The sequence below is a fragment of the Oryzias latipes genome, chromosome 11 (genome assembly GCF_002234675.1).
Source record: "Oryzias latipes chromosome 11, ASM223467v1".
NCBI lineage: Eukaryota > Metazoa > Chordata > Actinopteri > Beloniformes > Adrianichthyidae > Oryzias > Oryzias latipes.
Genome location: NC_019869.2, coordinates 10,470,192 through 10,614,370, shown reverse-complemented (window position 1 = coordinate 10,614,370; position 144,179 = coordinate 10,470,192). Strand labels below are relative to the sequence as shown.

Sequence of the window (144,179 nt, the reverse complement as noted above, 5' to 3'; positions counted from 1 at the left end):
CCCCGGGATTTCTGTGCATCTTTATCACTCTTTTTGTCAATATTATGCACACTTTTAAAATGAACAAATTCATGATTTGGTTTAGACCAAGCATGTCCAAAGTCCGGCTCGAGGGTTGAATGCAGCCTGCAAGCTCCGATCACAAATCAATAATATGCGTCCCCCCCGCACTTCCTAAAAACGATTTGTGATTGGCAAAATTCTGTTTAGACTCATCCCCGGCACTTTTGGCAATACAGTCGCTGGACCCTTCTGTGACACTTTCTAGCTAATTTCTAAAATGTCAACTATTAATGAAAAGGAAAGTTGACAGCAAGAGCCACCAAGACAAGTGGAAATTGGAAAATATAGAGACTTTATGGGAATGCAGAACAATTGTGTCTTTGATTTTTACTTTTGATTAAGATAACCATTTATTTCTTGTTCAGAGGATTTAAATGTGTAAGTTAACAGGGTGCATTTTACGTAACAGTTCATGTGAAGCTAGATTTAAGGCTGATTAAAGTTTTTTAAATTTTATTTCTGGTCTTCAAACACAAAATTCACAGTAATTTTGAGAAAAATGTATTTAGACATATTTTTGTTTCTTTGGGAGAAAAGAATCCCATTGGAATAGAATTTTCCAAATAAAGTTCATTTACATTTCATTTCAGTTTAAGGCTTCAGATAATGCAGGCCAGTTGGTTTGGCCCTCACACAATTTCACCTCACCAGTTCTGGCCCAGTTTGCAAAAAAAAAAGGACACCACTTTTTTAGACCTAATTTTTAATCGCCCAAATTTATGCAACTATTTTGGATCAAAGCTAATTCATTGAAGGATCTGAAACTTGAAAGAAAAAAACAAATTTATTAGTATTTCTTTGTGCCCTGAAACCTTCCTAAATACTAATTAATTTCACAATGACTGCCAAAAAAAATGCCTGTTACTTATAGTTTCTATGCCAAGAGCAGCAGCGCATGGCGGCGGTTTGTTTCCAGACTTGTGGTTGCAGGTATGGATAATGGCTACTAATTTCAAAGGCCTTGTGGGATCTGTCTTCCCAGCCACAGCTTGCTGTTATCCCTGTGGACCTTTTGTGCGAGCAAGAAGATGGACGAAAAACAAAAAAAAAAAGTGAGCAGTGGGGCGATTAGCTGTGTTTTGCCTGTGTGTGCTCGTCTGCACGTGTTTATATGTTTCCCCATCAAGTGGGTTTAATGTGGATTTGTGGAGCGTGTGAAAAGCAACGCCTCACAGCGAGCATGCCGCTGTTGGAAGAAGGTCGAAGGCTGCCAGACGCCGGCATCACTCAACAGAGAGGAGGCCCAACGAAAACACGATTTTATGTGCAGCTTTTTGTGAATTCTTAATCATAAATGGATCTCAAAAAGTTATATGAGACTTTTTTTTTTAAATCTTTTTCAGCAGGATGCAGCAGAAACGAAATCCAGCAGGATGGAGCATGGACTTCATGGTCACCATTCAGCCATACACGCTCCCTCCTTATGTAGAGGAATGCCTCGTGGCGGTGGTTTTTTTTTTGTTTGGATCTGTCTTTTTTTTATCCATTTGTTTTACTATTTTGAGGCAGAGTTTGTGGCCACTGCTGGAGCTGAGGGACTTGGCTGTGACACAAAGAGAAAAAACATTCGCTGGGGTTTTGCAGACTGTTTTCATAACACTTCTGGTGTTTTTTTTTTGTCTAAAGTAAGGATGCGTTATCAATGCCGATGCGTAATGAAATGCACAAAAAAAGTTTTTTGCTGTATGCAGGGATGCAAAGATGACAAAAACGTTAAAATTTCCGACACAAAGCAGCGTAGGAAACACCTCCGTCTGCAGAGATTCTATATTCTCGTTTGGATGATGAAGCTAACACGTCTAACAGCGTGTTATTATAGTGACTTTTCCATAAAAGAAGTAGTCAAGATAGTTTTCCACCCACCTCACTACCTAATCTTTTTCCTCTCTTGTTATCTGTCGATCCTCTTCCCCTCTTTGATATTTTCCTCCTCTCTGTCAGCCTGCCTCCCTCCTTCCTCGGGTCTCTGTCTCTCCCAGCATGTCGTTAAGTCTAACCTTTCTGCCGGTGTCAAAGCCAAGCAGAATGTGGAGATGGAGACGGAGATAGATGCAGGCTGGAGCTTTGCAAGCCATCATGTGTGAATGCGTGTGCACCCGAGCGCCCATGTTCTTTTGAACTCAGACGTTTGTCTTTTTTTGTGTGTGTCTTTTTCTTTCTGTTTTCCTTGAACATGTGGGCCTTCTCCCCGTTTCATAAACACTTCATACGGACTCTGTCATTTTCTCCGTTTTGTTTACCTCACCGATCAGACATTTTGTTGTGCTGTTTGTAAAATCCTCGGAGGCGCCCACACTCATGCTCGGATGTATCGAAAAACTTCAGAAACACAACAATAATTGGAGCATAAGCTGGTAAAACCCTCACCAAACATAGGAAGCCATTTACCCATTTTTTTTCTTCCTGCTCAAACATTTTGCTCCTTTTTCTTCTGGTGAAAGGCTTTCTGTTGGGCATCGTGGGAAGATCCCCGCACAGGCTAAGAGATATGAACAAATACAAAGTAGTCTGTAAATGTTACCCAAGCTTTTCTCTGCCGTTGTTGCAGGCAAAGGGGGGGAAAAGCAGGTTCTCTGGAGGTGTCTGCAAAGCAAACAGTGCCATCTAGCGTTGGGAAGATCAGCAGTTTGAATTAAGCCTTTTAGAAAATCAAAACCTTAAGGCGCATCTGATACGCTCACATTAACTACCAAAACAGCATTCATAAAAACACACGTTTTCCTCAGAGACAACAAGAACTGCTCCTCGAAAAGTGAGAGATCCTCATTTTGATACAGATCGGGAGTCTGTGGTCTGACTGGAATTTCCTTGCAAGCCCAGTATCTATTTATAATTTGTTACCTTTTTTCTATTTTTTGATCTTTTACCGCTTCCTCCAGCTCATAAAGACAGTTAATTAACCTCCCTGAGAGAGCACATTGTGTGATGGAAAAAAAGTAGTTCTTGAAAAACATTTATGTCTCCCTGTGGAGAAAATAAAACGCAGCTCATTAAGCTCCGCCGTTTGTCAGGATTTCCACTTTGACCTCTCCAGATTCGTTTACACGATGTGTTGATTCATGATTGTGTGACAAAGTCTACCTGATGATTCTGTCCCTTGATATTCCTAGTTTATCTCATCTAGGTCTCATCAGGTCAGGCTCTTTCTGCTCCTCGATGGCCTCGACTTGCGGCTCAACAACATAGAGCTGATTAGAAAATGACGAACAGCCCTCCGGCTGGCCAACGCTGGGATGCAGGGGTTGTAACAGTTACAAAAATAACATTTAAAAGACAATTTGATGACGCTCTGCGCATGACTATAATTGTCTAAAAAATACAGTAGGCCACACTCAAATGTGAACATTTCTGGTCATTTTTCTTTCTAACATAGATTTATACATGACAAGGGGTCAAAATTAGGTTTTTATTTTAACCATCTTCCATTCTTTGCATCCCTATGCTAAGTTCTTACTGGCCTTTGCAAGTCCTGTAAATCATGAGATTTACAGGACTTTAACATCTTTCACCAAGTCTCTTCCAACTGTGAGTACATGTGCTAGTATTGGGTAGTGACAAGCCACTGTGAACACCATATATTAAAAGTGCCTTCAAGAATGCCTGTTTAGCGCCTTTTTGACTGCGCATTAAGCTACGCTATGAAAGGCCGCATGAGACAAGAACGCTTTTTCTTGAACGCTTGTCAAATACCTGGTGTGCACTTTAATCTGAGCCAGAACTAATTTGCTTCTTTTTCTCTCCTAACAGTAAACTAAGGATTGGCAATAAGTTTGTTTTGTTTGTTTTTGTGAGGTCAGTTATGATGGCTTTCATATTTGAAAAACAGTAGAAATTGTATTTTTTATTTTAAATTTTCATTAGTGAAACTATATATTTTTAAGTCACTTAATATTTAATACATGTTGCATAACTGTCACTTTAACTGCACAAACATCTTAATTTGAGGAAGTTACACATGGTCTACAAGTCCTTAATAAAATTATCTGGTCACATTTAGAGCTCTGGATAACATGCTGATGTATTAAAAACCATCAAAATGAGAGATAAACATTGCTTGGAAGGCAGTGTTGTTGTTAAATTTGGTGTTAGGGTCTCAAAAACTTCAAATCTTTATGAATTAAATTAAGGAGTTCTTATAACAAAAAGTTCTAATTAGGCTTTGTATCCACCAGGCATGTGTTGTGCGTTCAAGAACGTGCTGAACATGGGATCTTAAAGCCCCTTTTAACACATGGTGTTCACACTGGACTGTCACTGCTCAATACTGCATGTACCTGCAGTTAAAAGAGGCCTGGTTTGAATCTAATGAATCTTGCTTTAGGCTTTTTCTTTCACAACTCTATTTTGATATATGGAATCATAGAGTTCTACTTCATGTTCAATTTTCAAACGGTTGGCACTTCCATATTTTGTAAAGGACGGTACCCATACATCACTACCAAATCGGAGTCAAATTTTGACCTGGTCAAACAGCATTCAATGGCCGCGCGTTGTGGACGTGAATTGAAACTTACGCAGAGATGTGTGGGCGCGAGACTTTAGAAATGCGCACATAGAGTGTTTAAAGGCGTCACTTGAATGCACGTTTCTGAGCGTGGTGTGACACAGGATTGAGAATTGATTGAAATAGCTGAAAAATAGCAGAAAACTCCAGATGGTGGGATCAGCAGAGAGCATGCATTGGTACATTCTCTTTTTTAGCAGTGATTAACCATTTTTGTCTTTTCTAAAGCCTCCTCCTACAATCTCTTAAAATATTCTCTCTGCTATTCTTTTCTGATATGTTTTTTTCTTTAAGAAAAAGCACTATATATGTCTTTTTGTCCTTCTTAAATTTGAGGATTAGTTGCTTTAATCTTTCATTTATCTACATTTAAGTTTTCCTATCGAATATTTAGGCCCTTTCTAGAGTTAAGTTGTTGTTTTTTTTTTTTTTTTTTTTTTTTTAACTTGTCCTGTCCAACAGCTGGGCAGACAGATGAGAGCTGAGGGCCTCTTGTGTTGGACAGATTTTACTTTAACAAGAGGGGTTATTAATCTTCAGACAAACCAAAGGTATGTCTGGATAAACCCCTTTTGTAATTGAGGCCAAACTTTATTAATTTCAATCATGTCTGAAAATCTTTGGTGTTGGACCGGACGGAAAAGGAAAGAGGGGAAGAAGAGAGAGGGACGATAGAGAGAGGGGGGGTAGGGGGTGATAATAGGAGGGGAAGGGGGATAAGACCATGAAGCAGCATAAAGCAACAAGTTTACTGGTTGTTAATCATTATGGTAACGTTCAAATGTAGTACAATAAGGGCGGAGCCTGTCCACACACACACTCAAATGTTATAAACACACCTGCTAGCTGCAAAAAATGTCCACCTGTCGACATATATACAAAACAGATAGTGTTCACACGCATACTTATGCCTTAAAACCAACTAGTGTGAAATATTTCAGTCATTCAGTCATGCAAACTGTAAGTGCAAAGGTGAGCTAACACCTGTGCTCAGGTGAGTGTTTATGTTCTTCTAAAATGGATGGTGGAACGTGGAAAGAAGGAGGGAGAGTGCCCAGCCATCCCTACCCCAAGACCCCCACCGCAGCAGCAGCGGCAGCCGGAATCCCCCCAACGCCACACGGGAACCGGCAGGGAACAACCGCCGCCCGGGCGACCAAGCCCGCCACCCAGGCCAGGGCCAGCAGGACCGCCGCAAGGCCCCCAGAGCCAGAGAGCAGGGAAGCACGGAGGGAGAGAGAGCGCCGCCCCAGCCCAACCAGGAGAGCAGCCCCCCCGCCGCGCCGGGAGAACCCAACGCAGGGCCCCACCGGAGACGGACGCCCACAGCCCCAGACGAGCACCCCACCACCACCCAGGAGTTCCGGGCATCCCCCCGCCCCAACCCCAGGTACAAGCCAGGACCCCCCAAGGGAGACCCGCTCCGCGCTCCAGGCAGCCACCCGCCCGGCCCGCGGCTGGTCCAGGGAGGAGCGGGGCAGGGGCCCGCCGCCCCCGCCCAAGAGGGGGGGAACCCCGGGGAAAAAAAGAGGGCCCACAAGGGGTGTTGTAAATATGGCCCGACCAGGCTCGGCCACAGTTGGAAATATGGCGGGGCCCAGCGCCCAGGAGCAAGGACCAGAACCCACCCCCCAGGGACACGAACACTCCCGGCTCAGATGTAATGTGAACCCCCCCGCCGCGCGGAGAGAGCACCGCCGGGCCCAGGAAGCCGGCACCCCGGGGACACGGCCGCCGTTGCAAAGGGGCCCGTACCCCCCACCAGGGAAGAGGCAGGGGACAGATGGTCCTAGGTCCCACCTTCCTTGCAAAATGTGTATGTGTGTTTGAGAGGGTGTGTGTGTGCATGTGTGTGTGTTTATGTTGGAATGTATATATTGAGGGGGGAGGGGTGTGTGTGCTAAGGGGGGTGCAGTTAAAATTGGCGGGTAGGGCACTGAGGGGACATCTCCTGATTACTCACAGTGACGTCCCCTCACCCTCCCCACCAAGGGACCCTAAATGTCTAAGGTGTGGTTAAAATTGGCGGGTAGGGTGCCAGGAGGACATCCGCTGCTTGCTGGCAGTGATGTCCAAGCACCCCCCCTACCAAGGGCCCTACATGTCTAAGGTGCAAATAAAACCGAAAGAGGGGGGGCCCACTCCATACGGCAACCATGGGAGGGGGGCCACTGCCTAGTAAACCCCCCCCCCCCAAGGCTCATCGCAGGCTAAGCCCCCCACCCCCTCACCCTATTATGAGGTTATATGAGGAAGGGGGTAAGTTGGGGACAGCTGGTAGACTGTCCCCCGGTGGTCAGACAGCTGCCCCCCCCCCCCCCAGCAAGGGGGCCAGGCCCACCCAGCCCAGGGGCCCCACCCCCGGAGGCGCCGACACCCCAGGCCCAGCACCACCCCCCCCCACACAGAGAGAGAGGAGCCAGAAAGCGTCGGCCCCCCCCAGGAGCAAGCCCAGGCCCCCACCCCCAAACGCCGGCCCTGGAAGAGCTCTGGTCAGGCCTCGACGGGACCGAGGCAGCCGACCGGCCGGGGAAACCGCCGATGGCCTGAGCGTGGTGTGACACAGGATTGAGAATTGATTGAAATAGCTGAAAAATAGCAGAAAACTCCAGATGGTGGGATCAGCAGAGAGCATGCATTGGTACATTCTCTTTTTTAGCAGTGATTAACCATTTTTGTCTTTTCTAAAGCCTCCTCCTACAATCTCTTAAAATATTCTCTCTGCTATTCTTTTCTGATATGTTTTTTTCTTTAAGAAAAAGCACTATATATGTCTTTTTGTCCTTCTTAAATTTGAGGATTAGTTGCTTTAATCTTTCATTTATCTACATTTAAGTTTTCCTATCGAATATTTAGGCCCTTTCTAGAGTTAAGTTGTTGTTTTTTACTCCGTTCCCCTCTGTGGTGTCTTGGAGAAACCATTATGGCCTCTCCTCATGGCTCAGGGCCCTTATGATGCTATCTGCAGCCTTATCAGGGGTGTGGACCATTCATGACCCAGGCAGGGAGCCTGTGCACTCTGCAGGGTGTTCCCACCAAGAGTATACCAAGCATTGGCTTGGCTCAATCTGTAGTGGCCAAAAGCCAGCCAGACCTCCACAGCCACCACCCATCAACTCTCCACTCCCAAATCATTAAGCTCTCCTGGGGGACTGCAAGAGCTCGCCTGAGCCACAAAATCAGAGTGTGCACACGTTCGCACACATCAAGTGTGTGTGTATTGTGCAATGCACTGCTCCCTAACAGTACAGCCCCGTGTGCATCCAGATACATTAACACAGCCAAGCATGCACATGTGTAATAATGCAGATTGATTCCTTATGTGCAACAAGGCCACTGTTTTACCTTGGAGACATCATTACAGTTCCTAACACCCGGCACAAAGTGCCACGGACATTTATATCTGTCAGGAATGTTGCATTTCTGAATAGGGTTAATACCAAACACTGTTTTTATGGAAACTCATAAAAATGGTTTAATGAAGACAAGAGAATAATATTAGATCCAACACATCCAAGTAGGTTTTGGCTTTAGGTTCTACTAAAGACAAATTTGAACACAGAGAAATAAAACTTTATTGAATAAATGCTGGACAGTTTATTACAAAAAATACTCCAGCTGAAAGACAGTAAAGTTTATAAAATATTTTCGTTTAACTGATCTTGCGAATACACACCGGGACTATGACAGCTTCAGCGGAAAAAAAAAATGTTTGACGAATTTTACCGAGCATGCTTTTTAAAGCGGCTGGGTAGCTCAGTTGGTAAGGTGCCACGCAGGAATTCAGGGTTTGATTCCCGGAGGGGAATAAACAATGGTACTGGGGCAGTTACCATGTCATGGCGAGCAATTAAAATCACCCAGTGAGGGCCTTTGGGCAAGACCCTTAACGCTAGTGCCTACCAGCGTGAATGTGCATGAACGATCCCAGTGATTGTCAGAGGGGCCGTAGGCGCAAACTGGCAGCCATGCCTCCACCATCACCAAGTATGAATGAAGAGTGAATGAATAATGGACACAATGGAAGCGCTTTGAGCATCTGGAAAAGCGCAGATAAATCCAATCCATTATTATTATTATTATTATTAAGTGTTAGGGGTGTGGCCTTTCAACAAGCTCATGATTAGCAAGAGTTATTGAAACATAAAGGATTACTGAGACCAACTCAGACCAATCACTGCCCACCGACGACATCTGCCCTAACATGGCGACGTTCGTATCACAACAAAACTGCGACTAAATTGACTTTATTTGGTTGGAGCCGGTCCAGTTCACATATACAGTCGATGCTTCTTATCTTTGTCTTTGAGGTGCTTCCAATAAACCATATTAAGCTCTCATTTTAAAGATTGTTATATGAAATTCACGCATTTTCCTCTTATAAATTGATGGCTTTTCAATCATTTTTTATTTTCTTGTTTAGTGACTATAAGCCCAATAAAAATGTAAATCTATTTTGCTTTTTTAACATACATTCCACATAGAAAACAAATTAAAACACATATTCTGCAACTCTAATTACTGAAATATAGAATTGTTATTGATATAATTTTGAAAAGTTTTATTTTGCCTTTTTTTCCATAATTATCAAAAAAATTTATCAAAAAAACAACAACAAAAAACTGCTACGATTTCACAGATTTACTATCTCTGTGTTTTTATGTGCGCAAGTTTATAAAAAAGAACGGCTGCGTGTATGTCTTCGTGCATGTGTGTATGTCTTCGTGCATGTGTGTGTGTCTTCGTGCATGTGTATGTGTCTTCGTGCATGTGTGTGTGTCTTAGTGCATGTGTGTGTGTCTTAGTGCATGTGTGTGAGATAGAAAGCGAACATGCCTCAGGGGTAAACTGAGCTTTGGCGGGGTGAATGGCTCCAGTGTTGCACGACCTTGTCACAATCCCAGCCTGTCGCTCTTGGGATAAAGCGCATCAAACAATGCTGACTCCTCCACTGTAAGCCAGTCAACCTGTTCATCTTTCAACCAACAAAAGACGGAGTCTTCAGTTACAACTCGCAGAATCTGCCACTTCAAATGCATAACTCTTCTGTGACATATTTTCATATTTTTTCAAGAAATGCCTGAGCGGCTTTTGCTTAAGAACAAAATGATCAGAAGGTGCTGATGTTTGAAAGGGAAAATCCAAAACAAAACATTAGAAAGTGGAGAAAAATTCTATTGTGTGCCAATCAATCTCATTTCCTCCCAGCTTAGTGTCTGTGTGCCTCTTTAGGGGTAAGAGGAACAGGATAATAACGCAATGCAACATTTTCAAAAGCCTTTGGATTAAACATTCAATTATTCACCCACTTCTTTTTATTAGAGGCAATAATGCTGTAGTAAAAAGCAGTGCGGTAGTCCACACATTCCATACTAACATGCTCTTTTGGTTTCTCCCACTCATCACACTGTTTGTGTTGAAGTAGAGGGGCCTGTTTAGTATCAGGTGGGTTATTGAATTTCTTTGTTTGCCTGTTTTGCTTCTCTCCAGAAGTTATTATTATTATTATTTTCTCAATTTTAGTTTTTGCAGACAGAGATGAGAGGATCCAGAGATATTCCACTTTTTAAATTTAACTTTTTTTGTTTTAATTCAATTAAACCAACAAAACCAAAATCTTATACAACTAAAAACTTCTCCACAAATATGATGATGTTACCACATCCCATTAACAAAAATAACAGTTATCCATATATCTAACAACAAATGAGAAACAAAAAAGGACAAGGACTCTAAAACCTTTTATTTTTGCCGTTTGTTGTTCATGTTGACTTTGATCCATCAGGACTGTCAGTGGCGAACAGAATGGTTTGCATCCACTTTGTATGGCTTTTTAACTTTTACTTGTTTTGTTTGCTCCTTAAAAAGTACCTGGTACTTGAACATACGTGTAACATATATACATATATGTTATCTCTGCTGACCGAATAAAGCCCATGCCAAGTAGGTCATCACTTTTCCTTAATTATGCAATAAAAACTGAAACAGTTAAAGTCCAAAACTGATTCAAACCATGCACTGTAAATTTGTGCATCAACTGGTAACACTCCAGGATTTCTGTCCTAAATATGGAGGCACTATTTAGAGTCTTTATGCAGCCCAAAAGCTGCTAATTTGTGTCATTTTTCCATTTTTTGTTTTACAGCTTAAGGTTTCCCTGGAATCCCAAGAATCCGTTGAACCCCTTCATAATTGCTTGTTCCCAACGTATCAATCCTTTTTTTTAAACACTTATAAAAGCAGGAGCAACCGAAGTGCTGAACAAGAAGTCAAATATAAATAAAATCACTGAACTGTAAAATACAATAACAATATAAGACTGTGTTTCAATAATTACATCCAGGACTTCACGTAATTTAACATCACCTTGTAAAAGCAAAAAAAATAATAGAAATTTAGATTTTTTTTCTTTTGGGAAATAAATTCAGGTAATGGTAAAGCTGGTCAATCTTAAATTGTGCCGTTTCCTTGCTGAACTCATAAACAGATTTTGATGTTTGGCTGTTTGTTGTCGTCACACTGAGTCACCCCTGGTTTGCCTTTAGTTTTACAGCAGAACGCAGTTCTGACCAAACTCTCTGCCTTTATCTGGACTTTGGTCAGCCATGTGGTAACACTGGAAAGTGCCTCCATGTGGTTGCAGTAACTTTAAAAAAAATTAGGATTTGTACACTTTGGTTTTAAGCAGATGACATATAACAATGCTCATATAAATAAAATAAAAAAGGTTGGTTATAAATTTGGTTTTGACCAACTGGGTATCAAAGTGGTGGCTCCTCTTCTGTTTTAGCACAAACACCAAACACGTTTAGGTTTATAGACTTAATTGCAGATGATGTCCACATCAAAACTTAAATCCTGTGAAAACAACATTAAGGAACATTTAAAGTAAGTACATACTCAGATAACCTTTTAGCTCCAATGTTTACATTCCTTCTTTACTGTAACTCTTCAAGCGTTTACACAACTCCAGTAGATTCTGTAGTAGAGAAACAGCCTTGCGCTGATTTGCAATCATTGTTAATCCACTGATTGTGACGCGGAGAAAAGCCGACATAAATAGCCACTGTTCTCCGAGTCCAGCTGATTCACACTGATCGCGTAAACGGTTGAAGAGTTACTGTAAATCAAATAGTGTGTGGGATTAAGGGTTACATCTCTGGTGTTAAAGGGCTAAGAGGCAAAAAAAGAAACATTCAAACAGAGAATAGTCTGTTAGTAATACAAATCACTTTAATACACTTCATAATAAAGTCCACTTATGTATTCAAAGTGCCAAAAATACACAGGTTATCATTTCATTTTCTCATGTCTAAATTAAGCTGTTGGAGTTGGCGTGCAGAAAAAGCAAACAATGAAGTGCACTTCATTGCATAGTTTCCTCAAAGGGAGTTAAAAAAAACACTCATCTTGAAGTCTTTGATTTCTTTGGAATAAAATTCTTTTTACATTTTAATCGCTGGACGAGCATCTTTAACCATCTGGGGCGTGTGCCTGTGTGGAGTGCTGGTAACACTGACCAGGCTAAACAGAGAAAATTGAAACCGTCATTTTAAAACAGTTCTACATGAATGATCGTTTCATTCCTTTTTCTTCTACTTAGAATACGAAGATTTTTGCTATTCATGATGCTCAAAATGATAAGGCTGAATAGAATGACAGTTATGAACGTTTTCTGTCAGAACAAGTGGGAATAATTTCCAAACCTTAATTACAAAAAACAGCTTACATGAAGGTTATTTAGCAACAGATTTTCATGTGGCTCCTTGGTAATTGACACACAGCGTTGTCGATTATGGAATTTACACTGATTGTAAATAAGACATCTTGAATGTTGTACCATCAAGTTTTACGTCTGACATTTTAGAAAACTATTGTTAAGAAAAGATTAAAGTCACATCATCAAGCTGTCAACTCACAAAATGTTCGCTTAAGCTTTTATTTTATTTTCACAGCGAGTCAACACATTGCTTTTTCATTCACAACTCCGGCTTTTCATTTGACAGGCCAGTCAATATTGGCACCAATATGCCACGCCCACTTGGTAGCCTCAGTTTCAACCTCAACACAACATGTATTAGTACTTCAAAGACTTTTTGGAACGTTTCTGCAATCATTTCAAATACTTTTCTCCAAACTACATTGGAGAATCTTCCTCCAATCCAAACCTCATCTAGATTTTAATTTATTAAAAAAAAAGCCTTTTGAGATCCTTCAGCAAGCAACTGTACAGGTCTCACATTCCCTCCACTTCCTTTGCGTCTGCTTTGCGGCCTGACCAGGTTGCCCGTAATTTCTAGGCCTGGCCTTAGACACCACCTGATTATTATTCCTGAGCAATGGGATACTTTAATAGCCCTCTCCACCGGCCTTGATTGGAGATGAGAGATAATAACTCCAATATTCCTATGAAAGGGGGGTGGGGAGGGTCATGGATTCGTCATTCCCGGTGAGCCCGGGAATGTTTGGTGTGTCTAAAGGAAAAGGTTTTTAAAAAGAAGTTTCTTTGTTACTTGAGGAAAAAGCAAGCATGAGCCACACAAGTCTGGATTATGATCTGTCATGGCAACATGTCTATCGTAGCTTCAAACAGCACAGCAGTCACGTAGAAGTCATGGCTGTGGTGATCCAATACTGTAAGCCCAGAATAACTCAAATGTTGGTCTGTCTTTTGCTGGTTGTCTTTACCAAACTGTTGGTTCAGACTGCAGTTCAGAGTCCCATGTGGCACATAGACACCTGTTGATGTTATTCCATAAGGACGAATGGCTCCTTTTCCATCTTTCTTTGGCTAAGTGAAAAAAAAAAAGGTCATCCTTCTTTGTGAACATTTGACCAACAGTTTTGTCAGATGTTTACAGCACAAAAAACAAGAAACGTACTTAGACTTAGGACAAACTGAAATAAAGAAAAGCAGGAGATCTAGATCTAAGCCAATGCCATGACTTCTGCCAAATGTCCTGTTCACTCATGAAAGTTCAAACCAAGATTCTGGCAAAGTTTTGCTCAAGTAACTTTCCATCAAGCGACAGACTGGCGACCTGTCCAGGGCGTCAGGCTCCGGCAGCCCCGTCACCCCGAAGAAGACAAAAACGAGTTCAGAAAATGAACAAATTTACTTTCCATCCCAAACTTCAAACAACGATCTAAAAATGAGGATAAAAAATCACTTGATCCTGTTTTGACAGACGTTACTGCGTGAAAAAAATCATGAACTGTTGAAAATACGGACCAGCAGATTCTTTCTTGAGAATATCTAATGGAAACAAACATGCATGAGAAGGTGAACTAAGAAGAACCTTTTTTCACGAGTAAGGAGAAGGAATGGAAAGGCGGAGGAGTTTTTCTTTCTCAGGCTTTCTGGTCATAGTTGTGCTGCAGTGAAAACTTAGCCAGGCCATACTGGAGCAGGCTGGGGCCAAAGGGGAGAAAGCAAAGGGGCCCAGAACTACACAGACGCCAGTCCAACCACAATGAGCCACTTTAGGCCCTTGTGGTTTGGGATTAGGGGCTAGCCGCCAGTGAATAGGAGCTCTTCCTTCATCTTCTTCTGCTGCTTTGCTCCATTTCTTGCTTTTTTTTTAAAAAAAAAAGAAGAAGCATATTCTTTTTTCCACACCTCTTGACATCACGGTTTGTTTTTGTTATTATTTAATTCTGCTAAAACTTGTACAAGCTCTCTTCTTACCTGGCAGTATTTTAATATGTATATATGTCTGTGAATTCTTTTTTAAATTGAGAAAGATGATGAGGAGGAAGTCATAAAGAGAGCAGGCACAGTTTTGATTTCTCTGACTTGATATTGACATTATTGTCACATTAGACTATTTTAAATTTTAGAATATTAAAAATGTTTTCCATTTCAAATGTAGGTTTATTATCTGATTCTTTATTTCCTCAATATAACCTGGCACTGCGTCGTCCAGATTTACCACAGAGAACTTTTAACTTCCATTCTGATCATCTTTTGTGAAAATCATTTCCAGTGGTCTTTTAATTTGGATTATCCCGTTTTTTAGCCACCATTTTTTTAAAAAACGTAGTCGTTTTCTGGAACATAGTTTCTGCAGAGCGGCAGGAGTTGGGTTGTGGGCGCAGAGGAACCCTGTCCCCACTTGCTGTCGTCCATCTGTTTTCACTCTCCCCCACTAGCTTAGAGCCAGATTCAAGCTCAGACGAGGATAACAAAGACGTACGTGGATCTAGTCGTCTAAGGTTGCATCAGAATGGAGCAGAGCAGTGATCTTGGGGCCGCTCAGTGAATACTGAAACACTCAGAAATACATTTTTTAATCTTAATGTTCTTTATTTTTTCTTTTATGTGTGTCCTTCATCATGCGTTTAACAGCAGTCTTGTTTATGGGGGGGGGTTGATAGAGTCTGTGTCCATGTATTGTGTCTTCGGGTTGTGTGGGGGGTTGGGGGTAATCCTTGGATCTTTTTGCAGAGTGGAGTTTGTGAGAGCATGAATGCATGAGGGGGACAGTCCGTTCAGCAGCCTCACGGCTTGTGGGAAGAAGCTTTTTAGCATCCTGCTGGATCTGCAGCTGATACTCCTGAACTTCTTCCCAGATGGCATGAGGGAGAACAGTCCATGAGAGGGGTGCTGGGGGTCCCTGATGATGGAGGCTGCGCTGCTCATACAGCTCCTCTCGGATCGGGAGAGGTGAACCAACAAGCTTGCAGTACTGACAATCCTGCAGAGCCGTTGTTGACCTGAACATTGCAGCAGCCAAACAAGGATGTGAAGCTCTGTGTCAGAATGTTCTCAATGGTGCCCTTGTAGAAGGTGATGAGGTGAGGTGTTGGAATTCCTACCTTTCGGAGTCTCAGGAGGGGATGGAGCCACTTTTGTGCTTTCCTGATGACCATTGTGGAGTTGGTGGAGGAGGACAGGTCGTTAGTGAGGTGCACCCCCAGGAACTTGACGCCGTCGACCTTCTTCACAACAGCACCGTTTATGGTTAGATGTGAGTGGGGGTGATTGCCAGATGTCCTGAAGTTCCTTTAGTGTTGTCAACGTTGATCTGGAGGTTATGGGATTGACACCACACTGCTAGCTGCTCCACCTCCATTCTGTAAGCAGACTCGTCATTGTCGCTTATGAGAGCGATCACTGTTGTGTCGTCTGCAAACTGTCCTCCGTCCAAGAAGTCCTCCGTCTTGGACGTGCAGAATCCCGTAGAGCAACTTTCACATGTGGCGTACCTCAGGGCTCTGTTCTGAGGCCTCTCCTTTTTTCATTGTACCTGCTTCCACTTGGGTTCTATTCTCCGCAAACATGGGATTTCATTCCACCTCTATGCTGATGACAGTCAGATTTACATACCGTTAAAACAGGAAGAAGCATATTCTGCTCACCAGTTATTAGAATGTCTTGATAACATTAAGACATGGATGTCATGTAACTTCTTGCACTTAAACCAGGAAAAAACAGAGGTTCTGCTATTTGGTCCAAGTGACGTCTCTAAAGCACATGTCGACTTAGGCGTTTTAAATGATCACCTGAAACAGACAGCAACAAGTCTAGGTGTGAAACTGGATAGCAATTTAACTTTTAATGCTCATATCAACTCAGTGGTGAAATCCAGTTTTTTTCACCTGAGACAACTGGCCAAGGTTAAACCTCTCCTCTCTCGCCATGACTTTGAGATTTTAATCCATGCTTTTATTTCAACACGTTTGGACGACTGTAATGCTCTCTATGTTGGGCTTTCCCAGAAATTACTTGCTCGTTTGCAGTTAGTCCAAAATGCTGCTGCCCGTCTTCTAACTGGTACACGGAAACAAGAGCATATCACTCCCATTTTAGCATCTCTTCATTGGCTCCCAGTTCGCTTACGCATTGATTTTAAAATTCTCCTATTTGCTTTTAAAAGTCTCCATGGACTCGCTCCAAAATATCTGTCTGACCTGATTCAGGTGTACACTCCCTTAGGTCAACAAATCAGACACAGCTGGTCGTCTCGAAGACCAGGAGAAAACTGAGAGGTGACCGAGCCTTCTCGGTCTTCGGACCAAAAATCTGGAACGAATTGCCCCTGTACTTCAGACAGATAGACTCACTTAGTATTTTTAAATCTGCTCTTAAAACACATTTTTTCACTTTGGTTTTTAACTGAGTTGGAATCCGGACCTATTTTATGTGTTTCATGCTTTATATTTTCATGTCTTCTTCCACTTTCGGCTTCTCCCATCAGGGGTCGCCACAGCGAACAAGTCGCATGGTAAATTTGGCAATGTTTTACGCCGGATGCCCTTCCTGACGCAACCTTCTCAAACCGGGCTTGGAACCGGCAGAGGTAGAGAGGGGAACAGGGAGCAGCCCGGAGTCGAACCCGGGTTTCACGGACGGAAGGCGCCGCAAACCAGCACGAGCTAAACTGGCTCCATGCTTTATATTTTCATGTGCTTTTATTAATTTTTGTGTTGTTCAGCACTTTGGTGAACCTTGTTCTGTTTAAAGTGCTTTATAAATAAAGTTGAGTTGAGTTGAGTTGAGTTAACAATGTGGTTGGTGCTGTATCGAGCTGCGCAGTCATGCGTGAGCAGACTGAACAGACTGGGCTTAGGACACACCCCTGTGGTGTGCCCCGTGCTCACTGAGATGGGCCTGGATGGATGAGCCATATATTGTTTTGGTTTTACGTCAAAAAAAAAAATTTTTTATCTGTATTCATGTAAATTTCATGTATACATACATTTTTCTACTTTTTTACAACCTTTTGTTAATTAAAAAATTATCTTGAATCAGCAACAGTATTTAATCACATGTGCACCCTGCTGTGAAATTCTGAAATTTGGACCTGCAATCAAAACCTGTGCAGCAGGTGAGACCAGTGACTGATTTGGAAGGTCGTTATTACTGCGCTCGGTGCAATCATATGTGCAGCGGTCTGGTGGTGGTGAACTAATGCAACCATAGTCTGAAACAGTGGCTCAGCAATAGATCCTCCTTTCAGTTACTGCGTTCAACTATAAAGTTGTCATCCACTGAAGTCTGGATTGCCTCATTGTCGATGTTCTGACAGCAGCTGGAGGGTAATAGCCCCCACTTGATGCAGGTGGCAGAGTCCATCTACAAATTCAGTCTTGGCTCAGGAGTCATGCCCCATTGGCTCTCTGCATGCCTTCACTCCACGGGGCACCTACCTGCCTTCTTTCCCCCTCCCCTCCATTTGCTGTCCTCATAAGAGAAGGGTGAAAGAATGAGGACAATGGCCCTTCTGTTGCCCTTTCTCCTCAAGATGAACGCTCACTGCCCGGATTTAAGAAAAGTGTTCCCTCTGTCTTCTCTGTCTCCTCTCTGCTCCATAGGTGAACTGTCATGTCTTTGTACCTGTGGGAACCATCAGAAGATGCTCCATGACAGTGAAGGGTGGAGACTTGCCTTGTGTTTGGCTCCAGACACCCCACTGTTTTCTTACGCCTCTTCCTCCTCCCTTCACTCATTCCTCCCTTCTCCTCCTTTTTCCATCCAAAGCAAGACAGCTTAATAAGGAGGTGTGGGTCTGCCATCCCTTCTTCTTTTTTGGCCTGTCTCTAATTAAGTCTGTCGCCTTGGGTCGATTCTTATTGTTTGTGTCCATGTGACAGGCTGAAGACACTGCAAGTCAAAACACATCTTTCTTTGCCTTACTGACTTCACCTTCTTCCTCATCCTCCTCCTCCCATTTTTTTCTCTCTCTAAAGCTGTCGGCTCCCCCGTTTACCAAAATATCCTAAGGCACAGGTAAAGTTTCATCGTACAGAACAATGAGAGCTAAACTCAGTCGTGTTTATTCCAGCCACTGACAGACATTCTTGAACATTTTTTCTCAAAGTCACATATTTCTTGTAAATTGCCTGTTCTGGATGGAGCGTAAATCCGTCTTATTGATATGAGGATGTTAGTACACATGACAACTTTCTATATGCTTCATTATGCTTAACCCTTTTATTAATGTCAAGAACTGACAGGTTGACAGGTCTTGATAATAATGGTTTTTTTCTGTATTGCAGCTTGGAAAGACAGATTTCAAATATGTTTCTTTTTTTTTCATTTTAAATAACTTGCTTTAGCCAGTAAACTAACATTTTCAGAGGTGATATTTCCACTTTGACTCATATTTATGCCTTTTTCGATCAGGGATAAAAGAGACCAAGAAGAACAATACAAGATAATTCATCCAAAAAAGAAGAAAAAAATCTAGACCTGCAAAAAAGTCAACAAGGGGTATAACACTCGGTCAGAATTAAAGCTGTGAAAAAAAACTTTCTCCACATTTGTTACTCGTGATTTTTTTAATTCGAACAAACTTGGGGTTTTGGTAGGAATATTCAAGAACTGAAAATTATAAAATAAAAGCTAAACTTTTGTTGTTGTTGTTTGTTAACACACGTGTACCCGCACCAGCTGTAGATGTACTGAGAAGAACAAAAATGGATGCAGTCTTCATTAAACGTCTCTAGTGAACCTTTAAACCTTTAAAATTCCCTAGGTTAGAATTTTTTCCAATTTCATTAAGCCGCGTGAGTACTGTGACCGAAGACATGTTATCTATAGTATTCGTCTGAGTAAAAGTACAAAGGAAATACCAGCTAAATGTGAGACTTGTATTTTCTGTATTTGACCCAGTTCCTAAGCTGAAGTTGCAAATTAATAGTTAACCCGTGTGCTATCTTAGATGACCCCACCCTTACATTGACGTGTTCTCCCTACCATGACAAAGGTGGATAAAGGTGGAAAGATTTCATGTAATCCATGGACACCAGTGAAGATCACAAATCATTGAAGAAAAAAGGTTCAGAGCACTGTCTAGTGGGTCTAGATGACCCAACTCCCAATGTTAAAGTGCCTAGGATAGCACAAGGGCTAGGCTTAGGCATGGCTCCTATTCTCAGTCTCTGGCTTGACCTGCTAGAAGAATCGATCCCGTCATCTCCAAGAACTTAAAGCTGCTCAAAGTGTTGCATGACGCAGAACCTATAACCGCAGACAGCCATGTTCATTCAGGTGGTACTGCATCACAAAGTTTAAAACTGGAGCTTGAGAGGGAGCTGTCAGGTGGATAATTGCTGCTCACAGACACCCTTCATTGCACTCAGCAGGAATCTGATTAGTCAGCAGAAATCCTGTGATACTAAAATAGTGTTTTAAAAAGAAATGGTTAGTAACTTTTACACTGTAGTTTGTAGCTACAATCCTGCATCTCTCTGTGCATCTCCTGTCTTTTCTCCTTTTCAATCATTCTTTTGTGTCATTTAAAGTCAGAGAATAGATTTTGCAGGGTAAATGTGAGGATTATAGTTTTGGTTAAGTTTTCCTGTGTATATGTATTCGGTTTTAGATCATTTTTGGTTGATTATTTTACCTGTTCCGCTGATATTCTGTTCTATATATTGTATATCCTTCGGTTTCTTGTTCCTTGAGCCATAGCCACACCAGGGTGAAGTTAGTAATCCCTGTTTCAGTTTCAATTAATCCTCCAAGCAGTATTTTTAACTCCATGGTTTTAACTAACTCCTACCAGATGCTGTTTGTTTACCTTTTTGCCTTTCCACATTTCAAATTTATGTTTTTTCCTTAAATTTTCTGTCCTCCAGTCTTCTATTTTTGAGTTTCCTAGAACAATTGTCATGACTACAATGTATTAAAAACCAACATTGTTCAATTGTTTTCGTAACCCTTGTGCTATCCAAGGCACTTGGATAACATTGGGAGTTGGGTCATCTAGACCCACTAGACAGTGCTCTTAACCTTTTTTCTTCAATGATTTGTGATCTTCACTGGTGTCCGTGGATTACATGAAATCTTTCCACCTTTATCCACCTTTGTCATGGTAGGGAGAACACGTCAAAGTAAGGGGGGGTCATCTAAGATAGCACAAGGGATAAAATGTTCTTGTGACATTGGATTTATGTGTCTGCAAGTGGGTGCATCATGCACCCACTTGCAGACAAATAGATCCATGTACGGCCTTGTTTTCCTTGTCTGAGCTGGCTTTTGGCTCAAAACCGTACAGCTGGATAGCGCCAAAAATGCTCGCCCTTTTTGTTGCACCGCTCAGGGTGGGCGTGTTAGGGGGCTGTAAGCTGTGGGAAGAGGGTAAACAGATGGTTGATGGGAAGTGGGTGCTGGGTTACTTTACGCCAGCAGTCCCACCCATAACTCAGAGGGAAATTTCTAAAGAAATCTTGCTGCTCTGCAGAAAATATGTCCTAGAAAACAACATAGAATTTTGTGAATTTGGCTGAACACAGCACAATCAACATTAAAAGACCACTGGAAAAGCTTTTACAACAGATAAAAAGATGATCAAAGTAGAGCTTTCAATGCAATCTTTTTATTTTTTTAGAGCAGAGTTTAAAAATATGTGGTTTATTCATTTGGTTTAAGAAATATTTATTTTAGTTTTCTACATTTTTAAAAAATGTATTTTTTTCATAATTATTTTCATCCATTTTGTGTAAATACAAATAGAATCTGACTTGTTTTGAAATAAAAAGACCATAAAATTTGCTGTGAATACATTAAGTGTTGTTACAGTGATGTTCGATCCCAAGAGTGTAACTGATTGTTAGCCAACAAATGAGTAGCATCGTTTATATCTAGCGGTGGCTAAGCCACTTTAGCATAAAAACTAGGGGTGTAAGAATCGCTGAATCGATTTCTATTGATGGGATTAAATCAGATCGATCTTTCTGAGACCAAATGGAATAATACCATGAAAAAAAACATTTCAAATTAGATAAATCAATTATCATATCAAATCAACATTTAGATTGAGAAATGGTAGGTTTATTTTAATATAACTTAAAAATGACAAAGTGCATCACAGTGAACAACACAGGTGATGATAGAAAACATTATCTATCTATCCTTACAGTCCAATGTGTAGAAACACTGAATTTAGTAAAAACATGTGACCAAACAGTGTGGTAGACTGTTCTAATAAAGTTCTATTTGGATTATTTTGATGTGGAAAAACAACTGTGGGCTGAACTTTAGAAAACTTAAATGGGTTTACCACTATTTCCTGTTTACTTTTTTATACAAATTTAATTTACACTCGATTACTTTGCAGGAAATTCAAGGAATCTGGAAATTTTCACCTGCACCTACCCCGGTATATCTGAGTTACACTGGTTGAAGTTTTGGCTAAAGATGTCCGGGATCGATTTTAGGTCAATGAATCGGATTAAATCGGATCGTTCAAAATGAAAAACAAGTGAATTGAACTGGCAACCACAAATATTGAATCGAATCAATGTTAAAAAAAGAATCGTTACCCTCCTAATGAAAGCACATCAGGAACCCACTGATTGAAGCTCCATCTAGTGGGAAAATATCACACTTTTATTTGAAAGTTTGAAGTGGCTAAAATAAGAACTGGTTTTTGTTCTTTATGAGTTCAACATCATTGTGTAGGAAACCCTTATTGATAAGGTTAGTGGGTTTTTGTTTTGCAACTTTTACAAAACAACTTTTTTATATGGAAAATGAATTGAGAAAAGAAAGAAGAAGAAAGAATGGAGATGAGAGAACAAAGAAAAAAGGTGGAGAGGGATGAGAGGAAAAGTGCAGGGGTGGAGAGGAGGGCGACGGCAGCTCACCTCCGTTGACCCGTTTTCTTTGAAGTGATTACCGGCTGGCTGGAGACTTTGAAAGTGGGACAATGAACGTCACATGCAGCGCCACATACCTTCAAGCCTGTCACATATGCAGTGAAGTCTGTCGCAGACTCACACACGAGCCTGTGGGCATTACGGGAATGTTTTTGCCGTGTAGGTTCCGTACATACCAGAGAAAGACATGTGTAATGACTACCTGCCATGTGCTTAGATCCTGGTTTGTCTGCATCTGAATTATCAGGGTCATATTAACGGAAAAGGTGCCAAGGAATGAAGCTTTTGATAGACAGAACCAAGTTCCCAAGAGGAAACTTGAATTATTGAATTTCTGTGGGAAACACAAAGGCTTTCAGGAGCAACAAGAGACTGAGAAAGACAGGTCGACTCCACTTAGACGAGCAGAAAAGTAACCTTTCAGCCAAACATTATTTCTGTAGAATGAGCTAAACTAGTTGAAAAAAAAAAATCTGATTCAGGGTAGTTTTTACGATGGAGTTTTAGGGCCAGTTTACAAACAAAGATTATTTTTTTTTAATTACAACTTTGAAGTCGTGAATTTACAAGATAAAAGTTATAGCTGTTATATTATGAGAATAAAGTAATACATTTACGACTTTAAATCTCGTAAATGTACGAGAAAAAAGTCATATATTTATGACTTTAAATCTCGTCATTTTACTTTTTTTTGGTGGCCATAAAACGCAGTCGTAAATTTTTGTAATCTTAAACTAGGATTTCTAATTAGAGATCCTATCCTGTAAAATGTGCCTGTAATATATATTTATATGACATTTATTAGACAAATGAATGCTTTAGGACCTAAAACTGATGCAAGCAAACAGCAGCTTCATAACATGGAATTTATGAAAAGCGGGATTTCAACAGACTGATTTTACTAATCCTGTCAACTCTCTGGTTAGAGCTGTCAATCAAGAATAAAATTCAGCTGGGAGGAGCCAACTGTTTAGTCTCTAGAAATATGGTCCACAACAAGAACGTTAGAGCTGAGTTTAAGGCAAGTCTTTATAGAAACATCAAATAATTCATGTTTGGGATGTAAAAAAAATGTTTGGATTTTTTTTAATAAATAAAGGTTTGTTTTATTCAGGTTTAAGTTTTTACATTGAAAAAGAAAATTGATAAATGTTTTTTTGGTTTGCTTGTTCGTCCTTTATAAGGAGTTGTTTGTTTGTGGTTCGCCCAGCACATTTTCTACAATCTTTTTCAAACAGTGTTTTTTTGTCGGCTCCTGATTCACAAAAAGAACAATATTCAGAAATATTTCTTCATGTATGTCCTTCATCATTGTCAGAAAAATGCCACAAGAAAATGTTAAAAACACCATTTTCATTGGAGTGGGTCTTTGAGCTTATGATTGCATTTGTATATCCTACAACCCTCCAGCTGTCAAAGACTAACGGGTTTGGGGGGGTCGTGCCTGCCTTTCAGCTGGGTGGGGGGCCGAATTTCTTCAAGCTCTGTTAAGATTATCTTGTTTATTTATTCCAAACTCTGGGTTGTAATTGAGGTCTGCGTAAACTTTTGGTTTGTTTTGAATTCTGCTTTTCTTTTTCTTTTTTCAGAAGAGTAGAGCTTGCTGGATTGGACTTTAACTCTTGTTCACATCTCCTCCATGTTGCTGCTCTGATGTGCCCGCATCCCACATCAATGGTTTGTGTAGAGTCTGGGGCATCTTGCAGGGTCAGACGCATGCAGCAGAAAACCACAGTTGATGTGGAGACTGTGGAGGTGGCACATCTGTATATATATATGTGCATGTCTGCAAGGAGTTGGGCCGTGGGGGTACCACAGCACTCTTTTTTTCTAATGATTTTGTTGTTTTTTAATGATATGTTTCTTACCGCAGCTACTGGGTGTGGCACACTTGAAAGTCACAAAGCTCACATAAGGCGCTGGGTCAAAAAATGTGCAGACACATGCAGTCACTCATGTCACAAAGTTCTAGCTTATTTTAAGATTCTGGGACAATTTCCTTTTTCTTTTTCTCAAAAATTATTTTCAAAATCATACACCTGCTTAACGGCCCTCTACTGTAGAAAAATACAGGTTTTATTAAAGGTTTTGACTACAGAGCTGCAGTCACTACCACTAGTGTCGCCACTGCTCAACATAGCCTTTTAGATATATAGCTAAATTTCATAGTGTAGTGTGTTTATTTATGTCTTTGTAATTTCCACTGATTGACTGTGTCCAGAGCTGCGTTCTTCCAGGGCTGCATTCATTTGAAGGCTACTTAACATCACAGCGCCACGACAAGTGCTGTCCAAATTCAACGAGTCCTTCGAATGCGACCAGCAAATAAGGCTCTTTTTTAACCAATTTCAAGGACTGGTCGGTGTTTTATATGTATTATGCTGTCCATATCCCAAGATGCATTGTGGCCAAACTCTGATATTTTCTGACAGCATGGCGCACTGTGAAGCGGGACACGGAGTTGGAGATAATTTCACCTTTTTATAATTACACCTCCAAGATTAAAAGTCTGGTAATAATAAATAAGCCAGGAACATTTTGAGCTCCATGTCTGGTTCACTACTCCCCTCTGTTCGGGACTTACGATTGCTAGGCGACAGGACATTTGCCAGTGCAACGGCTGGAATTAGCTAAAGGCTAGACTCGTCCAAATTCACAGCCGTTAACATCCGGCCTACCCGCCTGACGAAGGACCCGGCCAACGTTGACCGGGAAGGCCGCGGCCATTGAAGGACGCAGGCATTGAATTTGGACACACCCAGGGATTTTTCGGTGCATCTGGATCCTGGTGTATTTAACCCTTGTGCTATCTTACATGACCCCACCCTTACTTTGACGTGTTCTCCCTACCATGACAAAGGTGGATAAAGGTGGAAAGATTTCATGTAATCCATGGACACCAGTGAAGATCACAAATCATTGAAGAAAAAAGGTTCAGAGCACTGTCTAGTGGGTCTAGATGACCCAACTCCCAACGTTTAAGTGCCTAGGATAGCACAAGAGTTACGCTCCATACCTTCACCTACACCCTGCCAGTTCATTGTGTTCTCTACCCTCGAGCAAGCCATGTCAAGTTGATGTTTCTGCCTGCTGATCCCAGTTCTGTTTTTAGATGTTGAGTCAAGTTGCCCCCTTCTAGCTGTGTTGCCTTAGTTTGGATTTTGAATAGAATTTCATGTGCATGACCCTGGACTGGATTTTTCACGGATTCTCTGGTGCTCCAGTCTCTGTCTCCAGTGTGCATCTCAACACACGAGGCTGTTTCCTGGAGACTCCCCTGTGCATCTGACATTGTCATTGTTCCATTACCACCTGAGTTTCAATAAACTGCATTCATCTTACCCTCTATGTGCTCCTCCTTGGATTGTCTGATACCTCCTCACCGGACAGCACTGAAGCGCTCATCCTGGCAGCTCAGGAACAAGCCCTGAGCACCAAAGCGATAGAGGCTCAGATCTACCACACCAGACAAGACCCAAGGTGTAGGCTGTGCAAAGAGGCGCCTGAAACAATCCAGCACATAACTGCAGGATGTAAGATGCTGGCCGGGAAAAGCATACATGGAGCGCCACAATCAAGTGGCTGGAATAATATACAGGATCATGTGTGCAGAATATGAACTGGAAACCCCAAGGTCAAAATGGGAAACATCTCCGAAGGTGGTAGAGAATGAGAGGGCAAAGATCCTGTGGGACTTCCAGATCCAGACTGATAGGATGGTAATGGTGAACCAACTAGACATTGTAGTGGTGGATAAAGAACAGAGGAAAGCCGTTGTGGTGGATGTGGCAGTGCCAACCGATGGGAACATCAGGAAGAAGGAACATGAGAAACTGGAGAAATACCAGAGAAAAACTGGAGAAAGCCTGGAAAGTGAAGGTGACAGTGGTGCCTGTGGTAATTGGAGCACTCGGGGCAGTAACCCCCAAGCTGGAGGAGTGGCTACAAAAGATACCTGGAAAGACCTCAGACCTCTCAGTCCAGAAAAGCGCAGTGTTAGGAACAAGACTATATATAAATACGTGTGCAAAACATAAAAACATTGTGAAGGCTTTGTATGATTAAGCTTTTATCTGTTGTGCAATAATAAGCATTTGTGGATAACAATAACATTGCCATGTTTTGAATTCAACTACCATTTAGTATCACAATCCAAACTGTAACAAATAACTCCTGCAAGCGTCAAAACTCAATACATAAACATCTTTTTGTGGCTTTTTGTAGTTCTGTGGAAGAATTATCATTTTCAGTAGCAGATGAATGTTTGGACACAAGAGAGGAATGCAAACTGCATTTCATTGTTCTCTTTTTGTTCTTCAAATATACACTCCAAGTGTCTTTTATTTGTGACATTGTGACAGATATTTTAATCCAGCACAGTATTATAGTGTTTATCCCAGGCAGTGTGTGTGATTTTCCACCTGTGCAGATCTCTGGATTAATGCATGTTGACTTGCTCTCTGAGTGCAGCTCCTGTGACACTCTGGCAGACAGACAAGGGCTTGTTGTTAGGCAAGTTGCAGTTTTTTTTGCTGTAAAGTTCACACTTACAAAAAAGCAAAGGTGCACCCTGCGTGCTTTAGAAAACCCATTTCGATGAGAATCATATTTTTGGTGATTTTTTAGATGTTCTTGTAGCATTTATTTTATGATGGAGGACATAGAGAAAGAAAATTAAGCTTTATGAGGATTTCTTTACCTAAATTGTTGTGAATAAGGGGCAGATGAAAAAATGCAGTTGGGAAAAGATCGTATTTGTGATGTAGAAACTACAATTGGTGGGCCACAAGCTCCCTTCTCTACCTCTCTGATGCATCCACTTGTGGACAAAGAGATTCATGTACATCTTTGATTTCCTCATCTGAGCTGGAATCTGGATTTTAAACTGTACAGCTGGATTACGTAAGGGTTAATGGCCGACGAAGTGTGTATCATCACTTTTTAACGCACGCCGTGGAAGCCTGAACAGTTGCTTCGGCGAAGTGAGTTAAAAAGTGATAATGCATTATTCAAAGGCCATTAACCCGCTTATATCATGGTCACTTACAAAAGAAATAAATATTAACTAGTTTTTAGTTCTTAATTCTTCTATTTTTTCCGATTTGGATCGCCTTTTTTTTTTACAAAAAGCGGACTATTTGTTATGTGGTACTGCGCCTTGTCATGTAAATGTGACAAGGCGCCGCACCACCGCTGCAGTCAAGATTCAGCGATATAAAGCGATATATATACAGTAGGTGCTGATCGTCCCTCTTACCGCTTGTTTTTGTCCAAATGATGAAGCAAAAGGTTGTTTTTAAGAAGCCGGCGCAGTGATAACAGAAGATTTGAGATAGGTCACCGGAACTTCTTTTTGGGGCGTGAGGTTATCACTATGCGTTATCACTTTTTAATGGACACCCAGCAGCCAATCAGAATCGAGTATTCACCCGAACCATGGTATAAATCTGATATTGTCACCATTTTTGTAGCACACAATGGGTTGGAGGAATGAGGGGCTGTAAGCTAGTGGAAAAGAGTGTAAACAGATGGATGACGGTGGAGGGCGGGGTCGCTCTGCGTCAACGGTTCCACCAACAACCCAACAACTCTAACAAACTACTGCCGTTTGCAGAAACTATGTTCAAGACAACGACGCCGTTTTTTTTTTTTTAAATTTAGCCTAAAAATGACATAAAGACCACTAGGAATGCTTCTAAAATCAAAAGATGGTCAGAGTGGGACTTTAAAAAACCTGCTCAAGTGTTTCAGCAAACACTTTATACAGCAGATCGTTACCTCACTGCACCCTCATCTGTCTTCTGTTTTTCTATGCCATCCTAGGTTTTGATCACTCTCACGTCACAATTCAACCCCAAAGCAAGCACTGCCACTCATGCACATTCTCACATATAACAGCAAGTCTCCCCAAAGGTTGGCAGCTTAGCATGAGCGACTGAAAGAAGCTCTTTCATTCAGCATCTTTTGATGCTGGTCACTAAAGCAGAGTATTTCACCATACACAAGTCATTATGGCTTTAGCTCCACTCGGGCACATTCAGTTTACATGTTTGGTTCTGAGGACATGTCCTGGATACAGTTGAGTACTCTGCAGCTGCTGTGACTCCAAGACTTTGAATGCAATCAGAAGGAAGCTTTGAGAGCAAACTGTTTTGCACTGTCCAAAGTAGAACCGCACAGCTTAAAAATGTATGTATAGAATGCATTCAGATTCAAAAGCAACAGCAGACACAGAAAAAGTGAATGCGGAGGAGTGGAGACGGATGGATTTCCCTCTGTCCCTCCGCAGACGGTCATGACAGCTCCTTTCATCCTGGCTGAGGCCTCGGTGTTAGTGCTGGCACTGCTCTCTGCCTGACACTTTATCATACACACAAACACACACAAAGCTCTCCTGAACTGCCCCAGCTTCGCCACATGAATTCTGTTCATGCCATTCAATAAATGTGAACGTGTCGGTTTGGCCTTGAATCTGCAGTGTTTGAGGGAAAAGGAAGAGAATTGTTCCTGTTTGAAAAGTTAATTTACATTGTTTTATACATTTTTTAAGATACTGTTTTTTTTAGGCTTCAAGACCCAGAAATACTAAGCTCCAGCTTGGGTTGCCAGTTTCAAATGGTTATTTGGTAAGAATGGCATGCTCCGTTTACTAAGCTGGCTGGATCCTACCTGGCAGCCAAAACGTTGAGCTGAACCCTTACTGGATCATTACTGAGAGCAGAAAAGGGCACAAGACCATCATTTTAGTATAGTAACACTTTGTTTGGACTTATTGCAAGTTTTTTTTGGGCTTCCCGTTCATGCTTGACATCAATTACAAAACTTTATCAGTGCATCTAAAACACCCACACCCAGCTTAAAAATGCAAGTGTGAGCTTTATTTATGGATAACGATTATGGTTTGAACTGGTGCAAATCGTGGCAGGCTTGTGTTTGCGTTGGGAGGCAATGTTAAACTTTACTAAGTTGTTTTTTGATTTTCTTTCAAAGCCAGCAGCTGTGATACGTGTGTGAGGTGCTGACGTCCCAGGTTTCCAAGGATCACCTTGCCCTGTAATTACCTGGGAATCATAAGAGGACCGCCGACGCTGTCACTCCATAATCACAAGCCTCAGCCTCGCTGCCTCAGTTGTGACCTTGTCTCACTCCTCTTGTTTTGTTTCTTTTCTGTCAGAAAAATCACAGATGTTTTTTAAATTTGATTCTGTATTTTATCCTCGTCTGTCTCCATATCCGTGTCCGTTTAAATGGTTTACAACAAATGTTTTAACATGGCGTAATGCTTTCTTGTACCTATTCAAACTGAATGAAAAATAATCTGAAAGGCAAGATTTTAACCTACAATTATGCATGGGCAGTTAAATAAAAAAAAATTTTTTTTGACTGTTTTTGATGAAAAAATATGGAAATGTTGACACAAGTGGTGTAGCACACGTTTTTTTTTAGTGAGGATGCTTTAGGTCAAAGAACCTTGTAAAATGAGTGTGTTTTACTACATAAATCAATAAGAGCAGCACAGAAATGAACAAATGTTAAACAAATTACTCTTAAAATCTGTCACTCAATTAGAAATCATCAGCTTATTTTGTATTTCAGGAGGTTTTGGACAGACTGTCCCTCCCTTAATGCTAGTTTCTAGGCGTACAGTTCTGTTTTTTGTAGCCCTCAGAGCTCTGCGTACAAACACGCTACTTGTTAATCACCTTGTTTAGTGGGTTTTTCCATGTTTAAAAGTGCTACTTTTGGTTCAGGTTTTTAGATGCTACTCTTTACCCTGCCTGAACCCCTTTCAAGAAAAAGACACCACCTGCATTTAACTGACAAAATAGGTGAGAGCCACCCATTGGAAAAGTACTGCAAAGTTTTTCTGTTTCAGCAAGCAGATGGACATTTTGTTTCTTCATATTTAGGAAAGGAATCAAGCAAGACCAAGTTTTAGTTTCTGTTAGGTTCAGAAGTTGGGCTACGTCCGAATTCCCTCCCTACTCCCTAATTATTAAAAAATAAACTGTGAGACTTAAAAGAAAATCAGACATTGTTCTCATTATTTATTTGTGCAATTTTTTCAACTGCAACAATGTCGTCAATAATAAAGTAAAACCAAACAAATATGAACATTTTACAAATCCACTGTATTGTGATGATGAAAACTTGGATGTTTCATAAAAAAATTAATCTAAACACGTTTTTTTCACATAAAACATCTCTAAAACGCAATTTCGCCAATCTAATGAGCCTCGATGCACGCTGGTTTTCGCAAAGACTTCTGGGAAATTTCTAGGCCATTGGATTTTGGACTAATAGGTTCAGACAGCTCTACAAAATGGTGAACAGCCTACAAGTGGACTAAGTGGTGAGTGAATTTGGACACAACCTTAATGATTGAGTTGCTGCAGGAAAAACCTGTAACCCTTGTGCTATCCTAGGCACTTTAACATTGAGAGTTGGGTCATCTAGACCCACTAGACAGTGCTCTGAACCTTTTTTCTTCAATGATTTGTGATCTTCACTGGTGTCCATGGATAACATGAAATCTTTCCACCTCTATCCACCTTTGTCATGGTAGGGAGAACACGTCGATGTAAGGGTGGGGTCATTTATGATAGCACTGAAGGCAGCCTGCAAGACAGCATGAGAAATAATCTGACACAAAAAATGTGGAAGAAATCAGACAAAAAAAATGTAATTAATTAAGCAGAAACTTAAATAGTGGCAAAAATCAACCAAAACTACGGAGCTAATAAGATACTAAGGTGCCAGTGGTTAAAAAAAAACCTGATAAACCGTGCGCAAGGATTGATCAATTGGGCTCGTACTGTTGCGCAATCATGCGCGCGCACACATTGTGCATGCCTCGGAGCAGACCAGCCGGACTCGTAGCTCTCTCCGCAGTCTGATCTACCACACCGCAGTCTGTCCGCCTGTGAGGCGTGAGCGGGCTGCCGGACTCAGGACAACCATGTCTCTCTGGAGATTTTTATCTCCAAGCAGTGGACCGGCTTTTGAATAAACAGTCCTGAGAAACTGTCCAAACAATCATGTGAACTTGTGTTACCAGTCGGGTCCAGACCAAATAAAGGCTGATGTTATTCCAGTGTAAATTCATCCACGGCTAAATGTTGTTGGCACTTATTAAACTGATCCCGTCTTCTGGTTCTGTTCGGCCAAGAAAAGAGGACTGGCCACACGGATTAAAAAACTACAAGTGAACATGCACTGTAATAATCAAAACTATGATAAAAGCCTGTTGAGAAGATCATCTCGCTCTATGTCGGAGCTTTGATTAGAACGGGTCTCCAATTTATTTTTCTACTGTCATACCGTGATTTATCCAGAGCAATCACTATCATACACGTCATCAGACCAACGTACAACCAAATAGTGTGACGTCATCATCAGTCGCAGGCCGTGTTCTGGCGCCTGTTTATCAGATTTTTTTTTTTAACCACTGGCACCTGGAGGGGTCCGTACAAAGCAAAAAACAAATAAAAAAAAAAGATTGAATATTTTTGTACATCAATAAAAAACTTATGAAAAAAGTAAGGTTGTGTGTCTTTCCTTTTCACATGATTCGATATACATCTCAATACAATGAATCAATACGTGAAAAATTAAACTAACTTTGGGGCGATTCAACAACGTCCAATTCTTTAACCTAAATAGTTACAATTTAGGTAATTAATATTCTTTCTAAACTAGATAAAAAGTGCCTTTTAAAAGAGAAATTGTGTTTTTTTCCTTACTGAAATCAACTAAAACAAAATGTCTAAAGTACAACTTCAAACATCAAAACCTTGCATTTTGATTTTTTTTCAGACAGTTTATTCTTTTAAATAAAACGTGTACATTAATTTATTCAGGTATTGTTTGAAGTGCTGTGAAGAAAAAGGTTCATCATATGTTTAGTGAACACAACACACATCTGTGGTTCACCTGGAAGCAAGCCTGTGCTTGGACGTCTTTGTTTGTATCAAATCTGCATAAAAAGGCAAAGACAGTCGAGACACAGCAGTGTTCGACAGGAATTGATTACTTTGATACTTTTTTACCAATATAATCTTAGTTGGATCTGGGGTTTTAAACCGATATTGGTATTGCTCCCAGTACCAGATCGATTTTTTGATACAAAACAGCATTTTTTACCTTTTGCAAATGGAGAAACTAATAAAATTAAATTAAAAAAGCATGTAAAGAAAGTGAAATGATTGACAGGCTTTTAAGGTTGACCTTCTGGAGGCCTTGTAAATCCTAAGATGGACCCTAAGCATCTGCCGCGCCTGCCTACTGGAATTGTGGTGAATTTACATACTACCATGAGAAATACTGTAACAGAATTGTTTTAAGACTCAAAAGTTACCAAATGAATCCACTGAGAGCAATGTATGAAACCATGTGTGTGTGTGATTTTTAGCTTACGACTGTAAATCTGCCAGCAGAATGTGGGATGATAAAATCCATTTCTTCTCCCTCATATTGTTGTTTCTCATTTTTAGCTTGTCTGTGTGTTTGTCAGATGTCCTCCTGTGTAAACAACATCTCCTTTTCTGCTCCCATTTGAGCCCAGTTGAAGAAGCCATCACTGTCAGGGACCAGAGCCAACAGTCTCATGCTGTATTAGTCCGCATGTAATCAGCTAGATCATTTCCATAAACAAGTCTTTAAGAGTTTTCTGCGGCATTCGGCTGTTTGGAGCTGCAGTTTTCTCTGCTGTTCGCTGCCTGTCTGGCATAAGTATAGCCCCTAATTCCACAGTTAGAAACCTTGGGGTTTTATTTGACCAGGATTTATCATTTAAGTCTCACATATGTCAGGCGTGTAGAACTGCCTTTTTTCACCTGCGGAATATTGCTAAGATCAGAAATATACTTTCTAAGAGTGATGCTGAAAAACTCATCCATGCATTTGTTACGTCGAGGCTGGATTACTGTAACTCTTTGTTAGCAGCGTGTCCTAAGAGTTCCTTCAAAAGTCTCCAGCTTGTTCAGAACGCAGCAGCTAGATTGTTAACAGGAACTAGCAGAAGAGATCACATCACTCCTGTGTTAGTTTCGCTCCATTGGCTCCCAGTTGATTCTAGAATCAAGTTCAAGATCCTCCTGTTAACCTATAAGGCCTTACATGGAATGGCCCTGTCCTATAGTAACCCTTGTGCTATCCTAGCCACTTTAACATTGGGAGTTGGGTCATCTAGACCCACTAGACAGTGCTCTGAACCTTTTTTCTTCAATGATTTGTGATCTTCACTGGTGTCCATGGATTACATGAAATCTTTCCACCTTTATCCACCTTTATCATGGTAGGGAGAACACGTCAATGGAAGGGGGGGGGGGGGGTCATCTAAGATAGCACAGGGGTTACGGACCTCATTGTCCCTTACCATCCAATAAGAACACTTCGCTCGCAAAATGCAGGACTGCTTGTGGTTCCTAGAATTAGTAAAAGTACGGTTGGAGGTAGAGCGTTTAGCCACCAAGCCCCTGTCTTATGGAATAAGCTCCCAGCTCATGTAAGAGAGGCCGACTCAGTTTCTACATTCAAAGTTAGACTGAAAACATTCCTCTATGGACTGGCTTATTGTCAGACTAGCTAGTATTCAGAGATTTTTTAACTTAATGTTAATGTGTTTAAATATAAATTAATAACTATTTGTTTTTTAGTAGGCTGCTAGAAGTTGAAGCTGGGGTACCTATGGTGCACTGGGGTTCTGTCCTCTTTTCTCATCTACTTCTACCCTTCCTCTCCTCTATTCTTGATCATTATTCATCATTTAGTTCTCCATGCCTCTGTTTGGTACAGTGCGAGTCATGTATTGTCCCTCTTTCCCTCTCCCCTCCTGGGGAGTGGGAGTGCTTCCAGACTCCAGTTGGCTCATCCGTGCTCCTGTTCCTGACCGTTTACCTCGCCTTTGCTCCTGCTCCTACACTTGGCTGTGGATCCTGTCTCTTGCTCATCTCTGGCTCGTCTCTGCTCTGTACCTGACCGAGTACCTCGTCTCTGCTCCTGCTCCTACACCTCCTACAGCTGGACGAAGCTCGTCTGCTGGACTTTATATATGTAGTTATAGATTTAGATAAGTTAATTCTTCTCTAAGAGTTCTGGTAAATCGCCTGTCCGTCCTGGCGGAGGATCCCTCCTTCATGTGGGCACCCCTGAGGTTCCTTCGTTTTTTCCGGAATCCGGTTTTTTTGGGAGTTTTTCCTTACCGCGAAGGGGGGTCTAAGGGCAGGGATGCCTTAGTCAGTTTGTTAGTTCATTTTAGTATTTTCCTATTGAACTCTTTGTATTCGTGATTCTTTTGAGTTCATGTTTTACTTTGAAGCCCATCGAGACGACTGTTGTTGTGATTTTGGGCTATACAAATAAAATTGAATTGAATTGAATTGTCTGGAAGAGCCATGACCTGCTGCACTCCGTGCTGTTTAAAAAGGTAGCTGTACACCTTCAATGATTACAGCCTGAAATCTCAGGGAATTTTTACAGATTGAAGCTTAAAGCCTTCCAGTAAGGCAGGAGGCAACAAGTACAATCCATCTTTCATAAAGAAGTAAATGACAGAGGGGCACAGAATGAGAGCAACGACAACAAACAGACCAGGCCTATTTAAGACAGGAACGGTGTCAAGGCAACCATGTAGCTATCTAATTGCAATGTGCCGCCCTTTTGCGTGTAGCTACAGTTACCACTAGCAACTGCAGGGAGAGACAGACAATATTCGAGATGAGAGAGATGCTTTGAGAGGAGGTCAGAGCTGCAGAAAAGGACAGATAATTACGTTCAGAAGATGAAAGGAGATGGTGCGATGAAAATCCTCACACTTTCTGCACCTCTCAGCGTTAGGACATGCTCCGCGAGTGCAGTTATGCATTAGGCGTTTGTCTTTCTGCTACTTTAAAACCCCAGATGTCAGAAATCTAAAGCCCAGCTGACCACAGGAGGTGAAAGAAGGCAGTCAGAGCAGGCTGCAGTGCATCTGCCCCCCCCCCTCCCTTCTCAAGTTCAGGTTTGGAGAGGATGTGGATGGAGAGGTTAGAACGAAATGACTCTCCAGGTTCCCTGCAGGGTCTGTGAGAGAAAGACAAACAGCTGGAACAGTTTTCTGCATCCTCCGGCTTCACCGCCGCTTCCTCTAAAGTCCACCTCTGTGTGAATCCATTCCGAGAGATTCTTTAACCTTTAGAGTTTTTCAGAGAACCCAGACATCCCTAATGTTCCTACATTCCTGGCCAGACCTTACCTTGATGTTTTTAAAGTCCAACTCCAACATCTTTTGACCTATCATGTGCTGTGGTCTTTTAGTTATGATTATACCATGGTCTGGGTGAATACTCGATTCTGATTGGCTGCTGGGTGTGCGTTAAAAAGTGATATACCACAGGATAACCGCACGGTGAAAAAAGGAGTTCCAGTCACCTAGCTTAAATGTTCCCTATCACTGTGCCGGCATCTTAAAAACAACCTTTTGCTTCATCATTTGGACAAAAACAAACGGTAAGCGGTGGTGCTACAAGACGCAGACTATTTGTGAGAAAAGCTATCCAAATAGAAAAAAAACAAAAATGAAGGACTAAAAAAGGGTCACTATATTTTTCTTTTGTAAGTGACCATGGTATAAGCGAGTTAATGGCCTTCGAAGTATGCATTATCACTTTTTTAACGCACTTCACGGAAGCAACCGTTCAGGCTTCCACGGCGTGTATTTAAAAGTGATAATGCATACTTCGTCAGCCACTAACCCTTACTGCTGCCATTTTTTTGCCTAAATCCCAACCCTGGTCCTTGGAGCACACTGTCCTGCATTTTTTCAATCCAATCCTGCTCAATACACCTGCCTTTGATGACTGTCATTGTCAGGTTTCTGCAGAGCCTGATGATGAGCTGAATCAGGTGCATAAGCAGGGCAAAGTGGAAAACATCCATGACAGTGTGCCCCGAGTATCAGGGTTGGAAAACACTGTTTCTGCACAGCGGCAGGAGTTCATTTGAAATTTCCTTCTGAGTTGTGGGCGGGACCATTGGCTGTGACAGTTCTCTATTTACGTGCTATCCCACTAACTTACGGCCCCTCACAACCCCAACCTAACATTACCGGTGCAGTAAAAAGGGCGAGCATTATCGAAGCTATCAAGCCGTACCGTTTTGAGCCAGATGTCAGCTCAGACGAAGGAAACAAAGACGTTTGTAGTTTCTACATCACATATATAATCTTTGTGAAATCTTCAATTTCCTGAAGTAGGTAAAACACTCATTTTTTGTTTGTATTGCTTTAGAAGTTACATTTACATGCAGCTCTGAACTTGCGAACAAATACCCCAATAAAAAAACACCTATGTTTGAACACTTTGAACGCTTGAAGGGACAGAATACAGTTCTTACTCATTTTAAAATCCTGAGAGCCACATGGTACATTCCCACACTTTGTTCTGTTTTTTTCTACTTGGAAAAATAACTATATGTTCAGTATGTCAATGAAGACTCTCATTCATCCAGGTTGGTTCCATTGTAGTAGGTTTAGGGGATGTCATCTGTTCTGTGCTCTATCCACTGCATAGAGAACTGCAAGGAACAGTATATAGGAGAAACCAAACAACCTCTACACAAGCGGCATGACCAACATCACAGAGCCAACCCAAGTGGACCTGAATCTGCAGTGCATCTCCACCTGAAGGCCACAAACAACTCGTTCGAGGACAGTGAAGTCCGAATTCTAGCCAGAGAGAAAGGATGGTTTGAGCGACGAGTAAAAGAAGCCATCTTTGTCAAGAAGGATAAACCTTCTCTTAATAAGAATGGTGGTCTCAGGTTTATTCTTCCATCCATCTACGGCAGTGTTTTGAAACCTAAACAAACCAAACCAGTTCCACCTGGGTCGTCAATGGCTGAAAGGGATGACCAGTTTGGGGAGGGAGTCGCTGGCTCCCCAACCCCCAGCTGAGGACAAAGGACTCTTAACGACCCGAAACCATGTAGGCTAAGTTGACAATCCCATCCAGTTTCAGGTCTGACCCCTCCCCCATGAGCGCATATAGACCAGCTCTCCGACCAGCTAATTCAGAATTGACAAAGCCTCTTGGATAAGAGGTGAAACGTCTTCTAACTTTAAAACCAAATCCAGATGACATGCCCTAAACCTACTACAATATATCTCCAGTATCTCTTCTATTCCTTAATTCAATAATGTTAAAAGCTGTCATGTCTCTGAAGATTTCCTTTCTATTTGTTAACACACTACAGCTAGCTTACAGCCCCTCCACAACCACAAACTAACCAGGTGCAACAAAAATGGCGAGCAATGTTAGGGCTATCCAGCCGTACAGTTTTGAGGCAAATACCGGCTCAGACGATGAAAACAACCACATCAATGAATGTATTTGTCTGCAAGTGGACGAATGGGAATAGAGCTGAGCTTGTGACCCGCTCAGTGTATTTTCTATGTAACAAATACTATCTATTTCAAACTAAACCTTTTCTTCTGCTCCTGATTCACAAAAATCTGAATAATAAAAATGAACATGGTAAAAACACAATTTTCCTCTAATTGGGTCTTTAAGCTTTTTAATCAGAATTTAATGCATTAAAAGGTCCCAACTGCATAGCAAAAACTGTTATCATTAAACTCTAAAATGACTAAGAAACATCAAATCGTTATCATGACAAGGTTGCACTGTAGAAACAACAGGGTGGCAAAAACACAGAAAAGGCGTTTCTTTTTCCAGCAAGAAAAGATCAAAGTATAATTCTGCAACATCACAAATCTGTTGTACAGATCAACATTTTTTACTTGTTTTATCAAAAAGAATAGCTTGTAGTTATCTTGAAATTATTTGCAGTTTTTCACCACAATTATTGCAAGTTATTGAATAAATCCACATCATGCTCAGGAAACTGTCAGATTACAAACTCTACGTTCAATTATATGAATTGGCGAATAGCTGCAAACAGCCTCTTTTTTTCATTTATTTTCAGATCTCACAACAATCCATTATTTCCCATTACTGTTATGATTAAGTCATATGCAATTCTTGTATTAACTCTTGTACAATTATACATATTGGCTTACTCCATCGACTATCATTTAAATCAACAATTCCATGTGGTCTGTTGGAGAACAAGAAAAGGCACAATTTATGCTAAAAGCTGTATTTAACCTTAATTGCTGTAATTGGTGTTTTTCAATGGCTAGAAATTACAGCGTTCTGTTTGAACATATTAGATTTGTGTGATATTGCACGTATTATTACCCAACACATTGTTGTGTTTTAAATATTATACCCATTATTTCTGCAAATCTCTACCTCCATCATGTTCGTCTACTTTGCATTGGAGCGTCGCCTTTTTGGATGAGGCGATAAGAGAAAGGATTTGTCAATTAAAGAAGCGGCAGAGCTTATTGAATAAGAACTTCAGCCCTGCGGGAAAATGGGACAGTCGGATTGCATAAACATGCCCTGATGGGGCTTGGCAGGAGAGTTTCCGCCTCACATCAAAACTTAATCAACGAATAATGCCAATCCATTACCTGCTGTTATATTAGCATGTCTTGTTTTATTTATTCAGAAGATTTTAAAGGGTTTTTTGTGTTGTTTTGAGGTAATACATTAGTAAAAATTAGACTGAAGTGTTGCTTTTAACTCCTCCCAGGTGTAAAACCAGGAGTGGTGTTGCTTTGTGATGTTGCCACCTGTCAGCACTGACAACCTGCCTCTAAATCTTTCAGTTGTGTTACGGTTGTCAAAGAATGCAGAACCTCCTATTAGATCCCACTGAGCATTTTGTGGCCATCTTGGATGGCACACCATCACCGTTCTGCCGCTGTCTCCACGCAGTAGAGGTAAATGTGCTGAAGCCAGTGCTTTGTTACACAGAGAGGAGACACAGCGCTTTGTGAAAGCAGTGGTGGTGCTTTCGGCAGTGGAGGGGAGGTGGGGAGGAAGACGAGCTCCAGCCTGCAAGCCCCAGACGGGCTGGCTCCAGAGGGGCTGAACCCAGGCACAGAGCTGCCTTTGTCAGGGTAATTATCCTGACGCTCAGCCTTCGCTGGTGGAGCTACATGGTCGCTGGTGTGGTTAAGGCTCTAGTGCCACCTCTCACCGCTGGGGAGAGGCTGTCACTGTACCCTATTGATGCTTCATGCACATGAAGTCACAAAACATTTGCATTTTTACCAAAGTAAGACATAAATGAATCCTCAGCATCGATCACCACGCCACCAGTCTTGACGGCGCTGCGTGGCTGATAGAATCTTCCAGCTTTCAGCAGCCGCTCGGCCCCCAGCCAGGAGGGGACAGGCCCACTAGAAAACGAGGAAGGAGACAGCCCAGGTATCTGCCAGTCCTCCACGCATGTTTGTGTGTGTGTGTGTGGAGGAACCAAAGGATTATCCTGCAGGAGTTAAGTGAAGCCTGTCCAAAACAAGGAGCTCTACCCAGCTGTTGAAACGCCCTGCGTTGACTGCAGTCGCTGTGTCAGAAAGGTGGCAGTTTGCCAGGGGGTTAGAAGCAGGAACTCTGTAGGTTTAATGATTTAGTGTTGTTTCTGATGACAGACACGGAGCCACCTTTTTCAGACCGTCTGTCTGTTTCTGGTTGTCTTTTTCTTTGAGACGCCCATTCACCTGCTGCAGAAGGCCCCAGGTGTTTGAAGGGGAGAAGCAGGATGTACACTGCAGAAACACAATCTTGAGAATGTAAAATGACTTTGTTTCAAGAAAAAATGTCTTATTTTCTATATAATGTTATCAATAAAGTTAATCGTATTTTAAGATAACACGTCTCATTTACTAGGATTTTTCTCTCAAAAGGATTCTTGGGTTAGATAGACCATCTTTCTTGGCAGATTGTTCTGCTTAAAGAAAATTTTCTAATGTATTAATCACTTTTGACTTATTTCAAAACCCATCTCCTTTGGATGAATGAAAATATTGCTAATATACTAATATTCTCACGTGACGTATTTGTTTTTTAATAGACACTTACAGACAAAACAAAAAAGCAACTGATCATGAAATTTCAAATTCCTCTTTGATGAAGTTGTTTCTGCCATTTTCCAAACTTTGGTCTCATTGTTTCCTCAAAGGGAATGCTGGGTACTTTTGCTCTTAAGACAAATAAACCAATTACATCTGTTTTTGTAGTTTTTTTACATGAAAATATTTCTCTTATCTGCTCTTCCTTGTGTTTTTCCCCAACTAAAAAGTAGTGTATTATAGAGTACTACAAGTATACTTAATCTATATTAAAAGGGGGGGCAGGATACTTGAAGTTTACTTTTAATATACTAACTGTTTGTTGTAAAGTTAAAATGATCCAATTTAGTCTGAAGAAGTATTCAGCTAGTATACTTCCTTCACTCCATGAACTATGGTAGACTTGTTATACTTATACTCAAGTGTACTTAATGAAATAAACTTTAAGTGATATATGTTTTGCTAAAGGTTTGATAGAATATCAACCTGCTAAGGAAAAACAATGAGGGTGAAACAAAACAGATTTATTCAGTAAAAGTAAGTGCAAGACCTCCAAACCTCTGCAACTAACCTCTTTTACATGCAGGTTGTGTGACTATTGTGTAATTGTTGGTTCTTTTCAAGAAGTTTGCAGAATCCGTCAAACTTAACAGCAATTCACGTTGCTCCATTTAAATGTTTTTTGACACTTTCAAATTATCTTCTGTCTTTGAGTGCATAGTTACTGTTTGTCCATAACTTTTATCCTTTCAGACTGTAAAGTCTGAACACCTTAACCGTGTCCCGACGAGTAAAAGGGCTTTCCACATTCAGCGCCACGACAATCCTGAAATTACATCTTTAGTCAAGTTTCGTTTGAACTAAGTGTGCAAGCAGGTCTCACTCTGCTTCAGCCTCATCTTGCAGCGACAGTAGCAAAGCTCTGAGTTTGGAAGCGAGACGGCTCCTGACCGCAGGCTCCATGGCGGTAGCAGCTAATTAGAGCGCTGCTCGGTGAGTGGGGACTGGGGTTTTGGAGCTGTGAGCAGGGAAGCGCCTCAGATGCTTGCCAGCCAGGCCGGCAGGAATGTTTTCCAATCCCTATGTACACACACCAGCACGCATGAGCATTCTTTCATGTTTCAGTCACTCTGCAAGAAAGTAAAGGAACCATTTCTACATGTGCATGCGAAGCACTCCTGATGGCTGTCATCTACCAAAGCAGGTGGAGCAACATCTTCTTAAAAACTCAAGAGTCAAGTTCAACAACCTTTTTTTATGTGTTTCAATCCTGGATTTCACTGAAAATTGCAAGTTCTTTCCTCCACTATGCATTTGAAACAAAACTTTATTTTTCCAATTTAAGCACACATTTATCATCCTTCTTGCACTTATTTCAGGCAAATCTGGCAAATATGTTTTACAGTCAGGACAGGAAATTGAATTACACGCTCAGTTTGTGCAGCAATTTTTCTTTTTTAGCTGAGCTTTACGCTGTTCTGTGAAAAGCAGAGCTTTGCTTTCTCCAATTCACATTAGTTACATTACTAATAAAGGAGAAATGCATTTCTTCTCTCCTTTGCTCAGTGCAGGTGGTCAGTCCGTCTCGGCGGGTGTCACCATGCCGCCTAATGCCGAGTTGATCAGGCTCGCTGAATAGCTCGTTTGGCCGCTGCAAAAACTAAGAAGTCAGAGTAAATCGTCAAGAGGGCAGTTGATGGTAATGACCGAGCCATCAATGATTGGGCCCATTCATGGCTGAAGTGGCTGGTGTGGGGGCCTTGCAGGCACTCCCTTCAGACAGCCTGTCACTTTCCGTGGCACACGGGGCACAGTGTGCATTGCTCTCATTACCGGCCATTGTCTGGTTCTTTGAAATGGCTCTAAGAAAAGTGGAGGAGAGAGGAAAGTAAGAAAAAAGGCAGAGATTAAATAATGGCTTGGATTGGTAGATGGTGAAGTGATAGGAGCTGGCCCCTTCTGGTGTGTTGTCGCCGTGCATGGCGCAGACTTACTGCAAGATGGTCAAGATTCAACTTGATGTGTATTTAAGGGGAACAAAGAGCGTCGAAGCCCTCTTTTAGGCTTGTATGCACGTTTGCACTAGATTGCACATGGCTTCTCTTCACATCATTTATTGCAGCTGATTTCAAATCGGTGTTTTATTTAGAATCAAACACATTCAGTTCCCCCAAAAGTACCTCCTGTATTTTCCTGCTGGTGGTCTCTCTGCTGACCCCAGCAGATGTGATCAAGGCCGGCTAAAAGTGCACACAACAGCCGGGTGACAGCTTCTGGAAGATTTTGACAGAATATGAGAGGAAGCTGAACGATAAAAGGAGGAGTTGTTGAAAGGATTAAAGACCCTCTCAGATAAAAAAAAAAGGGGTTTTGTTGTTTTAAACATGTTCTTGTGGCATTTTCTGGTGATGGAGGACATATATATAAAGCTTAAATTGCCTTTCTGAGTATTTCTTTTTACAAATCATTGCAATCAGGAGCAGACGATAAAATGCAGTTTAAAAAAAGGGCGCATTTGTTTTGTAAAATCTACGATCGGCGGTCCGCAAACTCCCTGCTCCATTCTGATGCATTCACCAGCAGACAAATAGATCCCTGTACGTCTCTGTTTTTCCTCATCTGAGCTGGAATCTGGCTGAATAGCGCCAGCATTGCTCGCCATTTTTGTTGCACATTAGGTTAAGGGTGTGAGGGGCTGTGAGCTAGCAGGAGAGAATGTAAACAAATGGATGAAAGGAAATGAAGGCACCCAAAAGTCCCACCCACAATTTCAATTGAACTCCGCTCTGCAGTTATTATGTTCTAGAAAACAACACCGATTTTTTTGTTTTAGCTAAAAATGATTAAAAGACACTGGAAACACTTTTAAAATGTTGCACAACATGGTGCACTGGATTGAAAGGCACGCCGACAAGTTTTATTATTAAACTTCTGTCATATATAAGGGAGACAAAAATATCAGTTCAGTCCGTCAGACTTTACTAACTTTGTTCACTGTAACTCTAGAATTTGTTTGTAACACGTTCGCCACGTTAGAAGTGTTAGCCGCGTTAGCGTTTTACAACATCTGTAACTCCCAACCTTGTTTTCAACGAGTAAAAAAACAGACTGACACCACTAAAACAAACGTTTAGTGTGAGGATGCTAAGTCCCAGGCTTGTTAGTAACACATTAAACACCCACTGCTACATGTTAGCCGTGTTAGTGTATTCCCAATAACACCCAACCAAGCATTTAGCTGTGTACCTCTCCAAATCGCCTCAACATCAGTAAACACAACCAGAATTATTCTGTGTATAAGGTTCTCTGGATTACAAGGCGCACTGTCGTTTTTTGAATCAAATGAAAGCTTTTTGAGTGCGCCATCTTCTGATCTACAGAATATTGGGTAGATCAGAAGATGATCGGAGCGGGACTTTAAGGTTCGAACAGTTGAATAAAACAAACCCTGAAAATACCACAGACCTAAATAAAATCTGGTGAGTGAACGCTGACAGACTGAAGCTCGGGATGTGAAAACCGTATCCAGCTGGAGTTTTCCTGCACCATCATCAGAGCAGATAGCTCTCATTTGAGTCAGGGACTTTCTCTCAGCTTGTGGGACCGGGTTGCTTTTCACAGCTCGGAACGGGTCACTGAAGGCAATAATTCACCTTTTCCTTCTGTAAAGTTAAGAAGCTGCAGTGGAAAACAGAGCCGCCCGCTCCTTTTAATGGACAGTTGACATTGTGTTGCACATGCACACATCCCACTGCATATTACTTTTACATATAGCACCCTCTCTGCCAAAGGCTCCCAGCAGCATAAAATCAACTGCAGATCCAGTCTGTGCTCAGTGTGGTCTGGACCGGGTTCCTGTGTGCTCCTTTGTTGGCAGCCAACCCAAAATCTCAGCGTGAAATCTGTGATGGATTTCATTTAGTTTTGCTCTCATGGAAAATTGTTAAAATGCTCCACTTTTTATTGTCTATTACGATGTTTATTTCTGTGGGGAACTAAGTTAAATTCAAGGATATTCATTTGAGATTCAATAATGCTTATAAGTCCCATCTGTTCACACTTTGCACCCCCCCCCCTCCCTTTTTTTTTCTTTTACCCTCCCACCTTTTAACGTGAAGTGCTCCTGGCTTCCTCCTGCCCCCCCCTTTCTATTCGCCGCAGAAACCCGGCTGGCTTTGAGCCCACCTCAAGTCTAGCATCAGCCTGCCGGCGCCCAACCTCAACCACACTGGAGGCTACAGGTTGGCAGTGGCCACATATGCTGGCATGGAAACTACACTTGGACTCCATCTCCCACGGTTCATGAGCGCTGAGCGCGTGTAAAGGCGAGGGCCTCTTCACACACGCACCTCATCTCATTCATTGTTTTCTCAGTGTTGGGACTCATTTATTGAAAGCTGAACGCTGTCTGGAGTCCTCCCCAAACTGCTGGTGATCTAGCTAAGCTTGATCTGATGAAATCCAGTTCTGGTGCAGGAGGATTTGATTTGCAATCAGTTCATCTGGTCAGAAGATTGATTTGGAAATTCCTCTGCACTGCAAACTAATGATACTTGAAAAGATTTTTAGACATTCAAGATATTTGACCAGGTTTGAATTGGTTAACTTTACTCCTTTCCAAGCTTTTCTCTAAATCAGCAGCGAGAATGTTTTTGTCTCACTAAGAGCTAGGATCTAGAAATAAGGAAATTATTCATGAAATGAGTCAAAATAATTTTGCTCAATTCTCTTAACACTAGAAAAACTTGATTAAAGACTCAAAAAACTCAAATTGCTGAAGGTAATAAGAAAAACTGTTATTTCTTTGTTCAATTTCAATGCTTTAATTTTCCTAGGTTAAATAAATTTGACAAGATTCATTGTCAATATTTTGAAAACACTAATTCACTTTTATGTTTTAAGAATAAGTGTTAGCTTTAAATTTGATGAGGATTTTTAAGATGGGCCACCTGTACTAAGAATTATTCATTCATCTTCTAATCCGTTTTTCCCATTCGGGGTCACATGCTGCTGGAGCCTATCCCAGCTATTGAGATCATATTCTCATTTTGTTCACATTTAATTCTAAAATGAGTCACTTCTCGTTGTTACACTAGTTTTGTGTCACTGTGATTAAAAATTAACTACAAAAGGTAAAAAAAAAAAGAAAAAACATTTGCTTAGAACTAGCAAAAAAATACTTTTTATTGGGCTGCATATTCTATTTGATGTAATTCTATCAAACGTTTTGCTTGTTAGCTTATTTTTCCCTTTTTGAATGCTTGTGTGAAATTCCTTTTTTCTACATCTGAAAAACTTACAAGATTTATGGTTAAGTAAAAATGACTTACTTGCTACATGGACAGATAATATAACATTATTTTTTGTGATTTTCTTAAGATTATTTTTCCTTTCCTATTTTTACGCCACCTCTTTTTGTAGTGTACTTACTCCTGCATCTTTTTTCCTTTGAAAATGTTTTAGGTAAGTGAGGTATTTTTGAGAAATCCAGAGAAATACGTTCAATTCTGTGTCATTTCTTCAGAGGACCTCCTCTAACTACTTAAAACATTGGTTTGCAACCTGAGGCTCTAGAGCCATGTGTGTCTCTTTGATTCCTCTATTGTGGCTCCTTGGCTTTAAAGAAACATGCAAATGCTTTTAGTAAATAATAGATTATGTATAAGTGTTGTCATTTATGTTTGCATTTTTTAACTGAGGTGATCTTATATTAGTAAAATAACTTGTTTTTTCTGTACCACTGCTGACTTACACTAAAATCAAGAGGAAATATTATTTTTGCTGCATAATAGTGTCTAGTTGCTATTTAGAGGTGACATTCTTCAAGTTGATTAATCCACTTACAGTTTTTTTAATAGGTTTTTCTTTAAATTGGATTGAAGAAAAATGATGCACTAACGTTTTAATCACAGAAAAAGCTACGTTTGACTTTTAACTTTCAAGTAAATCTGCTGCAGCGGGAGGATCTTATTGGTCACAGGGTGTATTATTTTGAAAGAAACTACCATTTAAATTAAAAATAAAATGTGTAATATATAGAAAATTTAAATCCCTCTTGTAATTCAATAGTTGTAAATATTTAAAAAGCTACATCTTGTAAATAAATGGCTTGATTGCTACAAAAACATAAATAAAGTGTGTTTTTCTAAACAGTATAGTGGGACTATGCTGGGTTTGGGTCAGTAAGGAACTGGGTCAAATGGCACTTTTAGTGTCTAAAACCGGAAGGTAATCAGTTAAACATGAATATGTTCTGAATGCATAATATCATGTTATTAGAATGTTTACTGTTGTAAGATGTTTTTTTAAGTCTATGACGCAGATGCACGTGTTTCTGAGGGAGTTTTGTGGTGGAAACGGCATTTAAGAACGTTTAGATGTATGGCAGCAACGTGTGACGCTTACGTGTGACTGTGAGCCCGTTTTATTGCGTAGATGAATGCAGCCAAAACATGCAAGGAGGCAGTTTTTTTGGCTTCTGCTTTAATAGGAAACAGCCAAGGTAAACAGCGACACTGTTGAGTTACAATATAGCTCTTTTCCATAGAGTTTCTTACAGTTGTAGCTCCAGTCAGCAAACAAATGAACTCTTGATTCCTGAAACGTGACAGTGATGACGTCTGCAGCTGGATTTTCTTTGACGAGGTGTGCGGCATGCAGGCGACACAAAGAAGAAGCGCAACATAAGGGGGGTGTAAACAATGAACGACAGGTCTGGGACACCAGCTTGTTTTAGCATTAGTGCAAAGCTTTGTAACAGTACACAGATCCTTCTAAGGCAATACGACTCATTATGCTATATGCTGTCTGTTTGCTGACATTATTACATAAAGGAGGACACAAAACTAAACAGTTACTCTGCACACTTAAAGAGAACAAACGCCTCATTACAGCTTCCTGTCTACCTCTAGGAGAAACAGACACGCCTGCTGTGGTCTATGAAGCCAGCTCCATAGGTCCTTCTTCTTCGCCGTCCGCCCGGTTGGCACGGATCTCCATCAGGGTGCAAGCGAAGCGTGTCCAGTCATCCGTGTGAGCCACTGAGAGCTGCAGGGATCACAGAGAAACCCAGATGTAGTCATCTACTCCAGGAATATGAGGAGAAGCTAAAAACTGTAGTTGAGAACAGAGTATTACTGTGAAAAAATACTTTTCTCAAATAATAGTGAAAGATATTTATCTGAGTATTAAATTGACTAAAAGTTATTATTATTATTATTTTTTTTAATCTGCTCATAAGTTGAGTTGGAGTTGAAACCTAACGTTTGATATTTCATTTAGGGTACATGAACAAAAAAAGGAAGTGGGATTTTACATTACCAAAAAACAAAAACAAAAACAAACTGTAATGCAAATGAAGCCCAATGATGTCAAGGAGCAGTTCTTTATCCCAAATCTAAAAAAGAAAATGTTACAGACATTAACAAAATCTTTTTTTTCTTCATAAAAACTAAGACTAATTTACTAAAGTAAATATAGTTGGCTCACCTTTTACAAACCCTTGTTTAAAGAGACAAAGCCCATACTGAACCTTTTTCCCCCCAAAAATGTTGAATATAAAAAAAGAGTTTTTTGGACATCAAAACTACAGTCGTCAGGCCACGAGCTTCCTGCTCTGCTCCATTCTGATGCATCCTCTTGTACGTCTCAGCTGGTATCTGGACCAAAGCTGTACGGCTGGATGGCTCCAATATTGCTCCACATTTATGTTGCACTGGAATGCTAGGTTGGGGATGTGAGGGGCTGTAAGCTAGCATGTGAGATAACGGGGAGGAGGGGTGGGCTTACTCCCCGCCAACTGTCCCGCCCACAATTTAGAGGGAAACTTTCTAATGATCTACTGCCGCTCTGCAGAAACTATGTCCTTGAAAACAAGACAGATTTTTAAAATTTGGCTAAAAATGGGATAATCCTAATTAAAAGACTTTAAAAATAGATAAAAAATGATCGGAGTGGGTCTTTAACACCTAAAAAAAACCAAAGTGGTACTGAATTTATGATTTCCTGCATGTGTTTTTGATCTCAGAGCCTCAGCAGAACCGGGCCGTGCTACAGCAGATCCAGGATGTAGGAGTGTTCCTGTCTTTAGCTGAGCTCAGTGGGAGTCAGAGTGAAGCTGACAGAGACTGCAGCCGCAACCCCACATGTTTGGACCAGCTCACTGTGAATAATCACGGACCAACAACTCACTGCCGCCTGGCCTTAGCAGGGGGCCTCGACCAGAACCTCATCTATACGGCGCTGAAGAGCAACTTAAACATCACAGTAACAGAGTTCAGAAGGGCCCCAGAGTATTATCATAGCACTGAACCCTGATGCTCCGAGCTTTGATCAGAGAGAGCAAACACCAACAGGGCACTCATGACAACACTTCTAATCTCGGCTTCAATGCTACAACGATTCGTTTAGAGTAAAATAAAAGAGCAAAAGTCAATTTTGAGGTTTTCCTCCAGAGAAAAAGTCCTGAGGTTTGACTTTTTCCCAGGACTCCTCTTCTGTGCTCACATTCCGCTCCTGGTTTTGGCCACATGGGCGAGTCTGCAGTGAGTTCCCGCCTCCACCACACCAACACTGCAGTCGTAAAAGCTTTCAGCCCCGCTACGTTTTATTGATGACTCTTCCTTACCAGCGACGAGGCCACCAGCTCTGCTGAGCCTCTTTACCGTCACCGCACCACCAAGAGACGCTAAAATTAGCCAGACAGCTAGGCTAGCGCACTGTCATATGGGGATTCTAACCAGGGACGTTTAAATATGGGAGAATATGGAAGCGGAGGACGGGCGACCACATTTTACAGGAACATGAGAGACAGAGGGAAACAAATCCAATGTAGATTCATGGAAAAGCTGGCAGTTTGGTTAAAAGACAGAGCCAAAGGCGGTTTTAATGTAAAAAAAAAAGAACAGCTTTTTTAGGACGTACAGAGATGCCAGCTGAGCAAATATATATAAAAAAACCAACTGACATTCATCCAGATTTTTAAATGTGACTAAAAATAATAACAAAAACTCTGCGACTTCTTTCCTTTGATTGACAGACAACTGCAAGAACTTGTTTTCTAACATTTTAATAAAATATTTTAGAATCTGACCTCATTTTGACTGCATAGATGAAGGGAAATTTACTTTTTTCAAACAGCCTGATGATTCATTTTTATTATATACAATGAGGTACAGTACAACTATGATATAGTTTGTTGTTTTTTTTTTGCAAGTAAACAGATCATCTCAGCTGCACAGCAGTGAAACAGAAGACAGTGGACCTTGTCTGTCAGCACTAACGATAGTGGAAGATCCAAATGCAGGAAAGAAAGACTTATGGAGAGGAACTGAAGTTTAAAAATGTTCTTAACCCATAAGAACCCAGACCCATTTCTCCTGGAAAATGAAATAATGTAGAATACACAACAAACAAAGTGGACACCTAAACACATTTTTTTGTTGTTGCACTGATGTCACCATGGGTTCCTAGGAGTTAAATATGACAAAAGCCTTAAACATAAACTACAACGTACTGGGAACAACAAGAAAGAATGTGACCATAAAAGACCCACTCTAAGGAAAATCACGTTTTTGGTGTTTTTATCGTGTTCTTGTGGTGTTTTTTTTATGATTCAATTAAGACAAAAGTTTTTTTTTTCACATCGTTGTGCATCAGAAGCAAGCGAGAAAATACATTTGGAAACAGCTTGTAGCAATGACTTCATACGGTGGCCCAGAAGGGTCACAACACAACACACTAACTTTATACACAACACACTAACTTTACACACAACACATTAACTTTACACACAACACATTAACTTTACACACAACACATTAACTTTATACACAACACACTAACTTTACACACAACACACTAACTTTACACACAACATATTAACTTTACACACAACACATTAACTTTACACACAACACATTAACTTTACACACAACACATTAACTTAACACACAACACATTAACTTAACACACAACACATTAACTTAACACACAACACATTAACTCACAACACAACACAATAGCTCACAACACAATACATTAACTCACAACACAACACATTAACTCACAACACAACACATTAACTCACAACACAACACAATAACTCACAGCACAACACATTAACTCACAACACATTAACTCATGGCCCAGAAAGGTCACAACACAACACATTAACTTACCTCACAACACATTAACTCACAACGGAAGTAAAGCAGCAATTGAAGTGCTTTTATTCTGAAATTTCTACTGGGCTGAGCAGCTAACTACCTAACAGAAAGTAATGTCACAGTGAGCTGTGGAGGGAGCATGTTATTGCTACAAGAGAAGCTAGCAGCAGTGTTGCCAGAAACTTTGTCTTTACTACGGTTCTCCTTCCTCTAAACACACACAATATGAACACACACTCCTCCCTCCGCTCTGACACCCCCCTCTGTCGCTGCACGCGCGCTCCTCTCCTCTCCTTTTTTCCGCTCCGTCCTGTGTGTGCGTGTGTGTTGGGGACTGCACGTGCCTGTGTGAGAGGACGGAGCGGAAAAAAGGAGAGGAGAGGAGCGCGCGTGCAGCTCCCTCCACAGCTCACTGTGACATTACTTTCTGTTAGGTAGTTAGCTGCTCAGCCCAGTAGAAATTTCAGAATAAAAGCACTTCAATTGCTGCTTTACTTCCGTTGTGAGTTAATGTGTTGTGAGGTAAGTTAATGTGTTGTGTTGTGACCCTTCTGGGCCATGAGTTAATGTGTTGTGTTGTGAGTTAATGTGTTGTGTTGTGAGTTATTGTGTTGTGAGTTAATGTGTTGTGTTGTGAGTTATTGTGTTGTGTTGTGAGTTAATGTGTTGTGTGTTAAGTTAATCTGTTGTGTGTAAAGTTAGTGTGTTGTGTGTAAAGTTAGTGGGTTGTGTGTAAAGTTAGTGTGTTGTGTGTAAAGTTAGTGTGTTGTGTGTAAAGTTAGTGTGTTGTGTGTAAAGTTAATGTGTTGTGTTGTGACCCTTCTGGGCCACCGTAACTTCAGAGCTACAATCGGCAGGCTGTAAACTGGTAGCTTAGAGCCCCTCAAACCCACAATCTAACATTACCGATGTAACAATAGTGACCAAATATGGAGCTATCCAGCTGTACAGTTCTGAGCCAGCTCAGACGAGAAACTTTTCCCTTTAGTCGTCTGCAAGTGGATGCATCAGAATGGAGCAGAGCAGGGTGCTTGTAGCTGCCCCAGCGTATTTTAGTTTTGTCAGATTCACCACGGTTTAGATAAAGAAACACTTAGAAATGCAACTTTATGCTTAATTATTTTACACGTCCTCCATCATCAGGAAAAACGCCACAAGAACATGTTAAAATCACAATTTTCGGTGGGTCTTTAAACTAAACATTACATAAAAATGTATTGAATTAAATTTTGTAGCAAAATAAATCTTCTTATGCTATGCACCCATAACACTGTAAAGCCGGTGACATTCATACCTCGCCAGTGTCATAGATCCAGACTCGACCTTCTGAGTCGCCCACCGCCACCTCCTTCCCTCCAGACGACCAGCGAACCCTGTTGAGAGCAGACGCCCCTTCGATGGTCACGCTTGCAGTTGGTACCTCAAAAGTAGAAAAAAGGTTTAGTCAGAGGGGTTTGATGCATTAGTGCACACCAAAAACTCTGCTCCTCAAAGGCTCTTTTTATCATATTTGTGGCTCATACTTAAAGATACTTATTGTATCTCTGATGTTTTTTTTTTGATGCACAAAACAACAAAAAGGAGACAAAAGAAACATATACATAAAAAAAGTAGAGTTTTGAACACCAACTCCGCCAAGAAAACATTTTATGGACAATTATGCACCTGCAAATATCCTGGGGGTTCGTAAATAGATGTACACAGTGAGAAGTCCTAAAATCCCGTTCTCATTGAAGGCATCACACGGTAAAAATTGTGTTTATTATTCAGCACATGGAGATAATGAGCTGGAACAAAGATCCGCTTTCAAGAAGAATTAAATCTTTTCAGAAACGAGTGGAAATACCACCAGAACCATAAGTGGGGCTCACAAATGTGTATAAAGCCCTCCGATGAAGCCGTAAAAACAAACAGGAGAAATGTTGGAAATGTACAATTACAAATGAGGCTAATAATAAAGTGAAAGGTTGGCAATTTAGGCCAGCTTGATTTACTAAAGAATGCCCACAAGATGGGAAAATATGTATATTTTTAAAAGTTTTTTTTAAATTAAATGGGTGAAGTTAAGATGTGAACAACAGCTTTCACTGATGGACCCTAACTGAAATTCTTTTCAATGTTCCATGAAGAAAGAAGCACTAAAGCCATTTTTTAGAAGCAAATCTACCACATAAAGAGCACAAATTCGTTGGAATCTATTGTAAGTTACAAAACAAAGCCATCACATTACATACGCTCCATCAACTGGACACACACAGGGCTATTCTTTTTATAATAACCATGTTTGCTGGAGCTGATGCTCTGTTCAGCGCTCATGTTGCATCTCTAAAAACTTAAAACCATCTGCAGTGTTTCCATAAACTGTTCCTGACATGTGGCAGGCGGGTCTGACACATGTCACTAGTGGAGACAGAGGCCTTGGCATACTGAGTCCTCGCACACCAAGCCTCCGTGCATTTAAAGCAGCGCTAACCACAGACTCGCTGCCATTAGCCCGCTAGCTTCCACAGCTCTGCAAGAGTGCATCTGCACGGAGCGCCTTCAATTGCTTGTGTGTTTCTGCGTGTGTGGTGGAAATGAGAACCAGGCGCGCTGCACGTCTCCGTTAATGTTGTTATGACTGTGTGTTTTTAATATGATGGCAACAATGAAAGCCTGTTGCTATTAGACTGACTGTGTGCGAGCGTGTGCATGTGTTTGTTGCATCCGCTTGCGTGAGCGTGTGTCTGAGCAAATGTTTCCCATAAAGCACATTGTTAGCCGGGGGAAGGCCGCCAATAATGAACTCTTCATCTGTCTGAAATAGGCTGCTGTTGAGGGAACCATGGGAAAGACGGCATCCGCGCTGCAAAACGAGAACTTGGAGGGGAAATGCATCTTTGAATTTGTTCTGAATTATTTTACCTCTGCAGTGCGGAGAAAATGACATCAGTGAGAGGATATTATGAGAGCGGCTGTGGGGGGGTGTATCTGTAAAGATTCAGACTTGTATTAAAGTGTAAGTCCCTGTGGGTGTTGTCTCCATGGTAACCGAGGGAGAAGAGGATTGAAAGTATCCTTTCTACTTTTACCTGACTGATCAAAGATGCCAACACAGTGACAAAGTATGATGTTCATAATCCTAGAATGTGACATTTCTGTTTACACAGACTTTTTATAAAAATGAAATTATCAAGTAAAATTAAGTCACAACTATGATATTGGGCAAAACTCAGGTCTGTGTTTCTTTAAAAAAGGAGAAAACTTGGTTAAGTTTAAGCAGAAATAATACAACAATTATTACAAAAAGACCCTCTTCTATGTAATTCACATTTATATTATTATCAATAGTTATGTTATTATTATAACAGCAAAAAATGAAAATTTAGAAAGTAAAAAGAGAAATGATCCTTTTTCTGACTTGTAAGAAAAAAATGTATAATTTAAGAAAACATGTCATTTTTCTTGCCTCACTGGCAGATTTCTTTAGTCTTTTTAACAAAAATGGTCAGAATTCAAGAATTTTGTTTACTTATATCTAGGGGACCTGTTTTTGGAGTTTGTATACATGTTTATATATTTACAGTTAAAATACACCTTAAAGGGAAAAACAAAAAAACAACACTGCAAAACCTCTAATGAAACTGTGTTTTTTTTTTACTGAAGAGAACTTTACTGAAACAACTACAACTTTGTAGATCAATAAAATTATGTGAGTTGAATTGATTTCAATTTTTTTTCAGTGAAGGAGGATTCAAGCCCTGGCACGATATGCCGAAAGGCGAACAAATATGATTCCATATTTGAAAAGTAATCTCCCAGTAATTCTACAGGAGAAAACAGAACTGTGTTAGCAGGAGAAGATTAAACTCACGTTAGAGTAAAACATTCTTTTTAACCCTTAAGGCCCGTACACATACGGACGAATATTCGCCAGGCGTTATTCGCCAGCGTTTTTCGCCACGTTTTTTGTGTTCACACCCAGGCGATTTTCGCTGACAATGAGCCGAGCGAACATGCAATTTCATTCCCTGACGTTAGATGGCGCTTAATGTAAAACAGAAATACCCCCTGTACACAAGGTGGCGCTGCGCAACTTTACGCTTCTTAAAGTCGCTTTTCACTCAGAAGAAGAGAGCAAGTATTTACGCGCTTGTCAGAATCATACAAAGAAAACATGAATATTTCAAGCACCAGTAGCTCCAACTGGTGCTTGGTTCGGGGATATTTTAGAATGTCCGTCATTATTTCTTCGCGGCTGTGTAGATGCAACTCGGCGTCTATCTTCTTCGCTGGTATGTGTGCTCAGCAAGGCAGTTTTGTGTTTGAGCGCCCCCAAGTAGTGTTTTACTGTAACTTCAGAAGCTCCAGACACTTGTGCAAAAGCGCCGTTCTCATTGGTCGAATAGATTTCGACGCGACGCGTCAAACCAAAAAAATGAACCCGAGGCGTTTTTTAAAAAGTGACGCTTTGACACGTGGCGTTTTTCCGCTTCGGTGTGCAAACTCACATTGGTGCCCTTTGTTTAGTCACGAGGCGTTAAACGTCGGCGAAAATCGCGGGCGAAATTCGTCCTGATGTGAACAGGCCTTTATAGAGGTTTTCTACTGAAGGCGCTAACGGCCTACCTTGCTTTTTTGTTATTTTTACCCATTTTATCGATATCCATTATCTGGTGATCACAAGAAAACACTTTCTATCTTGTGATCACGGGTCCACGAGATAGTATTTCTCGTTCACACCAGAACACACAATATTGGATTTCCATTGATGATCCACTTGTAGACTCATCTGCGCCAACCTCCACCTCACACGACAAAGACTGATTTAGACATTGTTTATGACCAACAACATCAACACAATCACCGCCTGAGTTACAACACGATTAAAGTAGTCTGTTATAAATTGATCATTCTTCTGGTGTTCAAAATTTTCTATGACAAACTGCTACGGATTGTAGATAGATGATCAAAATATATTCTTCGTCATATTGTTATTACGACATGACAACATTTTTTATCTCGTGATTTTATCTACTATCTTGTTATTATGAAAAATAAACTTCTTGTGATGATATCATAGTAGATGTCGTTTTCACAGGAAATCGGGCAAAAAAAGAGTTTTCTGTGTTTTGAGATGTCTTTTTTATTTATAAGACCATTTTTAATCATGTTTGACATAAAGTTAAAAAGAAAATGTGGTCAGCCATCAATGACCTTAAATGCACTCATCCCAAAATAAAAATGTAGCCTCAACTCTGCAAAAGTCAAGCCTTGGCCTGAACTCTCTTCTTTTTTTCATGGGACTGTGGCCTGAGGGTTGGGTCTCGCAGCTTTGCGGTCTTCAGCACATCTGTGCAGTCCTCTGATGGGACGTAGTGTGGGAGGAAGATGGGCTGAGGTGGTGGGGACCTGAGGTTGCCTGAACGTTACACAGAGGTTGTAGAAATGTTAGTGGGATCGCTGGGTGGGAGCCAGAATGAGGAGATGTCACCCAGGCTGATTTAAAGCAAGAACTGTGGGAAACGCCTACAGGGGAATCTTGAAGCTGGCGTGTGTGTGTGTGTGTGTCGCGGGAGACTTGGTTGTTTGGTTGTGCGGTTCGGGCTTAGCCCCATAAACAGACCCTGAGGATGCCAAACACACACAAACACACTGCAAAGTCAATGCAGCCAGCACAGCCTCGACATCAACATGCACACACCTCTGTGTCGTTGTTGAGGTTCCACAGGTCCAGGCGGCCCATGCCATCCACGGCGGCAAACGTGGCGGGGTGCACAGGCGACCACATGACGTCATACACATAGTCTGCATTGTCTTCAAATGAGTACAGGGGTTTGTTGTGCTGAAACAGAGAAAAACAAGAAGTCGTGAAAAGGTACTGCGGGGAAAGACAGAGCAAACTTCGGCAGGAGATGACACACTGGAGATAGACAGAGTGAAAAGGAATGGAGAGACGGAGTGAGTTAGCTTCAGACAGAGTGGCGCTGCCTCAGCCTTGGGGCCTGTCTGGGTGCAGAGCCTAATTAAAAAGACTCGCACATTCACACAGCGCCATAAAACCACTGTGAAAGATGAAAGAGAAGGCCCCTCCACAAGGTGTACTGTAACCTTTACACAACAGCTGTCGGAGAGATGGGAGAGATAGGGAACGGGAGGAGCAGGAGGGGTGGACAAAGAACGGGAGGAAGACACAACAGAATTAAGGATGTAGAAGAGGTCCAATTGCATGAATGCAGAAGGACGTTTATGGTTTTTGGAACCGAAGTCATAATTTAGGAAGACTGCGATCAATATCTCCTTCATTTCAACATAAACTAGCTGATGAGGATTTATATCTACATCCTGTGCAGGATGTTGCACATTTAAATAGAAAACTTGTCAGTGCTCTCTAGTGGACAAATGGATAACTACTTTTAATGTACATGTTTTCCATTTTCTTTGAGCAAAGAATAAATACTTCAAGCTGTTTCTATGTTTTTAGATATTTTTGTATTTAAATTTTATGTTTTGTTGCCATTTTCTATTAGTAGTTCATTGCGAGCTTTAAATAAATTTGACTACATTGTGTTAAATTAATATCATTTATATTTTTATGTCTCCTAAAAATGAATTTATGACAGTTTAAACAAATATTTACAGGAATAAAACCAAACTAATCTTCCTGATTTAAAATGAAACAGAGTGCTTACTCCACCTGTAATAAGTGTAACCCTGGTAACTAACGAAACAAGAAATTTTACGAAAATACTTTATCACTGTTAGTTTTTATAATTTTAATATTTGGTGCAGATATTTAAAATATGATAAAAAATAAATATATATATTGTGCACTAAACATGTTTGCATTTCTAATCCCAGCAAATCTTTAGACAGTTCTGTTTTCAAGTCACCTGGTAAACTGAATGGCTCACGGACAAAACAGTTTATCTTATGTTTCCACATCTATCCATCCATTATCTACACCCTAACTACTATTGCAGGGTTGCTGGAGCCTATCCAGGTACTGTTGGTCAACGACGGAGTCCACAGTGGTCATTTCGCCAGTTTATCACAGGGCCACACAGACTAACAACTACACACACAATAACATCATGCACCTCTACGGGGGGTTGACCCGTAAGGGTGCAGCAGAGTTTTTGGGTTGTCCGTCCTCGTGGAGGGTCGTAGTAAAGAGAGACTACATCTTAAGGGGGAGCACAGTTGTTTTTACGGCCACCTCAAAGGACATCATGAAAATTAAACATGCAATTGTCATGCAGGTGGAAGGTCTATCCTAAAAATGTGTAAGGTCAATGGAAGTTACACGCACTTATGACATGATATGTACTCTTAGGCTACAAGGTAAGATGCATGTGCTGGCTTCTTACTGACAAATGCTGCACGCACAGGGCATGCAGGTGATACATAAGTGCCCGGAGGACATCCACAAATGCCCACACAAACTTCACTCCGATTGTCTAGTATCTTATATTCTAACAATCAAGTTTCAAGCACACCCTTATCATGTGAGTAGAAGTACTGGGTTGAAAAAAAACAAAAATCCATCAAATACACCTCACTTACTTTATCCTTACATGTTGTTGGTTAACTGTGACCCGTCGCCCGCAGCATGCCAGTAGAAAAAACGTGCACTAACATTTTCACTCTACGGGCTCAGCAGACAGTCTATGACCTCAATAGTTTGTAACAGTCAAGGGGGTGGAGTAGCTCTTTTGAGACTTTAATGATGAGGTAATCCTTTTTCCCCCCACGAGACTGAGGCTCACACTCAGGGCTTGTGCACTACCTCTTTTTCTTTTTTGATGATTGTGACACTCGGGCTGTACAGCTTCTGTTTTATATTTGTATATTTTGAAACAGTAGCCGTCCAACCGAGCCTTATAAGGTTGATGATCATTATTAATAAAGTGAAGAACACTTTTGGAGTCCCAGAATCTGCGTATTCGTGAGTTTTTTTGTTTCCATCTTGACTTTTTCTCTCTGCTGAGCTCCAGTGGTCTTTGGTGCAACCTGTGAACGTTACAATTTCATGGGGGCCACTTGTGTGCCCCAGACAGGTTTGCCCAGACAGACCATATCCACCCGTAAGGGCAGTTGCGACTAAGGCCTATAGGACAATGCAATGCAGAGTCACCAATGTCTTTAAGCTTTAAGAATCTTTGTCCAATTCTTATCAAATTATTCCGATTGCCAAAAAAAAACAAAGCATAAACGTTTTTTAATCTTTTTTTTATATTTGTGCATCAGTGAGGTGTGTTACAGCCCACACTGAATTATGCTAAACTGTGTTTGTTGAACTTTAACTATGCGCAGAACTGACCTCTGTGAGAAAGGTTAATAGCGGAAGGTTTCAGCTTGTGCAGAAGTTAAAGATGGAGAATAATTAAGTATGGTGGGCGGTACGCTTTATAGAGGATGAAAAAATTCATAATTATGTTGATGATACAGAGGACCTACATGTTCTCAGCTTACAGGTTCAAATATGAAAAAGTCTCCTGGAGTGTGACCCATTATTTCAATAATATAAACACTGCCAATATCTGGGTACTTTTGTAAAGTATTTGTAGTAACTTAACTCCAACGAATCCCTGCAAGTGTTTGCATGTTGTAAACCAATAATCCTTTATTAAACGATGGATTCCAGAAGACTAAAACCTGTTTTCCTCACAGGCAGAAGGAAAAGGTCACAGAGGGTTAATCAGTTGGCTGAAGGAGCAAAAATGAAAGAAGGTGAGGTGCCTCTCTTGCTGATGTTTGCTCTATTTTTCTGCAGGCTTAAACCTTTTCTCTCCACAGTTGTTCTTAACGCACACACTCAGAAACACAAACATACCGAGACAATTTCAAGCTTGGATTGAACTTGTTCTCTCGCTGGTCAGATGGCAGCAGAGGTCACTTTTTTATGCATCTTGCAGTTTCTACACTCAATAAACTGGCTAAAGTCTGTTTATTTTCTCATTTTGTTGTTCTATTGTAATCATTACACAACACGGTAACTTTTACATCCCTTTTTTCATATTTTTATTTCAAATAAATAAGCTTTTTGTCCCAGAATTTGTTTAAGACTAGAGTGACACATCAATTAAAAGATACAACAAAATAATTACTCCGAATGTCAACCACTTTTAGCTGTTTTTGTCTGATTTCAAAGAATGTGATTTGGGCAAATAGGTTATAAAACTAATCTCAAAATTGAGTTAAATCCAGGTGGCGCCGTACATGAAGAAACCGATCCCATTATATTTTCTGTACTGAGGAGCCTGCGGCTCGATTCAGCTGGAAAACTATTACATGGCAAAGGGTTGCACAAAAATACTGACTAAATTGGTTTGCATTGACTGTTCTAGGGTTTTCTGAAATTTTAGAAAATTCTACTGTTAGGCATCAAAACTTGTTTAAATGTTTATTTTTTTCCCGCAGCTCTAGATTTGTGACTGCGGCGCTGCTTTTGAATACTAAAAACCTTTTTGTTTCAACTGTTTCAACAGGAAATTAGTGTTTTGAGCAGGAGTTGATTGTGCCGATTTCATGACACTGACCTTTCATTTTTATTCGCTCAATGACGCGCCAGTACTGAGTGTTTTTAATGTCTAATGAGGAACAAGTGGCTAAATTGGGGCATCCCAAACACGGATGTAATAGTGAGACTGTGGGAAAAACAGTGATTTTTTAAACGAGATAGAGGGAAGCAAGTGGGACGAAAACAACTAAAATGACATTTTATCAGACTGAATGACATGCTTTAGATTTAAACCCGGAATACCCTATAATTACAGGACATAACTTCTGAGTTCATATTCTTAAAAAAGTACTGTAGCCCTATTTTAGAGGTTTAAAGTAGGTTGTTTTTCTAACATGCACAACTGCAGTGTCAAGACGACCCAGCTCCAATTGAACCTTTGGTGGATGAATTTGAGATTTTGGGTCCATCTTGCCATTTTATAAGTATTCGGTGGTCACATCTGGGGTTTATGGAAGCATTTCATAAACCCCACATTTAGAAGATAATTTCCTGCAGTTTTGCACTGATTTTGCTGTTCGATGACAGCTGGAGCCCCATCAACAGCTCTAGCAGATTTCGTAAACGTTTGCTGGTTGCACCAACACGAATCTTCTAAATGTGCTTTTATTACTGTTATGATTTTTATTAAGGGCCTGCTCGCTCATAATTGTTTAAATCCATGCGGTCAGTGCTAGTCCGGAAATTACGGTAAATGCGTGGGAATTACATCAGCCTTTATTCTGTTCTGGACATCACTGGAAACACCAATTCATATGATGGTTTAAAGTTTCTCAGGTCTGCATAGCAGCATTTCCTCTTTCGAAGCTTCCCCGGACTAGCTTTGTCTCCGGGCTAGCGGGCGGGGTTTAGCTCCGTCCAAAGACAAAGCTAGTCTGAGGGAGAAGCTTCGAACCGTGGGCCCAGGCTGCAGGCCGCAGGCTTCCGAAGGAGGCTGTGGTCCCAAACTCCGGACCGCAGAATGCGGAAATCCTGCTACGTAGTCCCGAGAAGATGTGTACAATCATCAGGAGTTCACAACCATCACAAAGTCCTCTCTCCTGCCGCTAACACTGCTGCACTGATCCTAGCATGTCTATGTCTCATAGCAGCCGGACAGATGGAGATAGCAGTGATGTCATCGCCCCGCCTCCCCGCTGGAAATGCTAAGTGGAACTGAATAATGTGACATTATTCGCAGGGAGGATGTGAAAATGAAAATACAATCCCCTCTTTGCATTTTCGTTTCAACTATGAGACAGAATAAGCGGTTTTTAAGTGGAAAATGAAAAAGCATTTTGAAGTATTGATTTTTCATTTTCATTTTGAGTCATTTGATGCAGTTACATTTTGAAAATGAAAACGCATTTCTGTTTCTTTTCAATTGTCAAATTAGATATTTCTAAATGAATTTTGCTACACATTCACCAGAGAACTTTTTGAAAATGAAATGTCAACTACCATTTTTCTTAATCATTTAATTAAGTGACAGAATAAACGGTGTTGAAGTAGAAAATGAAAAAGTATTTTGAAGTATTGCTTTTTCATTTTAATCTTGAGTCAAAAAATGCAGCTTGATTTTGAAAATGAAAAAGCATTTCTGGTTTTGACTTTTATTTTTAATCATGCTACACAAATGCTTTTATAGGGGTTAACTGGTGAACCACTTGTTATGTTCTTCAAAGCTTAGCTGAATCCCATCTTTGACCCTGAAATCTTTGCAGACAGCTTGGCTGAAGTGTTGATAGGAGAGTCTACGCTAATTAGAGTGGAAGGATAAGTTCAAATGTTTGTGTTTTTACATACTAGGTATTTCACTGTGGGCTAAAAAGTTATTAACACGTTTATTTCATGATGTTACAAGCTAAGGATGCATTTTTTACCTAGCCTCTCTCAGGCTTGACAGATGCTTTTAAAAAGTATTCTGGAAATAGTGTGTTTTGACTTGATTTTAGCCCACTACTACTGTAAAATGATCATGTGTAATATTGCTGTTCTTAAATCTTAACATTGAATTTCATAACATATTCACAACTTAGTTCCTTTAACCATTTAGCAATTCAGACCAGTTGTGGAGCTAGAGGAGCCGCTTAGGTTTATATTTCAGACGATTAAGCATTTTGTGGTACGACTTCTATTTTTGTGGTACAAAATGTCTGAAATGGTGACTTCTTTGGTATAAGCACCAAATTTGGCATGGATGTACCTTACGATACCCTCTTTCAAAAAAGCACGTTAGCCACAAGAAAAAAACCAAACTGGCGGCCATTTATGAAGATAGTGGCCATACACTCAATTGCTACAAAAATATTCAATGTCTATTTGCCTCAGTCTCAAAAATATGGGCTGTTCATGTACAAAATCCAGTCTTTATAAGAATATCTATAAATAATGGTTTATTTTCAAACTTTTGTCATATACAAGGCGCACCAAACTATAAGACACATTAGGAGAGACAAAAGACTAAGAGATAAGTCTGTCATTCAGATTTTAGTAACACAATTCCAGAACGTGTTTGTAATACGCTACAAGTTAGCCTCAATAGGCCTACCTGTAACTCCAACAACCTTCGTTGCAACACATAAAAAAGCCAACTGATGCCACTATAACTAACGTTACTTTGACTACGCTAACTCCCAACCTTGTTAGTAACACGTAAAAATAACTAGTTTGACAGCTACACATTAGCCACGTTAGCTAATTCACAATAACTGTTACTCCGACCTTGTTTGCAACACGTAAAAAACAGATCAATAGTGAAAAAAAAACATTACTGTGACAATTTTAACTCCCAACTTTGTTAGCAACACATTAAAAAAGAAAGAAAAAACAGTCAGACAACGCAACATGTTAACCAGGTTAGAGTATTCACAACACCAAACTAACCGTTTTGACAGAGCACCATGTACCTCTCCAAATCGCTTTGACATCAGTAACCACAACCAGAATTAATCCATGTATAAGGCAACCTGTTGTGTTTTAAAGACAATTCAGGCCTTAGAATGGAAAATATGGTATAGTTGGTTATAAAGTCATTTTTAAATATCTCTTTCAACTAGTCTGATATTGTTCTAGGTCATTAACAATCACCTGCACTGACACTGACCCAGACCTTGAATTAACTTCCTCAGAGAGCAGATGTGAACCAAGTGGGCTTCATCCAATCACCCGAAGAGTTTTTAGGGTTAGGGTCAAAAGAGCAAAAACGTTGAAGTTATGCACAATCATAGACCCACTCCCAGCTGTCACGACATCTTCACACTTCTGGCTGCCCCTGAAAGGTTTGGCTAACCACAATATTTTCACCGCTAAGAGTAAAAACATTAGCAGGCCTCTGTTTGATGGCCTTCACAAGCGTTTCTGAAGGGAAACACTTGTGAAGGCGAAAAAAAGAAAATGCAGCAAACCTGTGTTATTTTGTGTCAGGCTGTTGGAAGGGAAACCTTGAGGGTGTTTCAGACAAGTAAAGACAGCTTGCTTTAGGTGAATGTCAGGCATGTGTGGTGCATCTGTATTTACCCACACACATCCACAACCAGGTAGTTGCCTGCACCCACAAATATGGATTATGTGGGAAAAGAGACAGACACACATTCCTGCGGTGCCCCTCAAAGGAAAGTGAATTCCCAAATCCTGAAAAATAACACACTCTGCTGATGAAAATCCACAGAAATGTTTTTATATGCTTTTCAGAACTCTTTTCGCAAGAGACCTCTGGTCTGGCTGAATGCATACATGAACAGTCATTTATTTGGGTGTCTCACTGCCATATAGACACATAGGAAACCTCTGAGAGGATTTTGTATGACGCTACAGAATTGACGCAACCCAAATTATATCATTTCTTAAACTTAGCAATTTTGCATTTGAATCGTTAAATAAACATAAGCTGAACTTCTGTCTCGCCACCCAAAACATGTCTTTTCAGGGTTTTAGTTTACATCTCTATCCTTCATTGTGACTGACTCAGAAGCTGTTTGGGTTTCCTGCCATTGAATGTTGCCAAGTAGAATTTATTACAATGATTTGAAAGGGGAAAAAAAAGTCTTACTGAGTCGACAACGTCACTATAAACCACAACAAATAAAAGCGCCCACGTTTAAAGGATTTAGTATTTACACATTAGTGTAACAGACATCATTTTCCAGTCAGTGCATTCAGGGTTTTTGCACATCTTAAGTTGGTAAATATACAATCTAAAAATGATTATTAGGCAGTGATAATTTTTCTAAAGTTAAGACAGCTATCGATCTGTAAAAAACATATGTTCACACACTTTATCAAAGTACACCACAACTCTTGTGCTTAAAGTTCCAAAGTTCTTCCACTTTACCAAGCAACTATCCCCCAACCATGGTGCTACCACCTCCATGCTTTGCAGCAGAAATTCAATTTCCTTTGACAGATGAACCCCAAACATTCTGTTTTCTTTTGAATTAACTGGGAAACATGTCAGAAAAAGCTCTTTGCTGTTTAATGTGCTTCATCACAGACTCTGAGGCCAATTGCTGCTAGTGCATGTTGCTGAATCTATAGAAAACGTAAGAGTGCTAACTGTTGAACTAAAATGTATCCATTTGATGACATCTTAAACAAAACAGAAGCAAATGAATTACAATATTCAACTGAAGCAAAACTAAAAAAAAGAAGCCGTGAGCAAAAGTTTATGCTTCAACATTGCTTTGACACTAAAAGTTAAATTGAAATGTTTTTTTTTCTTTTTTAGAACGTGTTTAAAAAAATTGTATATATATGTACATGTATTTTATTGTCAGCAAATGTATGTTAGATTGTAGAAAGTGAGTATGCTTATTTCTGTAGCACTTTTGACAGATGAAATCACAATTGAAACAATAGAGGTCCTCCTGCACACACCCTGTGTCCGAATTACCACCCTAACCCCTACATAGTGCACTACATAGGACGTTCGCCATTTTGTAGTGCTGTCCAAATCTACAATTCCAAAACTGAGTGCCCTGGAAATTTCACAGAAGTCTCTGCGAAAAGCCAGTGTGCACAGATGCGTATGGAGTTATTTCAGTCTCAATAATCAGAAATGCACACAACCGGTTTTACAAATACACACGCTCCGATTCACAAATGTCATTTTATGCAAACGTGAAAAATAAATTCGGAAATACACACCCTGTGTTTCACAAACACACAGATTATGTTTCACAAATGCACACTAAATGTTTTACAAATGCACAATAAGTGTTTCTCACAAATGTGCACACTGTTTTTCACATAAACATTTTAGGAATTCACAATAAATGTATCAGAAATGCACAGTAAGTGCTTCACAAACGTGACTTTTAGGTACACATGTGATGTGAACTCACAGATCATTCGAACTGCAGACTGTGCATTCAAAATCCCGTTCTCGTTTGTGAATCTCCCCGTGTGTGTGAGAGATTTTTCTACGGTGAATATTGAGACTCATCTGACGGAGCGGGTCAACTAATGTCACCATTGGCTAGTGAATCTGTCAATCAAACTCATCGGCAAAGCAGGCGGGTTCGCTTTTAGCCAATCGAATGGCCCCTTACACTCTTCACTCTCAACTGACGAGGGAGGGAGCTGTTCAGCACAGCAGTTGGGAGGACGCGGGCGGCAAACATGGCGGAGAGGTCTTCTGAACGGGAACAGTCTCAGCCCGTAAGTAATGCACTTATTTGATTATTATTCCCTCGTTGTACATCTTGTAATGTTATTGAATACTAAGTTGAAGCGGTCTCCTTAGCCAAGTGACATGTGTGAATGCTTTATGAACACTGCAGCCGAGTCGTTTGCAGAGTACCCCCACCGCAAATTAGCTTAGCTTAGCCTGTGCGGTCATATTTTTTATGAAAGCGGGGGAGGACTTATGATGGTTTTGTCAAGTTTTATACTTGGCATACCAGCTCTTCACACAACACGAGTAACTACAACCAACCAGGGGCCTCGAAACTAGCCGGCTTTCGACTCAAATTGTGTCTGCCTGCCCTGTGTGAGTGTGAGGGAAGTTTAAGCTAGCGCGTCGGTTCAAGCTAGATATACAGCCAATGTAGGTTCTTAACATGATTCATAAGGAGCCAAGGGGAAAACATGCCGGATTTACAGCAGCACAGAAAGTTTAATAAAAAGTATTGATTTAGAGACGGGGATTTGTTTAAACACTGATGCTATGCTAACTAGCTAGTAAGTTAGCTGTCCCGTGTGCTGCCTTTATGTAAACGCGATCCGGGTTAAAGTTAGACAGTCTTTTCACAACCCAGACTTTAAGACGGGGTGGATATGTGCAACAAAGTTAATTCATATGACATTCATGAAAACGGCATTTTTTAAACATAACATACATGAATCCACTGAGAATGAAAGAAGCCTCATTAACGTTTCTAACGTTAGAACCCGTATTCATTGTGATGACCAGCCCTATGAGATTGTGTCAGAGTGACAGCCACTAAATTCCCCGTATCTTTACTTCCAATGACAAAATGACAAGAATCCCAAACATTGTGTTTTTAGGCTGTTTTGTAGTCAATAAGTAGTCACAGAAAGGGCGGATGGGAGAAATCTGCTGTCAACAGTGATTTGAGTAGAAGTTACTGTAAGTATTACACACAGGCTTCCTGTGATCAGTGTCTTGTCTCTGATATTTTTTTAAAGCTGTTCTTTACTACAAGCTCAAGTTATCATAGCAAGAGTGTTTTAAAAAATTCCCCTTTCTAATATTTGAAAATTATGTAATTTAATCTCAGACAGCTAAATGATCCATCCATGTTTGTTGTGTTTTTATTTATTCTCTAGGAATTGCTGAAGCGTGACATCCTAAATACCTTTCTATTCTATTCTATTTCATATTTTATCATCCTATTGTATTACTGTTTTACTTGTCAATTGGGAATTTAGCATTTTTGCCCCTGTAAATATCTGTCAGTTGAAAGTATTTGTACTTGTATTCCATAGATCTTGTACCTGAGAAGATAGCAGAGAACAACTGTGCAGACACCCACTTGGCCTTCTTCAGTGACGCTGTGAACGTTTATGGCTTACCTCTGAGGTATTCATGTTTTTCATAAAGAAATCTTTTATTCACATATCAGGCAGTATAAGTACTTGGTTTTTTGTACAAAAATAAAATAACTTTTTTTAGACTCCTCTGAAAACAAAGCCAACTCTAAAACTTTCCCCTCGTGAATAACATTTTACCCCCCCTTAACAGTCTCTCTCACCTCATTTTTTTCCCCAGTGATACATGTAACCCACTCCTGCAATTTATCTAACCTAGAAATTCTACTTATTGGCATCATACATAAGAACATTACATTTTAAGTTGATGTGTACCGTATTGGCGATGCATTTGTAATTATGTGTTTGAGACTTGATTTTCATGTTATTGTCAGGGTGAGAGGAGATCACGGAGGAGAAAACGTGGGCATAGCCGAGTTAATGCTCACAGTACGTACAACTGACACAAACGGCTTCATTGTGGGAAAAGTGTACACACAATCAACGGTGAGTTGAACCTAGTTTTAGATGCTTTAATATATACATAAAAGTGAATGATGTATTAAAAATAAATCTGACAATATAATATTTCTTTTTGCTTTTTTCCAAATACAGGATTGAGCTCCTCTGGTGTGATGTCTTCATGACTGTTACTGGTTTATATTACAACATCCTGCACTCTCCTGAGGACCAAGACTTGCTCAATATCAGTAACATCACGTATTCTGCTGCCATTACATCTTCCTACCACGCATTCAGGCCAGTTTGGATGTCTTTAGTGACGCGTGGGACAGCCAATCAGGACGGAGCAAAGCATGACACCAAATCAGCTGTGGCATTTGGGCTTGACCCAGAACCCTGTTTCTGATCCCCGGGTAAGTGCTTTATTTCAGTGTTTTTCAACCTTTGTTCTCTTGTTCCACGGTCTGACACCGGACTCTGTGGAAAGTTACACCGCTAAAGACAAGCTTTAGCTGGTATTTTTGTTATAACTGAGCGACTTTATCAGCAGAATTAAAAACAAGGAAGTGAAGACTTTAACCACTTCTCATTGGTCAGACTGATGACATGTGATTAAGCCTTCAAGAATGATTGGTGGAGACAGTTAAAGGGGCGGAACTTTTCCTTACAAGGTTATAGCTGCAGCTAAATCACGGTACTGTCAACCTTATCAAAATGTATTTTATAGAATTAAATAAACACAAAGAAAAAGTCATTTTAAGATCTTTTATATTCCTAACTACTCAGTGTTTTATCAGTGCCTGTTTGGATTAACAAAGAGCTGATTTCCTGGAGATGGAAAATGATTTCAGATCAGTGAAGTAGGGCAATTCCCCACGGCACACTTGACCATCTCCCGCGGCACACACACTGGTTGAAAAACCCTGCTTTATTTAATCTCACTGTACTGGACAACTGATTTGTGTGCAGTTCGACTAAAGTGGAAAGTATCAAGAACAGTATGATGAAATCACAATGACTACAAGGAATTTTCATCAAAAATGAATGAAAAGTATTATTGTTGTGTGGTGCAAACTATTTCCCTAAATTGTTTGGTTTTTTAAATCAAGTAGGAAGAATAGCACATCTGCAAGTTCAAAATACATCACAATGTTTGGCATTATGAGCCATCAGCTGTACTAATCTCACTACTTTGTTAAGAGTCACTTATTTGCAAATTATAAACAGTTATGGAGATATGAGGTCTGCCTGCTAGAAACAATATAAGTCATTATTAGTGGGTCTCTGTTCCTACATAATCTAAAACATTAAAAAAAACAGTGCTGTTCATAAACAGTATCTTTATTTTTTTTTTTTTTGTCAGGGTATGCTGGTTCCAGAGATTGAATGGGAGGAGAGTGGATCCATGGCTGAACCTCATCCTGGGATCAATGTCCTGGAATGGGACAGTCACCTTTTGGGTCCACAAATGTTGGAACTGCAAGACGACATCAATCCATTGTTTAATTCAGACCGTGTGGGAGTGGACCTACATCTTTACTGTCCCGTTTGTTTAGAACTTAATTTAGGCGACATAATTACATACAGAAGAAGAGAGACTGAGGGGAGTAAGACAGAGTTCAAATCAATACTGCTGTATTGTTCAAGGGACTTCATTGTATGTAAGGAAGTTATGAAAATTAGTTCCACTTTAAATAAAATTCAAATCAGTAGAGATCCCACATTTGCTTAAATTTTGATGTTTTAATCTGTCCATGTTTTCACTGAATTTTACTCTGCAATAAAGGGTGAATGTTTGCACTTTGTTGTTCTATGACCATCTTTTGTTGTGTAGTATTTAACCAGCTATAAAACCCAGAGAGAAGAGGATCTTTTTTGCAAGGGTGACCTGGCCAAGAGGTGTATATGTATATGGTTACAATATAAAATCAATGACATTTGAGTTATTAAAAAAATAAAATTAAGGTCCATCAAAGTGACTTTGGGCTGAGCAGGGGAGGTGTATATTGGGCGTCTGTGATTGACAGTGAGATGAACTTGAGGTAATGTAGTCCCACTGCGTGGTACGGAGCAAAGTGATGCCAGTTTCTCCACAAAACCTTCTGTGGAAGTTAAAGATTTTTCTCCTCCACCTTCAGATGATCACGACCGAAGGGAACCGTGTCTGAGTGTTGAATTGACGCTAGCATGAAAGCTAAGAGAATAACGTACAAACAATCCCGAGTGAAACATTCATTTTAAATCTCATGACCAGTACAGAGTTCGATGGATTCTATGTCAACTGCATTCAACCACTGTTGCCTTGCTCCCAGGTCCACTGAAAAGTTGCACAAGCCAGTAATTTTTGACAACCCAAGGCAAATAAACCGACAAGCCATGCTAAGGCTAACACGCTAACGACCGACTGGTACAGAATCAAATATGGGCGGAGCTTTTGCCACCTGCAGAAAGCGTAGAGAAAGTGTAAGGGGCCATTCGATTGGCTAAAAGCGAACCCGCCTGCTTTGCCGATGAGTTTGATTGACAGATTCACTAGCCAATGGTGACATTAGTTGACCCGCTCCGTCAGATGAGTCTCAATATTCACCGTAGAAAAATCTCTCACACACACGGGGAGATTCACAAACGAGAACGGGATTTTGAATGCACAGTCTGCAATTCGAATGATCTGTGAGTTCACATCACATGTGTAACTAAAAATCACGTTTGTGAAGCACTTACTGTGTATTTCTGATACATTTATTGTGAATTTCTAAAATGTTTTTGTGAAAAACAGTGTGCACATTTGTGAGAAACACTTATTGTGCATTTGTAAAACATTTAGTGTGCATTTGTGAAACACAATCTGTGTGTTTGTGAAACACAGGGTGTGTATTTCCGAATTTATTTTTCACGTTTGCATAAAATGACATTTGTGAATCGGAGCGTGTGTATTTGTAAAACCGGTTGTGTGCATTTCTGATTATTGAGACTGAAATAACTCCATAGATGCTCACTAGATTGGCGAAAATAGACCACAATGCATTGTGTCAAAATTTTTGCCAAAAAAATGTATTTAAATGTATGTCTTCAATAAAAAATCAACATTTTTATCTTTAGAAGACAGTGGACTCATAAATAAGCGTCACAAAATGCTAATTTTAATTAGATTTTAACTTTGTGAAATAGATGACGTTTAAAAAAAAAAAGTAGTGAGCATGGTGTCTGAATTGTTTTTAAAATTCAGGGCACTGTATAGTGCCACACTATGTAGTTTATTTAGTAGTTAGGGGTTAGGGTGAGAATGCGTACAGAGCAACAGACAGATAAGTTTTGTACCTTAGTGCTCCAGAGTTTGACCGTCCAGTCAAAAGATGATGTGATGAAGAGATGAGAAAAGTCTACGGGACCCACAGCACTGTGGCAGCTGATGCCAGTCACCGGCCCCTGATGGCCTTCAAACATGTCACAGATGCCTGCCTTACTGGAGAAGGAGGACACACATGTTATTCAGAATATCTTTGTTTACAATGAAATGGACTGTAGCCCTATGTTAGAGGTTTCAAGTAAGTTATTTTTCTAACATGGCTTCCTGCTAACATCAGTGTCAGACGACCCAGCTCCAATTGAACCTTTGGTGGATGAATTTGAGATTTTGGGTCCATCTTGCCATTTTATAAGTTTTCGGTGGTCACAGCTGGGGTTAACTAGTAAACCACTTGTTATGTTCTTCAAAGCTTAGCTGAATCCCATCTTTGACCCTGAAATCTTTGCAGACAGCTTGGCTGAAGTGTTGATAGGAGAGTCTACGCAAATTAAAGTGGAAGGATAGGTTCAAATGTTTGTGTTTTTAAATACTAGGCATTTCACTGTGGAGTAAAAAGTAATTGACACGTTTATTTCATGATGTTACAAGCTTACCTAGCCCCTCTCAGGCTTGACAGATGCTTTTAAAAAGTAATCTGGAAATAGTGTGTTTTGATTTGATTTTAGTCCACTCCTAAAATGATCGCATGCAATATTGCTGTTCTTAACTCTTAACAGTGAATTTCATGACACTGCCTGCCTGGAGAAGGAGGACACACATGTCATTCAGAACATCTTTGTTTACAATGATTGTTGTTCACTTCTTAACTGATCCTGTGAATTGATAATCATATTGATTGTGAGAAAAAAATGAATGGATAAATAGAAATTGTAATTTGTTTTTACCTTTTCACCTATATAGTAACTGTAAATTCACATGTAAAAAAAACAACAAGTGTGCTTGAGACACAAATGATCCACCCACTAACCTCCCATGCCTGGATGCGTTGTACACAGAACCATCTTCACTTCCTACCACATAGTTGTTAACGTCTCCAGTTGGGAAGGCCATGCCGGTCACAGCCACCGGCTTGGATTTACTGTAAACCAGCTCCATGGTTTCCTACAAGCACAAGAGTTAAGGTAGTTTTATTTCATAATTAAACAAAAACACAAATCTATGCATAGCAGCCTGACATTTACAGGGAATTGTTTAAGTCTGGAATATATAAAATACCTTTCATTGCTAACAGTTATATCACGCAAACCGGAAAAAAATTCAGACAAGAGGGACAAAAACGTTTAGAATAATTTATTATGACCCAATCTGAACTATATTTATTTTAATTTGTCTGGTAATCATTCCTGGTAGCAGATCCTTGTAAATATTTGGAGACAAAATCTTTGTAAAATGTAAACATAAAGATTTTTTTGGATTAAACAATTCAGAGTTAATGTTTGTCATAAGTCACTTGTCTTGCCATCTCATCTCTTTGTTTCTGTACCTGAGGCTGGGAGAGCATGTCCAGACTCCAAGAACACATCTTGCCGTCTGTAGACAGAGTGATCAAATTGTTGGCGTTTTGGGTGCCGACAACGTTCACGCAGTATACAGGGTGCTAAAAAGATAGACACAAAATTATGGAAGGTTGAAGAGCTGTTGCATCCTGTCTCGATAAACCACGTGCTTTTTGTTTACTGACAAATCTCAGTGAAAAAAAATCTTATCAGCAGTAATAATTCTTAGACTTTCTGGAACATTTATTATTGTGTGTATAAATTCCTCTGATAATTGACCTCTGTCAGGGTAATGTAAAGTGCCAGAAATTGTAATTGTTCAAAGGAAAATTAGAGCTGACACAATTCTGTTATAATGCTGTAATTCTACCCTGAACACACTACGAGATCCTAGCTCATGAGACGCAGCAGGGTTACAAGCAGTTTGCATGCTGGAGCGCAGTTGTCTTGGAACATGTGCTGCTGTTCAAATCTACAAGAGTGTGAAGCCATTATATCATTACTGGGCAGTAATTGATTTGGCTGGTGGGCCACACAAAGACTCTATTCAGTAATCAGCACTGTGGCCAGTAAGCGAGACTGACTAGGTGGAGAGAACTCCATTACTTCATTACCTTAGACGCCTTTAACCTACATCACAGGTAGAATGCAGTGTCTGCATGATTTCTTTAGCTCAGAATATTTAGGAAATTGGATCCTAAAATGTCTTTGTCTTTGTTGGTTTTTCGTTGAGGGTCAGGAAGCTCACTAAAACTAAACTGAGCTTGGTAACTGCTCCAATGAAGTTCAAAGGTGTTCAAACTCTGGTTTTGGGGTATGAGCTTTTCAATTTTTACACAAATCATAAATACACAGAAAACTAGAAGGAGCTGAATGAAAATGAAACTTAAAGGGTAATAATTGACAAAAAGAAAGATAGTAATGATCACAGTTGTCCATAAATAAAGTCAAAACAGCACAATAACTTTATAGCATTCAACCAATAAAAGTAGAATCAGAAAATAATACTGCCGTGCTTGTTTACATAACCTATTAAATGAAATAGAAAAAAAAGGTAACTTTTTAAAGTCGCATACAAAACCCAGCATTAGATAAAATAAGAATACCGGATTATATTGAGCTCAGCTGAAAAAATAAATAGCTGTTTTCCCAAAAAAAATCTTTCTGTTAAGTTCTGATACAAATGATTAATCCCAACAAGATCTTAAATGTACTTGTTCTATATTTTCTAAATTAAGCACTTGACTCACAGACAGTACGATTCTGGGGGGTTAAGGCTTCCAAAAGTGGGATTGAAGGAAGAGTCCAGCCATAAGTTTATTGTTTGGGCCCCACATTTTAAATTAGACTGAAAAGTTTCTCCTTTGATTAGGTTTATTATTAGGACGGGACCCCAAGACGTATCATCAGTTATGGTATCATAATGAGGGACCTTCCATGAGTTCCGTACGCTGCTCTGTGCATCCAAATTTGTGCCACTTATTTGATCTTTTTTCTCTTCTAGTCAATTTATTTCAAAAATACTTTCAAAAATACCTGGTAGTAGAAAGTGTCTACAGTTAACTTTTTTTCTTTTCTGTTGTTTTGTGAAAAAAATTTTTTTATTTTGTATTGGAAAGTCACACAGTTTTTCAGGGTATTGTTATATCAGTTTGAGAAACATTGTATTTTCTTCTTTTTGCTAAACTCTCAATTGTGTAAATAAACACCTTAGCATTCCTTTTCTGTTCGTTTTTCACTGATGGTGTGAACCGGTCTTACAGTGTGTGCAGCAGCAGATAGGGGGGTCCTCTGGACTGGCGTTCGACGGTGACTGCGGTTGTCCCACAGGACGATCTGTCCAGAGTAAGTCCCACCCACTAACAGGTTAGGATGAAATCTGGCAAAACCAACAGAAACCACCGGGGACTAAAGAGAGAAGAGAAATATAAGAGAATATAAGAGAAGGAAACTATTTCATACCGATCAGGGGCTGTTTTAAGGTATAAGACATTTAAAAATAAAGTGTGTCAAGGCGTCAGTAATACTGCATAAAAATCAATGTAAAATTTTAAGAAAAGTGTTAGACGAGTTTGGCTTTGCGGGCCGTAGAATGGAGTCTAAGTAACTAACTGTTCTGTTCAAAAGTGGGGGAAGGATGAAGCACAATATCGATTGATGGATTGGTGCGTTTTTTGCTGTAACATGGACTTTGTAAATAGTCTGTTTTTCCTGAAGAGAGTTGATTCAGAATACATACTTCAATCACAGATAAATCTGTGTTCCTATCATCACCTATGGCCATGGGCTGTTGCGGTAAGGAAATGGTTGAGATTAAAACTCCAAGTGTTAGAAAAGAGTTTCCAATATATGGTATAGGGCTTTATTTTAAAAATAGGGTCTGAAGGTCAGAGTACAGCCTCCCCATTGAAAAGAGTAAATTAAATGGATTTGGACTCTGACACTGCGACTAGAGAGACTTTATGGATATGTCAACTGTCCTTGGAGACTTGGATGAGGGTTCTCTGTTTTTTTTTCATTTTGTATGAAATCCTGGATTGTAGCTTAACTTTTAAAATAAAGTGAAGGAGAAGGTGTCAATATTTCTACGTATTTTAATTTTTTATTTAAGTAGTAATGTTTTGATTTAGTGAAATGAGAAAAAAAGAACAGCCTTGGTGCAACTTATGACATGCCATCAAGGCATCACGATGGGTGGCAGACATGAGGACACAAAAGGAGATGAAGATGATGAGTCTGGCCACAGTAAGACTCTGCTGAGGAGACGAGAGATGGCCGACTACAGGGTGAAGAAGAAACAAAGAGAGGAATTGTACTCTTCTTTCCCCCGTTCGTTTCACATTACAGCATCAAACCCAAGCAGCCACTGGAGCGCTCACTATAGCCTCCATCATGACAAGCGAACCCTTGAACTCCTTGTCCCCCTTCAGTGCCATGTTTATTGAGTTTTGGTTCCTCTTCAGTGCTCGTCCCATAAGAGTTCCCGCGTGCAACAGTCCCTAGCCTCTCCTGACCCAGAGCCACTGAAGCATCCATGCGTCTGAGTTATGAGAAAATATTTCATGGTGTGGTGTTGTGCTTCAGAGGGGTAAGTGGTGTTATGCATTAACAAATTGAGAGGGGGAATTGTTTAAAGGCAATAGAGGGCCAAGAGGGAATCAAAATTGAAGCTTTCAAACATGAGTCACAATTAAAAACAGTAAACCAACAACATACAGGGTGCATTTCGCAAAATGATTGTTGCTTAATATAGTCGTAGATTTGTTTTGAAGAAACGCTGCTGGCAGTTTTATTTTTCCTGAAATCTCAATGCCAATCTGTGTTGAAGCAGCTTTAGGAGCGTGTTTGGAGGCCAGATTTGTCAATTATTCTGAGAATCCCACCAGAACATAAATTTACTGGATCTTGAGAGAAAACCAAGATGTAGAAATCCATGGTGACAAATATAACACTGCAAACAATCACAATGAGAAAAATACAAAATAATCTGCAATGACATTTTACAGTATTTTCTAAAATCCTTTAAGTTCTGTCATTTCCATTTTGTCCTCCATTCCCACTGTGTCATGGGCAAAGCAGTCAAACTATTTTCCTTTTTTAAAAAGTATTAAAAACAAACACTTTGTACTCTTTACTTTCCTTTTTTGTGAGATCTCAGAGGCATCAAAGGTTCCAGAGAAAAGCCTTTTGCTTCCGATTTCAAGACTCAAAATAAGCCTGACCTTGAAGATAAAAATAAAGTCAGTAATTTGCTGTCTTCTTTCTAATGTTTTTATTTTGACTGACAAAATATGAAAGAATGTTTGGGCTTAATAATCAAGATTTGATGGCATGACCAGAGACATCTAAAGCTTTACAGTCCCACTCCAATCATCTTTTGATCTATTCGAATCACGTTGCCAGTGATCTTTTAATTATGATTACGCCATTTTAGGGCAAAACCAATAAATCTTTTCTGTTGTTTTCTAGGACATAGTTTCGGCATAGCGGCAGGCGTTCATCAGAAACTTCCCAATCCAATCCCATTTAAAAAAAATCTCAAAATGTCTCACTATAACAAAACCATAACATTTTAACAGTGAATTACGGTGTAATTAATTTAGCAGGTTGCGGTTACATAACCCATCGGCTACTGTCAAATTTCTTTTAGAAATCACCATTCTTTGTGCAACTTTAAGTGTTGGGTGAAGTTGGACGTTATCGAGTCTCCGTCCATTATCTTTGAACTGCTTGATTTTTTTGACAACCTTAAAAATATCATACCCAAATTTAATAAACTTGGGAATCATTTTTTCAAACAGATACTGACCTCATGTTTGAGATGCACACATACAAAAAGAGAAAGAGCGGGGTCTATGTCAGCATACCTTTTAATCTTTGGCTGATGGGAAAAGGTAGCCAGTCTTTTTGTGTCAAATGGTTCACGTCCAAGTGAAGACACAAGCTACTGGTGTTAAAGTCCAAGTTGAATTGCAAGTCTTTTTACATTGTGTCATCTATGGTCTAAAGTCATAAAATGAATGACTCGAGTCCAAGTTATGTGACTAGAGTCCACACCTCTGCCAAAATTACATGTCTACAAAACACAACAAATGATACAGAAAATCTAAATCTGTGAGAAAAAGATCTATTTTTTTAAACTTGTAAAAGTCATATCCTTTGATCTAAAGAAGAGAGGTAATATGTGACATGTTATCAACATTCAGTTTTAAAGCTACTATCCTTGTGGTGTGGAGGAATATTCATGCCTGTGGAATGGGAAGCCTCCACATCTGGAAGGGAAACATCAGAGCTGAAAGTTGTATACATAAGTGCCTAACAAAAACCAGCTCAGTGGCCAAATGGTAGTTTCAACTCTAAGACTGGGAGGCTGTATGTTTGAATCCACAATTGGGTCATATTAAAGACACTAAATATTGGACCCAAACCTTCCTGTTGATACTCAATATCAAAAGTTGAATCGGAGGGTTATGCAGCTGATCGGGATGTGATTGCAGCTCACTCTTCCCTCAGTGGATGGATCAAATGAATATAAAATAAACAACTTTTACATACTTAGTAATGTGATAAAAGAGATTTAAACATTACTTTACAGTATAGCAAAGCATTCAAGCTGGCCTATCCTCTAGCTTAAACCTAAAAAGCTTGAAAAAACAGCTCAAATTCTATTGTCAGAGCAAGTTTTGCTGTATTTCTTTCGACAAAGTCAAGATTCTCAAAAAATATTATTATTCAACACACATGTAGAATAGCTGATTAAAAATGACAGCTAGGAACTATTTTGCAATTTTTATAGGAGTAAAGGGAAAAAAAAGCAAAAGGTGGGAAATCTATTTTCTGTCCTTTTCTGGAAATCTATTTGATGTATTTTACTTTTTTGATGGACAACAAAGTATTGTCTATCTTAGGGAACAATAAACTGAGTGCCATACTTGAAAAAGAAACATAGAGGCCAGATAGAGCACGCTCTACAATATATCATCCCAATCTCAATGCTGTATCCCCCAATCTCTTACCGCAGTCATCTGTTTTCCACTCTGCATTATCAGGACCAGATGGATCCAACTGTCTCTTCCTGCATCCAGGCTTTGCAACCCCCCTTCCCTCCAACCACCTTTCTCCCTTTGGCTTCACTCGTTTATGACACCCCACAGATTTTGTCACTCTGTGGTTTCTGGCAAGGAAAGAGAAAACCAAGCCAAAGTCTCCATTTCAACAGACAAACAATGGAGTTAGAGCATAAGGAAGAGGCTCTGGGAGCACAAACAGGTCGTTCTTTGCCTCCTTGAACTGCTATTAGTAAATTTTCTACATCTTGTATGTTTGTTTGCTTGGCTCACATCTTCAGTTTTATTTGTGTCTGTACAGAATGTGCATTGTAAATCAAATATCATGCCGTAAAACATTCAGTTAGTTCTTTTTCTTAACTAAAGAAATACACAACTTCAGGATTGCCATGAGGTTGACGGGCCACCTGCACTTTGACTTTATTTGAGATGTAAGTTCCCTTGGGCCCTAATTAGGAAGAAATAGATTTGTATGAATTATAGATGGATAATTACAAGTTTGTTCAGCAGTTTGTACCAATTATTTTAAGACTCTGAGTTTTGTATGCAAAACTCATGTTTTGAGAACATGTAAAATATTTGCTTTCTTACAACTGTTGGTGTAATTGTGAAGCCACCTAAATAAGATATGAGTCTATGCACTTTTTAATCAACGTTTAAAATTAATAGCATTTGACTGAACAGCAGACAATAAGCTGGAATTTGAAGTTAATCTTTTCCTTTTTTGTGGTAAAACTTTGCCCACTTGAGAAGTGGACACGATTAGACCCAACTGCGACAATGTGCTGATAGGTCCAACCGTCACGACTAAGGGAGGCATGGCAGGACAAGAATCCACAAAAGTGGCAACTCTTTCCCAAAATGGTCCAAGCCCAACCTATGATCTGGTTGATTACATGCACGTTTCTTTAACTATATTTTTGACTAATGATGTCTAAAGTTTACGTCAACGAATGTATTCTTTATACTCACTTAAAAAATGTTAGCTGACATGTGAAGAGTTTACAATACAAACAAACGACAGTTTTGGGTATTTTATTAGAGATCAAAATTACCTTTTCAAGTTAGGTACAAAATAAAGTTATTCCCAAAGTTCCAAGTTTCAAAACTTCTGGAGGTCTACGGTAAACATGGGGTTGTACCATTGCATTTGCTAATGTAGGAAATTACAAAGAGCTTTATCGCTAGAGGAGACATCACGTGATTCCTCATGGGAGGAGAGCACCGCCATCTTGGTGAGGTCAAGCCAATTTTTGGAAAATGCCAGTTCATTCTGCAGGTTCCAACTTCCAAAATCAGAGAAATGAGTCCACAAACGAGGAAAGCATAACATTTGACAGGTAAGTAAGTACTATTATGTTTTTCTTTTAATGCTGCAGGGGCATCATTAATAGTACACATGTTGACATGCATGATGCTGCAGTGCTATTATCAGCATGCTGCATGATGTACGTATAATTTGCTGTCGACATAAATGTAAACTTTATTTTGTTAAATCTACATACAGCATACTAGGACTAGGCTATTATTGTAATATTTATACATTTATGACTCAGAAGCTGAACTTTTCTTGCAGGTTTCCAATGTATTGAGAATTAATGAAAAAGTGGAACTTAGCAATAAAAAGAGCTAACCCACACGGATCACTGTGGTTACCAACTAGCAATACAGTCTGGCTTTGACATTTTGTGGAACCAGATTTTGATAAGACTGGCCAGACTGTTTGCTTGAAACCTGGCACCATACCATCTGTGTTACACAAATTGATCACTCACATGAATCACTAGGGTAGATATATTGTTGACTTTTGGACTTTTTTTAAACTTATTTTTTATTATTATTATTATTATTTACTATTAGTTACTTATTATTTATTTATTGTTATTATTCATTATTAGTATTGACCTAATATTAATTTGTTATTATTTATTATTATTATTGAATTAATATTGATTTATTATTATTTTTATTATTGACTTATTGTTGGGCTTTTCTAAATACTTTAAATTATATGTCAAAGAGGTCTAACACTTCAAAATGTCTAGAAATTATTTTTAAGAATTCTTTGCAATAATTTTTTTTATTTGTAAGAAGTCCTGCAACTATGCATTTTTCATTAAAGTTTGAGCTTTTAAGGCTGACTGTTTCTCTTATTTAACAACAACAAATTATATATATATATATATATATATATATATATATATATATATATATATATATATATATATATATATATATATATATATATATATATATATATACATACATACATACATACATACATATATATATATATATATATATATATATATATATATATATATATATATATATATATATATATATATATATATATATATATATACATATATAATATTAAATTATATATATAAAAAGCATTGTCGTGTGGGCGCCGATGACCTCACCAAGAGGTCAACAATTGTATGTTCCATTGTCATGGTGTCCCGTGAGGTGGTCATGCGAGCCTCAAGTGTTGCTCCTCTCTGCAACCTTCCACAGGCAAGATGGCTAAAACACCAGCAGCTTCTACAGTATATGGGTAAACCCCCTATAGGTGCTGTAGGAGTGAGTTTTAAGGACTGTTCTCTGTTACAGTTTGTGTGCTGTAGCTGGAATTAGCTCATTCTACTGGCTCATGAAATTTTAGGATGTATCAAACTTGCATTGTGCATAGGAATAGGCAGAGGAACAGAGGAACTTTAAAGACCTTAAAAAAATAATTAACCAAGTAAATGCATGCCTTTTTTAATTTAGGTGGGATTTTACCTTCTTTTTGGTAAATTCACCTGATCTGAGTAATCACAGCTGGTAGGGCTGGATTTATGAAAAACCAGCAGGATTCTGGCCCTTAATGGTTCAAAACCACAGCAATGCAGTGATAGTTAAACAAATTGTCTTGTTTGAAATGTTGGTTTGTCAAATGAGGGCCTGAATAAAAAAAAGAAAAAGAAAAAATGCATCATTTCACTCTGCGACAATTTACCAAAATAATTTTTGCAAGAAGCCCAGATCGTCCTTCCCTAAATGCCACAAACAACAAAACTAAAGCTGTTTTTGAATGACCTTTAATTACGCTGATAGTTCAGATGCAAAACCAAGAAAAGCTTAGCGTATTTACTTTTAGGGTGAAAACTTTGTCATTGCAAATGAGATCACATTGATGATATAATAAATCTGGTTCTACTCTCTGTAGTATTTTTAGAGGTCAAAACACTGCATTTTTGTTTGTTTCTGTAGCTGTTTTCTAATTTCTATCTACAAAGTTCTACATAACTAAACAACAGAAAGTCTGACTTCAATAAAATTCCAAGTCCTTAAAAAAAAAGAAACCCACAGCCTTCAACAATAAAGGATCATGCTGAATCCAATCTAGACCACAAACCCCAACCCTGCAATATCAACCTGCAAAGTCATTCTTTCTCATAAACGTGCACATTCACCACAGCAGCACATATGGCTGCAACAGGCACATGCATACACAAGCCATCTACCTATCCATCTACTAGATGAAAGCGGCTTCTGTGGGCAAATCTTAAAAACCAAAATGGCTGAAGTGATGTTAAACACTGCCTTCCAACTGCAGCAGCATGTGCCAACCCAAAGTGCAATATGTGCATGTGAGGGCTGTATGCGTATGTAGTGTGTGATTACAGATCCAGAGAGGAAACATGTGGCTGCCCTCTATTAGTCTTGCTCGGGACAGAAGATTGGAGCCAAGAAGCATCAGAGAAAGTAGTAAAAGAAGAGGAGGCACCAGTCCTTGTAGTTCAGCGGGCTTCAGGAGAAGAACGTGCTTACATCCATCTTACCTGCAGCGTGCTCAAAAACTAACTCTTAGACAGAACAGGCTCTTGGGTAGAAAGTTCTTTTCTGCTATTTCAGTATTTCTTAAGTGTTTACTTGTCAGAGTTGGCATGAAGATCAGTTTAAAACACAGAGTTCTAGCCCAAGGTCAGTCGCTAACTTCACTGTCAACACGTGATTTTGTTTCATCTCTGCTCCCAATAGCCAGACAGAACCATCAGCAAAGCATTAATAATAACCTGTAGCAAACTCTTAGAAGAATTGAAACAGGCACGTTTCAGAGGAAATCAACCAATCAGCATAACCTGGGCAGACACAAGAACCAATCAGAGCAGTGACAGTTAACACTACACACTCAGCAACACCCGGTTTAAAGAAACCCTTAAAAATCCCACTTCGATCATCTTTCTGTTTATTATAAAAGCGTTCCCAGTGGGGTTTTACTTATGATTATGCTGGGTTTTTTTCATCCAAACTCAAATAGCCCGAGTTGTTTTCTAGAACGTATTATCTGCAGAGCGGCAATAGCTCATTAGAAACAAAATTGGAGCTATCTGGCCGTACAGTTTCGAACCAGATGCCAGCTCAGTTGAGGAAAACAAGGATGTTAATGGATCAATTTGTCAGCAACCTGAGGTGTCAGAAGCGGAGCAGGGGGCTTGTGGCTTCCCATTGTAGATTCTAAGTCTCACCTACAAGCCTTTTCCAACGGCATGTTTAGTCTGCTGGACAATGATTGTTATAAAGAAATATTCAATTGCAATTTTGAGATTGATATTCCCCGTCCTTCATTATAAGAAAAATACCACAAGAAAATGTTTAAAATGTCAAAAACACCTTTTTCATGAGTGGAAATATAAACTTCTGTTTCTCCTGTAAGCTTTTTGTCATTTGTAAATCAGAAATCAGACATTATACCTTTAATAATACGGGAAAAGATCCCTGCAGGAAAGCAAAATAAATAAACTTTACAACCTACAAAAACTTTAGTTTTTCTTTATTGAGTGGTCTATAAAAGAACTTGACTAAGTAAAAAAAAAGGATGTGAAAGCTGAATGAAACCAAATTAGCTAAGGAAATTATAGTAAGTCCTGACACAAAACGCTAAAGTGTGACTATATAGGGGAAATTGCTATAATTTGTTTCTTTTTCTTTGAAAAAAAAGTGTTTCCTCAGAAACAACAATTTCTCATCAGCCCACAACTAAAGCCACAATATTTTACTCTCATGTACATGCATCATGCAGATTTAATGTGAAAACCACATGGAAATTCTCCATTCCAAATAAAAGGAATTTTTTTATCTGCTTGTGCAACCACATGAATTTGAGCATGAACATAAAGTATAGTGTTTACAGAGATTAGTACTTAAAAATTTCACTGGGAAATAAGTCTAACTAATAACATTTCATGTTGTTGTTGTGAAAATTCTCAATAAAAACGCACATTTACAACATTGATTTACTTGAGTTTATTTAAACAGAAAGATCTATTTGTTGCTTTAAGGGGGGCATCTGTGTGCTGTGTCATAAAAACACACAAAATCACACGTGTGGCGTTTCTTAATATGTTAATGTTACAATGTTTATGTTGTCTCTTTATCGTGCAGACTAACCAAGTCAGTCTAAAGGTTGTTACCTTTAAAATTTGTTTTTTATTTCTTCCATTTTTGCTTTTAAAGATTTTGTATAAATATTCATTTATAAGAACCGCCCTGCAACGGGCTGGCAACCTGTCCAGGGTGTACCCCCCCCCCCCCCCCCCCCCCCCCTTTGCCCAACAGTAGGCGGGGTAGGCTCTAGTAGCCACATGACCTTGAATGGAATAAAGTGGGTAAAGAAAATGGACGAATGGCTGGATCTAAAAGAATCTTTAATAGACTATATACAACAACACTATTTACTAAATCATAATTCTGAAGAGATAACATTCTTTTCACTTCTCGTTTACACTCAAGTTACCACTCATGTTTTAATGACTGAACAATTTATTCCATCTTTTTTCCCATAATTTGGCACTTTACATTCTAAAATTCTAAACATAAAAAGTCAATTTTTGTACAAATATTCTAATAATATTAAAATTTGTCCAAAATAAAGTAAATTCATACTTTAGTTAAAGCACGCTCAAAATCCCTTATTTTTTCAAAAGTGTGCCTTGTAATTTGGTGCAACCCAAGGATGAATTCTTGTTGTGCTTGTTGACATTGAACTATTTTTCTGTGGTACAGGGCACTCTGAAATCTGTAACAGTCTTTTAGTACAGCTATGTAAACTGGATTGTGGGGTCATTATGGCTGCCATAGTCAGGAGCCTCGTGGAGTGAGCTTTAACATAATGAACTGACAAAGTGAGTGTATCATTTTGTATTTTATGAGTTACAACTGAACAATGCTGAGAGTTTTTGTGAATTAATTGAACAACGTTTGACCCGTCTTTAGTGTGGAAATCTCAACTTGTTGCAGACAAAAAGAGGACACAGTTCTTTGGAAAGTATACATAACTTCCCACTGAGCCCTCTGAACAATCCCCTGCTGCCTCTTGGACCCTCTAAGCATTCTGGGTTGTGTAGTCATATTACATTATATTTTTGTTTTGTTTTGCACCCTACAGTCCAGTGTCCCAAAAAACTGACTGATTGCAAGGTAAAGGGAGGGTAAAGTAAATGTAAAAAGGCATCAATATTCATAAAAATGTTGAGCAAAAATACAATGATAAAGGGAACAAAAATACTTAAAAGATTTAATGTTACCTGACAATGAAATATGTATTCAGGTGTGGCTTTTTTAAATTTGATATTCCACACCAGAGCAACACCGTCTGGTTCATGGGGGGCTTCTTCATTGTTGTTATAGGAAGCAACCAACAACTCTGGATACTGGTAACCAGAACAAAACGTACACAGACAAATATTAATAATAGAGGAATCTAAATAAAAACAAGTCTTCATTTCTTCATCAAAGCAAATAAAATATTGGAAAAAATTGTGAGTTTATACCCTCACCTGAGGAGACCAATCAAGACAGGTGATAACACGGCGTTTGGACCAGTGCTCGTCATAGAAGACTCTGCTAAGGGACAGTCTGGAACCGCTACCCACATCTCTAAAAACAGACCCAAGGTATGTCATCAATTTGGAGTGTTATTTTCAAATTGACTGAGCTCTGTTTCAATTTGTGGGTACAATTCTTAACTGAAGAGGGCAGTTAATGGATTCAAGTCAGTATAAAGTAGCAAATAAAGCTTAGATAGTCCAATTTCAAAACAAAAATTACATTAGTTTTTGTCTCATCTCTTCCCTGTTAAAATTACACATGAAACTTTCTCTAAGAAAAACAATGCACATACAAATTTATATTAAAAAAAACGTTAAAAATACATGACTGCATTAACTTGTATGTTGTTTGTTATAAGTTTTTAAAGCTGGTGAAAAGTCATTTTATTGTTGATGTGGTTGCAAATCATTTTAAAAAGCTGCAACACAACAGTTTTAAGTTTGTATTTGTGTAAACTGAGGGTAAAGATTTTTTGACTGCACATAATCCATAAGTCCTCCTAACTACCAAGCATCCACGGGAGCTTGATTGCATTAACATCTCAAATAAATGTGAAACTGTCAGGAAAATGTTAGCCACAAAGAAGGTCTTCAGGGAGTAGAAACCAGATTCGAGCAGTGGGCTGGGACCTGTTTTGAGCATAAAATGTATTTACCATTGGTTTCATGCTTTCTTACTGCATTGGTCAAAAGCTGGAATGAGATTTCCACAGCATCCTAAAGCGGCTTGGCATGTCTGACTCTCACAGCTTCAGCCAAGACTTTGATAACCTCCATCTGACTGACACAGGCAGTGCCTCAGATGTTAACACAATGCTCTCAAAGCTGGGATGTTTATCAGTTCACAGGGGTCTTCAACCCTCAAAGAGTGTGACTTCATTATGAAGACATCCTTCTAAAAGATCAAACAAAGGATCCCAGGCCCCAAGAGTTGCTCAGTAGCATGATTCACTTTTAGCACAGTTAAAGATGCATAATAAAGTGTGTGCTCCCATATCAAAACCACCACTTCCACAGACTAGGGGGGGAAAAGCCAAACCTACTGTTCCTAGATTTGATCAATTTGACTTCTGTATTTTATAAAGAAGGAAAAGCGACCCAAACCATAACTTAATAGCTCACCCTTCCTTGTCCTCGAGGTTTCGGCCGCTGTAGTCAAAATAGATATCGCTGTCTTCAGCGAGGGCTCTTTCAATCACTCGGATGCTGCATTCAAAGAAACTTTGAAACTCAGATGAATGCAGGACCTGTTGTCTTTCCTCCTCTGTCAGCTCCCGCAGCACCGGAAATGAGCCTGTTAGAACAACAACTGATTAAAGAAAAACATGTCTTCATACACATTTTATCTAGAGGTGTAGGAAAATACACGTTTTGTAAAATATTGTGGCAATACTGTTATTGATTTCGAATGTTGTCAAAAAAGGTTTTTAATTCATTATTTATTATTTATTCTCACAAGAACTATCTTGTGGTAGATCCTCACTTATTAATCTCGTGTTGTAGCACAACTCAAAGACATCAATACAACTCAGTTTTAACTGAAATTGGTGTGATGGTTATTACTTTTCCAGCAGCTATGCTACGTCATAAAGTACATTGAAGCAATGTTGGAAATACATTGCACATTTTATCCTACTTTAAGAACCTGACTGGTTAAGGCATATTTTAAACATTGTTTTTTTTAATACTGAACGTAGAGTGTTGATAAATGTTTTTTTAATTTTTAACAAAAGAAAAGTACTTTCACTTTGCTTTGGGTTAAAGCAACTTGTATCTTAGATCCAGATGAGGTGCTTAATGTTCTGATAGTTAAATGAAATGTATTTTGTTCAAATGAACGGTGTTTTGGTATTTAAAGCCAAACATCCATAGGCTCAAATATAAAACATAAAAATACAATGAACGGAAAATATATTTATACATACATGGATTCTTTTCATTATAATTGAACCTAAAAATGTTCAACGCAAGTGAAAAAGAGGTTTAACCATCTTTCGTTCAGTTTGTTGTTACAACACTGATTGAAACATTTTTAACCAGCTGGGAGTTGTCCAGTGCAAGGATTTCTATCGGTAATTCTGACACATTTTGACATTTGTTATGATGAGTAACCATGACAATTGGAAAACTGTTTACATTTGGGAACAGCTACTTCAGAAAGCCAAGTCATGACTACAATGGAGCCCAGATCCAGATGAGTTGCTGAGGAAACATCAAGGCTTTAAGCCAAAAGCAAAAAACGGCATTAGGAGGAAGTTGAAACCAGTTCTTCCGCTGATCGTTTGGGAGAATGTGAGATTTTTGGCACATAAACTAAATACACCTGGAGAACAGCCAAGGACACAGCTGGACTGTCACATATGGAGTACGAATACAACAGAGAAACCACTCTGTCCAGCTTTCAGTCAATGAAAGGCATACAAACCACTGATAGAGCAGTACAGATAGAAAGTCTGCAATTCCTCACAATAAATGGTGTAATCGTGAACCTGCTATAGTTCAGAATCAACTCTGCAAATGGAATATTGATCTATAGGCAAGGCGTTTTCTTCAAATTATCTACTAAAAGAAGTCAAACATCTTACTATGGATTCACATGTACACTTTGGGAGCATCAGTGGCGTTTCTTCATATCAAATTTGCTCGCAGTGTCTTCGATCATCATTGAACTGAATTCTGGGACTTTTTGTGTTGCTTTGAAAGCAGGCTATGTTACAGAAAAGAATTTTGTTCAGTTTTCAAGCTTCAACTTGAAGCTCAGCCAATCAAACTGAAGTTCACCAAAGGAGGAGGCAGCCAATACAAATGTACGTAGAAGGCCGACTTATGAAAAACAAAGGAAATACCAGCAACAGCTGTGTGCAATCCTTTATTTTCACATGTTTACCTCGATATTGAACTCAAAAACAAAATCTGAAAATAGTTAGCAAAGATATTTAATGAATAGGATTATTTTTACAAATACCATCAGAAGATTCTTAACGGTGTGGTGAGTTATGGGGTTACTTACAATCTGCCAAAACTCTTCTCATAGAGTGCTGGAATTTCATAACAACAAAAAACAATAGCAGAGCTCTCTAGGAAAATATGTTTTCCAATATTTACACCAACTATTTTTTTATTATTTTTATTGGGTGACCTATGTAACAGTATATTCAATGGCACATGGAAACTGATCACATGTGCAAAGCACACATTACTGGCAGGTCAACAAATGTAAACCTATTTTAACCCATAAAATGTGTACATTAAAAAAATAATAATAACTATAAATTCAAATTTTGTGCCTGGTTACATGAGTTGTGAACCCAGTCTTTCAGAACTGCCCTTATTAAGTTGTTGATCAATTTTTCCCCCTCTATTGTGTCTTTTTCCTTTAAATAATGCCTTTACTTTGAGAGATGAAGAAACCTTTCTTAACTCAGTTTATTTCGTTTTATTTCTTTACCTGTTTCTGGGTCTTTGTGTTTAGTGTCAAGGCAACTTTTCTTAACTTTTTCACGGTAAACTTTAGCAACTCCTCCACTTTTGGTTTTTCTAATTTGCACAGTGTTCTGCGTCCTGATTGGCTGTTGAGCCACCATGTCACTCAATCTTCTGCCATGTCTCCTCAACAGAATGCATTCAGTTTGACACATTTGTATACATTTTCAATCACGATCAAATCTTTGTATTCTATTATTTATCTATGAAGGTTTTGAACTCTGCGACTTAAAAAGAGAGAAGAGTGTGAAAATGTTCATGTCTGAGAAAAGTGTAATGAGGAGTTCTACTACCTTAAAAACACAGATTTTACCTATTGCAGGTTATCTATGAAACGTTTCCCCAGCAAAAAACAAGAAAACACTGTATTTTAATCTTGGATTTATGATCATCTGTGATAATACAATGGAATACAATTTCTTTTAAAATTCTACGAATGTAATCACAAAAAAAAGAAATAAAGTGTAGAAGGACTAATAAACTATCTTTACTTTACATTCCTCTTATGTATTTGTTATATTACAAATATATATATATTATATATATATAATAGAGAAATCACATATTTACAAAGGAAGGCATGCATGGATGTCACAATGTGTGCTTTTAAACGCACACATTGTGCAGCTGTGAGATTCCCTTCATCTTCAAGAAATGCAGAATCACATGCAGGACACAATAAACTACAAACACTTCCTAATACATCTTTTCCAGTAAAGTCCCAAAGCAAAAACTTCATAAACATGAGTAAAAACAAAGCCTCTCTGAGCAGCTTGTCTGCCTTTGAACATAATGGCAGCACAGCATGGAATCCGGTTTTTAATGTCACCGTCCCTAAGCGCACATGTGATATTACACACACACACACATGCAGACAAACAGTACATATAGAGACCTTTACCCTGTCTCTTGACTTTGATCCCCCATCCCTTTGTATTTCTTACAAGTTGTCAGAAAAGACTAAGTGAATCGAGTGGCAAAGATCAAAGACCAGACATCCTAATAAGCCAGGATGGAAAAGAGACAGATGGATGTGTGTGTTTATGGGAGTATTTGTGCTTCAATGTGTGTGTTCACTCGATTTTGAGTTGGATCCGCGCTTAATCTGCTTAGATACAAATATTTCTATCAATCTGTATAAGTGTGTGTTTTTTTTGTTTTAATTTAACCTTAAACCCTTTCTTGAATGATCTACTCTTCCACATGGACCCTTGACATGCACATGAATGAGACACACGCATGCACACTTCTTCATTGCTCCTCTCTTTGAAATGTGACCAGGGGGTCAAGTGAGAGATTTTTAATCAGCGCTGACCTCCACATGCCATAGAGCTGATATGGTGACCCCAACTGTAACCTTCCCCCACCCTCCGATCTGATACACCCACTGACTGGCAGAGGGTGTCACACATGAGTGGCCATAGTTCATGACGGATTGACCATCGACATGAGAGAAGTGGTGGGAGGAAAGAAGCTCAGGGATAAAGAAAGTGAAGTTTTGTGTTTTGCAACAACTGATGGCATAGCTTTTACAGCCCATCTGCCACAGCAAGCATTAGGACCTAATTCAGCCTGTCTTTGCATAACCAACATTGTGCTATACATGTATGCAAAATATAGTGTAATAGATAAAATAACTGTTGCAACATGATAGCAAAAATATTGACTTATAAGCTCAAAGGATCCTGGATTTCTTTGTTTTCTGTGAAGTTTGCTTGCATCAATTAGTCATAGCTAATGTTTGCCCATAAATATCTGACTTTGATGGGGGTTTCTGGCAGTTTATAAATTTAGAGGTAGTTTTTCTCACCACAGTTTCCCAAAGGAATACCTTGGGCAACTGTAATAATACAGAATTGGAATTCTTTAGAGAAATTACTAATACGAAACATTATAAAAATGTCTTTAAAATTGTTTGGTCTAATTGGAATGGCTCAGATTAGTAAAGCAATCTTAAATTGTTTTAATGATTAAATTACAACATTTGAAAAAAAAAAAACAACTTTGTGCATGTTTTGTTGTTTTTCCTGAACTCTGCTAAACAGCCTTAGTCACATGCAGTCAGACGGGATAGAGCCGTATGGGTTTTTGGGTGGTCCGGGGCGTAGAGTGTTGTAGAAAGGAGCGGCTGCATCCTAGGAGGTGCCCAGGTGTGTCTTGTAGTTCCTTTGAGGCTCGTACGGCCACCTTAAGGGACGTCATGAAAATGGAACTAATGGAAATAATTAGTGAATCGTGATGTTTTCATAATGATAATTTATACCATGGTCCGGGTGCATACTTGATTCTGATTAGCTGCTGGATGTGGTTTAAAAAGTGACAATCAACAGTAATCCCAGTGAATCCACATGCCTAAAAAGGAAGTTCCGGTCACATAGCTTCTGTTCTATATCACTGCGCTGTTTTCATTAAAACAACCTTAAGCTTCATTATTTGGACAAAAACAAGCGGTAAGAGATGAACTTTCTCTCAGAACTGATGCTTTACTTCACCTTTCACGACAATTAGCATATATATCACTTTCCTTTGTCGCTGTAGTCGAAGTCGTGTTGGCTCGGCCGGCCATGCAGCCCATTATCATGTTACCGTGACAATGCCCCGTATCACATGACAAATACTCTGCTTTTGTGAAAAAAGCAATCTAAACTGAAAAAATAACAGGAATAAAGTACTAAAAACTGCTTGAGTATTTATACCTTTTAAAAATGACCATGGTATAAACGAGATAATGGCCTTCGAAGAGTGCATTTTTAGAAATTAACACTTTATGCGGTCGGCTCAGGCTACCCTAGCCTACGTCAAGTAAGGGTTAATGGCAGACGAACTGTGCATCATCACTTTTTAACCTACGCCGTGGAAGCCTGCACTGTCTTCCGCGGTTGCTTCCGCGAAGTGCATTAAAAAGTGATAATGCTCACTTCGTCGGCCGTTAACCCGCTTATACCATGGTCACTTACAAAATAAATAAATATTAACCAGTCTTTAGTCCAATTTGGATCACTTTTTTTACGAAAAGCAGACTACTTCTTAAGTGGCGCTGCGCTTTGTCATGGTAACGTGACAAGACGCCGTACCACCGCTGCAGTCAAGATTCGGCGACATAAAGCAATATATATATGCTGATTGTCCCGATGGGTTAAATAAAGCATCAGTTCAAAGAGAAATTTCACCTCTTACCGCTTGTTTTTTCCAAATGATGAAGCTAAAGGTTGTTTTTAAAGAAGCGGCCCAGTGATAACAGAAGATTTGAGATAGGTGACCTGAACTTATTTTTAGGGCGTGCGGTCATCACCATGCGTCATCACTTTTTAATGCACACCCAGAAGCAATCAGAATCGAGTATTCACCCGGACCATGGTATAATTTCTGATAATGCATACTTTGTCGGCCCTTACATGACTTACATGAACTTATGACATACGGGTGATGAAGTTGTAGTGGTGCCATTTATGCAGCACTCCAGTCATTAGTGAGGTGCGCACACCGGCTCTTTACTGACCGTAAATATTGCATGCACTGGGTAGGCACAATATACGTAAGTAACGTATAATGTGAGTAAGTAACGTAAGTAACACAACGAGGAAGCACAAATCCCGTGAATGGCACTCATAGGTGGTCCCTTGCGTAGTCTTCCTCTTTACCCTAGCCTGTACCATAATGTGTTCGCTACGACCTGTTGCTTACAGCATGCCCATAGAAAAAATATGCATGAACATTTTTGTTCTCTGGGCTCACAAACCTTGATTTGCCATTTGGTCCACCCGCGTGACTCATGCAGGTTTTTTGTATCTAGTTGCAGGAGCAATTCTGACTGAATAAACAAAGAAAGCAAACAAAACCATTGACCAATGCTGATACCACAAAAACATTAGCAAAAAAAGTATTCTACACATTTTCAGCATTTGATTTGGTTTTTTTTGTAGTTTTTAATAAAAAAAAATTGGCGACCACACTCTAAGTTTTTATTTTCATTTTTTATACTTTCAGGCTGTCTTTTTACCTTCTTTAGTTTCGTTGGTTTCATCTTCATTTTGCTGGTCTGACTCTGAAGCCGGCTTTGTTTCCATCATCTCTTCATCTTCCTCTTCTTCTTCTTCCACTACAAGAGACAAAAAAATAAAAGAAAATGGAGAGAAAGAGAGAACCCTTGTGTTAATTAACAGCTGTTCCAATTTTCCTCAGCCTCCTGCTGCTAGCCTCCCTCCCATCCGTCTTACCAAAATAATCATTCCCAGACATGGACACCTGAATAACATGCACTCAGATTGGGTTTAATTTACAATTTTTTTTTCTTTTGACCAAACTTAAAAACCTGATTCTTTAAATCCACTTCCAGTTGCATAGATACATAATGCCTGTTGTGCTGGAAATAGATCATATTTGAGTGGAACTACTGGCAAGGTCACAAACACACACAGCCCCAGCAGTAAGTGTGCACTTTCCTCTGTCTTTCACCTTTGACTTCATGAAAACAGATCCTGTGTGTGTTTGTGTGTAACAGGGGATTCCCCCTGCATTCACTCCAATCAGTGTCTTCAGCTTCTAAGCATTTATGTAAAAGAGTGTGCAGTGTGAGTCTGGGGTTCAAGCATGTCGGGTTGCTGTCAACACAGGCACCTGCTTGTCAGCTACTGCCCCACCATGCCTCAGGGGTATGTGTTGGTAACCCTTGCAAACCTCTCCCCCTGAAACAGATGATGAGAGTCATGGGCCTCTGGGAAGACCTCTTAACACCCTGACACCATGAGCAGACACCTGTGGTCTGCCAGCACACATGCTACACACACACAATCTGTCTTTCTCCTCCTCCCAAACACACACAACCGAGGCCCTCGCCCGCCGTGCCGGTGATGGCGAGAGGTTAACCAGCAGGGTCAAGCTCACAACTGCGGCTCAGTCCGCTGGGAGGAAGTGACTACATCACATCCACTGAAATGTCAAGTCTCCTTCTCACACAAACAGAAACGCACATAGGGTGTGTTTAACTCGGCTGGCGTATGGCCTGGGGCACCTTAAAACCACTCGCTCGCCCTTTCGACACTCGCATAAGCTTCTGATGAACTCAGCACATCTCTTCACAGAGTTACAATTACACACTGTGCTCACGCTAATGATTTTACCATTATCCAATGATCATTTAGCCAATGAATTTCAGCTTTGCTGCACATCCTTCCCAATTTATATCTTTTTTTCTTGTAATTGCACTTCTTAAAAACATGCTTGATATACGACTTTAACCTTCATGCTCTGCTTTCATAACAAATCACTAAACTTAATCAAATGCATGGTGTTGGGGCCCTATCCAACTCAGTGGTTAACTGCCAGCTGTAGCGATCCAAACACCAGTAACCCACTAGAGAAGCCAGAGACGACCAGACATGCAAACTGCCGAGCTAACTCCATCTCCAAGCTGCCAAAAGAGACATGCTGCAAGCGGAAACAACCGGGAAACTGTTTTTCCAGCTCTTTCTGTCTCCATGCCTTTATTTTTAGAAACAAAACGTCTTTCCAAAGTTGTGTCTGTAGTCATCTATCAGACATTCCCCTTTTCACCGACTCTGGCCATTAATTTGCAAAGCTAAAGAATGCACAAAAGAAAGCAGCGCTTTATTTTTCCTGACCTGACATGACTGGTCCGGTGGTTGGAATGTGTGGTGATGGGAATGGGAGGAGCGTGAGGAGTGGAGGGAGACCACAGAGAGAAGCGGTCAAACTGTCAACCCGTTGGACCGCACAAGTCTAGAGAAAAGCACCGTAATTAATGGCCTTTGGGTTACCTCACTAGGGGGAGATGATCCAATTCCCATATGAAGATGCTGCTGATGTTTTTCGCCAGTGGTCATGCATCAAGTTATTCTGTCATAATCCTGCACCCCAAATATCTGTACTATTTCCTAAGATTGATCCTAAGATTGAAAGTGCGTTGGGTTTTTTTTTTATGTGACAAAATGTGACTGTAAACACATTAGATACTAAACATTTTTAAGTATAAAAAAGCCAACTAAAGGTGATGAAATTACTTAACACTGTGTTTTAGAAAAAGAGAACTTCTCAGTGTGAGTTTTCCAGCTTCTCTAGGTATTTCAACACATACTTGTTTCCACCTCATTCCATTCACGGGATGCTTTCTCTTTCCACCAACCGCTTAATACCTCTGCTCACTGCAGGATGACCGTTTAACAGGTATCCACCCCCTCAACACAGACGGGGGTCCACCTTGATGAAACTCTGCTTGGGGGCGCCCGTTTTGGCCAGCTTCACGCCCCGGGTAATGATATCCTCGGTAGCCCCAGTTGCCGCATCTGGCTGCTTCAATCTTCCCCCTTTGCTGCTTTCTGGCGCTGACCAGGTCCAGTCAATTCAGAGCAGCACAGCAGGTATGCAGGTGCAGCACAGAGATTTATAGAGCACACGAAAAATGTGTAAAAGTGTAAATGCAGAAAGAGCTGTGCGCCGCACACAACTGCAGCTGTGTCAAACTGTGACAACAGATAAACACAGACATAAACCAAATTTTGTGTTTTTGCACGAGCAGCTGAAATGTGAGCCCTAGAATGTCATGAAAATCTGTGAATTAGTGTGACTTGACATCGGTGCTGTCACCCTTTTCCTGATCCCATCCATCACTAGCTGAAAGCACAATAATAAGCATGAATGCCGGAAAGATTCAGAGAGATCCAACAGCTCAAACCAAATCAAAGGGACTGTGGGACACAGAAGGTCACACTTTATTGTGATTGCAAATGTCCTGTGGGGTCAGATTTCAGCATCTAATTTCAGGCAACTACCATGAATGCTGCAGGTAAAAAAAGAAAGAAAATTTAAGAAACGCCCCCACAGCAAAAGTCCTAGCTATTTTGGACAAATATATTTATATTACATATTTAACTAACATGTTTATCAAACCACCGGTTAGAACAAACTTTAAACTCCATTGCATCTCCACAAAAGGGGTGCAGTTATGGAATAATCAAAAATTGTGATATAATTAATAATATGAAGACGCTAATAAAACACTTTGATAGTTGTAGATATATATACTTTGGATATTCTGTATGTATGTTTATATTAATAATGTACAAATATGCTATTTTGCTGTCCTTTTTATCATATCGATTGTGTTCTGTGTTCGTATCACTCTGTGTTTAGATCTAAAGGCCTCTATGTATGTTTAGTTTGGGCTGAAAAAGACAGGGGGTGTTGGACTTGAGAAGCTTTTAGCTTCATTCAAAGCCCTTTTTCGAACTTTGAACATTCTGAGTATTTCTGTGATGTGACTATTTGTGGGATATCTTGCATTGTTATTTTTGGTTCAAACAAACAAACACATAAATAAATGAATAAAATCTTATAACCCTAAAAATCATTTCTAAAAATAGCAGATTATTATGTTTGTTTGTTTTTTATTACTACCGGTACATAAACTGTTTCAAAACAGTGAGTACTTTTTCTAATTTTAAGAGAAATATTTGAAATTGTAGTTTTTTTAAATAAATTAATTTACCATTTACCCATTTACCCTTTTAAATGGGTTACATAAAGAAAAACCTATGTTAGTAATTATGAACTCTTGAATTTTGAGTTTACGTCCTTTTTCATAAAAAACTAGTATAAAGTAACTAACTCCTCTGATTGGCACTTGAATTGTTAAATACATATAGGGCTAATGTTAGCCAACAATCACTCTATCACTGATCTGATTTATGAAATAAAGCAAAGTGATGTTTAGGGATGCCAAGGTTTGTACACTTTTTAGAAAAGGTTTTCCATTATCTTTCACATAATTTCCAAAACCAAGAATTAAACACATTTCATACTATTGTACTCAGTGCCGCTTAATCAAACAAGACACATATTGATACACTCTAGTTTGTCTGTCTTGTTGTTAATATTGCAGCCACTATATCATGGCCAGGTATAAAGGGAACTGCAGTAAAGCATGGAAGCTTACTGCATTTAATAATTTAAAAAAAAACCTTGTTATCTTCATTCTAATTTTTTTCAGGATTTTTGTTCTTATAATTTTAAGAACCCACTGATTCTTGATAGTCAGGACAAAAGACCCTCAGAAAATCTGACATACTGTTAAAAAAATATTTTGATTTTCAATATATTCATTGTTTTATACATTTTTAACCGTCATCTTCTATTTGATTGTTAAATGTTTTACAGTTATAAAGACTTAATGTTTTTCAATGCTGTGACTATTGTGATCAAATCAAGGACAAGAGAAATAACACAGGGCGTCTAACAACTAGTAGTCATACATTTGAGCAAATACGGTATATCTTTAAAAGAGTAATTATCTATAATTACCAGTCTTCACAATTCATTTAGATCTAACATAGTAAGCCAATATATTTAAAAAATATATATTTTTATCCATAAAAATACATTTTTTAGGAGGGACATGTTTTGTCCTGATTCTTAAAAATGAGTGAACCACAAAACCAAAGAACTAAAAACTAAAGTCATCTGCTCATGAAAACTATAAAATGAGCTCCAATTGGAAGTTGAAAAGCCACAAGGTGTCCATGTCATTGACATGATCAGAAGATTGTAGGTGTAATTCCCGCCTTGTCTGACCATATGTGGAAGTGTCCTTGGGCAAGACACTGAACCCCACCTTGCCTCTGGTGGAAGGTTGGCGTCAGTGTTCAGCAGCAGAGCCGTCATCAGTGTGTGAATGTGTGTGTGTGAATAGCACTGTGACTGTAAAGTGCTCTCCGCCTTTCAGGAAGGTAGAAAAGCGCTATACAAATTATGGCATTTATCATGATCCATTTTGTTTATGTGCTCGTCAAGATATCACCAGTCTGTTTTGCTCTTCCTAATGACTTTAACCCCCCCTCCCCATATCTCTCTCCTTTTCCCTCCTCTTCATTTCCGTCCAGTCCAACAAAAAACAAATACAATTAATATAAATAAAGTTTAGTCTAAGCTACAAGAAGGGTTTATTCAAATATACACCTTGTGTGTCAGGAGATTCATAACCCCTTTTGTAACAGTAAAATATGTCCAACATAGGAGCTCTTCAGCTATCATCTGTTTGCTCAACTGTTGGACAGGACAAGAAAAAATAAATAAATAAAAGAAAAAGAACTCGTTAAAGCCCAATTTCCTGGTATTTCAAAGCATTTCCCAATAGCAAGCTGAAAGCGGCAACTCAAACTGCATTTACGGCAACATAAATTCCCATCACCGATAGCGTGAGATGGAACTTCTGCCACAATTTTAATTTGAATCTCATGTTAAACTAATACATTTTTAATGTTTAACGCATCCAAAATATTTAAAATTGCATTACTTTGCCAAAACTTTACAGACAATTTCACTTTTTACAAACTTTTTAAGGACGTAGAAATTGCAATTTCCATTTCCAAAACTTTTCCAGGTTTTTCATGATTCCGTATGAACCCTGGGATGCAAACTAACTGCTGAGACTATTTTTGCTCAAGCATTTGCATTACTTCACTGCTTATAGCTCCAACATGGAGGAATAGAGAGTAACGGCATATTTAGATCACCATCACCTGCTATATGAAATCACAATAGTATGGAGTGTCAGGCATGCATTGGATTTTAGTGAGGAACAAAGCATCAACAAACCTTTTTTTTTCTGAACCCAATCCACAATAAGTACTAGTGTGCCATAATGTGTTAGTGCATGCTTGGAGTGATTGGCATAGTTATCAAAGAGACGTGGGTGTTTGTGGGGTGGGGTGGGGGGATGATAATAGGCCCCAGGTTTGTCATCAGTTAATTTATGGGGGAAGATCGGCAAACTTCTGTCGGAAGTCTGGAGGTGACTACTTAACTGTCACACCCCATCCAGCGCTTGCAGAAGTCATATTTTTTAAAAACACCAATAAGAAAAAAAAAATAGACTTGAGAGAGAAGAGTTGACAGATGTAGGGTAAGGGACTTGAAACCAAAATCTTTTAGGATTTTAAGGCATCCCACGCACTGGGAATAACCCCAAAACGTGATGTAGACATTCGCGTGGAGACACACGCTCAAAGTTTTCAGAGGCTCTGGAGTACCGCCAGTTAAAAAGACCACAATATAAGCTCTTTGTGCTGAAGAAGGAGGAGCCCAGACAGACATGAAAGGCTTCTCTAATGTGGCCCTAGCACGACACACGCTCACACATATTTATATACACGTGTCAACAAAATTGTAGGTCCTCTAAAGTTAATGAAAGAAAAACCCACCATGATCACTGAAATAATGTAAAAATGACAAAAGTAATAAGAAATAAAATGCATGTTAAATTTACCGTCAGACCTTATTTAAAATTTAATATTACAACAGTTTTAGGCCACCAAAAAAAAAGGAAAATTCTGAGATTTGAAGTACGTTTTTTAAAGAAAAAAACTTGTAAATTTAAGAGATTAAAGTCGAAGTGAGCATACAATGCAATAAGTGAACGCAGCACAGCAGAGCAGACCAAGCAAACTCAGTTCAACAGGTGAGCGGAATGATTATGGATAACGTTCCAAATGTTTGGAAGCTCCTTGGTTTCATTTACGACTTATTGATGTTTCATTCATTGATGGGTGGTTTGCAGGATCTCTGCAGCCAGTTGATGTAGATGTCAGTATCCCTGCAGATGTCTACTTCAATCCTTTCTTCCTCCACCAAAGACCACTAAGATCACTAAGCCTGTGTGACGCTTCCATTAGAGGAGGCGCACTTTTTGGCATTTTCATCGTTCTAAGGCAAATATAACATACTATTTCATTCATCTTTGTTGTTTTATGTTGAAACGAGATGTTTCAACTGGAGAAGGGGATGTATGTAACCCTTTTTTCCTTCCTCTTTGGTGTTCTGTGTGGGAATGACAGGTTTAAGACGTAAGGTTACAAATTGACTTCTGGGTATGTAAATTAAAAGGAAAATAAAGTCCTCTACACCCAAACGTGTCTCTGAGCTCCTTATTTTACATATGAAACTCTGCTTTACCAACACCGAACCCCGGAACCCCGGCTCCACTGACAAATTGATTTTGAGTCTCCAAAAGGCTCAAAATTTCTATTTTTTCTAAACCTATTCGGAAATAGAGCTTCACAAAATGCTCCACATCTTTCATCTTTGAGCAAGGCTCCAATAAACAGACAACTTTTGTGTTTGGTGTTTTTTCTCGTTAATGTATGAACTTTTTTCATAACTTTATGACTATTAAGTAGTAAATTTACGACTTTACTCTCGTAATTCAACAATTATGACTTTTATTCTTAGTAAATTTATAACTTTAAAGTCTTGATTAAAAAAACAAAAAATCTTTGTAAACTGGCTCTAAAACTCCATTGTATACAATGTTTTTAATAGAATTATTTAATAAATAAACCAATTAAAGTCACCGAAAATTAAAACAACTGCATATCTAGAAAATATTTAAAATTATTGATTTAATTATTCCTCGTATAATCTAATGACAAGATGTGTATGACAGTAAACATGGACCACAAAAGGGGAAGAAGAAGAGAGTTTTCTTAGAAGGTTAGAAATTAAAAGTTCAAGTGGTTTGTTGTCCCTGTGACAATAGCTACACATATTATTCAGAAGTTGAAGGTCCATTAGTGAGAATAGAAAATAGTAAGGATGCTGGATATCCCATTTCAGATCAAGACATCTGCAGGTTGCTAGAAAGCCTATGACTCAATGCCACACACTTGGATTACTGAATGGTTGGAGCTGTACAACATCAACAGGACTCTCAGGGCTCTCATTCCCAGAAGGAACGATAGCAGACACTGAGGACGGTTACAAGTACTTTGAAAACACAGGCAAATGGTAACATGGAACAGGCAACAAGGAAAGGTGCAACAGTCAAATACCTCCAATGAATAAGGTAAGTCCTGAGAAGTCAGCTCAATGGCAAAAACAAGACCCGGGCAATAAACAGCTATGCACTGCCAGTTATCAGATACCGTGCAGGAATAATAAGATACACAGATATACAGACCACAGATGTTAAGACACTGAAGCTCCTCGCTATACATAAGATAAAGACAAAGTCCCACTATCTGTCACTATCTTGACCCATTCCCTGGGGGAGTGGTGAGCTGCAGATGAGCTGCGCTTGGGAGGCAGGTCCCCCAAGGGCCCTCAGTGGGTGATGTTAATTGCTTGCCCTTGATATGCCCCCCCATTACCATTGCCCCCATTACCATTGTTCATTCTTTCATTACCCTCTGGGAATCAAACCCTGGATTGCTGCATGGTAGCCTTTCACCTTACCAACTGAGCTACCCAGCCGTGGAGGGTTCTATCACAAATCTAGCACCATGAGACTGTATGCTAGCCGAGGACTAGTGAGCATGGAAGCCACTATCCAGGATGAAACATCCAGGATGCATGAATACATCAAGCTCAAGGCCCCAACTGACAGTGTGCTCAGCTTCACTTTATAGCCTCTTACCGATGGCTAGAAAGGGCTGGCCTACAGGACAGCACTGAGCACCAGAGCCATAGAGGCTCAGATCTACCACACCAGACAAGACCCAAGGTGTGGGCTGTGCAAAGAGGCACCTGAAACAATCCAGCACATAACTGCAGGATGTAAGATGCTGGCAGGGAAAGCATACATGGAGCGCCACAATTAAGTGGCTGAAATAATATTCAGGAACATGTGTGCAGAATATGGACTGGAAACCCCAAGGTCAAAATGGAAAACACCTCTGAAGGTGGTAGAGAATGAGAGGGCAAAGATCCTGTGGGACTTCCAGATCCAGACTGATAGAATTGTAATAGCGAACCAACCAGACATAGTAGTGGTGGATAAAGATGGAAGTGATGGAAACATCAAGAAGGAACATGACAAACTGAAGAAATACCAGGGACTCAGAGAAGAACTGGAGAAAGCATGGAAAGTGAAGGTGACAGTGGTGCCTGTGGTAATTGGAGCACTCGGGGCAGTAACCCCCAAGCTGGAGGAGTGGCTACAACAGATACCTGGAAAGACCTCAGTCCAGAAACGTGCAGTACTAGGAACAGCTGAGATACTGCACAGGACCCTAAAGCAACAAGTCCTCTGGTAGAGGACCATAGCTTGGATGAGAAACCACCCGCAGAGAGTGAAAGTTTTTTGTTTTTTTTTAGGTATATTTATGGCCAAAAGCCTATGCAATCTGTTAAAGCAGAATACCAACAAACATAATTCTGGTCTAGCAGGCTAATTTACGGTTGCAATGGTAGTTTCATTTTCTTTGTTGAAATGTTCCTCTTTAAAATAATCTATTCAAAAAATCCTATTGGACGTGTTAAGAAACCACTAAAACTCCAAACAGTTTGTGCACTTTCATCTAATTTAGTGTCAACAACTTTGTTTAGTTATTAGTAAAAGAAAAAAATTCTAAATGCATAAAACATCCAACTTTATTAGAACTTCAAACCCAGTTTGCTAATTTGACAGAGTCCCCTCCCTCCTTTCCATTTGTTCTAATAAAAAATAATGTTAAACTTCATCATGGTTCATCAAGTCATGATTGTCACAGCAGGAGTAAAAATATTCCCCACACAACAGCACATTAGCAGCAGGACCTAATGTAAAACTGCTAAAGCTAAAACCACAGCATGATTTAGATTAAATCATTTCTTTACCACACTTCCCCACACACATCAAATATTGGAAGTTTGTGTGTGCGTGTGTGTGCGTGTGTGTGTGAGTGCTGTGAAGGAGACATAGGTCTGTGGAAAACTTTGAGTGCTGTGGACTCATAGAGTTTCTTTCTGTGGTTTTTTCTCTCATGATGCTCAGGCTGCCCCTTAAAAGTAGGGTCTGCCAACCAGACCATGGCATGATCGGAGCCCAACCGCAGCTTCTTGATTGAAGCCAAAGACTTTCAACTTTCCAAACTCCTAAAAAAAAACGGCAAAAAAGAAATGTAAAACAAAGAGGGAGGGAATTAGAATAAGATGGACCTAAAAGTTACTTTAGTAACTACATTTTTAAGCACTGTGTGTCATTGAAGGACCATTAGCGATTACGGCCTGTATTTACCAACCTGATGACAATATAGTTCTATTATTAAATAAGGGGTTAAAAGTTGAATTTTTAGATGTGCAACTCATTTATCTATGAAGCAACAACAGCACCGCCATCCAGTCTTGTTCCATTTTTTCAATGAATTAAAAGCTGGAAAAGCAGCTTATGTTGAAGATTAATTGTGTGATAATTATGTTACTATTATTCAATTTCACTTTATACTGAAACCTCGTCGAACCTCTGTCACCTCTGCTTGTTGGACTGGGGGAGGTTAAATACTACATGCGTCAAGAGTGCCCCCTTCTGGAGAAATAGGAAAGCACAGGAATGCTCCAGACCATCTCCAGTACACTTGATCTAAAATTGACTGTTAGATTGTAAAATGTGATAATCGTATAAAAATATAATATTTAGGTTAGTTTGGATCAAATTACAGAAAAAGGTGGTAGCCCAATTTGTTAGTCATTGGCAAAAATAAACATTTTTGTAGACCCATTAATCTTTAAATTTGATATAATGTCAGCAGATTTTGCTTTTAACGCAATGCCATATGAAAAAAAATTAACAAAATGTCTAAGTGGTGCAGGGGCGGGTTGTTGGAACAAACTACCACCTTTCAAATGGAAACCTCTGGAGGGTTGAAAGGATCTTGGAGAGCAGGAGAGACCACCCAGGCAAATGTTAAAGGCCCAGCATTATTTTACACGTGGATCAAAAAATGCAACACGGGGCGGGGTGGGGCAGGGATTCCAAAAAGTCAAGTTCAACAAAATACCAACCAAAGAAGAATAAAAGGGATGGGTTGAAAGAACAGGAGGAAACATGAAACTGTATTTTTGCTCATCTTAAGAACTCTTTTTTTTTTCTTCAATTTTACTGAAGGGAGACAAAGTCAGAGCGAGATGAAGAGCGGGTTCAGATGCCCTGCGTGGTGGTCGTGGGAGAAAATTGCAATCAGATGTGACTGACTTGGAAAAGCTAACACACACTGAAAAAGTTTTTTTTCCAATGTTATTCTGTGTTTTTCTGGGCTTGGAGAACTAGACCATTTGACAAAAATTGCTTTGGACTGTGTATCAATTGTACTGTGAAACAGGTGTAAAGGCTCGAGCTTGTGAGAGCAATAGAACATGAAACTACGCTTTAGAAGGTTTAAAAAAGAGAGAAGTAGAAGATGATGAGTTGTGTTTGGAGGAAAAACAGTAACAGAGATTGAAATAGCAGAACCTCATGTCCGTGTGCATGTCAAGCAGAAATCCAACAGTGCTAGTGTCAAAAACGTTTTCAGAAGAATGAAAATAAGCCAACATAAAAACAGTTCTTATAATAAACATCCAACACAAAAAACTCTAAATACATTTATGTCAGGTTCTTGTAGGGATTCTGGATTGGACAAACACTCACACACACACACAACAACCCGATCTGTTTGGACTCTTCTGGTCGTCTGGCTGAAACAATATATGAGACGAGTGCTTCCATATGTGGGTGCTTATACACATATTCACACCTTCATAGATGCAAAAAGGAGCGCATGAGTGTTGATCTTTACCAAATACAGATTTTCTCCAAAACTTAGATTAGATTAGATTAGATTAGCTTTATTATCATTGTGCTTAGTACAATGAGATTTAAGCATCGCCATCAGTGCAAGAACAGCAAGGAAGGGAAAAATAATTAAAAAAAACATCGTAACACAATAAAATCAAACAAACAGTATATACAAGTGTGCAAATATAAACTGTAAACTGTAATGAAGAGTAATGAAGAGTGCCGAAATAATTGTGCAAAATTGCGTATGAAAACTGTGTGTGAACATGTCAAAAGTGCAAGAGGTGGTAATGAGGTAGAGAGTTGACACTGTGGACAGAGAAGTAAACAGGAATATGGATTTTATCTGTGCAATTTGGAACTGAGGATTGTTATTGCTTTTGGAAAGAAGCTATTTTTAGTCTTTTAGTCTTTAGTCAAAACAAACTTAAAACAACAGAATTGATTATCCTGTATTGCAGAAAATGTCACTGAGTGACATAAAACTAATTGTTTAACACCTGCCAATAACTGAGGGCATAAGACTGGAATACTAACCCAAACATGTCAAATGAACTTCTTTAATTACACTTTGTCAAATCCTGAGTTTATGGATCTTAAGGCAGATTCTACTAAAAAACCCTAAAAAGTGCATCTTTCAGCAGCTGAAGATAAGAGCATAGATTTCATATGAGAACTGGACGGAGTGAGTGGGAGGTCTCCTATAGCAAATGGCTAACTTCCAAACAAAGTCAATTTTTTGACAATACTGATGCCGCCATGTTGGAGCCAGATGTCATCAGTGAGCAGTGATTGGTCTAAGTTGGGATGAGTCAACATTTCTACTGCAACCACTCTCGCCAATCAGGAGTGAGCTTGTTAAAAGGCCACACCCCTATCAACTGAAAGCAAGATTGGGAGAGCGTGTTATTAAAACGTTTCAAACGTTCGACGTAAGACCGCGTTGGAGGCACTTGATTGGTCAGTTTATAACGTGAAGGAAAAATATGAAAAAAACAATTAGGATTATCAAGAACATGTTATGACAGGTATCAGAGCAAGAAAGGTTATTCTGACAGACAGAATGACTGAGTAATAACTGTTTATTTCTCTATAGACGTCTATGGGCCTTTTCAGTGGGTCCTTACTGTTTGGAACACCACAGGGAAGGGGGCCGCTCAGTCCAGATCCTAACAATTTGGCTGGGTTTGGTCATAGTTTTTAATTGAGGATTTTGCCGTACAAAGAAAGTTAGCTTTAGCATTATTGAGTATTGCTAATATAGTATTGAAGAAATATAGATCTATCAAAAAGAACTGCAACCTCTTTAAAATATAGGATCAGTAACAAGTTGACAAATGATGTCGGGAAAACACCAGTGGCTACACAGTTAATCCACAAATATGTTGTCAGTGGTCACCAATTAGTTAATTTAAAGTTTGTTTTTTAATTGCTTCCATAAGGAAAATGTGAGACTTGTGTATTTCAGTGTGTCAGAGTGCACCTCTCTATGGGTGTGTGTCTGTTTACTTTAGTGCACAGAAGCATGTTTACCAGTCTGAAAGCAGTGTGTCTTTTCAAAGTTGTTGACACTAGAGCCAGCACACGATGCTTAGCATTAAACGCCATTAACAGTCAACTAAATGTGAAAAACTACAGCCAATATACCTAAGCAGCAACACTGATGCCATACTGAGAGTGAAAACTAATGAGGCAGAAAATACTGCAGAGGCAGAAAAGAGAGGCTCGGACAAACAACGTCAACTCTCAACCTCCTGAACTTTTCACCCCAAACAGGGGTTTTCCAATGTGGTACAATCAAATTATACATAATTGCACAAAAAGATTTACCTCTGAAGCATTCATTTCAATTGACTGCAGACAAGCATTGCATACTAGAACAACCTCTAAGCTCCTCTGTTGATTCGAAGAAGCCACTCATTTCTGCTCAGCTTTTTGTAGTCTTTAGTTATTTGTTTCTCATATTTACTTTCGCCATCCAAGTTTCACAGATTTATTTCACAGACTTTTTAGAGGAAAACTAATTTAAATCAAAAGTCAATATTGCAGCTATAGACTGTATAGAACATACCGGTAACAAGAGTTATCAGCAGAACTGAAAAACAAAAAAGCTGAGTCAAAGAACCAACACTTAACAGTGTTTATGTCAAAGCAGTGGATCTAAAAGAATAGAACTGGACCAGTTCTTTTTCTGTTCAATGCTGCTGTTACATTTTAGTTCAAAGATGCTATAATATAAAAAGATGTTCCTCTCCTTATTTCAAAATAACGATGAAACTATCAGCATAAGCTACAATTGTGCTCATAAGTTTACATACGCTGAAAGAAATGATTAATTCTGGGCTATTTTCAGAGAATATGAACGATAACACAAAATGTTTGGAATAAGCCATTTACTGTTAAACAACAGTGTTGATTCTTTTTAAATCATGACAAACTTTACAAAGGGCAAAAATCAAAAGTTTACATCCATCCCTCTTCTTCCTCTATCTGGGACTGGGTCATGGGGGCAGCAGTCTAAGCAGAGATGCCCAGTCTTCCTTCGCCCGAGTCACTTCTTCCAGCTCCTCTTGGCGGACCCCGAGGCGTTCCCAGGCCAGCCGACAGACATAGTCTCTCCAGCGTGTCCTGGGGCCTCCGCCCAGTGGGACATGCCCGGAACACCTCCCCAGGGAGGCGTCCAGTCGGCATCCGGACTAGCCATCAACTGGCTCCTCTTGATGTGGAGGAGAAGCGGTTCTACTCTGAGCTCTCCGCGGGTGACCGAGCTTCTCCCCTTATCTCTAAGGGAGCGCCCAGCCACCCTACGGCGGAAACTCATTTCAGCCGCTTGTATTTGGGACCTCATGACCCGTAGCTCACGGCCATAGGTGAGTATTGGATTGAAGATCGACCGGTAAATTGACCACAACGGACCGATACAGCGACCGCATAACTACGGACGCCGCTCTGATCCGCCTGTCAATCGCACGCTCCGGTCTTCCCTCATTCGTGAACAAGACCACAGGATATTTAAACTCCTCCACCTGGGGCAAGAACACTCCACCCACCGAGAGATGGCAAACTACCTTTCAGTTTACATCCCCCAGTTTTTACAGTATATGTCCTCCATCATGAGAAAAATGCTAGAAGAACATGCTAAGAACACCAAAAATTAAATCGTCACTATAGTGGGTCTTAAATTTTTCTCTAAAAGCAAAATTCAGAGCACAGTATTTTTTCTACAACTATACTAGTAGATCATATTATGAAACAAAATCAGAGGAAATTTGAATTTTGTCTTTGAAAAATGTTATTATTATCTAACTTATGGGTTGAATTAAAATGCTGTTTGCTTTTCTGCAATGTTTTGTACTGAACACACATTCATTATCCTATACTGAGCTGAACATGCTTAATTGACAGAATTAGGATGTTACATAAGTATACCAGTGCCAGAGTAGAAATAAGGAGAAATTTTTTAATAAAAGGTCATCTAAAAGTGCATTTACTCGACATAAACTATACGGAGAAGCAGAACTCCTGAGTCATCTATTTGTGTCATTGTCCCATCTTATCTACACTGTGTATGACCGCACTCTTCTGTAACCAGATTCAGATGTTTTCTCCCTGCTTTTTCAAACAAACCCTTTACTACCAACAGCACATCCATTCATCCCAGCTAAAGCATCAATAAATAGCTGGAGCCAATGTTGACTGGCCCTAATCAGATTGCCTGTCACAATGGGAACCTGGAACAGGCAGATCAGTGAGCATCCAATGGAGAAACAAAAACTCAGATGAACTGCAACAGGTCACAATCACAGGACAACAAATGTGTCCCGGAAATGAAAAGCCTCATCATTAACTCAATTTAACAAGTCACAAACATTAAAACACAACTGCTTGTGTGAGAACACAAACCAATCCAAATTGATCAAATCTGCCTTCAGGCTTCGACGTACACACTCCATAATCAGCGTGTTCATCTCACAGATACGGGCATGACAGCTACAACTGAGCGTGACGACAGATAGGAAAGTCTTTTAGGTCATGACTTCATGAACCCACAGGAACATCAAAAGGCAGTTCTTGAGAAAATATCTTTATCATACAAAAATGGTCACATATCATTGTTGCCCCGCCCACAACTCAGAGGTGAATTTTCTAATCTTCTGCTTTGCAGAAACTATGTCCTAGAAACAGTTTTTTCATTTACCGTAATTTCCGGACTACAAGCCGCTACTTTTTTCCTGCGCTTACAGCCTTGCGGCTTATTCAGTGACGTGGCTAATTTATGGATTTAATTGGCGGCCGCCATGTACATACTTTCGAACTCAGTGAATAGTTTGAATTCTAGCACAAGGCATTTATATTCAACACACCTCTTAGCAGCCAAACAGCATGGACTTGACTTCAGGTCTTAGACACTTCAGTCATGGTTCAACAAAATGAAACACGCATGCCCGGCCGCATCCCAGAATCCTTTGGGGCCATTAGACCCAACTTGCATGTGATCGCCGCTACAATATGATGAAGCTTTCAAGTTAAAAGCAATCGTTAAAAGCAGCGTAAAAAAGTCCACCGTCACCAACGGGTTTGGAAAAGCCGGTTTGCTGCGTAACGGAGAGAACAGCGCATGGAGTGAATTTACACTCCATTTTAAAAGCGGAATTTTGCTTTGAAAAACTCACAGCCTCCGTGTGAGCTGGAGACATCTTCTCCTGCTGATTGAGCTGCGGGGCCGATGGCAGTCTGATGGCTCCCACACGTAACAACGCATCCGCCCCTCATACACAAAACGTACAGTTTTAAGTCCGATTGCTCTGCACAGAAACTATTTGCTCCTTACACCGGCGCAATGGGGACGAAGTGCTCCTCCTTGAAGCCGCCCTGGCCAGAGGTGTCGCAGTAGATAGGAAGGGGAGACAAGGAGCGCGCGGGGCGGGAGCGGAGCGCAGAGGCGTCCGCGGAGTGCAGAGGCTTCTGAATTCTGACGCACGCGCCGCACTGAGGCGCGCGCTTTTCAGTCGCCGCTGCTGTATTTTACCGGTGTGTTTTTTAACCAGTCCTGTTACTCCCATAACGCTGCTGCGACACAAGCGGAAGGAGAGCTTTACCCGTTCACCCCTCCATGCACTGCTGATACTTGCTCATTCTTAAACACGTACAACAGTATGGCGAGCCGGGCATTGGCCGCGCCTTTAGCCCCTAAGACTCATGGGAAATGTGGAATCGCGGATGTAAATTTCCTCATTATAACTGAGGGATGTAATGTTGATTATATGGTTACTGTTTGTAATTTTATGTGTGATACCTAGATTGTCAATAAGTAAAAAAAAATGAAATAAAAACACCATAACTGAGGAACTTGTGAACAGAATATAGGTCCATGCTGTTTGACAGATGTCGATACACTCAAATACGTGAGCCAGAGGCAAAGCTGGCACCACCCACAATGTGCTAATAAATTGCACTCACTCTGGGATGCTGGCCTTGATCTGTCAGGATGACAATATCGCCTAACACATGCGCGGCTTGTACTCTGACACGGCTTGTGTATGTATAAAAGCAGTCAAACACGTGAAAATGGGTGGGTGCGGCTTGTAATCGGGTGCGCTTTGTAGTCCGGAATTTACAGTAATTAAAACACTTTGAAATAAAGATGATGGAGATGTCCTTAATGCAAAATTGGAACATAATTCACTCTTGACTTTTAAACAGCCAATTCCAAAAGTATAAAATACAGCATTATGTACATTATTAGGGACCAACTATCATAAAGTATTACTGCTTCTGGTTTCAGCTTAACAAGTTTTAACACAAAGACAAAAGTTATTGGTTTATTTAAACCACAAAGCAACAAAAGAAGAAGAGTAGAGAGAACATATGGTGGCTGATGGATACTTAGTTTGTCAGAAAAGAGACTAAACACAAACAGTTGGATTCCTTGGGTCAAGTAAAAGCAGAAGAAAAAAAAAGGGCAGAACATTTCAAAAAGTGGATAGGCTCCAGCAACCCCATGACCCTAAAAGGGATTCAGCAAGCTCTGAAAATGGATAATGGATGGATGGATGGATGGATGGATGGATGGATGGATGGATGGATGGATGGACGGATGGACCAATGGATGGATGGATGGATAAATGGAGGGATGGATGGACGGATCACATGGGTCACACTTTCGGTCGGAATAAATCATTCGCACATGTGCAGTAGGGTTTGAAAAACCAGAAGAGGATGCGAGTTCCGCCGAGCAGATATTTTTTTTCTTCAAACTTTATTGAATGTAACAATTCAATACAAAACAATGTTAAACAGTGCCGAGCGGCTATATACATTGACGTGTCAGCTCGGTAATATACGAGACGATCTTCTAAACGTGCTTTTAATAATGTTACGGTTATTATGAAACACCTGTTCGCTCATCATTTGAATTTTAACCCGTTTGGTCAGTGCTTTTTCTGAACGGAGCCGGAAAGAAGCCAGGATTAGCAGTATGCTAACATGGGCTAACAGCATTAGCTTTGGGTGGCGCTGCAATCTGAATCCTGGCTGCACGTAGACATGTGGGAATAACCTCAGCCTTTATTTAGTCGGGACACGACTGGAAACACAAATCCACGTGATTGTTTGAACGGTTTCTAAGGACTGAGCAACATTTCTGCTTTAAAGATTACAACGCCCCAAAGCGCTGTGTGTGTGCTGACGATCCGAGCTCTGCTCAGACACACACTTTTAGACCCGGTTCTGAGTTCGGTAGCTGGTACCCCAAGAACTGCGGGACGGATCGCAGTCTTAAATCTCCCAAACATAGCACTCATTTAACAGAGCACCCCCCCCCCCCTTCCCCTCAAACACAAAGCTGTAAGTCCGCGCTCCGCCGGTCCACTTGTCTAGTTAACGGCGGGAGCGGACTACTTCAATAAAATTCAATAATCAATCAAATAAAATAAATAAAGTAAAAAAGTAAAATAACGAATAGAAATTATATAAGAACAAAAATTTTAAAAATAGCACCTCCGACGATATCATCGTGGTTGACAGCAAACATCGTCCACGGCCAATTTAGGGGACATCGCCACAACCCTAATGGACTGATGGATGGACTGATGGATAGATGGATGGATGGATGGATGGATGGATGGACCGATGGATGCATGCACCGATGGATGGATGCACCGATGTATGGATGGATGGATGGACCCATGGATGGATGGATGGATGGATAGACCGATGGATGGACAGATGGATGGATGGATGGATGGATGGATGGATGGATGGATGGACCGATGGATGGATGCACCGATGGATGGATGCACCGATGGATGGATGGATGGATGGATGGATGGACCTATGGATGGATGGATGGATGGATGGATGGATGGATGGATGGATGGATGGATGGATGGATGGATGGATGGATGGATGGATGGATTGATGGATGGGTGGGCGGATGGATGGACGGATGGATGGACGGATGGATGGACCGATGGATGGATGGACTGATGGATGGATGGATGCACCAATGGATGGACGGATGGATGGATGGATCGGTGGATGGACCAATGGATGGATGCACCAATGGATGGATGGACCCATGGATGGACGGATGGATGCACCAATGGATGGATGGATGGATGGATGGTTGGATGGATGGATGCACCAATGGATGGATGGATGGATGGATGGATGATTGATGGATGGGCGGATGGACCGATTGATGGACCGATGGATGGATGCACCGATGGATGGATGCACCGATGGATGGATGGATGGATGGATGGATGGATGGATGGATGGATGGATGGACCAATGGATGGATGGATGGATGGATGGATGATTGATGGATGGGCGGATGGACCGATGGATGGACCGATGGATGGATGCACCGATGGATGGATGCACCGATGGATGGATGGATGGACCCATGGATGGACGGATGGATGCCCCAATGGATGGATGGATGGATGGATGGATTGATGGATGGGCGGATGGATGGACGGATGGATGCCCCAATGGATGGATGGATGGATGGATGGATTGATGGATGGGCGGATGGATGGACGGATGGATGCACCAATGGATGGATGGACAGATGATGGACCGATGGATGGATGGACGGATGGATGGACCGATGGATGGATGGACGGATGGAGGGATAGTTGGATGGAAATTTCAGACAGAATTTTACACTATATAATTTAACTTAGAAGTTTTCGAAATGCCGACTGTTTCCACAAAAAAGATCCCAGCTTTTCTTTCTCAGCTTGTTCACAAACAAGTGGTAGGCGAAAAACAAAACCAGCGGGTAGCTGCAACCAGAAAATGAGACTCTTGCAAGATGGAGTCGGTAATCAACAAAAGGAACTGGCCTGAACAAACACGCAACTTCAAATGCTGGCAGGTGCAACCATCTGACTCTGTCTTCTTTTTGCAGACACACAAGCTTTGTGGTAGCCTGCGAAGGAAGGGTCTCCTGAGGCCGAGGTCACCTCCTATTAGACCACCACAGTTCTGCTCTGGTTTCCAGATGTGCTCACACTTGCACACACACACCTACACACACACACACACACCCACCTGCACACACAAACCTCCTGAACATGCTCTTGGAGGCAGAAAACACAAACAAACCTAAACGGAGCCACGTATAGCCTTGCTGCAGGCACTAACCAGTCACAGCGTGCATATTTATTTATTCGTGTGGAGTGTGCACAGACCGTCTGACCTCTAGAAAGCGCATTGTTAGTCTTGTCATGTACATTTTGCAACAGCTGGTTGTTGGTTTGTTAGGTCATCAAACAAGTGAACAACTGTGACCAAGACCAATCACATTTGAGCTAAATGCTAGCACATATATGTGTTTGTGTGTCTGACAACCCACAATGCACTTGATGAATACATGATCTATTCCTGGGCATTTTGAGGAAATGGGGGAGTTGAAGCAGGTCGTTTGGAGGCAGATCAGAAAAGATGCGTGTGTGTGTGTGCGGGTGTATGTGTGCGTCGTGGTTGCGGGTGGTGGAAGGAGGCAGAGGAATCCACACCAGACCATCTATTATAATGACACGAAGCAGGAAGTACAACCCCTTTCACAGTCACATGGCTGCCAGCTGTCTTGGCAGCTAATGGAGGGGAAGATAAAGCAAGTAATCGTGTGAGTGTGTGCTTGGACGTTTGGATGGACGCTGTGTAAGTGGAGAATTATTCCTCCTTACATTCTAACATGTGAAGAAGACAATTCTGAATAAAGGGTTTGCATTTGCCAGGAGCAAAGCATTAAAGCTCAATTACAATTCCAGCTGTCCTTCATCCAAGTATTCATTTACTTCCAGTAAAGAAATCCTCAAATCTACATGTTCTAAACCACCAGTGGTTCTAATGCAGGAATAAAGCTCAGCTCCAGTTTGGCAAAACTACACACAACCCATCCTTCCATTTTCTTAACCTGCACTATCTTTTTTAGGGTCATGGGGTTGCTGGAGCCTATTCTGGCTACTGTTGGACGAAGGCAGGACACCCTGGACAGGTTGCTAGTCTGTCGCCATCAGTCCCACACAACTGAACAACAGTTTAGAGAAACCGGTTAACCTTTGAGGCACGTTTTTGGACTGTGGGAGGAAGTGCCAGTAGAAAACACACACATGCACGGAAGAGATGCAAGATCCACACAGAAAGGTCCCAGCTGGGGTTCAAACCACAGCCTTATCGCTCTGAGGCGAGAGCGCTAACCACTACACCGACGTGCAGCCCCAGCTACACATGGTGCATAAAATCAGTGAATTAGCATAAATGCTACTTCTTGTACCTCTGCTTACATTTTTTAATTTAACGTTAGCACAATTACTAAAGAAACCGACCCCCTTTGTTTGTTTAAAGCGCTAGTTAAATAAAAATCATGTCTTTTCGGCCCCGATCCGATTCAGAGTCATTTGATTTTGAGAATCTGCTGCCGAGTCCAGATCTGATACTTTTGTAATGCATTTGAAAAAACAAACTAATCTAGGTTGTTCCCTATTTTTATTTTATTTACCTTATTTTATCATTGAACACTTCTGTGAAGTAGCTTGAACAAAAAAGTACAATTATTAATAACTACAAAAATAGTTAACTAGTAAAAAATGTGCAAATGTAACCATAAAACTGAATTAAATAAATGCAGCAGCTTGACTTAAAATATCTATCAGGCATGTAAACAAATAAAGGAAATAAAAGTTCAACAGTGTCATAAAGCATAGTCAGCTTTTTAAAAGTGAACTCTTAATGCTTACTATCGTTCTCTGGCCTAAAGTCTAAAAGAATATTGTATTTGATCAAAGTTTCTCCATGAAATAATATCGACCTCATCATTGCAAATGCAGCAATAACAGCCCAGTAGATCATAAACGTGTCTGAATTCACTTCAGTGTAACCATGTAAACTTGTACCTTCAGACAGGTGAGTGTTGACTGGTGTTTGTGTCTCCTTGCAGTAAAAAACCATCTCTTTGGGGGGGAAGTCCACCAGTGTGATTTTAGAAGCTCCCAACCTCTGCATTCTGCGCCTAGAAGTGACAGAAGATCAGCTCATTACCATGTTTGTCTTATTCAAAGGAGAAAAAAACAAGATTTTCAAATGCAGTAAAAAACGTTTGTACTATTTACTTAAAGTCAGATATCCTGAATTAAACATCCAATGACAAATCAGATGATCTGCAGGTTTGGGAACAAAAGGAGAAAGCTGTACCCGAGCTCAGAATCAGCCTGCAGCTGCAGCACAGAGGGGTCTGTGTCCCACTGCAGTGTCCTGATGTCACCAGCAGGGGGGGCAAGAGAGGACATGCATGTTTACAAGCATGATAACAAACTTGTTACAAACACACAAAGGGTGGAACACCTCTGAGCACAAAAACATGTTATCACAAGAATGCAGACACACAAACACACTCACTTGTAGTCTAAAGAAAAATTTCAATCTTTCATTTTTACAGACTGCTTAAGGGACACTTCAATTTGACTACATCTCAACACATTTTGTTTTTTCAAGATTTCACACATTTATGATGTGCATCTAATGAATCCTGACTTAAGGAAAACAGTTTTTTTATTTCTATTTACTGTACATATATATGGTAAACTAATGTGCTCGTTTCCAAAACATATTTGAGGTCAAAAATCTTTAACGGTAATTTACAAAAACTCTAAAACTCAAATGATTTTCATGTTTTCAACTGAGAATAATAACTGCATTTTACAACTACAATTCAACTAAAACAAAATTTTAATACATTTAAAGTCTCACTCCAATTACTTTATGAAGCTGTTATAAAAGAATTATGATTAAAACTCAAAATTCTGTATATGTAGTTTTCTAGGTAGCAAGTAAGTATTTGGGCTTTACATGGTGGGGAATTAAAGTCTGACATGGCACCTGTCGACAAGTGCCATGTCAGAGACAAAGGGATGTTTATCACACAAACACATGGCGCACAGGTGAGAATGCCGAGTCATTTCTGTCAGGAGGGCTGTCTGACAGTAACACAGGTGACACTTTAAGCAGCACTGTCCACAGCCTGTGACAGCTGAAATGACCTCTGTGACCCAGCTCATGCGGGGGGAAATCTTTCAAGCTGCCGTTAACCGGAGGCTTCAGGGCTTCAGACAACAGCAGAGATGAAAATAGATGGGGGCATCGGGACTGTTTCAATGGAGGAAACACCTCCAGGAGACCACCTCCACTAAGGAGAGGTAAAAGAGGGGGTTTGATGTGAAAATGCTTACCTTGAGCTCTGTGCTTGGGACTTGTTTTTAGAGTAACCTGACCTATGAGGGGACACACACACACACACACACACACAGACACACAACTACAAATGGAGAAGCTCAAAATGGCAAGATGTAATCCAAGGTGGATTTGATGGCCGGGTGTTTTAATCCAGGCATAAACTGTTATTTGTAAAATACTATAGGTAAAAAGAAAAAGAGAAGCTTCTGCTTCAAACTGGGTTGACTTTGTCATGTTCTTCAGCCACAAGTCCACCTCTGGCCACACCAGAAGATCGAGGCTAATGATCCCTGAAGGCACCACCCACACGTCAACCTCACAAGACAAAAGCAGGAAGCTTTTGATGACCACTCTTTGCCTTCTAGAATTCACCTCAGAACCCACCACATGGGTCCACAAGGATGACATTACCACGCTACCCCACGTACAATACATTTACATATGCAATATAAATATTAGATTTCTAGTTTTTATGCAGGACAGCGGCTAATAAAAGGCAAGACAGAGGTCATCAAAATGTTGATGATATAAATACGTGACAATTTCACTTCATTCATGATCTGAGGTGGTAAATGATCCATCCTTACCTAAACCTGTTTTTCCAGAAATTAAAGAAAAAAATAGAAGTCACAGTCAGGAGCCAGTTTTTCTTTCCATTATGTTGAGCCTTATTTGCCTACGATTCGTATGTTAATACCCCTAATATTTTGCTTCCAATCACTATATTTTTTCTTGGCTAAATTCAAAAATATGACATTTTTAGCTTCCAAAAACAAGTGATCAAAACTCCAGCAAGGCGACAGGAATTCCTTGAAGTTGTGGTTAAGTGTTTGAATTCTACCGACCTTCCTGCTGCGCCTCCATCAGCTGAGTCCTGGCTTCCTGTCTCACTGGGCGTACTCACGGATTTGCAGGGTGAAATAGGAGTCGGGACTAAAAGACAAGAAATAAAAAAAAAAGTATATTCACTTGAAAAGAGCATTTAAAAGCCGAGGTAAAACTTGTAGTAACATTTTAAAGTATATCAAAACGTAAAACTAAAGCATAATTTAACTAATTTAAAGACCCACATGATAAAAAAGAAAAACCTGTGTTTTGGGTGTTTTTAACATGTTCATGTTCTGGAGTACATACAGTATATAAAGAAATTTAAGCTCAAAATTGCAGTTCTCAATATTTCTTTATTCAAATTGCTGTGAATCAGGAGCAGATGAAAAAAAGCAGTTTGAAAGAGAGCTTATTGGAGACAGAAAAACTAAAGGCGAGCCACAAGTTCACTGCAACGGGGAGGGGAAGAGGGGCGGCAAAGCTCCCCACCAACGGTCCAGCCAACAACTCAGAGGTGAATGTTTGATGACCTATTGCCGCTCTGCAGAAACTATATCCTAGAAGAAAATCAAAGACTTTTGGATTTTTTGCGCAAAATAATCATAATTATACTCGGAGTTGGACTTGTTGTTTTTTTTTAAATATGGTAAAAGCCATAAACCTCTATATCGCTTTTGTACTTCTACACACATTTGCACACTAAAGGCAGCTCCGCTGGCTTACATGACGCAAACCTCGACCACCAGGAGCAAGGGGGGGCTCCGTGTCTTCCCCAAGGATACCTAACACAAGGTAGGAACCAAAACCTTCAGTCAGAGGTCAGCCGCTCTCCTTCTGAACCACGGCCACAGCTATATTTTAAATAAATTGAGCTAATACAGAACAAATGTAACTGTAACCCTGTTGCGCTCCAGCTCAGCCTTTAGGTCACGTGCTGTTTAAGTGTGCTGTGCTGCTAATGTAATGTAAAATTGTTAGAGAGCCCCTGTTTTTTCAGAATTTACCAGTGAAAGGAAGCATTGTATGGTAAGGCCACAGGATTGTGATATTTTTAATCAAAGTGAAAGTGATTTCTTTTCTTTTTTGGCATGAGACTACATCATGGTACCTAGTGGAGGTTCTGGAGAGATGCCAATACTCTGTAGCAGAGCCTCCGTCTCCCTGCGCTTGCGATCCAAGTCGGAATCTTCAGGGGTCACTTCTGTTTTTTGCTGGCTCTCTATCTGTGAAAAATAAATACCAAAAAATAATTTTAGCGCGGCTTATTGACACTCCCAAACAAACTCAGCCTTATCGGTGTCACAGCTAGAATGCAACAAGTTATTCACACAAAGTTCAAACATTGCAGAGACACACTCGACTGTTGGGGTGAGACTCACTTTTTTCCTTACCTCTTTCTTCTTCCTCTCCTCCTCCTTTCTCTTTTTTTCCTCCCTAATCTGGGCCAGGCGTTGTTTCTTGCGCTCCAGCTCAGCCTTTAGGTCACTTTTGTCTGACATGTTGTGCTGGAAAACTTTGATAGTGAGCCCACTGTCACAATATGCCCTGCATTAAAAAGCCAAAAGGGTTATTGGCTTGTCCTTTAGGCCCAACTAAGTGTTATCCATCTCTATGTACGCCAAAAACCACTATTTCAGCAGTTTTTTAAAAAGTTATAACCCAAAAAGCATGTAGACAATCTAAAAAGACCTTTTAATGGTAAATATAGACCAGGGGTCTGAAACCTGTAACACTAAAAGAGCCAAAAACTCAGCGAGAGCCACTTAACCTTTTAGAAAAAGACACTGTGTATTTATGTATCGCAGCTAAACTATAAAACTTTCGAATATTTCCAATAATTAAATTGTAAAAGTGCTATATTTTTCTACTACTCTAACTTCTAAACAAGTTCCTTTCAAACTAAAGGAATAGGATTGAATAGGATCCTCTTGCTGCAGCAGATTGAGTCGAATTAAAAATACAAGAAAAGTATGTCAATTATGGCATCATAATGACAAAAACTAGACACTGTTGGGCAGCATAGTTAGAATATATGTCTAATTTAACTAACTCATTTAAAATAAATTCAAATTATTTCCATTTTCCTTTAACGTCAAACAGCTGCAATGAAGGGATAAAAAGATCTGCTCAGGTTGCAGACCCCTGATATAGACTGTAGTTAGGGTAAAAATGGGTTACATGTCTTTATTCAAGATGATTATATTAGAAAGTGCAAAATAATGTTGTAATATACATTTAAAAACTGTTGTAAAACATGTTAAGGTCTAATTTTCTGTGCTAATGTGTAGCTATCATAATTAAAGGAAAACTGTAGACACTAGCATTGGTGCGAAAAAATATGGTTGTTTTTCTCATTTTTAAAAAGTTAGGAATAAAGGAAAATCTCAAGAAGATGCAGCTACACACATCAAATGAAATATAGAATTAACACAGGACAGAATTAAAGAATTTTGACAGGATAATGCAATCACAGCTAGCTAATTATTCCAATGTGACGGCGTTTGGACTCTAAGGCAATTCCAAAGAACATTTTTCTGACAAAAGCTTAAACATTATGATTGTAGTAACGCAAAAAAACCAAAAATACACGTAACATGACTGTCTTTAATTATACCTTAGCTACCTCGTAATGCTAATGATGTCTCACCGAGAAAGATGCTGTCTCACTGCTGGAACCCGAGATGAATCCTCTGACGTTGCATTCAAGCACACTTCATCGAGGTCGTTTCTTTCACGAACGAAAATGGCTCCTTTGAGCTATCAGTGTTAGCTAGTGTTAAAGCAGGGCTTGTCATAAAATGACGGTGGAGCTTAAAGCAGGTGCAGCCCACGCCGATGCATCCCTGGAAGAAGCTGGAGGATGACACCGAGGACAAGGGGGAGGAAATTCCTCCTTTTTGATGACACTTTTCGTGATGGTCAATGTCGCCATCTTGAGGCTGTTCAGAGAAATCGGAGCATCAAAGAAATATAGCCTTCAACAAATACATTTCAGTATAGTAAAATATAGAGCATCTTTATTTGTCTAACATATAGTATAAAATTGTTAGTTTGTGGTTTTAACTGAAATTGAATGTATTGTCAATTAATCAGGGTAAAACACTGCTGTAAATGTGTTCATGTAATTTATAAGGTTGCATGAAAGCATCATTTCAGAAATGTTGTACATGACATCTGTCAATCAGTTCCGTTACTATGACATCAGGGACCAGCTGTGATTGGCGGAAAGTTCGATGAGCTGTTCTAGCAGGTGCCTGCCTAGAATTGTTGTTATCGCCTACACTACATAATTGCGCTTTTGAATTTGTTCATGTGTATTTTTCTTTGAATATAAGTACTATATTATTATTATTATCACTTATGGTTACATGCTATTTTAGCCAATAATAAAGAGAAAAGCATATTGGATGAAGATATTCTTTAGGTACTCTGTCTGACGAACAACTGGAGGTCCCAAAGCCTTTACTAAATTGAAGAAAAGTCATTCAGACATTAAATTTCATGACCTTAAGCTTTTTATGCATTTTGTCCATGATTTCCTCGGTAGGGGATGCTGCTAAGAAAGGGAGTCAGGAGTTGTTTTGTACAGCAAAAACGTTTAGGTCCACCCCATCCAACAAACCCCGCCCACAATGAAAGAAATCTAAAATCTGATTGGCTCCCTTCAACTTCTGTCGTTTTTTCGTTTGTTTGTTTTTTCCCCTACACGATAACCTACCAGTATTTTTGCAAGTTGAATTCAAACGGGCCACGAGCATTTCCAGAGATGAGAGAAAGTGCTCGGGAAAAGTAATCAGAATGGCGAGCGAAAGCTCCCGCGCGACGCCGAGCTGCAGCCGGGCCTGCTAACGCGTCTTGAGTGGATGGTTGTGCTGGAGGGGAGAAAGGACAGGCTGTCCCTGCTTCAATGACAGTTGTTGTTGGGCTCTGTTGACGGGAATAACAATGAAGTTTGCTCAGTTTTGGCGGTCGAAAGGCTCCTTTTCCGGCATACTAAAGCAGGTGGAGAGGTTTTCTAAATTCTCCCCTTCTCCTTTATCTATGAAGCAGTTCATTGACTTTGGTAAGTGTGCTCACGTGACGTTACCTCTGCATGCATGCAGTCACATTTGTGTCAATAAACTCACAAAAACACATGACATGAGAAGACATTTATTACATTTATTTATTTTTTATTTATTCAAAATTGTTGGTACCCATCAGTTAAAGAAAGAAAGTCCACAATGCTCACTGAAACGACTTGAAACGTTCAAAAGTAACACTAAATTAGATTTTATTGAAAATTAAATAATCAAAATCAGCCATTACTTTTGAGTTGTTGATTAACAGAATTATTTAAAAAAACAAACTAAAGAAATAGGGCTGGACAAAAATGATGGTACCCATAACTTAATATTTTGTTGCACAACCTTTGAGGCAATCACTGCAATTAAACGGTTTCTGTATTTGTCAATGAGCCTTCTGCACCTGTCCACAGGTATTCTGGCCCACTCCTCATGAGCAAACTGATGTGCCTTACCAAAAAGCTCCAGTTTTGTCTCATCTGTCCAAAGGACATTTTCCCAGAAGCTTTGTGGCTTGTCAACATGCATTTTTGTAAATTCCAGTCTGGATTTTTATGATTTCCTTTCAACAGTGATGTCCTCCTTGGTCGTCTCCCATGAAGTCCACTCTGGCTCAAACAACAACGAATGGTGCGATCTGACACTGATGTACCTTGATCTAGGAGTTCACCTTTAATGTCTTTGGAGGTTGTTCTGGGCTCTTTGGATACAGTTCCAACTATCTGTCTCCTCATTTTGTCATCAATTTTCCTCTTCCGGTCACGTCCAGTGAGGTTAGCTACTGTCCCGTGGGTCTTAAACGTCTGAATAATATGTGCCACTGTCGTCACAGGGACTTCAAGCTGCTTAGAGATGGTTTTATAGCCTTTACCTTTACCATGTTTGTCTATAATTTTGTTTCTAATGTCCTGGGACAATTCTCTCCTTCTGTTGTCCATGTTCAGTGTGGTACACACCTTTTCACCAAACAGCAACGTGACTATTTGTCTCCATTTAAATAGGCAGACTGACTGATTATGGCTTTGAAAACAGCTGTGATGTCAATTAAAGGACATACCTGAGTTCATCATGACACCCTGGGCAATTAGTTCTCAGTCTTTTATGGAAGTACCATCATTTTTGTCCAGCCCTATTTCATTAGTTTTTTTTTTAAAATAATTATGTTAATCAACAAATCCAAAGTACTGGCTGATTTTGATTTATTTAATTTTCAGTACATTTTAATTTATTGTTACTTTTGAACGTTTCAAGTCATTTCAGTGAGCATTGTGGACTTTCTTTCTTTAACTGATGGGTACCAACAATTATGTCCATATATATATATATATATATATATATATATATATATACATATATATATATATATATATATATATATATATATATATATATATATATATATATATATATATATATATATATATATATATATATATATATATATATACATACATATAATGATGTTTCTACAGCTTGTTTATAGATTTGTTGTAATGTTTTCTCACTTTCTCAATGGCTTCTTCCTTTTCCTCTTTGCTTTCACTCAGGCTCGACCAATGCCTGTGAAAAGACCTCCTTTGTGTTCCTGCGACAGGAGCTTCCTGTGAGACTGGCCAACATCATGAAGGAAATTGATTACCTCCCAGACAAGCTGCTCAGCACTCCATCTGTGAAGCTCCTCAACAGCTGGTAGGCTTTCTACATGCGATTTATTCATTTAAAAACACGTGTTGTTACAACCCGTAACACCATAAAGTGACATTTCTTCCTCACGTTTTTATGGTGACCTCCACACCCACCACTGTGGATTCTAACTCGTAACCTTTCAGTGTCAGGGTGGACACTCTACCACAGGGCCGTCGACCTTGTAAAGGTTATAAAACTTGAGCTTAAACCATTAAGCACTTATTTTTCTAGCAAGCTTGTTGTAATTACTGCAATCCTCGGTTTAAAACCAAACCGTATGGTACACCATTGAACCAAGTCGTAGGCATAGTGAATTGGTGCAGCCCTCCTGCAAATGTTTGAAAATGTATGTGTTAAACGCATGGATTTATTATTTATTATATTATTATTCTACCCCACACTGCAGAAACAGACCCCTCAGAAACAGGGCAAGAATTCTTAAAGGAATAAAAAGTATTTAAATTAGCAAAAAAAGATTGCCAGTTGGGGAAAAATGTTTCTTTTATTTTAAGAAAAATACTGTAGTTACTAAGACATGTTTTCTTAAGCTAAGATTATTTTGCTATTGAAAAACTTCTTTGATTAGAATATATGTTTTCTTGTAAGACAGAAAAGATGATATTTTTCTTGAAACAAGAGTCCTTTTTACTTTCTAACATGAACTCTCAAGCATGTGGCATCCCTTCTAGTTACCTTATTTTGCCTGTTTTCTTCTATTCAGACCATAGATTTTTACTGTAACAGCCCAGATGCTGCAGCAGTCTCCTTCATTGTGTTAAGATTACAGTGTTATAGGTAAAGTATCAGTCAGTATCTCTGTTTTTCCTTTGGATCTGCTGCCACTCAGACTCATGTTGAAGGAGGCAGCTACAACACAAGTGTGTTGAATTCTGTCATGTAGAACTCCTACAGTTGTAAACATGTTATAATGTACAACAGAAGTGATCTGGATCAAATTGGAGAAAAACTCGCTTGGTTTGATTTTTACCTCAGGATTCTTTGTGCAGCGCCTTGAGACAACTTTGGTTTTAAGCTGAAGTAACTATTTATTTTGAGTTTTTTGTCTTGCTCTTTGGTTTTTTAATTTGGAAAATGTTTTTTTTTTATGTGAAGCACTTTGAGCTACATTTGTTGGGAAAGAGTTGTATAAATAAAGTTTTGATTTGATAGATAACATTTAAACAACACCATTGTTTTTGTTTGTTTTATCTTGAAGAACTTTGTGAAGACTGTACCTTTTTTTTAAAGTTTAAAGAAATCAAAAGTACATATTATTTGAAAGATTTTAAAGCAGCACCATGGGGTGGACAACAATGCAGTTTTGATTTTAAAATGTGTATCAATCACTGAAGATCAGTTTCCGTTTACATGGTTTCCACACCTGGGGGGTATTCCAGAAAGCACGTTTAACTACCCTGACTTTAACCCTGAACTCTGGCTGAAATGTGCCTGAACTCGCTCACTCTGGGTATGTCGGTTCCTAAAGACCGGATATGAGTTAGAGTAATTACGCTTGACTTGGTAACCCTGGGTTAATGCGCGGGCATGGCAATACATTTCTGATAACTATGTGTTATTTTTAAGTTGACTGAACTCAACAAAAGATTCATCTTAACTGAAGCAAATAATTAAGTTAGATCAAAGTAAAAAGGTTTATCTTTAAACATCCATACGTGGTCTTATCACCCTCTCATGGTGGAAAAAGTATTATCTGAGCTTCTTCATCCACTAAATCATCTTCAAATGGACACGCCATGCTGCTTCACCTCTCTGAAAGCAAACTAACCTTCAACTAAACCTGCTCCATGTTCAGAGCATGAGCTGCTATGGGAACTAAGCATACCCTGAAACATACCTCTGTTTTTGAAACCGAAAGCTGAGGTTATCCGCTTCCTTAGCCTCAAACTTACCGCGGAAACTCAAACTTTATTTATTTATATAGCGCCTTTCATTTCAGTTAAAAACACAAAGCGCTTAACATAATAGCAGATAAAACAGTCATAAAAAAATTAAAATTGTTAAAAACAGATAACAAAGGACAATCACACAAAGATGGGACCCCTCCCTCAACACCCCCACCCCCACCCCACCCCACTCACCCAGTTACCCCAGTAGAACCCTAAACAGAAACAAAGAACTGCAGCTTATAGAAGGTCTGGTTTGGTTCTGCTATGAGGAAACAATATCATGGGGATCCATTTATTCCAAGGCCCAGCCGGACCACAGGGGTCACCACCACAGTGCCCGCCCAGCACAGAGCAGCCCAGGGCCCACTCCATGGCTATTAGACCACAGAGCGGGACCCTAGCCGCCCAACGCAACAGCCCCCCTACAGGTCAAGCTGGTGGTGCCCCAGAACAATGGATCCCCAAGAGGAAACACTGGAGTAAAAAACATCAGAATAAAAATTATCATAAAATAACAACAATAAAAATAGAAAAAGATATAACAATGTTAGTAATTAAAAAATAAAATACGTAAACTGATTAAAACATAACCTAAGTAACATTGGTAAAATAACAATAAAAAGAATGGCATATTAAAAACAGAGATAATAATAGTCCTTACAAATAAATAAATGAATAAATACGTAAATAAATAGATAAATAATAAGAGACACAAGAAATTATCAAAGTCGTGTAAAAGCCAGACTTAAAAGGTGGGTCTTCTTAAAAACCTCTACAGTCTCTCTGGCAGGCCGTTCCACAGGCGAGGACTGTAATGGCAGAACGAAGCCTCACCATAAGTTTCGGTCCTCACCTCAGGGACAACCAAGAGACCAGTGCCAGAGGACCTCAGGGTTCGCGAGGGCTCATATTTTAAAATAATATCATTTAAGTAAGAAGGCCCAAGACCATTAAAACATTTATAAACCATTAAAAGAACTTTAAAATCAATCCTGAAACGCAGAGGGAGCCAATGCAGCGACTTTAAAACCGGTGTAATGTGTTCCCGCCCTCTGGTCCTCGTCAGAACTCGTGCCGCTGAGTTCTGCAATAGTTGTAGATTTGAGATCGACTTTTTGGGTAAACCAGAGAGCAGGGCATTACAATAATCTAAACGACTAAAAATAAAAGCATGCATTAGCACCTCTGTGCTGGTAAGAAAGAGGAACGGGTGGACTCTGGCAATGTTCTTAAGATGATAAAATCCTGTTTTCACAACATTTCTGATGTGGGGAATAAAACACAGCTCAGAGTCAAAAAGTACGCCCAGGTTGAAGGTTAGATCTAATAGCATTGACTTTCCTCCTGAAGTGGTCAGCAAAGTCCTCACATGTGGTTTGTGAGTGAGGCATGATAGATTTATTAAAATCTTTGTTTAATAAAAAATCATTAGTCGTAAAAAGAAACCGGGGGTTGTGTTTATTGTCTGTGATGAGATTTGAAAAATAAAGTGTTCATGCCTGCTTGGCAGCGTGATTGTAGGTTTTTAGTTGATCCTTTAAAAAGTCATAGTCGACTGTTAAATTAGTTTTTCTAAATTTTCTCTCTGCCCTCCTACAAATTCTCTAGCATAACCTGCTTTCTGGAATACCCCCCTGTATACTCTCACTTGTAAATTGTCAACACAATAAAACACAATGAGGTGGAGTTTATAGTAGATTCTCCTTTCTTCCCCAGTAATCTACCTCTATTTTCTACTGTTTACATAACAGATACTTTCACTACAGTTTAAAGTTCTCCTGCATGACTGAGGAGCTCAGCAGTGTTTGTTTTTTTTGTTTTACCTGAAATGGAAAGTTGTGTATCTGGGTGCTGTTTGTATCTCAGCAGCAGCAGAAAAATAAAGTGCATAACATTTTTCCTGGTGTTCAAAACAAGCTGCACAATAAATCATAAAATGGATCGTTATCCTGATATTAAGCTGTGCAAGACGTATATCGTAATAGTCGGCAAAAATTGCAATAAATGGTTTCCTTAAATGTGCTAAATCAATCTTTTGGCAGCTTGAAGAATTTAGCGAATCCAATAAATCCTTTTTTGCATTTGACCAATCATTTGTTGACTCTCATTTCAATTAAACTGTTGGAGTGAAATGGAAATGATGTGTTTGTATGTTCTACTATTTGTTCATGTGTCAAAAGTTATATTGTCATCACAATATTGATCACTAATATCGCAAATTGCAAGCTTTCCTTATATCGTGCAGCCCTAATCAAAAAGAAAAGTGATTCTATGTAAGCTGCTTCTGAAGGAGACAGAGCAGCATTTGCAGAGCTTTCCAACTCTCTGTCTGGTCTGAGGTAAAAAAAAAAATAGACATAGGGGTTACATGAGGACGTTCTCTGTTAAGAGATTGTGAAATAACCTTTAAAGTCAGTCTGAGGGAGCTCAGATCGAAGCGTCTTTTGCTTAGAGGACAAAGCTGAACCGGGAGCCACCTACGACCCAGAGACTGAGCCGTCCTAAAGCAAGTCTTTAATATCACCAACAGCCATTGATGTAAAAGATCATCACGAAGCCCTGAATGGCAACATGGTTTTCTTTAATCCCACAGTGTTTTTTTTGTCTATGATTTATATATATATTTTTTGTAATTGTACTCTATGAATATAACCTTGTGTTGTGTCCATCAGGTACTCACGGAGTTTGATGGAGCTTGTTGATTTTCTAGAAAAAGATCCAGATGACAAGGATGTCTTGAAAAAGTAAGACATTCACACATTTATTCTATTGATGATAGTTTTTTTTTTTTCCTGTTACCAGTCAGGTAAGTAAACACTACTTTCTTGGTCAATAGCAGGGGTGGGCAAACGTTTTGCCACAAAGGGTTCTAAGTTTTGACAGAAGGGCCAGACCAAGAGCAGATTAATGGCGTGTTTTGGTAATTCTCTTCATACAAGAAAGAAAAAATGCTTTAATTTTTGACTGAAATTAAATGTAAATAAATTTAGAAACAGAACATTTTGGAGTTTTTATTTCAAAACGGTGGCTTCTGTTCTCATTTTGCACCAATGTCTTGATGTCCCTCAGGGAACAATGCAAAATAGAGGAATGCATGTGGTGTTGGAATGATCAGAAACATGACTGTCCGACTCGGCAAACACACATGAACGTTAAAAAAAAAAACAAATCTTTCAACACCACATAAATGGAGAGTTCTTTGGTCCATTTCTTTGTAGTACACCATCTCTGGGGACACACCAGACAGTAAAACAGTAATAACGATTATCAATATCAATCAATCAATCAAACTTGATTTAAAAAATAGCTCTTCTCATGCATTTGTGCAGCTCGAAGCGCTTTAACATTTAAAACAGAAAACACAATATTACAGTAAAAACCCAACCCACCTTTCACCCTTCCCACTCCCCTCTGTTAAAACATATGACCCATGGCCCCGACGTACAATGAATAATGACTATGTAATAGGCCTGCACAATATACCGCAAATTTATCGTTATCGCGAAATCAAGCTGTGCAATATGCATACCGCAAAAGACGGAAAAAATCGCAATAAATGGTTACCTTAAATGTGCTAAAACAAACTCATGGCAGCTTGAAATATTGAACAAATGAAATAAATCCCTTTAAGCATTTAACCAATCAGAAGGACCCGTTTACGTTTTTGATCAATCAGATGAGCCGTTTTATGTTTGATGTTTGCCTCCTACGTCGACAAGGGTCATTTGGAGTATAATTTTTAAACTGTTGCAGTGAAATGGAAATGATGTTTTTGTTTTTTTTGCTATTTGTTTATATACCGCAATTTATATCGTTATCGCAATATTAATTACCAATATCGCATATCGCGAGTTTTCCTCATATCGTGCAGCCCTACTATGTAACTGTAAAAATAAATAAACAATAAATAAAGAAACAAACAAACAAACAAGTAAGGCTCTGCTCTGCTGTGAGGAAACAGTATTTGGGAAACTTTTCATACCAGGAGGCCATTGGAACATCGCCACAGCGCCCACCCAGACTGGGACAGCACTGGGGTCCACTTCACAGCCGTGAAGCTGCAAAGTTAAACTCCACCTGCCCCAGCAAGGGCGACAACTGCTGCAACAACCACCGACCAAGCCGGCAAGCCCTGGAAAAATAGATCCCCACAAGAAATACTTGGGCTAAAATCACAATAAGATACTAAAATTAAAGACATAAGATGTTTATAAAAACATAACATTGAGAATAAGATGCATGAAATGAAATTAAATACATAAAATAGCCTATACTAAAACCAATAGAATAAATTAGCAGTTAAAATCAACTAAAAGCCAAATTAAAAAGTTGGGTCTTGAGCCTCTTCTTAAAAACCTCTACAGTCTCTGCAGCCCTGAGGTTCTCCGGCAGACTGTTCCACAGACGAGGACCGTAATGGCCGAACGAAGCCTCACCATAAGTTTTGGTCCTCACCTTAGGAACAACTAAGAGGCCAGCACCGGAGGACCTCAGGGTCCGCAAGGGCTCATACTTTAAAAGAATATCATTTAAATAAGAAGGCCCAAGACCATAAAAACATTTATAAACCATTAAAAGAATTTGAAAATATGATTTATTCCAGTTTGGCGGTTCAGAATAAATAGTTTTATGCGCCGTAGTTTGCCCACTCCTGTTCAATAGGGTTTTTCGAGGAAATTTGCATTAATAATGTCAGAAATAACATTACTGCTGAAGCACATATTCATGTTCAGGATGCAACTAGATAAAATAAATAAAAAAAATGGTGATTTTATCACAAATTATCAGTTGTAAAAACACCAATTTACTGATTTTGATCAGACTCACGAGTACAGAAGGAGTTCAGCTGCTTTGGAAACGGTTGTGGTCATGTCTTTATGTCTACTTCACCTCTTACACACACAAGTTCAAGATCAACAGTTTTTTAATGTTCAAAGGTTATTTTGTAGTTTTTATAAAACATCCTTTATCGTTACTTTCATCTAGAGCAGCTTCTGCAACCTGAAACTCCAGAGATACATGTTCTTTTATTCCTCCATCGTGCTTCCTGGCTTTGAATGAAAACACTAATACTTTAAATAATTCATAGGTTTTTGGTTTAGTTTTTTAGTTTTTTAATTAAGTTAAGTTTAATTCGTTTTTATCTATACAATTTTTGTATTGTGTTTGAATATTTAAAAAAATGGATTCTACACCAATGCTGTGATGTTTATGATTGATAGTAAAAGGATGACGGTGCACCAAAGTCAGATTCCTAGGACCATGTTTAACTTTCTTACCCTTTTCATTTTATTAAATCTGTTGCAGCAGGAGGATCATATTTTGACACAGGGTGTATTTTATTTTGAAAAGAGCTATCATGTGCTGCTGTCAAAAGTAAAGGAGGTTAAAATGGTTATACACAGAAAAATATAACTTTGTTATAATTCAGGAAATACTAAAAATAGAATACTTGATTTTATATATGACTGGCCATAAACACATAAATAACATGTATTTTCTGAATGGTGAAGAGGCACCTGGCGGCTCTGTCTGGGTTATATGGTCCATAAGAAACAGGCTCTTGTAGTTTTAAAGGTTGCAGACCCCTGCTCTAGGAAAATAGTTCAATCAGTAGGAAGTGGAATTCATCACAGTTTTAAATCCTCACTGAAAAATCAGTTCTTGCACTAACGATCAATAAAGTTGATGCATTTTCTTCAAAACCTGCTGGAAATTTCAAATGAATAATAAAATCTGTTTTATTTAGAACCCTGAGACTTGGTGCAGCTAAAGCTCATTTGCTTTCATCGTCCATATCATGGTGTTCCCTGAAGTGTTTATGCATGCTTTCTGCTGTCTCCATCAGCTTCACAAAGACTCTGGTAAACGTCCGGAACCGGCACAACAACGTGGTACCCACCATGGCTCAGGGTGTCCTGGAGTACAAGGATGCTTTTGGCGTGGACCCCGTCACGAACCAGAACGTCCAGTACTTCCTGGACCGCTTCTACATGAGCCGCATCTCCACACGCATGCTCATGAACCAGCACAGTCAGTATAGCACTCTGTCATTGACTGTGAGTTAATCATCTCAGTAAGCAACAGAATCCATAACTATTATGGTTGTGAGTTGTGAGTACTCTGTCACATGCATGCATTCTTCTTTTTTATTTAGTGATTGTTCTGCATAAACCAAAACAACCCATGTCATAATATCACACATAAGTTAGTTTATCTCATTGCAAATTTTATGAGAATTTTTGTATAAATGGAAACCAAAACTAAATCTACCTGTGTTTTATGTGCCACAAAGACAATTTAGATGATGCATTTATTTTGAAGTCCCACTCCGATCATCTTTTGATCTATTTTAAAAGTATTCCCAGTGGTCTTTTAATGATGATTGTGCTGTTTTTAGCCCAAATCTCCTCTGTGGTAACGCCAGATGCAGGTCACCCTCACTGCGGAGGGATACGGAGCCCTCTGCCGCGAGGGTTTACCATTCAAAAAAACTATTTTGACCTGCTCTATCCCTCCAAATGGCCCCACAATTGGAGGGATAGGGAAAAGCTGGAGGGTTAGGGAAAGAATTCAGATTCAGCCTTGGGTTATGTGAGTTGGGGTATATTTTTTATTACGTTTTACAGCAATACACCTTTTTTGGGTTATAGTGGTTTCATTTGAACCAATTGAAAAAAAAAGTTTCTTGTGTCTTAAGTTAAAAATAACGCAGTAAAATGTTAGTCCTTCTGTAACCTCACAGTTGGGTTAAAAACAACCCACTTATGTAGTCTTTATAGCGTTAGATAATTCTCTCTGAGTTGTCGGCGTGACTGTTGGTGTGGAGCAACCCCTTCCGCACTTCCCATCACCCATCTGTTTACACGCTCTCCCACTAGCTTAAAGGCCCTCATACCCTGAAACTAACATTATGGGTGCAACAAAAGTGGCGAGAGGGCCCTTGCTGCGGACAAGATGGCGCCGGACCTCTTCAGCTGGCAGCAGAAAACATACAACTTACCCTAACCCTAACCCAAAAGTGTCCAGATCTGTAGAAATGAACTGTAATCAAAGCTGAACACAGGAAAAAATCCTAACTTCCTAACTGTAAGGGTCACCAGTTAAAAGAAAAAAAAAATGATTGATATGGCGGTACTTCCAGTTCCAGAAGAGGACGTCCGGTCCTGGACATTGATTGTCCTCTTGAAAAGCAATATTGGAGCTACGCAGCGTTACTGTTTGAACCAGATACCAGCTCGGGCGAAGAAAACAAAGACATACATTTATCTAGTCGTATACAAGTGGATGCATCAGAATATATCAGAGTATTTACTACGTCTCAAATACAATCTTTTTCGTCAATGCAATTTTAAGCCTAATTTTTTTTCATGCATGTCCTCCAACATTAAAAGTGTTGGAGGGGCCCTCAATGGGTAGATATAAACATCTTCCCAGGGAATGCAGATGAAAAATAGCCCTTTGGCTAACTCTGGAATATTGACAGAAATGTTTATTCATATGCGCTGTCCCTATATTAAGCATATACATAAAAATTAATCAGAAAAATGCCACAAAAACACATTAAAAACACACATAAAACGTGTTTTCATTGGAGTTGGTCTTTACATTTGTTTTTTTTTTGGCTTCCTGTAGCGTTGATCTTTGACGGCAGCGTGAACCCGGCACATCCCAAACACATCGGCAGCATTGACCCCAGCTGTGATGTCGTCGAGGTTGTAAAAGGTAAAGGATCATAGTCCAACACTTCATATTCACGCAGACTCATATACAGTAGTGTTATCCACATGTTTGCACTAAAAATTGATGATGTAATCTTCTAGAATTATATGATCGAATCAATGAAATGTTATCTTGACTTGTGCCGTCTGAACAGCTTTAGCTTTGATCGTCAGAAGTTAGAAAACAGGATCCCTTGTGGTTAACTTTCCTAGTAAAGCTGAACTTGAAGCATATTATGTATTTTTTCTCTTTACAGATGCCTTTGAGACTTCAAAAATGCTGTGTGAACAGTATTACCTGACCTCTCCTGACATGGAGATAACAGAAGTCAACTGTAAGTCATTCACTTGTTCTGGTTTTCTGTTTATCTGGATATTTCCTGCTGAAGACGCATTTGTGAGACGATAGTTGTTCTGGTTGGCAGACTGTCTGCTTCCTGTCTGCTGACTCATGAAAACTCCTGGACATTCCTCTACAGGTTACTGATTACAGAAAGTGAAAACCGTAACAGCTGGATTTTTCTGGACAGAACATGTTTTTAGTAGACTAGGGCTGAATAGTGGATTAAACCGTCGTAATGTTGGAAATAGTTTTTTACCTATAATAGGCATAGTGTTAGCATATGCCTATTATAGGCTTACGGCCTATATTATAGGCTTACAGAAAGCTTACGGCTGTAAGCTTTTAGTGGTTTGAACGTTTTTAAGCAAGTATTAAGTCTTCATTTTGAGATGTTCTCAATCAACTTGCAAACTTGGTCATTCTGGGATGTGAGGAAAAAATGCCTAGACAACAATACCCCCCCCCCCCCTTTTTTTCCCCTCAACAAATGCCAGGCCTTTGCACCCGGACTTTGCCTGACACTAAATGTTTTCAGAGCATTCCTATGGGCTTCTCTGTGCATGCCGAAGTCAGAGGATCTGAGAATGGAAGACGCTGTTATTCTAGGGTTATTATAAAGAGAGTATAATATTAAATGCATACATACTTGAGGATATTGTGACAGGATTACGCATTTGTCTCCTGGATTAGCAGACATTGATGAAGGCCGAACTTTCAAAGCAAGTGTTAGGAAAGTGTTTTACAGTGAATCACTCTAATAAACCATAAAGAAGATTAACATGTATTGAAGAGAAGTCTATCTACGGCCTATGCCTTCGTCACAACTGGCCTTACGGGTGGATACAGGCGGTCTGTAGGTAAAAAATACACAAACCTGTATGGGTGACTTGGACAAAATATCAAAGCTGTAGACGCTTCTGTGAGCCCATGGAGCAAAAAGATTCATGCACATGTTTTTCTATGGGCATGGTGCAAGTGGCAGGCTTTGCATCTACTTACTCAGTCATTCATTCATTCATTTATTCATTCATTCATTTAAAAAGCACCTATCACCACCAGCCAAGGAGGCCCAAAGTGCTGTACCCAGGGAGAACAAAACATAAAAGAATAAAAAGCACAAAACTTTTGGTTTTATAGTAAAAAATTTGGTTTTATGCAGCACGTTAATGTAAGTAAGGGTGAAAGGGGTGAGATGCAGGCATGTCGTACAGATTTTCATTTTATTTTTTACACTCTCTCCCCGAACACAGCATGCTGTATTTCTGCACAGTCAGTAAGGAGCCAGTATGTGCTCCTTACTGACTGTTGTGGCGTAAGAGTGCCGTACAGCAGCATCATAACTGCGTGTAATTTACCTTACTGGTAACGCTTTCTTTTACAGTACAGTACTTACAGTGTACTTAAGTGGTATTTACATGGTACTTATAGTGTAACTACTGGGTACTTTCAGGGTACTTTTTATGGAATTTACTGGGTACTTACAGTGTGTTTACATGGTACTTTCTATGGGACTTTACTGGGTACTTACATGGTACTTTTTGTGTCTACTCTGTACTTACATGGTACTTACTGTGTATTTATATGGTACTATTTGGTTCATACCTATGTGGTACATACTGGGTATTTATAATATTCCTACTGGGTATTTACATGTTGTGCAAAGGTGTCTTTTATGGTACTTACCACATGTAAGAACAAGGTAAGTACAAATAAAGTACCTTGACCTTTAGGTCTGCACTCGCTGCATGTTTCATGGTATTTACCATGAATTTACCACAGAAACTACCCCTTAAGTACACTGAAACTGTAACTGTAAAAGAAAGTCAGCCCTATTTCCACTCTATTACATGGTACTTTCATTACTAAATACTGGATATGTTCACTTGAATATTACTTGGTACTTACCCCTTAAGTACAATGAAACTGTAACTGTAAAAGAAAGTCAGCCCTATTTCCACTCAACTACATGGTACTTTCAGTAGTAAATGCTGGGTATGTTCACTTGAATATTACTTGGTACTTAACCCTTAAGTACAATGAAACTGTACCTGTAAAAGAAAGTCAGCCCTATTTCCACTCTATTACATGGTACTTTCAGTAGTAAATGCTGGGTATGTACACGTATTACCTTCCTGTGCAGTGTACATACACACTTGGTCTTCTGACCTCACCAAATGAGACAATGCTTACATGTTGGTAAGGGTAAAGTAACTACATTGTAAAAAAAATATACTGGCCTGATTACTTCTTGTAACATGAGGCAAGTTTAAAGAGAAACAAGACAGCAGTGAAAACAACAATCTTTAATATGATACGTGTCTGCAGCATACAAAGTGTCATCACAATGAAATAGGTTTTAAGTACAAAACAGTTCAAAGGAGAAATCTAAAAAACACATTATTGGCCTGAGGGTCGTGCTTTTTGTCCATCAAAATTCTTTCAGCAGAGTTTGGTAACGGTGCAGGACTTCTTCAGGGTTTGTAACTGCAAGAAAATTCACAATATGAGCTAAAATGAACATAAAAAGCATAACGACTTTGATGAAATACAAAATATATTTTACTTATTTAATCATTTCTGTAATGAGTTTGATAAATTTCTGTGAATTCTTTATCGCTTTGACTGTAATGCTTGAAATTAATCAATTATCCTCATTTATGAACATGATAATAAATTATTCACAACTTTATATTTTAGTTACATAAACAAGAACAACAAAAAAGAAATCAAAGAAAAAAAATCATTATTGCCATAAAAAAATCTAATTTGTTTAGACAAAGAATGACAAAAGCAATGTTTTAATTGGCAATTACTGTGTGTATTTCTTCTTTATAAATATTATTCGCACCTACAATTTGCATTAGCATGAAAAACATTGCAGGGTAAAAGAAAAGGAAAAAAGAAATAAATAGGCAATTTCAAATTCAACACAGTTATTCACAAAAATATGTTTTAATTTTCAAACAGTTACATTCACTGTGTTGGGTGGTATTGTTGTCTCTATCATATTTGAAAATAAATAAATAAATAAAAATAAAATAAAAACGGCGAAAGAAAAGAAAATGGGGAAAAGGCAGTTAAACTCTTCATTAATGTAAATAATATGTCCACTTGGTGGATTTAACTTACTTTAGCTTACTCTCCTGTGGCTTCACAGATTCGTCTGGAATGTCTTCTTCACCATAGCTGATCTAAAGCGGTAAAAAGACGGAAGTACGTCATCATTATTTTAAATAAACGCCTTTCATTGTTTTTCCCAGAAAGACGTGCGCTCAGTCAAACGAGCACAGAACAACAGACGTTATCATTTAGGCTACGTGCTTGTTTTACAGGTGCCCCTCTCCTGGTAAGTAACAACAATGTTTGTAGATTTTCATTACAAACTTTGAAAATGTATACATGAAATAACTGAAATTATTGCAGTAAGGTAGACATGCTCTTACGTCACGTTTCAAACACAGAGATAGTGGCTTTAAATCACGAAGTTAGCTTCTTTATAAAGTTTGATCAGTTTAAATATTTACATGTAATTTATCCAATATTTAGAAAAAAAACACTGGCTTACCTGCCAGATGAAGAGAAATTCAAACTGTTGCGCGCGCCTCGAGGCTCTCCGGATTAATCTGCACGTTCACTTTGGGGGTAGTTGTGCTGCATTCAAGTGCGCTGGGAATTTGCAACTTTACTTGCCCCGACCTATTTAACAAAAACACACACTTGGGGTGTTTTTAGTATTAAAAGTAAATATTTTGCCTTGTTGTTTTACATATTTTCCTGACATTATATAATATATATTAAAACAAGTTCATTTTTAGAACAATATTTAAAAAAAGTTAAGTTTTGAATAATTTATTATCATGTTTTTAAATGAGGATACTTGATTAATTTCAAGCATTACAGTCAGAGCGATAAAAAAATTCATAGAGATTTATCAAACTCATTACAGAAATGATTAAATAAGTAAAATATATTTTGTATTTCATCAAAGTCGTTATGCTTTTTATGTTCATTTTAGCTCATATTGTGAATTTTCTTGCAGTTACAAACCCTGAAGAAGTCCTGCACCGTTACCAAACTCTGCTGAAAGAATTTTGATGGACAAAAAGCACGACCCTCAGGCCAATGTGTTTTTTAGATTTCTCCTTTGAACCGTTTTGTACTTAAAACCTATTTCATTGTGATGACACTTTGTATGCTGCAGACACGTATCATATTAAAGATTGTTGTTTTCACTGCTGTCTTGTTTCTCTTTAAACTTGCTTCATGTTACAAGAAGTAATCAGGCCAGTATATTTTTTTACAATGTAGTTACTTTACCCTTACCAACATGTAAGCATTGTCTCATTTGGTGAGGTCAGAAGACCAAGTGTGTATGTACACTGTACGGGAAGGTAATACGTGTACATACCCAGCATTTACTACTGAAAGTACCATGTAATAGAGTGGAAATAGGGCTGACTTTCTTTTACAGTTACAGTTTCATTGTACTTAAGGGGTAAGTACCAAGTAATATTCAAGTGAACATATCCAGTATTTAGTAATGAAAGTACCATGTAGTTGAGTGGAAATAGGGCTGACTTTCTTTTACAGTTACAGTTTCACTGTACTTAAGGGGTAAGTACCAAGTAATATTCAAGTGAACATACCCGGTATTTAGTAATGAAAGTACCATGTAATAGAGTGGAAATAGGGCTGACTTTCTTTTACAGTTACAGTTTCATTGTACTTAAGGGGTAAGTACCAAGTACAGTGATGAAAGTCTTCCGGGAATTCCCGGAAATCCGGGTTTTTGAGCAAACCGAACGTACTTTCCGGGAAATAAAGACCTGATCTCTACGGACAAATCGCTTTCCGGATTAGAAAATGGTCTGAAATCAGCTAATTTTAGCTTTATTTTCTATATTTCTCCGCAGATCGCTTCCTCTATGGTCGTGGCCATCTTTCGTCTTCCCGGCCTAATTGACCAATGACGGGACGTTTTAGTTGCTTTCGGATGCGTCGACGGGTCTGATTGGCTCTGTCTGCACCACGTGGTCAGCGTGACTTGCTTCCCTAGAGACCAAAACTGGCGGACCCACGCTAAACTTTCACAAACACATCTGAAGAGTTTGCGATCAAATTTGTGTTAAAATAATGGCAGGCATCGTCATTATTGAGCGTGGTCACGACCTCAGTTGTGAGAAGACGATAAAAAACAAATTGAAGTGGTCTTGGCTGGAAAAAAAAAAAAGATTTTTAAGGTAGTGTAGGTCAAATACTTTTTTGTGTAAAATAATCTCAAAACCACATTTTGAAATAATTTCAATTTTAGTTTTGAGTTTCAGTTTTTATTTTGAATACATTTCTCTATCTAATTTATTTGTATTTCCTAATTACCATGATTTAGTTCAGTATAGTTAACATTAATTATAAGTATTTGATGGTTTGGACCCGCACTCCCTTAAAAAATAATGTTTACAATGTTTAGTTTAGTTTGTATGTTTGTTTTGATATTTCCCAGATTACTTAGTATTGGTGTTAAAGAATTGATGTATTATGTTATAGAATTATAGTTTAAAGCAGATCCCATATTTTGATGTAATTATAGTTTGAGAAAACAGTGCAAGTGGATGTTGTACATCAGTCATTTCTAAAGCAGAAATAATGTATAAATAACTGAGGTATTTTCATAGAATATCATAGTTACTGGTGTTCTTTTTGCCATTTGGGGCTTTGATGTTACTATATTTTAGCAATTGTATGTTTTGCAGCTTTAAGGAAAAGCGTAGATTGTAGGATTGTGTTACTTTGAGCAATTTTCCAAATTCTTTTTTAGGACAAGCAAGTCCTTAATGGAGAGTCAAACTAGGGGTTTGAATGACAAATCATGATGCTCCAATTAGTCTTAGTTTCTTGATAAAGAAGTGAATAACTAGCTGCCAGAATGCATCTAAGACCACGTATTTTTCCAAAATTTCGCTCTGTGCCCGCCATATCGCTCAAAGAAAAGTTCAGGGATTTTTTCCTTGCCTGACTTTCATCACTGCAAGTAATATTCAAGTGAACATACCCGGTATTTAGTAATGAAAGTACCATGTAGTTGAGTGGAAATAGGGCTGACTTTCTTTTACAGTTACAGTTTCAGTGTACTTAAGGGGTAGTTTCTGTGGTAAATTCATGGTAAATACCATGAAACATGCAGCGAGTGCAGACCTAAAGGTCAAGGTACTTTATTTGTACTTACCTTGTTCTTACATGTGGTAAGTACCATAAAAGACACCTTTGCACAACATGTAAATACCCAGTAGGAATATTATAAATACCCAGTATGTACCACATAGGTATGAACCAAATAGTACCATATAAATACACAGTAAGTACCATGTAAGTACAGAGTAGACACAAAAAGTACCATGTAAGTACCCAGTAAAGTCCCATAGAAAGTACCATGTAAACACACTGTAAGTACCCAGTAAATTCCATAAAAAGTACCATGTAAGTACCCTGAAAGTACCCAGTAGTTACACTATAAGTACCATGTAAATACCACTTAAGTACACTGTAAGTACTGTACTGTAAAAGAAAGCGTTACCATTACTTTATACAATACATTTACCGCTAGTACCATAATGGTATTTTCCATTTTCATGACGTCCTTGGAGGTGGTAGCACGAGCCTAAAGGGAAGTGGAACCACACCTGTGCTCCCCTTAAGATGCAGCCTCTCTATGACCCTCCACGAGTCCAGACGACCCGACACCCATACGGGTCAACCCTCTATATGGGTGCATGTGACAAAGGATTGACAAAGCTTGTGAAGCATCTTTTAGATCTAAATCTAGAGGCCGTGTCACAAAGCCTCTACATACATTTGGCGCATTTTTCACATATGAAATTTCAGTCTTTCACGATACATGCCTGATATCCGTAACACATAAGAGCTTCTTGGGATCGTCGATGTGAGCAGATGTCCGTCGAGCGTTTTGGCCGACAGGTCTTTACATGAATTCAGTTTTGAGCTGTTCAAAGATTTTGGTCAGTTGAGATTTACGCAGTTTATGCGAATTTGACATAGTTTATACACAATTATTATGTAAATCTTACGCAATTGTGCGTGATTTTTTGCAAGACGCATACGCAAATTTCATGGCTTTCCACAACCGTATAGATATTGTGTGTCACCAATCTATAAAATTCATATCCCACAAATGGCGCACGTGTCTTGATAAAATGATGTAATTGACGCACAAATCACTCATGAATTGCATATGAATATCACAGACGGCTATGTTCTACGTAGATTTACGTGTTCTTTGCATGGTTTATTTTTACTACTTCTGTGGTTTTAACGTGGTTCATTCGTGATACATCTGTGAAAATGTCAAAACGTAAAAACCACAACTTTCCTCCCTTTTTCCCCGTATATTCACGTGTGACCAATTTAATCCGTGCAACATGTGCAAAATGTTCGTAGTGGATGTGTGACTCTGCCTTAAGTTATGAAACATTTTGGAGAAACTGACAGTCAAACATCTTTATCCTTAATTATTTCCTGTCTTCCACCTTAAAGGTTTTTGCTGATAAACCCCTTTTTTCCAGTCAGTAGTTGTTAGGAGCTTGTTCCTAGAGAAGCAAATGACTTTTATGGGGTGTTGATGTCGTAATCTGCGTGTTGAGGATGTTTGACGCCGTGTGACTAGTGGACGAGATCTGGATAGAAAGTTGTGTTTTTTATTTCACTGTTGTAACACAAACATTTCTTTAAAACTATCTCCGTGTTGGAAACGTTTAACAGCTAAAAACCCGGACCAACCTCTCCACATTGTGTACGTGCCATCCCACCTCTACCATATGCTATTTGAACTGTTCAAGGTAAAAACAAATTTTTAAAAAGCCCAGAAAGTTTGTACCATGTCTTCAGCCATATCATGACCTTTGTACTTCATCAGAATGCAATGAGAGCCACGGTGGAGACCCATGAGACGAGCCCAACACTGCCGCCCATCAAAGTGCGCATTTCACTGGGGAGTGAGGACCTCACTATTAAGGTGAGAGTTGTCATGAATGATGTGAATCAGCTCAGAGTTTCTTTTAAATTTGGTGTGTTAGAGACAAAAAAAATTTAAATCAGTCAGGGAAGGGGTAACAAACCCCTGTACTTCAGTATACATGATAACTAGAACCAAAACCTTAATTTTCAGATGTCTGACAAAGGAGGAGGGGTTCCCCTCAGGAAAATTGAGCGCCTCTTCAGCTACATGTACTCTACAGCTCCCAGTCCCGTCCACATGGACAACTCGCGCAATGCTCCTCTGGTGAGACTGAACTTCTGGCATTTGTCTGATGATGGTGGACATACAGTAAAAAAAACAACAAATTAAGCTCAAAATTGCATTTCTGCATACCGGTACTTCTTATTCAAAATGATGTGAATTAGGAGCAGATAAAAAAAAGCTTATTTTGTGACAGAAAATACACTGGGGGAGCCATGAGCTCTTATTCCAACCACAACCATGTACGTCTTTGGGAAGGGGAACGGGGGTGGGTGGGTTGCGCTACGTACAACAGTCCCACCAACAGCTTAGAGGTGCATTTCTAAAATTAACTATTTTCGCAGAAACTGTGTCCAAGACAATGACAGGAATTTAGAGTTTGGCTAAAAATCCCCATTGAACAACCACTTTGAGTGGGTCTTTAATGTCGAGCTACATTTAAATTTTACCTCACTTTGTAAGTGAAAATAGGCAACCCTGCAACTCTGTGTGGACTAAACAGAGGCTTAAATGCCTAAACGTGCTTACAAATCAGCTTTTACACAATGGAATGAAGCCAGCAGATTTCTGCTGGCTTAAATTGGAAGCACAGGAGACGTGCTGAATATAAAACTGTCAGGATCCAGTTCATAGCCAAACAGGCTGATCGGTGACCCTCTAATTTCCACACTTTCCTCTCCTTCCTTCAGGCTGGGTTTGGGTACGGTCTGCCCATCTCCCGCCTGTACGCCAAGTATTTCCAGGGAGACCTGCAGCTCTACTCCATGGAGGGCTATGGCACCTCAGCTGTCATATACTTGAAGGTGAGAAGCGCCTGTTCTCGTACACAAACTGTCACACCAAAGGTGAACTTTATGGGCAGCAATATATTACAGACAATGTGCGAATCACTGTATTTTATGGCGCAGTTACACATGAATGTACCAGGTTTTATTCAAGGAGTGGGCAGCTTAATCAACCAGAAAAAATACATATATATATATATATATATATATATATATATATATATATATATATATATATATATATATATATATATATATATATATATATATATATATATATATATATATATATATATATATATATATATATATATATATATATATATATATATATATATATATATATATATATATATATATATATATATATATATATATATATATATATATATATAGCTGGAAAAACAAATAAAACCAACCTGGACTTGTCATCGTCATCAGAGTGCAGAGTGATTTCTTCCCCTCTGTCTGGCGTGTTTAGGCCCTGTCATCAGAATCAGTGGAGAGGCTTCCTGTTTTCAATAAGTCGGCGTTACGGCATTACCAGACCAGCATGGAGGCTGATGACTGGTGCATGCCCAGCAAGGACCCAAAGAAACTCGGCAAGAATGAGATGACGCAGTGATGAAGGACTGAGGAACAGTTGGTGGGGGTTGGTCAAAAAGAATTTGAAGTAGACTTGTAAATCACCTAAAAATGTTTTCGAAACAAAAAAACAAGCTGTTAAACATGAATATGGTGTTCATAACAGACAAAAAGACGTAACGTGAACTAAAGCTAATTTTAGAGCAGCTTTAATGAAGATACAATGTTGTTTGTATTGATGTGCTGCTAATAAAACGGAACCTAGGCAAGTATTAAGTTCTTTTGAAAAAAAAAAAAAACTTTTAGTAGATTTTTTTTAGGGTTTGCTCTTTCAAGATGTATTTCAGGACTTGAAAAATGTTTTTGTTTTTTTCTAAATTCCGTATCTTGAGTTTTCGGTTTGGACTCATTGCGTTTGAAACCTTTTGCAAGACCTTTTTTAAAGGACCTATATCATGCAAAATCAACTTTTTAAGCTTTTAAGTGTATTATAATGTTTATTCCTCACGATAAACAACCCCAAAGCTGTACTTTGATCCATACATGCATTTCTGAGTATTCCTCTAAAAACCTGCACTCAGAGCATCAAGTATTAATTAAAACATGGTTCTTTAGTGTGCCAAAGGTTAAATATTATCAAATATATGGTTATAGTTTACTCTGAAAGGCTTAAGAATAGCATGAAATAAGTCCTTTAAGCATCAGTCCATCATGTTATGCCCCTGAAAGTGACAATATCCTTTAAAATGTTAAAAAGTTTAACTTGTTTAATTTTTTTTTGTTTGTTTCTTTCTAGAATTTTTCTCACTAAGATTTAAAAAAGAAACCGACATTTGGGGAAAATTGATTTTTGACTTTTTTAAAAACAAGGCCTTGAGTTAGAATGTGTTTAACCTCAATGGGGGCAGATTTGATGACTCCAAGTTAAATATAAAAGGAGCAAAGTCTGCTTTTTTAAGCTCTCCTCATCTGAAAAAAACTACAGAACCACACTTCCATTGATGTTGAATGATATATACAAAGCTTCTGAGCAAAATGTAACAAAAACCAGATGGTTTTTTTTCTGGGGGAAACCGTCTTCCAGGTGTTTGTTCCTTGGTTTGTGTGCAATTCAAAACTGTGGCTCTTTTTAAAATAAAAACATTTTAAAAGTGTGGAGCTAATGACATTCTCGTTGAAGAAACCCTGGGAACAAATTTAGTTTGAAACATTTGATGTTTGTATTTTCTCAAAGGAACAGCTTTTTAAATACATTTTAATATCTGCACAAATAAAAGCTTTAAAAGAACAAAAACTTTTCTGTTAAATAAGCTTGTTATCACAATTATACCAACACCCACCTGACTACATTAGGTTGCGGTTCACAAACTGCATTTATCTTATTGGTAGGTTGTGGTGGTACATGTTGCAGTAACGTCCTCGATGCACAATGGTTGAAGACTTTTGTTTTTAATGTCTGTATTTGTCATTGCCGCCATGTGTATTTGTATCAGTTGCCTTGAACTCATAAAGACACCTGTTGTTCACTCGTTGAGCTCTTAGCATCACTTAAAGGCCAAGTGCCCTGAGTTTGCTAAAAGGACCAGTGAAAGTTGGCAATAAAAATCAGATGTTATCTGTGCATGTCTATTTTTTTCTGGCTTTCTAAATGTTCTTTGAGGTTGGGTTGGTAGGCAATAAATAATGTCATATAAGGTAAAAAGTACAACGTTTTGTGACTGAATTTGTTCCTACAGTGTTTGTTGTTCATTACAAAAAAAGTAGTCTATTTTAGAGTACTACACGTAGTTTATACTAAAACAATAATACTAATTAATAATTTATTTATCCCACAATGGGGAAATTCTTCTCTGCATTTTGACGCCTCCCTTGGGGGGAGTGGTGAGCTGCAGACTAGCCAGGGGCAATAGCTGGCTGGGGAGAGCGGGGATCGATTTGCCAACCTTTCAGTTGTTGGACAACCTGCTCTACCGCTTAACTACACTGCCACCCAAAAGTGAGGAGATATACCTTTTTTTTTTTTTTAACTTGTCCTGTCCAACAGCTGGGCAGGCAGATGAGAGCTGAGGGCCTCTTGTGTTGGACATATTTTACTTTAACAATAGGGGTTATTAATCTTCAGACAAACCAGAGGTATGTCTGAATAAACCCTTTTTGTAATTGAGGCCAAACTTTATTTATTTCAACCATGTTTGAAAATTTTGGGTGTTGGACCGGACAGAAAAGGAAAGAAGGGAAGAAAAAGGGAGGGATGTTAGAGAGAGAGGGGGGTAGGAGGGTGATAATGGGAGGGGAGGGGTGAGGAGATATACTTGAGATTTATTTTATGTATGCTAAATATATATTTGAACTTAACTTTGAACCAATTAAGTCTGAAAAAATATTCAATTCCTGCACTACTCATACATAGTCTATAGACTGGCTGTTTCAAATGTACTACATTTGAAACAGCCACATGTTTCATCCTCAAGCTCCCATAATGGGTCAAGACTACCTTTTCTTTCTCATCAGTCATATACCGTGTTTAGGAAAGCTGGATTATAAAGCGCTCCATTAATGAATGGTCTATTGTTTTACTTATTTCATATGTAAGGCAAAATATTATTCGCATTAGGCAAGACCAAAGAGTCTGAGAGAAGTCAATCAGTCAAACTGAGGCGTTGGCGTCTTCATAATAACTGTAACTCCCAACCATATTTGGATCATTAACCCTTGTGCTATCTAAGATGACCCCCCCCTTACATTGACGTGTTCTCC

The 144,179-nt window shown here is 39.4% G+C and overlaps 2 protein-coding genes and 1 long non-coding RNA gene across 7 annotated transcripts; 1 reads left to right on the top strand and 2 right to left on the bottom strand.

Moving 5' to 3' along the window:
- Positions 1 to 46,601: 46,601 nt before the first annotated feature.
- Positions 46,602 to 118,989, bottom strand: dync1i1 (dynein cytoplasmic 1 intermediate chain 1). 5 transcript variants are annotated; one of them, XM_020707107.2, is made up of 18 exons: positions 118,704 to 118,989; positions 117,460 to 117,625; positions 117,189 to 117,303; positions 116,098 to 116,185; positions 115,249 to 115,290; positions 114,215 to 114,274; positions 113,917 to 114,032; positions 91,967 to 92,065; positions 85,606 to 85,777; positions 84,433 to 84,532; positions 84,181 to 84,306; positions 73,800 to 73,946; positions 72,026 to 72,139; positions 71,510 to 71,643; positions 70,554 to 70,698; positions 55,986 to 56,126; positions 51,597 to 51,722; positions 46,602 to 47,183 (listed from the first exon to the last, which is right to left on the bottom strand). In XM_020707107.2, the coding sequence occupies exons 2-18, from the start codon at positions 117,577 to 117,579 to the stop codon at positions 47,073 to 47,075; spliced, it is 1,956 nt and encodes a 651-aa protein (XP_020562766.1). In that variant the 5' UTR covers positions 117,580 to 117,625; positions 118,704 to 118,989; the 3' UTR covers positions 46,602 to 47,072. The 5 variants fall into 5 exon arrangements, with proteins under 5 accessions (XP_020562766.1, XP_020562771.1, XP_020562765.1 ...); XM_020707112.2 differs by lacking the exon at positions 115,249 to 115,290 and adding an exon at positions 115,840 to 115,845 and having other exon boundaries at positions 118,728 to 118,988; XM_020707106.2 differs by having other exon boundaries at positions 118,728 to 118,988.
- Positions 118,990 to 119,739: 750 nt separating this feature from the next.
- On the top strand, positions 119,740 to 143,127 carry pdk4 (pyruvate dehydrogenase kinase 4). Its single transcript, XM_004073833.4, has 11 exons — positions 119,740 to 120,143; positions 121,692 to 121,833; positions 126,410 to 126,481; positions 129,586 to 129,770; positions 131,373 to 131,462; positions 131,716 to 131,793; positions 139,575 to 139,651; positions 139,729 to 139,827; positions 139,981 to 140,094; positions 140,742 to 140,855; positions 141,319 to 143,127. The coding sequence occupies exons 1-11, from the start codon at positions 120,026 to 120,028 to the stop codon at positions 141,460 to 141,462; spliced, it is 1,233 nt and encodes a 410-aa protein (XP_004073881.1). The 5' UTR covers positions 119,740 to 120,025; the 3' UTR covers positions 141,463 to 143,127.
- On the bottom strand, positions 134,246 to 135,408 carry LOC111948181. Its single transcript, XR_002874118.1, has 3 exons — positions 135,367 to 135,408; positions 134,931 to 134,992; positions 134,246 to 134,285 (listed from the first exon to the last, which is right to left on the bottom strand). It is a non-coding gene; the product is annotated as an uncharacterized LOC111948181 (long non-coding RNA).
- Positions 143,128 to 144,179: the final 1,052 nt, after the last annotated feature.

Bases quoted from the DNA above. Each gene is read 5' to 3' on its own strand.
- dync1i1 (XM_020707107.2), bottom strand. From the start codon at position 117,579: ATGTCAGACAAAAGTGACCTAAAGGCTGAGCTGGAGCGCAAGAAACAA. The intron at 117,304-117,459 runs GTGAGTCTCACC...TATTTTTCACAG, and splicing joins AGAAAGAGGTAAGGAAAAAA to ATAGAGAGCCAGCAAAAAAC. The intron at 115,291-116,097 runs GTCGGTAGAATT...GTCCCCTCATAG, and splicing joins GATGGAGGCGCAGCAGGAAG to GTCAGGTTACTCTAAAAACA.
- pdk4 (XM_004073833.4), top strand. From the start codon at position 120,026: ATGAAGTTTGCTCAGTTTTGGCGGTCGAAAGGCTCCTTTTCCGGCATA. The intron at 126,482-129,585 runs GTAAGACATTCA...TGTCTCCATCAG, and splicing joins GACAAGGATGTCTTGAAAAA to CTTCACAAAGACTCTGGTAA. The intron at 129,771-131,372 runs GTCAGTATAGCA...GGCTTCCTGTAG, and splicing joins CATGCTCATGAACCAGCACA to CGTTGATCTTTGACGGCAGC.